Here is a 144,179-nt window from a genome sequence, read left to right as displayed (position 1 = left end):
TCTTGTTTTCCAGTCAAACATCCTTCAAACAAAACAATTCTCTTGAGAAGCAAAACTTAACAAAAATAATTCATAATGTATTATTAAACGTATATATTTTTAAACTCCTGCTTAATAACATGTCTCGAATTAGGTTTATTTTTCTTACCCATCAGCAAATGTTTTCTCTTCTTTTAAGCATAAATCTAACATGATTTGAGATTTATACTTCTAACAAGAAACCGACAATACAATAAGATATATAAACTTATTTCAGGATATATTCGCTGAAAACAAGTCTTGATTTCTTATGCAGTTTTCCTTCTCTAGTAAATCTTCTTGTAAGGAAGTTTAGAGATTTTACTGGAAAACATGAAAATTATTTTTATGGTGCATTAGGAGAGAACCAGAATTGTGAAATAATGAAAACCGAGTTCGAATGAGCATCGTTCACATGAGCACCAAAGGAAAAACATGACAGCGGGCCACGATGCAGATGCTTTTAAGCTGTTTGTCTAAATGTGCTCCCCAAACATCCCAATGTTGACATCCCAAGCCATTGCTCCATCACCCATGAATCGTGAACTTCCCAGCCATTACTTGTAAAATCAATGTGCTGTTATGGCTTGGTGTCTTATTGGAGTTAGCATAATTCAAGGTGACATGGTTGTGAAAACTGAATGTGTTTGCTAATTAAAAATAATTGTGTATTGATTATGTTGATTGAACTATAAGTAAGAATGTCACCGGTCCTGTGAAGGCCGATGACTGTTGATTTAAAGCATGTTTTTCTAGTTTTCTACCACAGCATATGAACAAACATGTTTTTACTTCTGATTAAGGCTGTGTTCAGTTGTTCGGTCCATATACTATAATTCCAGCCCCCTCCTCCTACTCCAGGAGTTTTTTTTTTTTTTTTACATTGTACTTTTGGGTCCAAACTGCAGTATGATTGTGTCATCAACTGGAGTATTAAAAGCAGCTGTTCACCACTGCAGCTATGGACCAACACAGCAGAAGATGCCAGTTTTGTCATTTTGGATTAACTTTGCACTGTATTTTGTTCATACAGAGGAGTTACGGAAGCATAGCTGGTCGGGAATCCCTCGTGAAGTTCGCCCAGTCACCTGGAGACTCTTATCTGTAAGTATTTACCAAAACTGTTGTTTATTTCATTTCTATATTTGCATTCTATTTAAACAAACAGCAGTGGGAGGAAAAGAAACAATGTGAAAAGAGGGAAGAATTGAACTGAAATAAGTTGTGAGCTGAATTTGAACTCTCATTGTTCATAGGCCTCTAACCTCTAGGCCGCGGTTTCAATTCCTTCCAATATTTTATATTATCATTATATCTTAATATATCTGTTTTCATTGGGAAAACAATAAATTCTGTTGGGTTTGTTAAATATGTTTTAAACTATTTCTTGAAACATGTTTGAAATCAAGCCAAATGGATATTTATCTGAATGAATAATAGAAAATACTGTAATAAAATAATCCATTTATCAAGGAGAATATATATAATTCCATGCCACTTTCAGTTTAATGTATGCTATTGATTTGTTTTGCAATATTGGTTTTGCCGAGCACTTAATGTCAGCAGAATTGTGAACGTCATCATCATCTGAGGGGTAGAGCGGGCTGCTGTGTTGTGGCTGTATGTGTGTGGATGTTTGGATATTGCTTAACAAGCCTCATTTGAATTTCTAGTGCATGCTTACACAGTCAATAACACACACCTACAAGGTAAGCTGTACAAGCAAATCCCCACCCCGACCCAGCTCCTCCAAGCTTTTACCGCTTCATGCAGTGTTTGCTGGGGGTTTAGACAGAATAATTCTATACGTATAAAGTTATACATGTGCTAAACAAATGCTAATGTGCCAAAAAAATAAATGTTTCATCTCCGCTTTTCATATTCAAATTGTGATCGTAGAGCAACTCTTGCTTTTTGATTTTGTTGGTCCACGTCATGTTTGAAGTATGTCAGCAAACATGAGTGTTTCCACTCGAAACAGGTTTCACAGCATAACAAAACTCACCAAGACCTTCTCAGAATCACATTGCAAAGCCGTTTTAAGATAATTTCAGTTTGAATTCTAAAGCCGTTATTAAAGTTTCCAAGTGCTGATGATGGAGCGAATCCAAATAAGCGGAATTTGTGTACCACTTATTTGCCTGAAGCACAGGACTTGAGTCGAATTCTGGATGTACGTTATCATCTATGTGTTCAAGAGCTTGGCAACTCTGTGTGTGCTCATTAAAACCAGAGTTGAGAAACAATGGGAGGGGAAGGCACTTTTAAAAACACCATTTTCTGAAACATGATGGAGAGTCATGACAACGATCTAACTGACAGTTCAACGCCTCCACGTCTGCTCTACAAATAGCCTGCACTTGTTGTCTGCTCTTTAGGGAATCATCTGTAGCTACTAAGTATGTACTAGCACGATTGCATCCTTTCTGTGTGTTAGTTTAGTAGCTACATGATTATTATTTTTTTTTTACTTTTGAGATCTGAGGTTTGTGCTCTGTATTTTCAAGAGTGTTTCTTAGTTAGTGGTGTTTGCTCAGGCAAGCATCGCTATTATCATTTCTCATACTATTATTGATTGTATACTATTATTGAAGCAATTACTTTATGCAGTCTGAATGACAAAGTTTTCTTGATAGACAATATAACAGGCAAAGTTTTGCTCTAAAGGGCAATATAATGAGCGTAAAAAAAATTAAACATAGACTTGCATTGAAGTAGGCACCTAATGCTACAGTTCAATAAATGGATCAAAAGAGACCATAATGAATGATTTATGATTTACCAAAGATTCCTAATAAATCATTTTCTTCTGGCGTTTCTATTCATCAAAGAATCCCATAATGCATTATCAGAGTTTCCACAAAAAATATTAAGCAGGAAATCTGTTTTCAACATTGACAATAGAGAGAAACTAGATTAAACCGTTTGTAGACAATTTTTAAGTTGGCTTGAAAAAGCCTAGCTAGAAAGTCTGAAAAAGTTTTAAAAGCTTTCAGTCTGAAAGTTTTCAGTATAAAGTAGTTTAAAGTTTGAATGTTTTCGAGGCAATACAGTTGATCTGAAAAACAGAAAAGTATAAAACATATTGCTAAGGTGGGGTGGTTGCTAGGCTGTGTCTAGTATAATTAGCATGTTGCTAATGTGTTTTAGCATGATTAGTGTGTTATTAGCATGTTTCTAGCATTATTGGCATTTTCTTAACATGTTTCTAGCTTGATTAGCATGTTACTAGCATGTTGTTATCATAATTGAGAAGTTACTAACATGTTGCTAGCATTATTCAAGCATGATTAGCATGTTACTAGCATAATGTTAGATTTTGTTAGCATTATAAGCAAGTTTAACAAATTACTAACATTTCTAGCATGATTAGCATGTTACTAGCATGGTGATAGTATGCTTCTAGCATTTTTAACAAGTTTCTATCATGTTTCTAGCATGCTTAACAAGTCATTATGTTGTTAACATGATTTTAGCATGATTAGGAAGTCACTAGCATGTTGCAAACATGATTAACAAGTTACTAGCATGTTGTTAGCATGATTAGCATTTTACTAACCTAGTGTTGACATGTTTCTAGCATGATTATCAAGTTGCTAAGATTATTCTCGCATGATTAGAATGTTACTAACATAAAGTTAAGATTTTGTTAGCATGATTAGCAAGTTACTAGCATGTACATTTCTCAAGCCAAATTCAGCTTTATCACAGGAATAAATAACATTTTAAAACACAGTAAAATCTTCAATTATTTTTAATTGCAATGATATTTCACAATATCATTGTGATTTTGTTGTATTTTGCTCAAATAAGTGACTTCTTACTCAGCCCATTATTTCTTTATATTTTGACTTGCAAGCAGTAAGCAGCTACCCAGAACATCCTAACAACTGCCTAGCAATGCTTTAAAAGCCATCTGGACACCTCTGAGCCACCCTAACATTTAAATGATAATGCTCTTTATTTTTCATTTAAGCACTTTGGTAGGAAAGCATTAGGTAAGAACTTGAGAATTTAGGTGGAACTTGTCTGATTTGTTTCTCTCATAAGAAGCTTTCTGAAAAGTGCAATTTGTATGAACAGCAGCAAAAAAAAAAAAGACAGTTGCATAAAATCAGTCAGATAGTACTCTGAAAGGCATTCATTAAACATCTGACTTCAGCATGATAAAGAACCTCGTCTCATTGAAATGATCCAAGCTGTAGATTTAAAAAAGCTGCATGGATCTGTATCTGTTTTTAATATATTTAGTTTGCATTATTTATAGGTTACATTTTGGTTACAGGGCAAGATACAATTGGAAGACATGGAGAAAGTGGGTGTACAGCAGTTGTTTTCTGAAAGCTATTAAATGAGAATTTTCTTCTTTCCATGTGCTTTCTTTCTCTCAGGGCTATCTTCCAGCCAATAGGGAACGAAGGGATCTGGTTCTCCAGAGGAAGAGGGAGGAGTATTATGCCTTCATCGAGCAGTATTACCACTCCAGAACAGATGAGAATCACAGAGACACATACAGACAGGTAAAAATCAAGCCGGCCTGCTTCTGAGTATGTTCTCAATAGAAAAGGGGAAGAGTTGGCTGAAATCGACCAGTTCCTTTCTAATCCTTTCTACACAATTTCCAAGAGTAAGAGAGCACTTTCATCAGTCCACAAGTCAGTTGTCAAACAGGAAATGCATTGTCAAATGCATGTCACGAATGCCGTCCATAGATACTATGCTGAAAGCAGCCCAGAATATTTGTTTAAATCCAGGTTTAGTTAGTTGGAAACCATCCTAATATGTAAATCTACTGTTTGTTATGACATGAAAACAGATAATGCATGGGTGAATTTCAGTGGAAAAGGATCTTATCAGATCGTTTGCAAGATAACATTATGTTTTTAAATTCCAGATGTTATTTGTTGAATGTCTGTTCATTTTGCTATCACAAGGCTGCATTGCAGTGTTCGTACATCCTTCAAAACACATCTGATTTGTGTTTTGTGAACATGACAGTAAACCCGCTTAATTGGACAGGGCTTCTTTAAGACAGGCTGTTGATTTGGAAAAACCATGCAAAAAACTTCTATTTGGGGTCTGTGAAAATCTTATACTCATTGAGGCTGCATTTATTTGGTCAAAAATACTGTGAATTATTATTACAATGTCAAACGGCTCTTTTCTATTTGAATATATTAAAATGTAATTTATTCCTGTGATGCAAAGCTGAATTTTCAGCAGCCACTGTAAATTTTAGTCTGTTCCTAACACCGACCTCATCGTATGACTCAAGACTTGGGTAGTGCACAAGACATTTGGATCTTTTTTTTGGGTGAACCATCCCTTTAACCACTAGGCTACACCAGACGCCAATCTGTTGAGGAACCTGATCCTCTCTGCAGTGAGTCATTCAGTCAAGGTTACACCTTCTTCTAGAAAGCTATAGTAGTAATACACCCAGATTTTTACCTGCGTGTTATTAATGTGGACGAAGGGGGGATCAATATTCTTATGGGCTGTAAAGCTCAGGTTAATGGTGCAGGACTGGTAGTCGATTGCTATGCGCTGCCTTCTCTCCTCTCTTGTCCGGTTCCTCAGGGCTTACTGGCTCCCAGCCCCTCATTTCGTCTACTGCAATACAAATCGGACACAGACCTTTAAAAGGATTTATATGGTCGTACAGGACCGTTGGACTGGCCCCTGGCTGTCTGGGCAGGAACACTAAATGACCTTTTAGCGTGGTCACAGTCTGAGAGGGCGAGGAATGGCAGTGAATACGAGCGAACCGCACTTCGCTGGCCTTCGAGTGACCTGCATTACTACAAAGCCATTTCGTCAAACATATGATGGAAGTTGAAATAGAACGAGAAAAAATAAGAAGGGAACCGGATGAAACGAAAGTGTGACCACCTGTATGTGCGGCTGGATGCTCCCGCTGTCCGCTTTCCAAGTGAATTCATGCAGGTTTTGTGTGTAGCTTGTTATGAAACCAGATCGATAGCATGTTCAGCTTGGGCCCTGATGGCTTTCCTCCATTTACTGGAAGGGAAAAGGCACACAGAACTCAATTTAGTGCTTTTGGGCCATATTGATTTAATCTTTTTTTTTTTTTTTTCCTGGTCACCTGTGTTCCTTACACGCTGATTCTGTAACTGGTTTGTGTTTGTGTGGGTGTGCATTTGAGCTTACCTGTATACACCTGTGTGTGTCTTTTCATAGATTCACATCGATATCCCGAGGACCAACCCTTTGATTCCTTTGTTCCAGCAACCACTGGTGCAGGAGGTAGGTGATCTTCTGAGACGGCAACACCTGTGACAGACCCACCAGAAATCATAAAAATAAGAGAGTGAATCACACACACAATCATGTCCAGGTCACGTTTCACCCTGAAATCAAAAGAAAATAAAATGTATATAATTTGTATTTTTTTATTTATTGTGTTGTGACAGTTGTTTACAAGACAAGCACAAGTTATCATTACCATTATGACGCAATGTATTTTGTTTACAGCGCTATATAAATAAAGGTGATTGATTGATTGATTGATTATGCATTCATTTTGAGGTTTTCCCCTCATTTTCTCATAGGTGATTGATGAAATATAACTTAAAATATAATTTGTCTGTCTTTTAAGACATATTCTTGAAATATTTAATGAGATTCACGTAAGAAAAGAGCTTGCGATTCCTTTCCTTATTAGTGTTTATTTTTACGTACTTGTGTTTATATTCAGAGTTTTTAGAGATGAGCACGTTTTGTCATTAAAAAATGACTTTAAGCACATTTTTCTTCCAGTTCTGAGGTAAATAATAAGTTGAGGCAAAATATAATTTGTCTTTCTTTTATCTTGGCGTGAAGTAAGAGCAGGACATATTCTTTAAAGGTTTCATGAGATTCACTCAAAAAAAGAGCTTACTATTCCTTTCCTTATCTGTGTTTATTGTTTCGTACTTTTGTTTATATTCATAGTTTTTTTTAGTTTTTGTCTTATTTCTTATATAGACATTTTGTCATGTATGTACAGTATTGTTCAAAATAATAGCAGTACAATGTGACTAACCAGAATAATCAAGGTTTTTCGTATATTTTTTTATTGCTACGTGTCAAACAAGTTACCAGTAGGTTCAGTAGACTGTCAGAAAACAAACAAGACCCAGCATTCATGATATGCACGCTCTTAAGGCTGTGCAATTGGGCAATTAGTTGAATTAGTTGAAAGGGGTGTGTTCAAAAAAATAGCAGTGTGGCATTCAATCACTGAGGTCATCAATTTTGTGAAGAAACAGGTGTGAATCAGGTGGCCCCTATTTAAGGATGAAGCCAACACTTGTTGAACATGCATTTGAAAGCTGAGGAAAATGGGTCGTTCAAGACATTGTTCAGAAGAACAGCGTACTTTGATTAAAAAGTTGATTAGAGAGGGGAAAACCTATAAAGAGGTGCAAAAAATGATAGGCTGTTCAGCTAAAATGATCTCCAATGCCTTAAAATGGAGAGCAAAACCAGAGAGACGTGGAAGAAAACGGAAGACAACCATCAAAATGGATCGAAGAATAACCAGAATGGCAAAGGCTCAGCCAATGATCACCTCCAGGATGATCAAAGACAGTCTGGAGTTACCTGTAAGTACTGTGACAGTTAGAAGACGTCTGTGTGAAGCTAATCTATTTTCAAGAATCCCCCGCAAAGTCCCTCTGTTAAAAAAAAGGCATGTGCAGAAGAGGTTACAATTTGCCAAAGAACACATCAACTGGCCTAAAGAGAAATGGAGGAACATTTTGTGGACTGATGAGAGTAAAATTGTTCTTTTTGGGTCCAAGGGCCACAGGCAGTTTGTGAGACGACTCCCAAACTCTGAATTCAAGCCACAGTACACAGTGAAGACAGTGAAGCATGGAGGTGCAAGCATCATGATATGGGCATGTTTCTCCTACTATGGTGTTGGGCCTATTTATCGCATACCAGGGATCATGGATCAGTTTGCATATGTTAAAATACTTGAAGAGGTCATGTTGCCCTATGCTGAAGAGGACATGCCCTTGAAATGGTTGTTTCAACAAGACAATGACCCAAATCACACTAGTAAACGGGCAAAGTCTTGGTTCCAAACCAACAAAATTAATGTTATGGAGTGGCCAGCCCAATCTCCAGACCTTAATCCAATTGAGAACTTGTGGGGTGATATCAAAAATGCTGTTTCTGAAGCAAAACCAAGAAATGTGAATGAATTGTGGAATGTTGTTAAAGAATCATGGAGTGGAATAACAGCTGAGAGGTGCCACAAGTTGGTTGACTCCATGCCACACAGATGTCAAGCAGTTTTAAAAAACTGTGGTCATACAACTAAATATTAGTTTAGTGATTCACAGGATTGCTAAATCCCAGAAAAAAAAAATGTTTGTACAAAATAGTTTTGAGTTTGTACAGTCAAAGGTAGACACTGCTATTTTTTTGAACACACCCCTTTCAACTAATTGCCCAATTGCACAGCCTTAAGAGCGTGCATATCATGAATGCTGGGTCTCATTTGTTTTCTGACAATCTACTGAACCTACTGGTAACTTGTTTGCCACGTAGCAATAAAAAATATACTAAAAACCTTGATTATTCTGGTTAGTCACATTGTACTGCTATTATTTTGAACAATACTGTATGTGTGTGTGTGTGTGTGTAATGGTATTTTATTAAATTTTACCTAACAAAATGTCATCATTTTAGTTAATAATATTAAAATTTTTGCACATAATATTTGCACATAAATGTATAAACATAATATTTTGTTTGATCTGATGTATTTTTTTATTATTATTTTTTTTTTATTTTTTTTTTTTAATCCATCACTTAAAAAAACTTTTATTTTTGTCTGTAATTTCGCTGCTGATGATCTCTGGTTAGGTGTTATCAAGCTTTGTGTCTTTGGATGCTTACCAGCAGGAGGTGCTGTGGTGTTTTAAACTTAGAAGTGTGCAACACTTGTAACCCATAAACAACAAGGAACTTGCACTAATGCTCTTGAAATGCAGCTGCGTTTGGAAAGGCAAGCCTGTTGCTCTGTGAGTGAATTAAGCAACATCAGTTACCAAAAGTCTGCACAACAATCACAGTTGTAACGAGAAATAAATTATTTTTGTTAAACAGTGAAAGGGATTGTCTTGTTTTTCAGGTGTTTGAGCGGATTCTGTTCATCTGGGCCATCCGTCACCCCGCTAGTGGATACGTGCAGGGCATTAATGACCTGGTCACTCCCTTTTTTGTGGTCTTCCTCTCTGAATTCGTGGGTAAGTGTCTAATGACCTTCCACATGGATCACTTGGTCCGCTTGACTGATTCTACACCTCTCTGATTGTGTCCTTTTGGATGAGCACATCAGTTGTGTTTGCTTCACTAATAGTGCACTGAAGTGTGTGATATGCTGGAGCCAGAGAGATGCAGACAAGCCTGTGTCTGACAGATGATGCTCGGGACATGATGGTGTAAATGTAAACAAACTGACAATATCCCGTGAAAATGTCAGACGCAAAAATACAGAATATCAATTATCTATGAAAGGAAGTCTGAAAGATAGACAGTGAGCGCGAGAGAGACAAATGGTGAAAGAGGGAGACGGATGGAAAGAGCAGCAGACAGAATCAAACGGAGATGGGAATAAGATGGGCATATGGTCAGAGAGAGAGAGAGAGAAATAGAGAGAGATAATGCGATGGACAGAAGGATAGAAAGACCGATGAAGAGAGGGATCTATCTATCTGTCTGTCTATCTTTTGCTCTATCTGTCAATATATCTATTCTGTTATTATAGCTCTAGTTATCTCTATCGCTGTCTAATGTTCTGTTTTTCTTTGTTTATTCAGTCTAATGTTATATCATTCTATCTTTCGCATTTTAGCATTCTCTCTGTTCATCTTTCTTTTGGTCATTCTTTATGTTCTATCGATTGTTCTGTCCATCTATCACTTCTATCTGTCTAGAAGAATAGAATAGATATCTATAGAATAGATAGAGGGAGGGAGAGATGTAGACAGACAGATAAAGAGAGACAGACAGGGAGGGAAATATACTCTCCAGCTCTGGTCCTCATTGCTATTCTCCCTCCACCCGCAGCCATCCCCTCCCTTCCTTATTTATTTCCTGTCCTCTCATGTGAAGGTTAATTACTTATGGATAGTTAAGGATTACAGAAGAACAATAGGAGGCTCATTGATCTCTCCGGTGTGTGCCGCTGCTGCAATGTCACCAGTGCAAACACCGGGACAAACCCACAGATTACCTGGATCACCAATCGATTTCTCTTTTTCTCCCGTCTGTCTGTCTCTCTCTGGCTGTCTACCTCGCCCGCCACTCTCTCTGTCCCTCTGTTTCTCCACAAAGCTCATTAAGCGAAAAGCTGATTTTTTATACAGATGCTTTTGTGTCATTCTGCAGGGCCTTTCTATATCTAATTTGTTAGCGGGCCTTGTGAATATATGTGTGTTGTGTGTGTGTGTGTGTGTGTGTGTTTGGGATTCTCGGCGTGTGTGAGCGAGCGACTCAGTGCCGCAGGTAGAATGAGCCGCATTGATTGGCTGGATATAAGTGTTTACAGAGGCTTGAGAGGGTGCAGAGCACACGGTGGGGGACTCGACCCACTGATCGATACATCTGAACGAACTTCATGATCCCAACACGCTGCCAGCAGGAGATAGAAGAGCAAGGTTAGCGCATCCTCCCTGTGATGTGGCTTTCACCCCCATCGTCGATGTTTGCAGGCTCTAACGGCTTCGCCTGCTCTCATACGCAGCGTTTGGCCAACTTTCACTGTGCTGTTTCTCTTGGCCGACACGCCTCACTGGCTTTCTAGGGCTCCTCTGCGAGCTTTTTAACTTTCTGCTGAGACTGTCCTCTGAGAGAGACGGTGTAGGAGAGTATCGGCGCTTCGCATTTAGCTCAATATCAGCGAGTAGCGTTTTAAAGAGTAGCCGGCAGGAAGGAGAGTCACGGCGCCCTTCGGTTTAAAGTGTTGGTATTGATGCGCCGAAGAATTTGAAGTGGAGAAAGAGACGTGGCAGAGAGAGAGGGAATATTCTCAAAGGGTAAATCATCACATTTATCCTGACAGACAAAGAGGACAGTGGGGAAATCTCCTCTGTAAAGCATCAACGCCCTGTCTCGGTCTCTCAGCTGTCCCTCACACACACATTGGTTTTTTATTACTGAAGAGGGTGTGTAATATTCTCACCTTATTATTTATTGCCTTCCTGGTTTTATGGATTGTTATTTGGGCCTTCATGGTGCAGTTTTAGTATTTGATGGATGGTCTGGGTGAGAATAGTTTGTGGTTTGGTGAATGGTGGTGTTGCAAGAGGGTAAAATCACAAATGCACCGCTATTGTGACTTGAATATGTTCAACAAAAATGTAAATTTTTCATAAAATAACTGTATTGTTTGTTTTATAAACAGTAGGCTATTTATAGTTGCTGTTTATTGTCGACAAGACTATTTAAAGGAATTGATCATTCAAAAATGATGATGAAAATGAGCAACCTGAATGAGTTAGTGAAGAATGAATCAGTGTCTCTTTTTCATACATTTAGCAACAGGAGCTTTTTAAGTAAAAGAAAAAAAGCCTCATAAAAAGTCAGTACGGCTCTGTTGGGTTGAGCACAAGACCCAGATTGGTTTAAATTTGTGATTGACTCAGTCAGACCAGTTTTGTGAACCGAATCAACTGATCCATCAATCTAATTGGTTAGGAATCAGACATGGCCTCTTCTCCTGATGAACATGCCAAGTAGAGCTAGGGCGAATGCCTAGGATCAGTTCTTTATTGCGGTCTGTTTGTCAAACGAAAATGTTATATGGCTTGAAAGATTTTAAATAAAGTGCATGAGTCCTATATTAGCCTCTTTAAGATAATTTTTTAAAGCTGAAAACTCCAGTCCCTGTTTATTGCAGTTGTATGGAACATAGCAACCAGTTCAAATCAAATTACTCGTCCTTTTCCACCAAAGAAACAATGTCATACAAGTTTGGAATGAAAAAATCTTGGATTTTGGGTTAACTATACCAGTAATAAAGAATTCAATTGATGTGCGGTCACCAGGTGTGCGCCTGTCGGCTTATTTTATAAACGGCTTTGAACACGGCTCATCCAATCCGCTTTTAAAGTCTGAGCTCAATAATACGGATCATTTAATTCTCAACCTGAGACGTGCCGGAATGACCTGAATGAGCAGTGATTTGTTTCACGAGTTGCAGACTTAACCCATGATTACTGAATGATCTCTCAGGTCGCTTATTTTCGCACATGGCACAATAACCCCCTTTTTCTCCATGGGGTCAGAGAACAGGGTGACAATGCCGCTCTTTGTGCCACAAACAGGATTTCTCCTGCATTCTGTAAATCTGCTTTATGCTGTGTGTGTGTGTGTGTGTGTGTCCGAAGCTTTGGAGTGATGTGGAAATGTGGAGAGCTAAATGGATCAGGAATCTCTTCAGTGCTGTGGCCAGTGACATATGGCCCGGCCCATGACCAGTAGGGCACTGCATGCTTCATTTGTGGTCAAAGAGGGTTATTTGCTTTCCTTTTACACCCCCCCCCCAACCCCCGCCAGCTTTTTCCTGTCGTTCTCCATCCGTCTTTTTTTACTTGAATCCCATCTCGGCCCCACATCAGCTGTTCTTCCTGCTGCAATGCAGAGGTTTACTGACAGTTTGCTCTGAGTTTGAGCAGAGAGGTTTTTGCTAGTTGTTACCTGCTATCAGTCTGGTTCACATTTGTGGATAACATTCATTAAATGCTAATTTCTGTGTAAATTGTTTGTAAATAAATTTTCTGTGAATTGATTAATTACATTTAATTCAAGTTTATTGTTATAGCACTTTTCACGATACCAATAGTTGCAAAGCAGCTTTACGTAAAATTATTTTCCTACAATATATTTAGGATTAGCTTATTAGTGGTGACTGTCAGTTAATGTACGTATGGCAGAAATATATGTTGTTCATTGTCAAACAGACAATATAACCTATAAGTTGCAATCAAACTTAAAGCTAAATTTGTTAGTTCTGTATGTTGTTTCAGGGTTGGCATCATCTAATGTCCTCTGAGGGTCAGCATCATCTCTTCTCAGGTGTTCTGGTTCCAGACTGAAGCTTCTGTAGCTTCCTAGTTACCACACGATGTCAATCTTGTGGCAAAAACAGAGAAACAAATTGAGACATAATTAGCGTAGCTGAAATTGCAGAATTGATTTGTTTAAACCATGCTAAAGAATAATAATGTGCTTTGATCAGATATAACTGCAGTACAAGATTATGAGATGCATTATTTGAATGCTTGGCCAAAGAGATGGGTCTTTAATCTAGATTTAAACCGAGAGAGTGTGTCTGAACCCTGAACGTTTTCAGGAAGTCGGTTCCAGAGTTTGAGAGCCAAATGTGAAAAAGCTCTGCCTCCTTTAGTGGACTTTGCTATCCTAGGTACAGGTACTACCAAAAGTCCAGCGTTTTGTGACCTTAGGGAGCGTGATTGATTGTAGTGTGGTAGAAGACTAGTTAGCTAGACACTAACCCATTATGGGCCTAATAGGTAAGTGATTTTGTAACTGGTATGGAACTTAATAGGTAGCCAGTGCAGAGACTGTAAAATCGGGGTAATATGATCATATTTTCTTGATCTGGTAAGGACTCTAGCTGCTGCATTTCGGACTAACTGTAGCTTGTTTATTGAAGATACAGCACAACCACCTAGAAGTGTGTTACAATAGTCAGTCTTGAGACTGGAAGAATGCTGTTTTTGTAATATGGGAAATATGATTTTCAAAAGACAAGTTGCTGTCTATTATAACACCCAGATTTTTGACTGTAGAGGAAGTAACAGTTTTTTGGCCCAATAAGTAATATCTCTGTCTCATCTGAATATAATAGGAGAAGATTGGTCATCCAATCTTTAAAATTTTTAACACCCTCGGTTAGCTTAGATAATTAGGGGCATCTCTGGCCTAATGGTTAGAGAGTTGGACTTATAACCCGAAGGTTGCAGGTTTGAGTCTCAGTGATGGCAGGAGTTGTAGGTCTCTTCCACCCTCAATACTCATGGCTGAAGTGCCCTTGAGCAAGACACTGAACCCCCAGTTGCTCCCCGGGCGCTGGATATTTAGCTGCCCCATACTCCGGGTGTGTTTTCACTGTGTGTTCTCTTCTCTCTGCTGTGTGTGCGCACTTGGATGGGTTAAATGCAGAGCACCAGTTCTGAGTATAGGTTACCATACTTGGCAAATGTCACGACTTTCACTTGTTCGTAATATAAACTTTTTCACAAACCTTTTGCGTTGTTAATGCAATGCTCTACCACTGAGCCACAGGAACCCCAGATCTATGAGTTGAATGCAGCACTAAGATCAAGTAAAACTTGCCGTCTCTGTGCTATGGTGTGGCCTGAATCCTGACTGATATTCTTCAGAGATCTTTTTTTTTTTTTTGTTGCAGGAAGGAGCTCAATTGAGCAGACAATTATTTTTTCCTAAAATTTTAGACCTAAACAGAATATTTGAAATGGGTCTGTAATTTGCCAGTTCACAAGGATCTAGTTGTGGTTTCTTAAGAAGCTTAATAACCACCAGCTTGAAGGGTTAGGGAGGTGACCTAAAGATAACGTTGAGTTAATAATATTAAGAATCTGTTCTTCTGCTATAGTTAATTACTCTTTCAGTAATTTAGTGGGTACAGGATCTAATAAACATGTTGTAGGTTTAGATACAGTGATAAGTTTATTTAGCTCTTCCTGTCCTGTGGTTGTAAAGCACTGCAGTTTATCTTTGGGTGCGATGGATGAAACTGAAGTATTAGACGCCGTAGAATCTGCATTTGTTATTGTATTGCTTTTCTTATTAAGAAATTCACAAAGTCATAACTATTAAACTGTGAGGGAATTATTTTGGTTATTTTCTGCTAGTTTGCAGGTATGCTCAGCTCTGGCAGTTTTTAGAGCCTGTTTATAGCTGGACATACTGTTTTTCCACGCGATTCTAAAAACTTTCAAGTTAGTTTTTCTCCATTTGTGCTCAAGATTTAATATCTTTAATTAATCAATTAATCAATCAATTAAACAATTATTCATTCAATCATTCATTCATTCATTAAAGGTTGTCTTAAGTTACAGTTTTTTAACAGTATATTTTTGTCACAACTGGTGGAATTGCACATTTCAGTGTTTAAAAGGATAGTTCAAATTTCAATTCAGTCAACATTTACTCACTTTAATATCAATTTAAATCTGTATGACTGTATGGACTACTGAAATACTCCATAAATACACTACTGTTGTAAGGTACAAACATTTTATTTATGTTCCCTCACTGGCCCTGGACAAGGTTCATAACACTGTTTAAAAGTTTAACACTGTTGTGTTTTTTTTAATGCTCACCAAGGCTGTATATATATGTGATTTAAAAAAATACAGTAAAAACAGTAATGTTGTAAGTATTAACATAGAAAACAGTTATTTTGAATTATAGTGATATATAAAAAAAAAATAATTTGACCTTGTGATGGCAAAGCTAAATTTTCAGTACCATTACTCCAGTCTTCAGTGTCACGATCCTTCAGAAATTATTCTATTATGCTGATTTGATGCACAAGAAACATTTTTCATTATCATCAAAGTTGAAAAATGGTTGTGCTGTTTAATAGTTTGTGTAAACTAGATGCATGTTTTTCCAGGACTCTTTGATAAATACAATTTACAATTTATATTTTTTTATTTATTATAAAAAAAAAAACAACATTCTAAACTTAACTGTCACTTTTCATCAACTTAATGCATCATTACAAAATTATTACGGTAATTTGTTAAAAAAAAAAATCTTTCTGACCCCAAACTTGTGAACCGTAGCGTTCATGCATTTATACGTCTGAAAGTTTGCTGTTGACAATCGGTTTGATTTTGTCTCTAACCACAGACCTCAGCAGCAGTTGTCAGCACGGTCTCCAGTATGTGGTCCTCAGTTGAGTATCTGCGGTCCTTCAAGAGCATGAATTCTTCATTGTGTCTACGACCTTGGACCTGACCTTCTTCTTATCTATATTTCAGCTCTCATGTTCTGCAGTAACAGTCGCGTGATTGACTGAATTGCTTTGGCGATGCACAAGCTGCATGCAAACATGCCTAGAGCGCGCTCTCTCTCTTTCTCTTTACTCAGTGCTTCATCAAAATAGCTCCTTTTCCTTCCTTCCCCTCCCCAATCCATCCATCCTTATTGAGAAAAAAGCAAGAATGAAATCAAGAGATCTAGGACTACATTAGTTGTGCAGTAGGTGCGTGAAGTGGCACACAGAAGTCTCTTCCAGCCAGGTCTGGCTCTCTGGGGCATAATGTGTGTATCAGCATCATTTAGCACATACTGTTTAAAGAGTCAGGAAAGGTCATGGCTGTGAGGGGAAGCCTGCGGTGGGAGGGAGGAAGAGGGGTGAGAAAGTGATTTGATTAATGTGTTGAATAAAGAATGCAGTTTGCCGGCTAATGATCTAATGGCTTCGTGGTGTCTGTGCATACCACACGCGTCACACACCAGAGCTGCTGTTGCCTGCAAGAAAACACAGACTGCTGAGAACACCTGCAGCATGTATTTTGGTTTGATCTGCTGGTGACCGAACATAAATGTGTGTGTGTGTGTGTGTGTGTGTGTGTGTGTGTGTGTCTGTTCTTTTCCATAGAGGAAGACGTGGAAAATTTTGAAATGGCAAGCTTGCCCCAGGATACACAACGAAACATTGAGGCCGACAGCTTTTGGTGCATGAGCAAATTGCTGGATGGGATACAGGTATTTGATTCACTTGAGGTTTGACTGGTTGGATGAGAGATCCCATAACCGTCTTTCTCCAGTGATGGCCATTCAAAAGTAGACATTCATTATAATTATTTAGTTTTTGCACAAGCAGTTTAGAAATTCTAACTTTTTAATTTCACCCTTGTTGTCGTTTTCTTTTTCTTCATCTTCATAAGAATAATTATCTATTTTTGTGACTCTGAATATTTTATATAATTTTTTCTAAACGTATAAATGAATATATCATTAAAGTTAATTCATGCATCAGTTTTCATATTTATTTGTCTTTTTATTTCTACAACTTTTCTAATAATCATCATCAATATCAAAAAAATTTGTTAATATTTTTATTTTATTCAAAGGAGGCAAAATTCTTCATTTCTGCTTCGTCATCATAGTAATATTATAAATAATAATATTTTTGTTACCGTTAACATATTATTAATTGTTTTATAAGCATATGTAAATATATAGATAAGATAAATTTATACAAAACAAATATATATATAATATAATATAAAAATATACATCTAAAAAAAAATAAAGCAATTCAAAATAATTTAATCTCTTTTTGTTGATGGAATGTTATTGAATAATTATCAAATATATATTTCATTTAAATGGCATCATCTTTATTCTTAATTCTATTATACATTTCTTTATACTTATTTTATTTCATTTTTTTATATTAAGGAGGCAAAATTCAAATCCCATTCTTCACAAAGTCCAAATGAAAAACATTATGCACCAGCCAAGCTACTGTCATTAAGACAGTAATGGTAATCGCTTTCTCCAGGCATTATAGACCTTCTTGGTTCATCCTCAGTTTCCTGTGGACAGTATCTCAGTGTCATCTTCATCTCTTCTTTGTCTTTTTATTAAAACTAAACCCTGTAGTGGTCATCCTGTCCCTTTGTTCTTTTCCAAAAGCCAAAGACAAGCTGAATGCAATGCGATTTAAAGGAAAAAAAAAAAAAGACAATTTTCAGACAAACCGAAAAAAGGCACCGACTTTGTTGTGCTTAAGCCCCAGAGGATAAGACACTTAGCCGCATAGGGGAGAGAGACATAAAAACTCTGAGAGGAAGTTGAAGCTTGGACTTTTAAGCTAGGGGAATTCAGATCCAGGCGGTGTTCCTTTGAGAACGGCCCTCTGTTAGAGTGAGGCGAGCATGTGAGGGCACTCATCTGCAGGCGGGGTCAAGGGTCAGATGCAGGCCGCAGTCAGGCTGTCCTGTGGGCCGCTCAGTGTTGTGCTCATTGGCTGAGTGGAGCCGAGCTGAAGGGCAGAGCACACGCATGGATCAGAACGCAGAATGTGTTTTCCCATGCAGTCGTCCCCCTGGGCTTAAACACGAGCCACAGCACAGCAGACTGCCACTGGCCCTTACTGACCCACAAGGGATGAGGAACAGAGATGGAAATACATAAGTTACGAATTAACTAGGAATGTGATGTTATAATGCCTACAGTTCATTACACTTTCTTTTTTTGCATAAGCAGCTTGTAAAATCAAACTATTTAATTTCACCTTTGTCGTTACTGTTTTTTGTTTTCTTATTTTTCTATACATATTTTATTTTATAATTTTTTTTTTATTTAATATGTTTTTTTTTTGTTTCAACTCCTTCTTTTCAAACTTTCAGCGTGCAGGCAAATATTTTTGTAAACCGTCTTTAATTGATAATGTATTCGTTTTTTGGTTTGATTTAATTTTTATTGCGATTTATTTGTTTGTTTGAGTGCTCTTAAAACATTTTTACAGGTTTAGTTTTGACAATTACCACATAAGAAAAAAATGAGCATTTCCAGTACACTAATTGCAGTGCTTTTCATGTGTTGGTGGCTTTTCAAAGTGGCGCATGATGCTTGTGTGGAGCGATTTAAGCTCTTATATAAGTCATGTGAAAGAGGCTTAACAAGTTGATAGATCAATTATTCCATGTTCTAAATACTTCCTTTGTTTTTCTGTATCAGGACAACTACACATTTGCCCAGCCTGGGATACAGATTAAAGTCAAGGCGCTGGAAGAGCTCGTTAGCAGAATAGATGGTAAGATCATGTTGACAAACACATCATCTACCAATTCCCTTTTACACTGCATAGAATTAAAGCAATTGTTTGTGTAAAAATATGAATTCTGATAATATGCTCATTCACATGTTATCAAAAATATATATCAGAACTTATATATCAAAATTACATTTTATAAAAATTCAAGATGCTAAGATTATTTACCATTTGGAATTGAACAGCCACAGATCAAGAGCAGTGTGAACATTCCATAAAATATCTAAAAAATAAAAATAAAATACATTTGCAGCAACATTAGAATGAGTAAATGATTACAACTTTTTTAGTATTTGGGTAAAATGGTTATTTAAAAAGTTTGGTATAGTTGGTCCTGGTCCCAAACAGGTAAATCACTCTCTTTTTGCACTTTGTTTTTGACATTTTAACAAAGCTGTACTCTTAGATGTATTTATTTCTTTTGTCAGTTGTTGTAGTTGTTGAGAAGCCTAACATTTTTGAAAGGTTTCTATGAATAGTTCAAATGTAGTCGTCAAAGCTGCTTTGGGCCCAACCGTGTGCCACTTTTTGCGACATGTCAGATTTTTTATTTTATTTTTAGCACCCTCAGAAGCTTCAGCACAAATAACACTCCATGACTGCCAGAACAAAATGGCAGAGTCTGGAGTCCCTCAAATGATCCCATCTATTTTGCCCTTTGCCCTCCAGAATGATGTGAGCTAGTTGTCTCGAACCTTAAATAGCAGTGCAAAATGTTCAAAACAACAAGGAGTTATTTTTCTGCCAGGGTGCGATCTTGTTCATCACCTCGGAAAAGTTGTTTTCCCATGGTGTTGGCCGTTTCGGTTTCTTGGAATCACACGTTTCCATTATTCCACTAGTCCGCCTCTGTTTTTTTCCTTGAGAGTGTGTATACCATCTGGACGCCTACATCCCTGTTTCACAGTGTTTGGTGTGATGAGCTGAACAACCCACACTGAAACGCTCAGTGAGAGCCGCCGCGCGCCTCTTTCCCATCCATCAGCATCCACCAGCACCGTGAGCAATAGCAGACCCCACAGTCTCACCGGGGGGCGCAGAAGAGAAATAAATTCCCCATAAGCCCCTGTGATTAGGGTGTGAAGGCACATGGAAGTGAGCTTGAGAGGAGAGACGAATGGAGTGGACTGAGCGAAGGGAAAACCAATTACACTTTGAGAAGACTATTGAAAAAATTCACTAGCAAGTACACGTTTTTTTTAAATTAAATAAATAAAAATGTAATAAATTTATGCATTTAGCAGACGCTTTTATCCAAAGCGACTTACATTGCATTCAGGCTAACAATTTTCTACAATCATGTGTTCCCGGGGAATCGAACCCTCAACCTTGCCCTAGACGCAAATTCGCCTCATTCGCGCATCTAGTTACAGGAGATGCTGAGTTATGAAAAGGACCATTGCAAGCTGACAGTGACCGGCTTTTGTGGTGGAAAATTGGCAGTAATACCCCCAGCTTGCGCAGCTGGCAATGAAGTACCGGAGTGTCACTGGGACATCAGTGTGGTCGGAGCGCGTCTTCTCAACAGCTGGACATATCAATATAGTGAATAAAAAATGCTCTCCTCTGAACCCCGAAAATGTTGATTGACTTGTTTTCCTGTCCAATAAATTTGTAAAGGCCCTAGCCTTTTTGAGATTTTCGGTTACATTTAATAAAAACACACATGGACTGTTCTCAAGTCCATTTAAAGTTTAATTTTTTGAAGAGTTGTTTGAAATGGAAGGAATCATTATTTAAAATAATCTTGGAGATTTCGTCCCCTCTGCATATATATATTTTTGAGAATGTTGCACTCCTGTTGCTGTTTGTTTTTCTGCATGAAACTCCAATAAATAGGAAATATTGCTGACATGTTTCCAGCGCTCTCTTTACATTCTTCCGTTATTTGACGTTATTTTACAATCGATTCAATGAACACTTATGTCTTAAAAATCGAAAATGATTTTTTCACAAAAGTGACAGCCCTAATATATATATATATATATATATATATATATATATATATATATATATATATATATATATATATATATATATATATATATATATATATATATATATATATATACACATATATATACACATATACATACATACATGCATACATACATCCATCACACACACAAACACTGTATAGTGTCCTCATATTTGAACAGTAAAGACAAAATCGCTTTCTCTGCTGTGGAGTCAAGACATTTGCAAATATGATTCAAATATGGATATGTTTTGGGTTTAGTTCCTGTCTTTAGTCTCCTCTTCAGCTGGTAAAATTAATGTTCAATCGGATTTAAATCTGGAGATTGATTTGGGCAATCTAAGACTTTACATTTCTTTGCCCTGATAAAGTACTTGACTGAACTGGCAGGGTGTTTTGGGTCATTATCCTAATATAATATCAAGTGCTTCCTAATGTGTTTTGTGGCATTTTCTTGAATATTGGTAGCCAAGATGATTTTGTACCCTTCCAAATTAATTCTGCTACTGCCATGCCACACAAGAGGTCCTGTTCTAGAGACAGCCATGCATGCTCATGCCATGACACCACCTCCACCAAGCTTTACAGATGAGGTTGTATGCTTAGGATCATTTACAATTCCATTTTTTTTCTCCACACTTTTGCTTTCCAATCACTTAGATCAAGGTGAATCTTTGTCTCATTGGTCCATCAACTCCAAAACTCTACTGGCTCACATTTGTGAAGAATCTTGCCTTTCTATTTTTGGAGCTGATCAGAGGTTTGCATCTTGCTGTGTAGCTTCTGTAATGCTGTGTCAAAATCTCCTCCGGACTGTAGATTGACAGAGCATCATCAACTACTGTGGTTTTTCTCAGCCAATCAGGTCATCGTTGGTTGCTGATGTTTCTGGTAGTTTCCAAACTCTTGATTTCTCTATTCCCTTTGTTTTTTCTATAGTTCTAACTGACTTAGTCTTTTCTTTTAGCATCCAAATTGCTTGCTTTTCTTTCAGAATCGGTTTCCTCGTCTTCATCCTGGTTTGTGTGTGTCATCGTCAAATGCAAGACTTAGAATGGAGAAGCAATGGATATAACTGATAAGACACATTCCCTGCTTTTAATATCTGAAGAATGAATACAAAAGGACACAGCTGAACACTTAGAAAGACCTGTGAGGCAACCAATACATATGCTCACATCAGATAGGGAGATGAAACTCTAAAAGTGCAGATCTTCTTAGCTGGTAAAACATCTTTGTGTTGAATCACCCAATAATAAAATGTGACATTCTGTAGTTTTGTCTCATATTCATCTTTTAATCATATTTACAGATTTCTTGACTCCACATCAAACAGAACAATTTTGTCTTTACTGTTCCAATACTTATGGAGGGCAGTGTGTGTGTGTGTGTGTGTGTGTTTGTATGTATATATAAGGGTGGTAACCATCTTTTTACTGGCTGAAACAAACACTTTTTTTTTTACATGCAATATATTTTAGGTGCTATAAAAACAAACCTGTTGAACATGAAATTAAATGAAACATATCAGCTAAAAGGGGCCCTTTTGAATAGGTGAACATATAACATAAGGTTGTTAAATATTTCATGAAACTGAAAATCTTTATCCACTCCTTATGGTCTCCTGGTCCACATTGCATTGATCCAATACACATTTATCCACTTAAAGTGTCTTTCTAGAAAACAATATATTTTCTTACAGCCTCAGGTGAATTCTTCTGAAACATCATGAATTGCAATCACTGCGGGGTAACCGGTGCATTAGAGCTAACATTAGCACCAAACTAAGACTTTTTATAATATGAATGAGTTTTTACTCAAATCTCGCTTCAATTCAGCATCGAGTGTTTGTAATAACTTATTTATAGTTTTACAGCTTGGCATTTCACATGAAAACTTTCTTTATTGTTAAGAAATCACCAATCATCAAGTCTTATTAAAATACATAAAAACCATATACTGTTTTAATTGTGTGTTAAATATAGGGCCCTTTGAAATCTGTTTTATTTTTTCCCAAATTATTTTCACATTTTTCTAGAATCCTTTTTAATGGTTAATTTACACCGTAATATCAAAAAGCATGTCTAATTAATTAAAATCATGAAACTTATACAATGTCACCTCAGTTTGTTGAAAGTTTAACAAAAATGGCATGTTGAGGGCACAATGAAATATTTTCTTTTCCATCACCAAATGTTTTATTGATACCAAGTTCTGTGTTGCAGCATGTCTAATTATTTGAATGCATAAAAACAACTTAATTTCTTCACATTAATTCTTAATATAGCCTTATTAAATGTTTATTTTTCCTCAGAAATTCTGTGTTGTGTATCTGGTTCTCAAATGACGGCATAAAACATTTAATTTAATTTATATTTAAATTACTATATATGTTAGCCGAGGCTGAAATTATTTGCTGTAAAATACAATAAAAGCAGTAATATTGTTAAACAGTGTGACAACTATTTTAATATGACAAATGTTTTATGAAACTATTTTAATATATCTTAAGTCGTTTATTGCTGTGATTTAAAGCTGACTTTTCAGCATCATTACTGCAGTCTTCAGTGTCACATGATCTTTCAGAAATCATTCTTATATGCTGATTTGCTGCTCAAGAAACATATATATATATATATATATATATATATATATATATATATATATATATATATATATATATATATATATATATATATATATATATATATATATATATATATATATATAAAACATTTATAAACCATTATAAAGACTAAAACAATTGGAATGCTGTCCAAAACATTTGCTTTTGGGTTTTTTATTTATTTACTTTTATTTACTGCATACATTTACTTTGCAAATGTTATTTAAATTATTATTAAAACAGTTGTGAATAAAGTAGCGTTAGGGCCTTACAAAATATTGCCATTTAAAATATGTACCACAAAATGTATAAAAAGGTGCTACATGTATGTCCTCTTTTAAGTACAATGCAGCAATCATTTTATTTTTGTATTATTATAATGGTTATCTGAAAAGGTTTCTCTTGGAGGACCAAAAAAAAGAGATCTTTATAGTATATTTCAGAAAATTACAGTGGTTTCAATTATGTGGCACAAGAAATTGTTTGCAAATATTTTATGCTTTCATTTTGTTTGCTAGAACTGGAATCATAAAGAACGAAGCTTTTTTTGTGTGCTTTTTTAAAGGAGTGGGATTACGAAAGAAGTGAATTTGTGATAATGTTCAATCCTCACACCAGTGACTCACTCCATTAGTTGAGTCCATTATGATGCAACCATTATGTAACATCTCGAAGATCATTCATTGTTAAAACCCTTTTTTTTTCTTTTTTGTGAAAGGTTTTTGCTTTTATTCGTGGCAGTAAGAGTTTCCATTTTCCATCTGATAGGTCTGACTTCAGTTCTCAGTACATTCAGAGACCCATCACATTTTCTCCATCAGTATTTATCAGGAGTCTGGTCAATACAGCCACTTTCGAAAGCCATTCTTATTCTGGTTAAAGGCCGAACGAGAGCTTATCAGAAAAATCCCTCTCTCAATGAGCTAAGCACCAGGCCTGCATTTCTGTATCTCTCTCACTCTCTCTCTATTCAATCGAATATAATTACACACGCGCTGGGGGTCTATAATGTTAGTTCAGTGAAACAGGTGTGGGGAGGATTCAACAATAGCTGGTGATCTTACTTCAGGGCCAGAGTGCTTCTTTAAACAATGGGGGTCTTTACATGGCTTACAAAAGCTACTCCCAGTGCAGCACTTTGCCGAAAGTACCAGCAAATAGATATAACCCCCCCGTGCTTTCTCCTCTATCCCCACAGAGGATGTCCACGTGCACTTTCAGAAGTGTGAGGTGGAGTATCTGCAGTTTGCTTTCCGCTGGATGAATAATCTGCTGATGCGGGAGCTGCCGCTACGCTGTACCATTCGCCTGTGGGACACCTACCAGGTACAGCAGCACCAGCACCAGCCAAAACATGTCCGAAAAGCCTTTACATGTGCTTTTGTGTCATTTATCTGATGATTTTAATCAAAGTTGCCCGGGGTTAAGTGTCTTGATCAAGAACAAGGAGGATGGTTCATGGATCAGCTATGTGTTTTAACCTGCAACATTTTGGTTACCAGCCCAAAACCTGAACCTCTAGTAGGAGTATAATTAATTGTGCTTAGGGTTTGTTTTTTAATTCAGTTACTTTGATATACTTCATAATTATTTTGAATAATATGCTGACTACTCATTTCGTCTGTGATTTAAGCAGGGGTGTAGTAAATGTTGCTAATACTAGAAATGTCGAAGTTTGCTCTTCCCCGACTTTTTGGAAATAATCATTATATTATATAATCAAATATATTTATTCATATTTTTGCTGTACTGTTATATTTTATACATAATCAAATATTTAAACCACATTTTTAAATGACAGTATTGTCACTTTTAATGAACTATTGCATCTTTGGATTAAAAAACAGCAAAAAACAGCAATTTTCATTAAAAAAATAAAATTAATTGTTTATTAGGTTTAAAAATAGTTTATGAATGCAGTTACAACATTTTTTTTGTTGTTGAGCGCTTATGTATTTATTTTTATTATATCTTTAATTTAGTATACTTTAATTTTGTTAAAGTAATAATTATTGATTATTCAATTCCATAATTGATGCCTTTTGACAGCCTTGTGTCACCTCTCATTACGTGGTTTCCTTGAAGAATGCACGCTCTCATGAATGATTGCTGATCTTCAAATAATATTTGAAATGCTTGTGGGTGATATGTCTTTGAAGACCATGCTGCTCATAATTTTTTTTTTTCTTGTTAAAATGGCAAAAGGTATGAACTGGTCATATTCCTGTCATTCATTAATATTCTTTTGAAGAGTTTCCTTCTGATTTCTTTTCGTGTCCTGTCTGCATGTCCTCTCTCAGACTTCCTTTTGATATATCTCCTTGCTCATTTCTTTGTCCTTTACATCTGCCTTTGTCTATCTGCCGCTTCATCTCTCATGCATGGCGTTTTGACATGGATCCGTTTCCAAAAGGTGGGTTTTATTGGATAGGGGAATAGTTGTCAGGTGACAAGTCCAATCCGACAGAAAGTAAATGGCGAGTAGTGAACCATTATGCAAGCTTGCATGTCATTTGCTTCTGTTCATTTTGAATCCGTGATGTTGCCAAACATTGAAGGGCATTTTGGATCATCAGCCCCTAAAAGGCAATAGGCAAATAGAACACCTTTAACACATTTTGACAAATTTTTCTTATACATATTTGTAAAATTTTATGGGGAAAAAAATACTGAATGTACCTACTGAATGTGACAAGAACAGGTTTCCTCTGGTTATGTTCCATCTGTCTTTCTTTATCCGTTCCAGCTGTTTTTTTTTTTTTTTGGTCTTTATTTCCTCAGGCTTTTTTCACAGCGGGGTCAGTGTCGGGGCGAGCAAGAAAAGTGGCATTCACCCCCCTCGCTGAGGTAAAAGCGGGAAGTGTGTCAGCGAGGCCAGCCTAACACACAGAGAAAACTGAGCCATGATGTATATGTTTTCAAGGTTAAACCACCCTTAAACTATCCATAATCTACCCTGCCGCCTTCACACATCAATGCATGCAAATTTAATGATAAATCAAAGAGAGGCATGCAGATCAATTGTTTAATAAAAATAAATGATGTTTTACCTCCGAACAAATCCTTAGAAAGTGTCGAGATCCTGGACATTCACAATGCATTTAATTTGAGTAATATAACAATGTTCCATGGGAGAATAATGTGTTTCGGTAATGTAAAAGTTTGGAGTTAATTGTTTTTGTCTAATTTATTTGATCAGAAATGCAGTAAAATGACTGTAACATTTTGAAAAATTATTATAATGTTAAAGAACGGTTTTCTTTTTGAATATATTTAAAAATGTAATTTATTCCTGTGATGGTAAAGCTGACTTTTCAACAGCCATTACTCCAGTCTTCAGTGTCACATGATTCTGATATGCTGGTTTGCTGTTCAGTTATCTGTAATTTTTTTTATTATTATTATTATCAACCTTAATTTTTTTCAGGATTCTTTAGATAGAAAGAAAAATAAAGAAGCTTTTATTTTAAGGAGAATTCTGTTGTAACATAAATGTTTTTTATCAATTAAATGCATTCTTGCTGAATAAATGTATTAATTATTGAGTAATGGCTAGTGGAAATGTAACTCTGTCATCACAGGATGTTAAAAAAAAAAGTTCTTTATAAATTGTCTTTTTTAAATTACAATATTACAATTTTATTGTATTTTTGTTCACATAAATGCAGCCTTAGTGAGCGTAAGAGGCAGAGATGTATAAGAAGTGCAACCTGAATTATAAAAAAAAAAAAAAAATGACAAGCAGTGTATATTATATTCTTTCTTTTCACTACCTACAGTTTTGACTCATAGAAGAACAAATACTATGGACCTGATCTCCATATCAATATAGATTTGTTTTTTAAAAGTTAAACAAATTGGTAGAAGGTTGTGTAAAATATAAAGTAGCTTGATGCTGCCCATAAAGCAGAACTTGAGTGTATCTGAGCAGACTTGGCTCATGAATATGTATGAATTCTGGCGGTCCAGGTTTAGTATCAACATGTGCATGATCCAGTTAATATTCATTAGCTCACCCATTACTTATTGTGGCATCATAATGAGCTTCAAAACCTTTTGTATTTTTGGTCTTTATGATAACCTGAACTGATGAAGCGTGCACAGTAAGGCTAGCAGTTTGGGGACAATTTGATTTCATGTTGCCAACAACCATTAATAACAGTCCCTTTTATTATCATTTTGTATTAAACTACCATTGTTCAAATGACACTTTGGGCTTTTCTGATAGCACTGCATAATATGTTTCTGATTAATTGTTAATGAATACATTCCTTGGCATACTCCAGTGAGCAGACACATGTTGCGTGTTCGGCGGACCAGAGCAAGTTGATTAGATGAAGGTGTTTTGTCCAAAAAGACAGAGGAAAGCGCCTCAACTTCTCCTGGGCTCCTTTATCAGGTCACTCCTGTAATTGAACATTTGGCACAAAAGACTTACTCCTCAAGATCAATTAGAGGTGCACAAAAAGCACAGGCCAGAAAGAAAGAGATGAGGGCAAAAGAAATAAAGGAGAGAGAGAAAGGACTGTGAAGACAAAAAGGAAAGTCATGTTAATGTCTGACTGATGTTCGGAAGCATCTGCATCTCACGTCCCCTCCATTAGTGAGATGGGTTCTGTTGAGAGGTGGAGGAGGGAACGCTTGGCTGTGAATAACCCCATGTCGGATGCCTTCTTAAGAAGGAGGGCTCAATCATGAACGCTTCTTTATTCTGCTTTTGTTTGTCAGTCTTCAGTCCTCTTACTTAGCAGTCCTTTCAGTCTTTTTCTTTCTTACAAACAAACAAGTGCTCTGTCAGTTCTGTAGTAGAGCGATAATGTCATACATGTCAATACTAAGGTACTTGTAGTACTGTATATTTAGTCCACTATTAGATTGAAAAAGGATAAACAATATACTAACCGGCAAACTACCTTTCAAAAGTTTGATAACTCTAAGATTTTTTATTTTTTTATATCTTTATTCACCAGGGATGCATTAAGATGGTTAAAAGTGACTGTAGAAACATTTAAACATTCTATTCATCAAATCATGGTTTTTACAAAAATAAGCAGCACACCTTTAAACTTTTTCAACATTCGAAATAATATTTTTTAAACAATCAGCAAATAAGCATATTAGAATGATTTCTGAAGTATTAAAGCTGCAGTCTGTAACTTTTGACGCTCTAGCAGTTAATAAACAGAACTGCTTGCGTCTTGCGGAAGAACATCGTAGCCGGATCTACTTCTCTCTGTTTATGTCTATGAAGAATCACAAAGGTACTGGGTTACTCTGCCGCGGTACCCCCGAAGCAATCTAAAATAGTCTGAATATAAACACTTATTATAGGTGCACCCTAGTGATTCAGGACAAGCTAAAAACACGGTTTGGAAAATGGATTCATGGTGTATTCGCTTATTATGTTCATTTTTCTACATTTTGAACACAAACAAAGTTACAAACCACAGCTCTGATTGGTTGTTTCTTACCGGGAGAAAATTCAGATTTATGCATTAAAATAGAAAACTGTTGTTTAAAATTTGAATCTTTTTAGAATATTTTTACTGCATTTACTGCACAGTAATTGGTTTTACTGCATTACTGCATTTGGTAGAACTACTTGTGTGCTTGGGGTCGTTGTCTTGCTGCATGACCCATTTTCTCTTGAGACTCAGTTCACGGACAGATTTTTGAAATTTTTTCCTTTAGAATTTTCTGGTACAGTATAATTCAGAATTCATTGCTCTATCAATGATGGCAAGCCGTCCTTGCCCAGATGCAGCAAAACAGGCCCAAATTATGATATTATCACCACCACAGTTTCACAGATGGGATGAGATTCTTATTCTGGAATCCAGTGTTTTCACCAAATATAACACTTCTCATTTCAACCAGAAAGTTCTATTTTGGTCTCATCTATCCACAAAACACTTCTCCAGTAGCCCTCTGGATTGTCCACATGATCTTTATCAAACTGCGTTTCTTTTTAGCTTTCTCCTTGCATCTCTGCTATGCACACTGTGTTTGTTCAGTGTTCTGATGGTGGACTCATGAACATTAACATTAGCCAATGATCAAAGGCCTTTATTTGCTTAGAAGTTACTCTGGGTTCCTTTGCAACCTCGCAGACTATTGCACGTCATGCTGTTGGAGTGATCTTTGTTACTCGACCCCTCCTGGGGAAGGTAACAGGGTCTTGAATTTCCTTCATTTGTACACCGTGTGTCTGCCTGTAGAGTTTGGGCTCTACAAATCCATAGAGATGGTTTTGTAACCTTTTCTAGTTTGATGAGCAACACCAACTCTTTTTCTAAAGTTCTCAGAGATCTCCTTTGTTTGTGCCATGATTCACTTCCACAAACATGATCAGACTTTGATAGATCGCTCCCTGTTCTTTAAATAAAACAGGACAGGTATCTCTTGAAAACAACTCTGGACAGATGGACTTTAAATCCTAGAGATTCACATATTTTTACCACTCTCAGATATGTAATATTGGATCATTTTCTTTTAAAAAAAATGTTGTTTTGTTTGTTTGTTTGTTTTGTCTCATTTGTCTTCCTGGGTTCTCTTTGTCTACTTCCAGAATGTGAGAAAATCTGATGTTTTGGATTATTTTTATGCAGATAGAAAATTCTAAATTCAAAACTTTTTTTTAATGCAGTTATTTTCCAGAGAATATTAAAATTTTCCCAGCCTGTATTAACAGTCACACTCTTGCATTTTTTTTTTTTTTTTTTTTTTTTTTTTAAAGGGGCATTTTAGTTCCTGAGGCTGATACACAGTATATCTACTGACAAGTTAATTGTCAAGATTCGAACACTGTGACTCGTCACATATCAAGCTAGAAACACCTCTGGACCAACACATCTCATCATTTGAGAAGCTATAAACCCAACTCCTAGATTTGCTCTTGTTTTTTTGCTGTTTCTTTGTGCCTTCCTAAAATCCAACTTTTAACTTCTTGCTCATTCTCTTCCTCTTTTCTCACTTCAAGAGGGACCAACAGAAAGAAAGTAAACAAAGCTATTTATAACCGCTCGCTGTCTCTCAAGCGGCTGAATGTACCACACTGTACACATTACAAGTAGAGGGGGATGCTGGGGAGAGAGGAGGACGAATGAGGAGAGGAGAGGCGAATTGGGTTGTGTCTTCTTTAGATATGTTGGGAATAACTAACACGACCTAATTCCCTATCCAATAAATTAGATAGATGGTTATAACTATGTTAGGTGCTCTGTGTAGGCGCTCGACTGTAGCTGAATAATTTAACAAATAACATGTGTTGTCTTAAAACTCTTATTATTCATGATGGAAATAAACCGTTGTTTTTATTTCTGGCTAAAGGAATGTGCAGTCATTGGAGCCATGGCAAAGCCAACTAAATCTATATATATATCCCAGCTTTAACTGGGAGATGGGTTTAAATCCAGCCCATGCTGTGACCTGATACCCCTCCCTAATAATGTCATTGTGCTTGCTCTGCCATGCTAACCATATTCTAAAGGCAGAAATCTTCTTGCAGATCGTGGCTATACAGCTACCATTCATATTGTCAATGTTTATCAATGTCCGAAAAGGCAAATAAAAACAAAAAAGGCATAATGAAAGTGGCTCATATGAATCGTGTGCTGTCTCCTAAGTCTTCTGAAGTCATAATTCACGTTTGTGGATTCAGTAGTGTTCTTTTAGTATTATGTAATATTATAGTATTTAATAATATTCTGAATTAGCTTCTACATTTTCAGTTTCCATTTTAATTTACCATTAAGTTTTAGTCATTTTATGTGCATTTGACCAGTTTGAATATTTTAGCTAATTATTTATTTGTTTTCGGTTTTAGTAATCCAGCTTCAACATCATACATTATTTTGTCCTCACTTTCTTACTTGTAACTCTTCCCTCTCAGTGACACAGCTGACTGAAAGGCTCATTATGCGGTCCTTTGTCTTCTCAGGTGTAAATCACAATGATATTCATGATAGTTGATGCCTACTCGTATATGACTTTTACCAGCAAAAAGTGTCTTAGAAAATTTAAATCAATATATTGTTTTCTGTGAGTAAACAACATGATTTTCACATAATTTAGAAAGAAAAATTCTAGGCTACATGCTCCAGTTCTCAAAGGTCAGTATGTGTTTGTATGTGTTTTATGGCCTTATTCAAGTGATTTAACATTTTTTGTTTTACACTAACCACACATAACTTTTTTTTTTTCTCAAAAACACAATCATGTACATACATGCTGCTCACATATTATTATAGCGCAGTTTGTGCTGATTACAGTGAGATTAGACTTAAGCCATTTAGATGTGTATAAGAAACTGATAGAAAACACAAATGTCAGGGCATGACAAAACTTCTCCAGGCCCCAAAAATACCATTAGACCTCAGAGGGTTAAGGTAGGGTGACCATATGCGCCGTTCATACGGGACACATCCCAGCCAGGATTTTAGTATTGCCTAAATTATCCAGGTTTTGGCTATTTGCACTGTTTAGGTTGATCGTTGTTTAACATTTACGAGAGCTATAAAGAGCAGAGCAGACGGCTCTTATATGCTTTCGAATCGCTTTCACGTGTTTGTTCGTTCGACTTGAAGCATTGTGGCGCACTTTTTATTTATTTATTTTTTTTGGATTTGTGGGCAGCGACACATTAAGTCAATCGAACGAACAAACACGTACGCATATTTGAATCGCTTTGATCGTTCCCTTTAGATCTCACTTTCTCACACGCAGCCCCACGATTGGTCGATTATGTACTGCATGGTATTGGTCAAACTGCTCTGGATGTTTTAGGCATTATTAAAATCCTGGCTGAGAAGTGTCCCGTATGAACGGCGCATATGGTCATCCTAGGTTAAGGTAATATATCAACTTTATTTTGATTAACAAAAATGATTGTTAATATTTTTTGTTGATAACAACAGCACTGGTGAGAAACTGAAATTGTAATCATTTGTTGAAAATCTTTCCTTTTGTTGCTCTCAAATCTTTTTTTATGTTCATAATTTTGACACTTTCATGTTGTTTTTTTAAATAAACTGCTGTTGCAAGGAAAGCAAATGTGTTTTTTTTATTTAAATGCATATTTTAAAGCAGTTTTCAGAAAATAACACCCTAATTATCAGACGTCAGCAAGTCAAACATGACTATGAGGAAGATGTTCAGTTAAAAGACAAATTCCTTTAAAAAATCCTTAAAAGGAAACACAATGGTTGGGTGAATAAATAATGGCAGAATTTTGGTGAATTATTGTTTTAAAGTTCAAAACTGGTAACTGGAAGGTTGCTGGTTCAATCCCTGCATCCTCAAGCCATCATTATTTTGCCCTTTGAGAAAGACACTTAACCCCAGGGGTCGAGTCTCTAATAAGTGTGCAGTATGTCACTTTGGATAATCATCTGCTTAATGACTGCTTACTAATGCAAGCATGTGTGTTCTACTCTGGGTCTCTTTTGATCTCCAGGCCGAGTCAGAGGGATTCTCTCATTTCCACCTCTATGTGTGCGCTGCCTTCCTCATCAAATGGCGCAAAGAGATCCTCTCCACGTTGGACTTTCAGGTACCGACAATCTCCCGAATGTCATGTGTGCCACAGCCGCTGAGCTTTATGAAGAAGCATGTGTGGTTTACATGTGACCGCCTGCGCATCCCACACATGCATACCTCACTGGAAAGCGTCCCGACCGTCACTTACCCCGAGAATATCGGAATAATTGGCCCTCCAGTGGAGCAGCCTCGGCTGTAACGAAATTTAACAGGCCAGTGGATTCACCACACCTCAGCGGCCACGAAACAAGAACGTTCTGTTATACGCTCCCCGTTCTCACTCTTTCACGCTCTCTTTCGGAGGATCCCCACGCCTCAGCTCCATCTCTGATTCTCTCGTTTATTATTTGCCTCATTGTCAGGTCGAGTAGAGAAGGGTTTTATGAACAGTCATTGGAGCGTGTGTTTATACTCTGATTGTCAGTGGGTTAAAATTATCGCATTTAATCATCTGTGTACCGATGATTATGTTCACATGATCACATTCAGAAATTAGCTTTTTTTTTCTGTTTTGAAAATAACATAAAAAAAAATAAAAAATTATTATATTACTTTCACAGATGTTCTTATTTGATTTTAAATATTAGTAATAACATTGTGTTCACAATTCACAATATTTTATTAAATAAGAATCATGTTAATATTAATAATAATCATTATCAACAGACACAGGATAGCATGTTGAAAGTGAGTTTAATTTGTAGCTGATAATTCAGACTTGTTGAGCTTTGATATAAATTAATTTACAGCATGCAAAGACAAATGTCCCATCTGGATTTGATTTATAAAAATTAGCCATTATTTACTGATAAATAAGCTTCTGTTAACTGGATTATTGTTCCTGGGAATTGAACAAAGACACCTGTGCTCTTGACAATTCAGACGGTGCTTATAAATCGCACAAACCATTGTCATGTATAATTAGCTTAATGTCATAATGTTTTGAAGTAAATTGAACCGTGTTGAACATCTTTAATTAGCCTCTTTAGTCAGTTTATATTCGTGCACACACGTGATGTAAATATATTCTAAAATAGGCACCATATTTTAACCCAAAGCTCAAAGCCACGCTGGTTAGCAACTTGAAAATCAATGATTTTCAGCTTCATGCTACTGTGTTAAAACTCCTATATTGAAGAACCTGAGAAACTGAGAAAAGCAGATTACTATAGATCTGCTCTTGTGCACTTATAGCAGCTGTAGGTGCCGGAAAGTCCATACACATGCCTGCATACACACGCTAAATGCACAATCATGAATCACATTATAATCATGCCGTGACTAACAAGCATTTACAGTTCAGAGTAAAAATTAATTTCAAGGAATATATAATAGCCAGGAAACAGTATTTTTAGGTGGAAAGTCGCTACCAGCACATTGGCTGAGCTCTATGAAAGACACTCAAATTATTTGTTTTTTCCAGAACCTGCTAATGCTCCTGCAGAACCTTCCCACAATACACTGGGGCAACGAAGAGGTGGGTTTGCTACTGGCAGAGGCTTACAGACTCAAATACATGTTTGCTGATGCTCCGAGCCACTACAAGAGATGAGAGCCTGTAAGCTGACCACAGCATGACCCTGCAAAACCCAGACGATGATCTGACCTAACAATGGGATCGGTCCAAACAGCACTCCTTTGCTCGGTTTAATCTGACACAGCGAAGATCGAGCTCACCAATTTTCTCCAATGACATCAAATTTGTGTCATCGTCTGTTACAATTCACGATCAAGAACAGGACGGCGTAAACAACCACGGACAAAACGGATATTTCGGGAAAAAAAAACTCCCAGAGATCTTGAAAGCTGACTGTTCAATTTGCCTGCAGATGACTTCAGAAGATAGCTGACAGTGAGATGCCAAGAGCAGAGGAACAGAAAGCGCTTATGTGAGCGTATCAAACTAAAAACAGAAGGATGCGGCATCCTAGGCTTCCCCACATCTTCCTATATTTGTTACCTCAGATGTGGAGAAACCACCTCTCGTTTTTATTTCTTGGCAGGTCTTCATTTTTTATTTTGTTCCCTCTATGCCGGTGTTCTCATGGTTTGTGTTATTAGACCATAATGTGATCTCCTCGGCCCTTCTGCTCATTGCAACATTGATTGTACCACACACAGGTGCACGGGTCGATTCCCATCCGTAATCACTCTGCGTTATTGAAGCTCTGCAATACATGAAACTATGGCAGCCATAAAGGGTCATTTCTCAAGAGGCACGGCTGAGCGTTCTGGATTCGAAGAATCAATATGCAACCGCGTGAGCGATGTGTTTGGGTTTTGTTTTGGGGTTTTTATGCTTTTATAGAATTGTGAGACTGTGAATTTGAACAATCCTGAACCAGTGGCTTTGTGTGAAGCCCGTGCACAATTATTTCTTAGACAATTAGAACTTTAGCTTTAGTACTAGCATTCGACTACTACTGAGATAACGTTTCAGCAAAGATAGCTGAATCAAACTGCGGTGAAATATTAATATGGCTTTATAAAGAATGAATCAGTGTGATATGAGGTCAGCCTATGAGACCACAGGACTGCAGTCGTGTTGAAAGGAAACTACTGACTTCGAAGCAGACTGAAGGGTTTTGGTTTTAACTGCGTGGTACTGAAGAGTGGACGGGGGCGATACCTGACAGACACGCTTCTACCATCCTCACGTGCATTTAATCTCCCAGGGCAACCGAATTATGCAGATCTCTATGCTAATCAGATGTAGATGATCTGATTATCTCCTTTTTTCCCTTTTAATCTTCGTTTCACCTTTCGGTATATTTATTAACTGCAGGGCTGATACATTTTGATCGGTGATTAATTGTTCACCTTCTAAATCTTTCCAAACTAGATGTGTAATCTTTATAAATCGGCGTGTAATGCGAAATGAACGACTCCGACTTCTCAAAAGCAGATGTTTTCATTAAAATCTCTATTCGTTTCATTTAACTCGGACCAAAACCCTGCATGGATAATCTGAATAATAAATTAAAGAAATGTCTTTCTGCTTTAATTTTTGAAGCAAATGGAGTGTATTGATTAGATGGAGGTGTCCGAATCGGTTAAAAGTGATGCCGTTATGGAGTTTGCTGATGTTAAATGCTTGAACAGTGTACATTTTGTCAGCTCGCTGTCCTTATTCATCCATCAGAGACATTTGAAACCACCTGCGCCATGCAGTCTCACCATCTTTGATGAGGCATTTACAGTGCTGCACTCTTATTTTGAGGTGAATTGGAATGTATTTTACTTAATTTTTTTCAGTGTATGTCTGTCTTTTCATACATTACTGAGCTCATATTCACTCCAGAGATAATTAGTTTGCTCGTCACACTTTAAAAGTGCGCTAATGAAGTGGTGACTTGAGATTGCTGACCCTGGTGAGGAGATGGAGCAGTGATTATTCATGAAGAAAGTTTGAGTGGACTTCCAGATTAACTCCAGGTTTTAGTCTTTTGAATGTTGTAAATGTCTACATTGATTGATTTTATTAATGAATCTTGTTCAAGTCAACATGAAATCAAAATGAACAGCATTTGCTTCATCGGTGGTCTTATTGTGTGCGGTCCATCAGGGCACACAATAATCTTCTGCCTCTGAATCAGCTTTTTAGTTCTCCTGCTGTCATTTAGGCTATTGAATAATGTTAACCAGCAAGATGCTCTTGAGGGGGAAATTGACCATCAGTTGACCTCAATGTGCGGCTCTCAAGATATGGGTCTTGTGCAGAATTGTCCACCTTTGTCAGTGTCTGATCAAAAGCTTAAAAAAATTATCTCTTGAGCTAGTTTTTCTTAATCCGTTAATGCAATGCCAAGTTGTTAGTTTGATTAATGAAGGCTAACTGAAAGGGAAATATTTATTTGAACCATTTTTTTTAATATAATGATATATCATTTTTTTTATGATTAAGAATAAATAATGTACCGTTCAAAAGGATTTTTCATTGTCATTAAAATAAGTCTGTAATGCCCACCAAGTCTGCATTTATTTGCTCAGAAAATGCAGTAATATTGTGAAATATTATTACAATTTAAAATAACTATTTTCTATTTTAATATATTTGAAAATGTAATTTATTTCTGTAACGCAAAGCTGAATTGTCAGAATCCTTATTCCTGTCTTCAGTGTCACATGATCCTTCAGAAATTATTCTAATATACTGATTTGATGCTCAAGAAAAATTTATTATTTTTTTTTTTATTAGATTTTTTTTTTTTTGGAAATCATGATGCATGTTTTCAGGATTGTGTGTTGGATTAAAAAAAGTCCAAAAACATTTTTATTAGAGCAGCCCTTCGGCCATGGCTTTGAGGATGGAAATTCTGCAGCAGTGTCGGATCTGATGGTGTTCATGACCACAGTCCTTTACAATCCATTCATTCTCCTACAGCATGCAACTCTCACTCTCCATCATCCAATCGATTCCTGCTGGATAAAATATTAAAGTGCAACCCTGCGTTTTGTTTGTGAATATTTTGTTCCACTTAAACTGGGTGCTTTCATGTTGACTTGTGCTCTTCTGGACATCTTTCATCAGGAACGTTTTAAAAAGTCTGGATTTCTCAAACACATCTGATTGTATTGCATCTATTGCTTATATGTGCATTCATACCTTGTTTATCCAAATACACATTAAACCACAGGTTTATGATCTGCATATGGTACAAACAATGAGTACTAACATAATGTGAATATATTACTTTTTTGTTTTGTTTCTGCCCTTTAAATTTTGGACGCGTCAGCTCTGCTTGGTATACTTTGTTTTTTTCTGTTTCCATTGCTTTTTTTTTTTAAAGAAAAGGAAAAGTGAGCGCCCTGCTGGTACCGCCACTATCCTATTTATAGACATGTCCTCTATGTCTCGAGTTATTTGTCTCCTTCCCGTGACTTGTCCTGGGATTTTCAGCTTTTTTTTTTTTTTTCTTCTCTCCATTTTGGGCTTCTCGCTTGGCATTATTCCTCCTTTCATTTATCCATTTCATCCATCGGGCCTGTGTTTGAAAGATACGCTTTCATTCTTTTCTTTTTTTTTTTTTTATTTATTCAAAATGTACTCTCAAATTTTAGCGTCAAATATTTGCCTTGGGTCTGCAAACAGAAATGGTGCTTCTCCCTGTATTAATCATTCAGCTTGTGGAGAGAGTAATTTTTTGATAATGTAGATGTGAAAGAACAGTGCTGTGGTTTATGCGGCTCATGATTGTGTTCACAGTTTGCAATGCAAATGAGCCTCTCTAGCAGCTTCATAGTGCATCCTAACGCCAGGACTCTTTTATTTGTGTGTTCCTCTCTGCGTAAAATGGCCAAATCCTCAAGCCATTGGGTTCTTCTTGCTTAATCAGTGCTTTTGTAGTCCACACTGCTTTTAGCCTTAAAGAAAAAGAGGAAACGTGGGAGTTTCCTGCTGTGTATTTGATTTTTGGATTCTATTAAACTGTTGGTACTCTGTTTAAATTTCATTATTGTGTGTGTGTGTGTGAGTGTGTGTGAAGAATGACCGTGTCCTCTTGATGAGTCCAGACAGCTGACGCTCGGAAGCGCCCTGTGGAAATGTCAGCTGTAATTAGCGCTTGTTAAGCAAATGGCGGGGTTAATGACCTCGTCGTCTCCCTGCCCACAGCCACAGTCTGTTGACTGTTGACTGACTGCGACACAACCAGCATTAAACATTTATTATTCAATTTGACCGCTACGTCCAAGGTGTTGATGAGCACTCCTGGATGCTGCGGATTTCGGGGGCAATTATGGGACACCATAATGGCTAATTGTGCAGTTCGGTGCTTATTTTTAGCTGTCCTGTCAAAGATCAGGGAAAGGAACCGAAGGACAAAAGGTGATTTCACAGGCACTCCGATACTGGGTGACATGTAAGTCCGTGGAGAACTGAGAGAGAGTCTGCTGACAGACCGACAGGGAGAGGGTTTTGGGACTCTGCGGTATGCTGTCCTCGTGAGAAATGAAGGAAGATTTTCAAATGAGTCATTTTGAATTATGTGGAATGTTTGGCCTTTACATGTCAGCAGCTTCCTGCTTTAGGGGGCCTTGTGTTAAAGAGTCCTGAAGGTAACGACGCGCAAACAAATGCACACAGTCACTGAATAACAGAACAATCTACAGCTGATCTGCTGATGTTTAGGCATTGTCCCATTTAGTCAAAAAACACATTCTTGAATGGCTTATTGCTTGTATAACATGGTAGAATGAAAGAAAAAAGAAAAAAACACAAATACTAATAAAATATATATATATATTTTATAAGTAACCACAGTAAGTAATTTCAGTAAGTAATATGGGTCATTATCCTCACTGCTGTTTACAACAACGTAAGTTTTTGGAAAGTCTTTTTCTTTTTCAGATTAATATTACAGTGTAAATAAATGTTGTTTTGTTGTTGCTAGGCCAGTTTTTCCTCTGTGGAGTAAAGAACTATTCGTTTAAGGCATATCAAGCCATTTATATTTTGACACTATTTTGCAAAATGATCTCCTTTAGGGTGATCCTTGATCACCCTCATGGGCTTTTGTGTGTGTGTGTGTGTGTGTGTGTGTGTGTGTGTGTGTGTGTGAGATTAACCAACTGACTGACCTATTTCATGAATACTAAGTATACACACAGTACAGACCAAAAATTTGGACACACCTTCTCATTCAAAGAGTTTTCTTTATTTTCATGACTATGAAAATTGTAGATTTACACTGAAGGCATCAAAACTATGAATTAACACACGTGGAATTATATATGGAATTATAAACATAACAAAAAAAACAACAACTGAAAATGTCATATTCTAGTTTCTTCAAAGTAGCCACCTTTTGCTTTGATTACTGCTTTGCACACTCTTGGCATTCTCTTGATGAGCTTCAAGAGCTAGTCACCTGAAATGGTCTTCCAACAGTCTTGAAGGAGTTCCCTGAGGGATGATTAGCACTTGTTGGCCCTTTTGCCTTCTGTCTGTGGTCCAGCTCACCCCTAAACCATCTCGATTGGGTTCAGGTCCGGTGACTGTGGAGGCCAGGTCATCTGGAGCAGCACCCCATCACTCTCCTTCTTGCTCAAATAGCCCTTGATGCCTTCAGCGTGACTCTAGTCATAGTCATGAAAATAAAGAAAACTCTTTGAATGAGAAGGTGTGTCCAAACTTTTGGTCTGTACTATATACATATATATATATATATATATATATATATATATATATATATCCTGAAATGTAGTGTGCTGGTTTATAGTGTGCTGGGGTAATAGAAAGTATTATAAGTAAATAAATTAATAATAATAATAATAATAATAAACACCTCAAAATAAAGTTCTGAAAATATAAAATCCTACATAGCACTGATACTTTCATGTCTCTCACATCCCAAAGAACAAGAATGACAGACACAAAAGAGCCAGATACAGCAGAAAACAATAATTTATCTAATAAATATCTAATTAATATTTTGATTTTTATCATTGCTATATATATATATATATATATATATATATAAACATTCAAAATTTTTTATATTTAAATGTTCTGTTAATATTTTCAGTATTTTTCACTTCAGTCTGCTATCATTTCAGTTTTATTATAACGATAAGGCACACTGTTGTGGATTGTCTATATGTGACTGTAATAACAACATAACACAGCTGCTTCATTTTCGATTCCAGCCTACTTTCTACTTCCTGTCGCTCTCCATCTCTCTCTTTCCGCTTGGTTTGCTCTCATCCACAACCCTATTTGCAGGTGGACCATTGTGATCTGTCTAAATATTACCTCGGCCCCCAGATCTCCCATCCGTCAGGAGGCAGGAATGGTTCTCCCATGCAGAAGGACTCGGTCTGCGGCTGAAATATTGATCACAGTGGCTCATGGAAGAGCTGCCACCCAAAGCCCGTGACAGCACTCGGGTCACTGTGACAAAGACCGAGGTGAGTGATTTTCTGTGATTAGGCATAGCCAGAGGCACTCGTGGCATTTTCAGTCTCGAGTACGCTGAGAGGGATAGAAACAAAGCGCACCGGGGGGATAAGAAAGAGAGAATAAGAGACAGAGACAGAGGAAGGGAACCTACTTCTAGATCCTTTCAGCCAGAGTGCCATTATTCAAGGAAGCTGATTCAGGAATTCAATAATGGATGGAGTGAGCTGCAGAAGAGTAAAAGCTTCCACTGAAAGGTCATTGATGCTTCTTTCTCTCACTGTCTCTCTCTCTATCCTTATTTCCTCGCGGTACCCATCCAGCAGCTAATCAGTAACTGACAGCTCAACCCACGTTCTCTCTCACTCTGCACCGGTGTGTCTCACTCGGTCTGTCTCTTATCTGCGGATGGAAGGATAATGGTTTGATTGTTGCTTTGAGTAGTCATTGAACATGTCTGAGGGAACAGAACATTAAGACATCCTCTGTTCTTTACACAGCCTGAACAGAAGTTCAAGAAGTCGGAGTCAACGTGTTCCATGTGACCGTGTTCTCGCTCGCGTCTGTGAACATACGAGAGGTTTACGGGCAGAGAGCTGCTTTCACGTGAAAATGCAAGAGCTGGCTGAAATCTGGAGTTACAATCTGATTGGTTGAGATCTGCTTACTTCCAGGAACTGGTTAGGCTGGGTGTGCTGCCTGACAACAACACAAAGTTTGGAATAAGAACGATTATTTTTTAATTTTTTTAATGTTTGTAAAGGAATGTCAAAAGCTGCATTTATTTGATCAAAAATACATTTAAAAAGCATAATTTAAAATAAGGAATGCACCAAAATTAATATTTTGGAAGCACTTGGCCAAAAACCAAACCGTAAAATGCTATGAAACAATTATTTATTATTTAAAAAATATATGACATGCCATATATTTTCAGCTGTTTTTCTCTTTCGGACGGAATATGAAAATTCCATTTTTGGCTGATAATCTTTGGTGTTTGAAATTTAGGTGCATCCCTATTTAGAATTATTAGTAGTATTATATTATTATAAATGAGAAGTACAGTATGTAGCAAATTTGGTATTAAAGCAGATGGAGAATAGCAAAACTCATGTTAAGTTTGTTGATTTTTCATCTGCTTTTAATTTCTAATAACTTAATTACTAATTTTGGGGTTGCACTTTATTTTACAGTACGTGTACTAACATGTACTTATAGTGTACTTACAGTGTATTTATCTAAGAAAGTTCTGGGAATACAAGGTAACTAAATGGGCTAGGGTTAGGTTTAGGGGTAGGTTCAGGGGTAGTACCTAGTTATTACATAGTTATTGAAATTACTATAATAAGTTTATAGTATGTACCTGGGGAACAGGACTGTAAAATAAAGTGCTACCAATTTTGGTCTTGATTTTAATTGTGGATTAGATCTTAGATTTAAAAGAAATCTGACAGAACTCAGAGAGTGAGAGTCAATGGTAGTTTTTCAGCCCCCTTGATAACATCTACAGGAACTCTTCAAAGCTGTGTTTTGTCTCCTTTATTACATATTTTATATACAAATGATTGTATAAGTAAACACATAATAGGTATTTTCTAAAGTTTGCAGATGATACAGTTATCGTGAGTCTACTGGAAAATAATGAAACCTGTCTTGATTCAGTGTTTGATGATTTTGTGAAATTGTATGTGATGATGCTTGCAACTGAATATATCTAAGATATAATTATGATTGATATGATTATCAACTTGTGAACAGAAATACATTCTACCTTTATCAAAGTTATAAATATCTAGGAAAAAGTTGTTAATAGATCGTGATTTGATGTGAATACAGTATTACTGTTTTTGAACAGTAATTTATTTTTAGCAAATAAATGCAGCCTTAGTGAGTATAAGAGCCTTCTTTCAAAAACATTCTAATAAATAAATATATTCCAAACTGGTAGTGTATGTTTCAGTGCAACCCATTTGCATTTATTCATTTAGCAGATGCTATTATTCAGAGCAAATTACAAATTAGGCATATAAGAAGCAATTTATTATATGAGCAGACAATATTTGCAGTAAACAAAGAAATCCCAATATAATAATAATAATAATTTCCAGTTTTTAATAGAACCTGAAAGGGGTTTAACATTTCCACACAATGGGGTCCCTCTGGAATCTCCTATGGGGTTTTTAAAGCATCACTTTTTGATCTGAAGTGAAAAGAGATCTTCGATTAATAGATTGTTATTACATCCCAGCCCTTTAATGGTGGCTGAAAATCCAGCTTTACCATCACAGGAATATATTACATTTTGAAATGTATTAACAGTTATCTCAAATGGTAATAATATTTTCTCAGTATTTGTGTTATTATTGTATTTTTTATTAAATAAGTGCAGCCTTGGTGAGTATAAGAGACTTATACTCTTACTGAATGTAAGGTGAAAAGTCTGGTCACACAAGTAATGTAGGTGGAGATTACCTTCCATATTGATCTGAATAGCTCCACTCACATATTTAATCCAGCAGTGCCCTTTGAGATTTGTGTAAGTGTTGATTACAAGAATCAAAATAAAAGAATGTTTTCCCCTTTCTCTCTGCAGATCTCATATCTGCAGAAGCTGTGCTGTTTGGAGGGTGTTATGTAATGCACAGCTCGCTCAACAAACATCAGATGCACATTAGGCTTGAATAAATATCACAAAGGCAGCTTCATATCCATGAGCTCAGTGACATGTCAGGAAATGCGAGAGGTCAGAGTCTGTCCGTGTATCTTATACACTCTACAACTGACAACTTTCTGCCAGTTTCTTATGAATCCAGGATTGTTCATGAAGTGTTATGGATGTGTTACATGGAGTTTTTTTTTCTTTGTTCCCACAGATGGATTGAGATAATTCACGCCTATACCTCCTACATGATTCTCAGTTTGTAATCAGCATATGTTGTGCACACCTTCAAAGACGTGATAGTTTGCACATAATAACTTCTGAGCAATAAAAAAAAAAAGGTGAATGTTGGCCAAACATGGTAGCAGACCAAGATGAAATGAAGATGAGAAGTTTGGCATTGTTTGCATTAGCATGTACATGGAGACGTATTGAACCAAGATTAATGTTCAATGTTCACTAGGTTAGTTGTGTTTTGGGGCATTGAGATTTGAGGGATATGGTATAGGAAAGGAATTTTAAATTCAGGGTTGTTCCTCACACAAAGCATAAAAAGAATAACTTTTTAATTATGTTTTGGTTAACTACCTTAACTACACATGTATATGTCCAGATGCTGGACAATAAAACTGAAAAACCTGGTTTTAGACCACAATAATTTATTAAATTATTAAATTTTTATTAGTATTACTATATTATTATACTATATTAAGTATTATTTTAGTTATTTATACTATTCTATTATTTTCATTTGTATTTTTTTATTTTTGTATTTTAATTTGAGAACATCTTTTTAGAGGGTTTTGCTATTTTTAATTTTATTTGTCTTCTAACCATTTCTATTTACCTTAGGGATTTTTTTTTCTTCCAATTTTGTTATATTTAACTTTTTGTATTACAGTTAGTTGCCAAGCTTTGTTTCAAATAACAAAACCATTTTTAATAGTTTTAGTTCATAACAAAAAGACACTGGTCTAAATCAGCGGAAAAGTTTCAAAATTAACTTTCCCCAAAAGTGCATGGAAGTAAGAAACACTTTGTATGTAAATGAGTAAATTATGTCATTTTTTACTTTTAACATACTGCCATATATTTGAATTCATTCACTATAAAAGTGAATATTATTACAGAATATCTGATCTTCTCAAACTAATGCTTATCTCTTTGATGGTCTATGGAAGGTGCCACACTGGCTTTATGAATGTGTTATGAGGTTATGAATGCGGCAGTTCTGAACCTGAAGTCATGATGAAGGGATGAAGATGGGTTTACAGCTTTAAACTTAATCCTAAAGAGGAGGGTTTCCTTCCAAACCCCCACATGGCCTGAATCTCTCAATAAAACATGAGAGAGGCAGCAGAGCAGCCTGAATACATATTTAAACATGCCATTGAATATAGAGAGAATGTGTCTTTGTGTTTAAATTTGTGTTTTACCAACAGTGTGTGTGTGTGTTCATTTAGCAGCCTCAGTTTCGAGGGACATAACTGTTTGTGTGTGTGTGTTCCTTTCAGGGTTGCTTGAATTTCAAACATGGACTTATTCAAATATTCCCTTTTTCTTCTTCAAAAATGCATAAAGTACTGATAAATGGTTTGAAGAGAGAGGCACTAAAAGGATGAATTCCATAAGAGACTGAACGGAGCGAGTGTGGTATCAGGCGTGTAAATGTGAGTGTGGCCAGGCCTGTCAGTTGTGTTGGATAAATGATGTGACAGGTGAAAGTGTGCTGGAGTGTTTGAGAGGTGGATGAGTCTGTCTCACTGATTGATTTTCTTTCTTCGAGCGGCACAGGCGCTGACGGGGAATGCAAACAAGTGGCCATCTCACTCTCCACCATCTGCGCTCTGAAGACAGCTTTGTAGCGGCCACAAGTATTCTTCAAACGCTCTTTGGAGGCCGGTTTGGAAAGTTTGTGCTCGTGATATGTCTCTGTTTTAAACTCTAAAGACTAAACTTTGAAGCTGAAACTTTTTTCAAAGGCTTTTAGAAGCTGGATCTCTTGCTTTTTTTGTGAACTATGGCCTTACGCAAGTATTGTTACTTCATACTGTAGCAGTGACTTTACTACAGTGAACAAGAGGCTTGCTTTTAAAAGTCTGCTCCATTAAATTAGACTATTCACGTTCATGTACTTAATTAGAATAATGTTTGCAGTGTTATGTGAATAGTCCATAAAAGTATTTTGTCACTTAACACACACTTAAAAATCTCTGTTATGTGTCTATCATTAGCAGGGTTATTTTAGTATTGTTAGTTAGTATTAAATAATAGTTTGGATAAGCATTTATTTATTTAGTTTTCATTTTAGTTTTAATTATTTTGTGTTTTTTTAGTGCATTATTAAAAAAAATTGTATTTCTACAAAAGAAAAGAAGTCTCCTAGCAACTAAATTAAGGAAAAATGAGGCAAGCCAATGCAGGGAGAAAATAATCAAGAAATAATTATAATAATTATCAGAAATGCTAATTTTGCACACCTACCTCTGCAAATGTTTAACATTCATTGTGCATATCTATGGAAGCATATGAGTAGCAATATTCAATTTGGAATGTAATATGCAAAAATGACAATGCAATATGTAAATTGGCAATGGATTTCTGTATTTACATTTACATTTTCCAATACATTTGTGCAACGTTTGGTGCAATTAAATTACATAATAATTAAATAATATTATATTAATAAATAATATTATAAATATTATAACATAATAATAAATTACAAAATTGAATATTGCTCCCATATGCTTCCGTACCATAGACTGTAAAAAAAATATGGACGTAGTGTCCGTGACGTCACCCATAGACTCATTAGCGGTTTTGAACAAGGGGCAAGGAACTCAACCGGAAGTTGAAGTCGGGTGGGGGCTGCCATCTTTTAGCAGAACTTCACTTGCGTTAGCATTCCCATTGACTCCCATTCATTTTGGCGTCACTTTGACAGCCAATAACTTTACATCTGAGGCGTTTAAAGACTCTGTTTGTCCATTATTTATTTCTAAAGATGCACGAAAATGTATAAAGGGCTCCATTACCTTCTATGTTACATTATGGCCCCGTATAAACAGTTTTTGTAAAAAATAGGCTAACGATTGCGTCATAACCACTCGGCTCTCTTTCGCATTACCGTACAGACAAGTGGAGAAGCTCGCAGGCAATTAACTTAATATGGCGTACTGGCGTTACATTTTAAAATACTATACAAAATAATTAATCAGAATACTTACTCCTGCTCACTCACGCCAAAGAACTCCCCGCTCAAGCTCGCCGTCTCTGCAAGATTAATGATGGCAGTTTGCACGCACAGCCACTTAGAAGATTTACATCTGTCAGACAGGTTGCTGACGTCGTCAAGATTCGTTTGAGTCTGCGCGTCAGAAACGGAAGTGCTAAAAAACGCTAAAACTGGGCTTCATTTGTCTCAATTGAGTTCCAATGGGGTCGCTGTGTCCATTTCTTTTACTGTCTATGGTTTTGAAGCCTAAAGTGTGTAGAGCGGGCCGTCGCCATCTTGGCAGCGCGACACTGCGCGACTCTCCCGGATAATCGAAAATGGGCAAAAAGGCGGGAGCTGATTGCTGAAGCCACGCCCACCTAGTGCGCCGGCATTGTCAGCAGCGGCAATCCACCTGTCACTCAAGTGGCCACGCCCTTAATTATGCAGAACTTTAAGGCTTAATATAATGTAAACGGATGAGTTTTAAAAATAATTAAACCACCTCACAGTTGTCATGAAGGGTAAAAATTTTTCTGCTGTAAAGTTGGACATTTTAACATGGGGAGTCTATGGGACTGACTCCCTTTTGCAGCCAGCCTCAAGCGGCCAGTCGATGAATTGCAGTTTTAGTCACTTCCTTATTGGCCTCACGAGAGAGAGCGGGAGGTTGCCGCTTGTTCCATACATATCTCGCTGGGTGTTGCCATGTTCATGTAATATCATACATCTGAAACATGCCGAAATCAAATCGAATGCATTGAAATTCGGACTTCAAATGCCATTCTATTGCACTTTTCCAGTAGTAAGTTGGGAATTCTGACTTTTCATCAACCAGTGGTTCGCCGATTGAATGATTTTGGTTTGACGTGTTCTAATTTGCATCTCAGGTCCCTAGAAAGCCTTTTCTACAAAAGTAAGATAAAAACAAAGAATAAAACTACTACTCATAGAATAAAACTACCACAATATGTCCCTTACAGACATTCAAATACCTCCCTGAATTATACATATAAGAGAGAGAGAGAAAAAGAAAAGAACTTTACATTACATTGCACTTATACATACAAAATTCTTACATTTAAATATGCGTGCATTTCTGGTTTATTTTAAACCAGCTTGTTTTTTTTTTTGTTTTTTAATTGATTTGTGTTGGCTTGGGTTTTTCTTTTCTTTCTTCTTCTTTTTTGGCAGTTTTGTTTGTTTTTGATTGTTTTGTTTGTTTTCAGTTGGTTTTGCAGTTGTTTTTGTTTTGTGTTAGGTTTTTTTATGGTATGACACTGACATATTTAAGTCTCCAAAAACTTTTCGGTTCACTGAAACATTAAAATGCGACATATGCCAAGTGCAGTGTCTGTAACGGTTCTTTCTTTTCTTTTTTCTTTTTTCTGGGAGATCTTCCATGAACTGCCTCAGGATGTTTATCGCTGCTGTTTGTCGGATGAAAATACCCTCAGTACGGTGGCCAGCATCCTCCTGCCCTCTGGACCACACAGCTCTCTCTCTACAGCTGGAGGTGGTACCCGCAAACATGCCTTTCTCTGACAGGCCTCTCACAAAGATGAATTCATCGCCAACACAGGCTGAAATACTCTGGCCAAAACAAGTAATTTGATTGCCCCGGCCGCAAATTAAGTTAGTGTGATTCAATTTTCGATTTGGAGCTATCCAGCAACCATACATCACAGCAGACATATTTCATTACCCAGCTAAAGCAGGTGGGGAGGCGGGGCCATGGGTGCAAGTCTCCACAGCCACAGGAAGACATCATAGCATTGTTATGGCTCACGTTCAGTAGCTCACACTCCCTTCCTTCCAGCTACAACGCGGTTTTTATAACACGCAAACACTTATGGCTGCCACCGCACACACTCGCGAGCGCATCAGATATATCCAGATAATTGTGATTGTCCCTGTCCGCTCGGTGAGAGATGATGTAAACAGCACTATCGCCACTGTTTCAGAACGGAAATGTGTGTGTGCGTGTCTGTAAGACAAATGACGGGCTGTTGTTGTGTGCGAACTGCCGGATGACGCAAAACAGCACTTCTCGCAGTTTAGCCTCTGAGAATTGTTGTCCGTTTCCTTGGTGACTGGCCGTCACACGAATAATATTCTGAGTGCTGTTTGTAGTTTAGTCAGGCGGGATGAAATGTTTATGCGCCTCCATTTCTGCCCTGCTGCTTATTGTTTTATCATTAGCAGCAAGATATATATTTTTTAGTATTACTTACATGCAGTTGTATTTATTTATATTTTTAATTAGCTTTTTATTTTAGTTTAAGCTTAGTAATTTAATGTGATTTTGTCTATTGTAGTTGTTTTTGTTTGGTTTTCCAATATTTTTAACTTAAGTACTTAGACTTAAACTTAAAAATGCAAATTAGAAATGTGACTACCAACCGAAATGAATACGTTTTTCATCATTGTTTATATTCTATATTTCATATTTTGTGTTTAATCTACTTTATTACTTTATTTTGTCTTTCAATTACCAAAAAGGGTTTTTAATATTTAAATTACCGACAATTATGATTAATATTTTATTTTTTTAGTTAACAATACGAACACTTATCTTTAGCTATCAATCCTATCCCTTACTTTCGCAAATTTTAATGTATTATATTTTGGAATTAATTTTAGTAAAAATTGTCTTGGAGCTACTTGTTTTTCATCTAATTTTATATATATATATATATATATATATATATATATATATATATATATATATATATATATATATATATATATATATATATAGTACAGATGTATGTGGCATTGTGCTGTGTGATAAAACTGCACATTTTAGAGTGGCCTTTTATTGTGGCCAGGCACACCTGTGCAATAATCATGTTGTCTAATCAGCATCTTGATCTGCCACACCTGTAGGGTGGATGGATTATCTCCCTAACACAGATTTAGACAGATTTGTGAACTATATTTGAGAGTAATAGACCTTTTGTGTACATAGAAAAAGTCTTAGATCTTTGAGTTCAGCTCATGAAAAATGGAGGCAAAAACAAAAGTGTTGAGTTTAGAATTTTGTTCTGTATGTATGTATACACACAAACACACACACAAACAGTGGGTATAAAAAAGATTCACCCCCCTTTAAAATAATAACATTTTGTCATTTTGCAGCCTGAAATGAAGATACAGTTTTTGTTTTATCCAGCTGTATTTACTCAATGCAACTTCTAAAGTCCAAGTGAAAGATATAACACCAACATGGCAAAAATAATAATAATAGGGTCTTAATAATATATATATATATATATATATATATATATATATATATATATATATATATATGACAGGATCAATGAGTTGGAAAAGGATCAACCCTTCTTAAAAATGACTTGTAAACTCAATCATGTGTAGCTAACCACCTCAATGTGCAAGTGCACAGATTTATTTATTTATCAGTTTGTTCATTTATTTTTAATTCAGTTTTGTTTTAGTAATTTCAGTACTTTGCACTAGACTTCATTTCAGTTAGCTGCCAAGGAAACTTTTTTTTTTTTAATTTTCAGTACATTGATGGTATTTCGTTTTATTTAGCTTTATTTCAGTAACCGAAAACAGTTTTAGTTAACAAAACCAAAATTGATCATTAGCTGTCAAACAAATATCCAAGTAGCAAACAAATGATGGAACAGCTTTTCTCAGAAGAACAGCTTTTTCGATGTCATATTATTGGATATTCTGTTTACCTGCAAAATGGTAGCGGATTCATGCATTGTGACAAATTCAGACTTTAATGCTCTTATTCAGCATGCTATCTGACTTTTGAATAGTCACTTGTGGAAGGTTTTCTAAACAGAATATGGTGTTTACGTCTGTTGCCCCTTGAGCCGAACGCCACAATCTCCGTGGCAAGATTGGGCTGTTGAAGTGGATGTAAACAGACTGCATTATATTTCATTATCCTGATCATTTCCCACAGATGTATCTATGAAAACATTGATTAAAATGCGTATAAAGAATTTTTATAGCTCCGGGAAAGAAAAAAAAAAGTGGTGTCTACATCACAGCTGAGGCCGTATTGAATCTGCAGTAAATTAGGAAGATGAAAACACATTTTCAGAGCACATATTAAAATAAGAAGAACTCAGTAAGGGGTGAGAGCTGTTTCTGCATTTCTAGTTTGTTAGAGGAGTCTAGTGAGGAAGTCTCACAGCAGTCCATGCTGCTAACCGCTTTAAATACAGCACGAATTTCCTGCGGATCTCGGCCGGTGTAATTGGAAAGGCGTGTTATTGATTGCATTGGAGACTATGGCTAATGAATAGATTTAGCTTGAGTTTCCGCTCCTGTTTTTCGATCTCAGTCAATGACAGCGGTGCTGCAGAGCAACAGGCCGAGATTACTGTAACAATCCTGTTATTCTGTCCTCCAATTAGGACGGGTCAGTCTATTTACCGGTATGATGTAATTCATGTTGTGAAAGGAGCTCGGTCCATTTGCGCTCAGTCATTATTATCCGGTTTAATGGGAATGTCGAGACAGGGTGTTTTTCTGGATCCGCAAGGTGGTGATGTGCGAGGCTCTTTAAAGACAATTGGACTTATACTAGACAGAGATATGCTTGGCTGGTTCACGGCAGCTCTTGTTGTCAATTATATCGAGCACCTGAACCTGTTAAACATCAATACTCCTGTCTCTCAACTGACACACTATTCTTCTTATTAACAATCTCTGTTGGCATATATACTATGCATGAAAAAGAACAATCAGGAAAGCAGCCTGCAGTTTTTTTTAGCCAACCAGAAATGCCATCTGCTTGTCACTTATGTTATGTGTTTGTGTCTCTGATGCCAGATTGGCTGACATGTCTTAAGAGGGTGGGCTTTTGGAGAGGAAGCAATATGGTTGATGTTAAAGCATAATGGCTGAAATAGAAGTAACAACACCTTTGTAGTTTCTACAGTAGTATAATTTTGTAAATAATTATACAGTTATTGAATGTTTGGATGGCCTCAGCATGGCTTGTTCAGTACTTTGAGTTAGTGTGGTGAACCTATTAAGGCTCAAAACAAACTCTTTAAAAATATTGAAAAACAAGCACTTCTAGCTCCGCAAACATCCAAATCCAAATCACACTGATGAATCAATATGGATCAGACTCAAAACTTTCATCATATGAACAACAAACAAACACATACAATCAGATTTCTGCAAACCTGATCTTAATACAAATAGTTGGATCTGCTTAGAGTCATTCAACCAGGTTTGTCGTATGTATTTTTATTTATTTATTCCTTTGTTTATATTAATGTATTTATCATTTTAATTGTATTATTTAATATATATATATATATATATATATATATATATATATATATATATATATATATATATATATATATATATATATATATATATTGTAGTGTTAGACTATGAACAATTAAATACATTTTCAGTTGGATTTGTTTAATTGTAACATTTATATGTTTATTTGTTTATTGTCTGAAGAGTACGAACACATGAAATTTCGAATTTTACAAACTTGATCATGAAAAGAGACTACAAATAACATTGGATTTGAGTTTGCTCCTTTTTGATGATCAGGTTTGTAAAAAAAAACAAAACTTATTTGCTGTTCAAAATATAAACAACTAAACACACGAATTTAAACATCCAATTCAAATCCATTTAATTGTTTGCAGTACGATGTAGTACTAGTTTTGTAGAATTCAGACTTTCTTTTTTTTTTCAGACTTCAAGCAACTAAATGGATTTGAGTCTAATGCATTTTCATTTATATATATATATATATATATATATATATATATATATATATATATATATATATATATATATATATATATATATATATATATAAATATATAAATATTATTATAATTTTTTTATGACAACATTTTTTATTTTTCCACTTTATGAAGCCACTGATCTGGGGTTTGTCTGAGATCTTGATTGATGCATTTGAGCAGCAGTGATCTAAAGGAACTCTCGGAACATTCTCCTGCAAATGATGATTGCTCTGCCTCTGCGCTGAGGCAGAAGCCCTTGCTGGAATACCAAATTATATCTGTACGTTTTGTAGATTGTATTCACGCCTGATTATGTCTTATCTTCTCCTCCTCTTTCTGTCCCCGCATCCCATCGCCTCACCTCTCCCCTCCTCTCACTCATCTAGTCTCTCTTTAAAGCAGTTAGATTAGTTCTACTGTTCTTGTCTTGTCTCATTATTTAGTTAGTGCCGGAGGCGAAGAGCTTATGCTGTAACCTCAAGAGACGGGGGACACTTATTTAAGTCGGCCCTCGTCTTATGTCTTCATCAGAACACCGGGCTCTCATGTCTTCAGTTTCTCAAACTGTCCATTTAGGCGCTTTAGCCTTAATGCAAGATTAAGACCTGTTTGGTAGGAGCCCATATGCAAAACAGAGGCATCATATCAGTATGCATGAGGTTGTCACATCTTTCTGAAAAATTCATCGGAGCAAATGGAGCTACAATGCAAATAGTTCCCCCCGCTGTGCAATGATTTCTGTGCCATGCCAGGTACCCTGTTCAAACAAATGTAAATGAAAAGAAAGCAAAGGTTCCATTATGACGTGGAAAACAGCGAGATGTACTTGGGCCATGCATCCGGTTCTCGACGTATAGTGTGTGTATGTGCTGAGGAGGAATGTGGGACATTCTCTGCGGTGAAATTTCATTGCACATTTACATCTCATCCTTCTCTGTCACTGATGGAATTTTGATGGGAAAATTATTTAAATGTTAAACCAAAAACTGTCACCTAGAGCATTAGATGCATTCATAAATATTCATAATAAGTCACAATATGACTTATTTACTTCCTCTCTGCAGCTTCCTCTCTACTTTTTTCTTTTCTTTTTCTCTCTTCTTTCTGCTCTGAGTTTTGGAAGCCACCTAATGATCAAAAGATCAACTATTTGAAATGCACTTAATTGACAGTGAGTACACTTTAAGTTTTTTTTATGGAAATGTTACAATTGAGACCTTGTGATCAAACTTTTAGGACATAACATCACAACTATGAAGTGATAAATGTCTGATAATGTCTTTAACAGCAGTCGCAGGCACTGGAGACTAGTGAAATGCACAAAAATTGTACCAACAGGGGTACAACAACAGCTTGTCAGCCTTTCTTTACCACTAATTATTCTTAATGGTACATATTACTACCTTAAGCATGCATATGACTACTCCACAAATACATTTTATTACTCTGTGTAGTAAATATTAGTACACACATACTACTATTATGAATCCTTCAGGGTTAAAGAAGATACTTTCTGAGAGTGCTAGGTGCTTATGGGAGGAAGAGCCAGATCACTTGCAGCCAGGTTCTAGGCTCTAGAACAGTCAGGGGGTGAAAGTGGAGGTGCTGATTAGGCAAGATATAACGTAAACTCACATGATGTATGAAGCACAATGATTAATGTGATTCATTTAAAACTAAACATTTTAAAATTACATATTTATAATTAAGAGTGAATACACTGTAAAGCGAATTTTTAATAAGGCACTGAACAGAGAACAAAAGGTTTTCCTTTAGCCAATGGAAATGCTTTGAAGAAGCAGGATAACTATGGAATTTTTTATTTATTTTTTTTTTCTGATTACTACAGATATATATATATATATATATATATATATATATATATAAATTTGATCAAAAATACAGTAACAACAGAAAAAGATTTGAAATATTAATACAATTCCAAATCAACTGTTTTATATTTTAGTGTATGTAATTTAATTCTGTGATCAACACTGAATTTTCAGCTCCATTGCTCCAGTCTTCAGTGTCACATGATCCTTCAGAAATCATTCTAATATGCTGATATGCTGCTCAAGAAACATTTCTTAATATTAAATAAAAAATATTTTTGTCACTGTAAATTTAATACATTTTTGCTGATTAAAAGTATTAATCTGATGATAAAATGTATTCATTTATTTCTTTCAAAAAAAAAAAAGCTTACTAACCCCAAATTGTAGAATTGTCTAGTCAAGCCAAGTCACCTTTATTTATATAGCTCTTTGAACAAAATACATTGTGTCAAAGCACTGAACAACATTCATTTGGAAAACAGCGTGTCAATAATGCAAAATGACAGTTAAAGGCAGTTCATCATTGAATTCAATGATGTCATCTCTGTTCAGTTTAAATAGTCTCTGCATTCATTTGCAATCAAGTCAAAGATATCGCTGTAGATGAAGTGACCCCAACTAAGCAAGCCAGAGGCGACAGCGGCAAGGAACCGAAACTCCATCGGTGTTTGTAGTGTAGTCAATTTTAGTCTGTACACAGTCTTTTTCATATCTGATTTATCTGACTTATTCATATAAGTAACCTTTTGATAGTAGTACATGTTTTAGTTATGTTTATTCATGGCTTCTCATACCATATTGCATCAGTGTATTTATTGTGCACTGGGTCATGCTGCTGACTGTTTTCCTCCGCACTGTGAGAGGCGCACCAGATCATTGACTGTGGCTTGTGGGTTTATGATGCATATTGATACTTACAGTCAGGATCCCTACTAGGAAGACACCAGGCTCTGAAAGCTACTTCCTAATGGCACAGTTTTGCACTCTGAAAATCCAGTGAGCTGTGCTGAAGCTGGAAGTGGATGAATACTGTATGATAAATCTATTTTGTAGCAGCCAAAACCCTTAGACGCATGAATGAAAACATGAATCAGAAAGATTCATGATGAGATGTGCACCAACAGGCTCTAAGTGCAGTTTTTTGATGTTTAACCAGTTACGCCCAGTAGTTAGCGGATATGCTCAACACACTTTCTGTGATTTCACAAAGTAGGACATGTTCCTGGATCAACAAATCGATGCAAATTCACTAATCATGAGTTAGGCCTTCAGTTCAAAGCGTGCATTTGATTTAGAGTAATTTTCAAGCTTGTGCTCCTTTTCCATCTTTAATGCTGTTTGCAGATCCTCTTGTGTTTAAAGCCAGTTAGTTAAATAGTTTTTAATGCATTAGTGCCACAAATTGCTCTAATGTAGCTGTAGCTGAAGTGACTGCAGATTTGTGACAAATCTCAAATCTTATTGGCTGTAATTTTTTGTGTTTGTTAGTATAGAGATTTCAGGAAGTCATTTGTAACACACTTTAAAACGAGTTTTGATTTTGTTAACTTTAATTAATGAACTAAGAGTGACTGAAAAAAAAAGAAAATATCTGTCGTTCTGTCATTGTCATTCTATCTATAATTATATCTATCGTTCTATCAATCATTCCGTTGTTCTATCATTCCATCTATTATTCTATCTTTCTGTCTGTTGTTCTATCTATCATTCTAATGATCTATTGTTCTATCCAACATTCTACCTATCATCTGTGACCCTGGAACACAAAACCAGTCTTAAAAAAACAACAACATTGTATGGGTCAAAATTATTGATTTTTTTTATGCCAAAAATCATTCCGATATTAAGTAAATATTATTGTGACGAGTGGGGCGGGGACGAGGGACGTGGGAACGAGGAGTGAGGCCGGTGGAGTGATTGGAGATGAGCGAAACCTGCTCGACCCACCGGTCTCGAGTCCCATGGAGGAGATGGAAGGATATAAAACTGGAGCGACGACAGTGAAGGAGGAGGGAGGACCAGGCCTGGGCTTTATTTTATGTTTTGGTTTTTATTTGTGCGCATCAGTCGTCCGTGAGGGGCTGATTGTCCGCCGGTTCCCGCCTCCTTCTTCCCGATGATTAGGAAGTTTTTAATATGACAATTATGTTCCATGAAGATATTTTGTAAATGTCCCACTGTAAATATATCAAAACTTAATTTTTGATTAGTAATGTGCCTTGCTAAGAACTTTGGACAATTTGGACAACTTTAAATGTGATTTTCTCAGTATTTAGATTTTTTTGCACCCTCAGATTTCAGATATTCAAATAGTTATATATCTCTGCCAAATATTTTCCTATCCAAACAAACCATACATCAAGGAAAGCTCATTTATTCAGTTTTCAGATGATGTATAAATCGCAATATTGAGAAATTGGCCCTTATGACTGGTTTTGTGGTCCAGGGTCACATATATTCTTTAATCTCTCTCTCTCTCTCTCTCTCTCTCTCTCTCACACTCTCTCTCTCTCTCTCTCTCTCTCTCTCTCTTGCTTCTTTAAAATATGTGTTATACTGTATGTAATGTGATTACTTTTTCAAACAAACAAAACATTATTATCAGAAAAAAATGGCAATTACTTACTTTTCTGAATTAACTAGATTAATAAATGCAGTAAAATATGAAACGTAATGCATTTAAAGATATAATGAAATGTCATTTAAAAACACTCTAACACAATGACTTGGTGCCACATGTCTGACTTGCAACTTTCGCTCATCTTTGAGTCAAATCTACTGTACCATCCATTAAAATGGAACAATAGCCAAAAAATAATAAATAAAAAGGACTCAAAGCAGCTGACATTAACCTAACAGACCATGAACCGAATTCACCCACACAATGTTCCTTTTGTGGTTTCTGCTCTATGTAATTTCCAGCTGCTTTAAGTCACCAATCAGTATCCAGCATCCAGCAAACAAAATCATGCTGGCAAACACAATTGTTTAAAATACACTATATAGCTCCTGTCAACATAATTTAATAGTCGATAAAAGCACTTTATGATTTTCTGCTTGGTCACAGTCATGTGATCAGACTTCAGGTTCTCTCTTCATGTTACAGTACGTGGTTATCGTCAGAATCTGCCCGTTGCTTAGCAACCCCACACTTTTCATTTTGTGAGCTGGTATTCACCCTGTCAGTGGAGGATAATGGTGAGATCTGATCATAGACTCTGTTTTCATTTCTCTGCAGCTTATGCACTCTGATTTAGTATTTTTTTTAAAAGAGTGTTAAGCTTGGAATAATGGACAGGAAAAGTACAACTCTGGAATAGAAGTCTCACGCAAGTAGAGACATCACAAGGCAGTCGCTAATCACTCCTCGCTGTCATTCCAGAGACACGTTCAGGTCTGTTGCAACCGAAGGCATCTCGCAGTGCTATCACTCACAAGCCTGATCTGAATGGGGAGAACTTTCCACAACAAAAAAAGCACAAGCCCAGAGAGCAGACAAAGGGTGTCTCGAACACGGTTACGAAACCAAAGTCTGCACAGGTTACACTTCTCAAAAGTCAAAGACACTGTTTCTGCCTCTGCGTTCCCCAGAGAGCCACAAATAAGGAGAATGCTAGTTAAATGAGAGAGAAAAACCTGCAGATTGCAGGAAGACATGTAGACAGTACCAGATTAGGACTCCTTGGCTTATAACAATAGCAGAACCATTCCATATTTACTGCATAGATGTGTTTATATATATATATATATATGGGAAATTGTATCAAAATGACAAGTGCTTTGGGAACAGCTGAATAAATTAATAAATGATAATTGACAATGAACATGAATAGATAATAATGTTTTTGTGAATGGGCAATTTGAATCAGAAACCCTAGTCAGAATAGAAAACTCTTGCAATATGTTCAAATCAAAAAACTCAATATCACTATCATTTACTTGATTGGTAGGATGCCAGATATGATTTGGTAGTTCAAATGTTTAGACTGTGTAAGAGTGGCACCACATGCATGTTAAGAGAGTGTTGACGATCTGTGTAGAGGATGGCTGAGCTCCAGAAAATCAGTGTCAATGTGATGGCTTTGAAAGATTTTTTGACAGTTACAGATTTAAAAACAAAAAAGTAGGAATAAAGAATCCTAAAGACTAATGCAAATAACTATTTTACCATAAAACAGTTCTTCAGAATGATATGGATCTAAATAGAACTGCAGGAAATTTGAAAGTGCTTTTTTATGGACAAAACGAAAACAAAGAATGCCATGAAAAGAGAATCGTAATGCATAACACAACCATTTTAGCATAAAATGGGTCTTCAGGACGAAATGGTTTTAAACCGAACTGACACTGTGTGTAAAGAACTTCTAAAGAACCATCATTTTTTAGACTATAGTTCTCCAAGGCCTTGGGATGTGGTTTGCTCTGTACTGGGCTGGAATGTACAGTATTTGATGGTGGATTTGATGTGTGTAAGAAGGACATGTTAAGAATGTGTTGACAGTCTGTGTAGTTGGATGGTTGAGCTCCAGAAAATCAGTAATGAGGCAGTACGAAAATATTTTTTGACGGTTACAGATTTAATAACAAAATAGTGGGAATAAAGAATCCTAACAACCATTTTAGCATAAAACAGTTCTTCAGGACATTAAGGTTCTAAATGTTTTGTGTAACGAATCTTTGAGCTGTTAATTGTCACCCCGTCCCGTATACAGGACACCTATATTACAATTAAATCCTAATCTAATCAAGGTCTAAAACTCCTAAATAGATATTTTACCAATCTTTTTGGTTAAAAATTATGTAGGAGTAATAGATTAATGTATGGCAAGAGTGCACATCAAAGACCTTCATCATAACAGGAGTTTTGACCTTTGTCAAAAAAAAAGTCTTCTTTGTTGCCTTTTTCTCTATCACACTTTAGAAATCATCAGAAATGATATTACACTTAAAAAAACTTAAAATCTCAAAATTCATCCTTTGAAACCCATTTTAAAATCAAACATTGCATTACCATGAAAACGGTACATCAAAATCATGTTACAAAATGTTTCCAGTCATGAATTATACAAATTTAGGTTTGGATCATGCACTTTTAAGTCTATGTTCAAAAATGTTCTGGGAGATATTGATCATTTTCTTTATATTGGACTGGGATGTAAGAAATTTGATGGCATCCAAAAGTCAAACACAAATAACCATTTTGGCATAACACAATTCTTCAAGGTGAAATGGTTCTAAACAGAACTATTATATATAATGAATCATCCTTTTTAGAGTGTAGTTCTCCAAAGCTCTGGAAGATTATCTGCTTTATACCGGACTGGGATGTACGGTATTTGATGGCCGGTTTGATGCGTGTAAGAAGGTTAGAGTTTCGGCTTGTGTGCGCAGAGCTTGGAGAACCGTGTTCATGTGAGGTTCTGATGGTGTGTGTAGTATTCATCATTCAGGGAGAGCGGCGTGATAGCCATCTCTTATCAGGATTGCTCTAACAGAGCCAAAGCTTTACCTAAAACAGTATCTCTACGGTAGCCGCTGGAAAGGAGCAATGCATCACGCCGCAGGAGCGTTTGTTCGAGAGCGGCGAGCCTAAAGCAGTGAGCACGACTTCTTACATTCGACATAAGAGCGTCTCGGTGGCTTACAGCTCTGTAGCAACTTTAACCTATGTTTTAAATATGAGGCATGTTGGAAAGCTAGTCTGCTGGCTTTGAGACTGGACTTGGTGTCTTTTAGCACATTTTTATCTATTCTTGGAACTGCTGTCCATCCAAAACAAAATCAGTTTGTATTTAAATGTTATTCTGTTTGCCCAGGCCACTTGCAGAATGCACATAATTTCCCGACAGGGGCCGATTTTTCAAGTGTCTTCTGGCTCCCTGGGAAAACATCCCACTGAAAAATGGATGTTTTGCTCCATTCTACCTGTACTTTGAGTTGGCCGTGAGCCGGGGAACATTCCTGCCGCTGTCAGGGTGAAGCTGCATTAGCGAAAACGACAGAGACAGCCGGGCGTTCTCTCTTTCGCTTCACCGCCTGACAATCTGACAATTCTTCACAAGCTCTTCGCTGCATCTTTTATGTGCTCTGCTCTCCAGACTGGCCTAAAGTTTTTTGGGGGGCAGTGGTGTGGATGCACTGAACAGACAGACCTGACTGTGAAAGGGCAGATACTTCAGCGGTCGTGGTACAGTTTCAGTGTTAATCTTTGTTGAAGAGACAGATATTTGTAAATTCTCTTGGTACAGAGCGATGTTGAGGTGTCGCACAGGGGGAGTGTTCACAGCAAACAACAACAAAGCAAATGCATGAGATTATTGGACTACATTATGCAAGTCCTGTTTCTGTGCTGTGAATCACTTCTAAAATGAAACGTCTGTCCCAGGGCTTTAGAAAACAGTCAAAGATAATAACAAGCATCGTGAAAACCCATATTAGCCTATATTTTTCTGTTATAAATATGGCTTAAATTCAGTGATGTCTGTTCAGGAGAACAGAATTTTTGTGTAACTAATTTTTATACATTATTTAACATTTTGATGCTATTTTAATGACAGTAAAACAAGTGTGTGTGTGTGTGTGTGTGTGTGTGTGTGTGTGTGTTTTCTTTCTTTTTTTCCTTTTTAGTGATTCAGATATTTAGATAATGAAGATTATTATACATTAAATATATATTTATCTAGGTAATATGCTTAATCTAATCATGAAATATTGCAAACAAATGTTGATAATATTATTATTTGTAATACATTATTATATTTATAATTATTTAGCATAAACATTATTTATGTTTGCATTAGGATAATGTGCTTAATTATTATGGAAATACTTTCACAATGCAAACATGCTAATATTACTAATTTAAATGTTTTGGATTTTACTAAATTAATTTCTATGTCATTATATATTTACAAATTATTTCGAATTATCATTATTTTTATTTGCATTAGGGTAATGTGCTTAACTGTGATTGAACTTATTGTCACAGTAAAGTATGCTTTATTTTCTTTAAGCCAGAAAATAAATTTTTATAAATGTCAAATTATAAATAATGTTTGTTTGTTTGTTTTTTCTGTGCTTTGTGTGAATTCTCTCACCATGTTTTTTTACTTTTACATTGTGTAATTTGAGCAAAACCGCTAGCAGCACACAATGGTAGACATGCAGTGATCTGGCTATTCATCTAGCAGAATGCTCCGTTAGCATTGTGCATCATGATCTGTAGGTGAAGCGAGGACAGTATATAAGCTGCAGATCAGTGTATGCTTGAACTCCCTCCATGAGCAGTACTAAACCATTTTAAGGCTGTCTGTGTGTGTTAGAGACTGAGACCAAACCGTTTACTTGGTGGTGTTGGTGGGGGGTAGCCACAGAGACCAGTCTGTGCAGAAATGTGTGTGCGCGAATGTTTAAGAGAGAAGAAAATACACTGTTTGTGTCTTCTGGGATCACACGTGAGATGTTATGATTCTTAAACTGTATTCACTCATTCTATTCCTTTTTCAGTGGATTTCCTCTAAAAATAGGAAATCAGTTTTTTTCTGAAGCCAATGGTTTACTTCCTTAGCTATATGTGACCCTGGAACACAAAACCAGTTTTAATTCACTGGGGTGTATTTTTAGCAATAACCAAAAAAACATTGTATTGGTAAAAAATATAGATTTTTTTTTTTTTTTAATGTTTTCGGATGTTGTATAAATCTCAATTTCAAAAACTGACTAAATGGACACCTAAGACTGTTTTTTTGGTCCAGGGTCATATATATATATATATATATATATATATATATATATATATATATATATATATATTGCATTTATTTAAAAAAAAAATACAGTAAAAACAGTAATATTATGAAGTATTATTACAGTGCAAAATAACAGTTTTTGTTTGAATATATTTTACAATATAATTTTTTCCTGTGATGGAAATCAATAGCAGAATCCTGTAGTTATACACATACATCATCTGATGACACTGGACACACATTTATTTGCATAAAGTTTTGGCCTAACATCTTTTTAACCATATGAAGACTATTAGACTTAACAGTGCTTGTTATTGTATCTTATTGCTATATATATATATATATATATATATATATATATATATATATAATTAAATCTGCTCTTGCACTATAAGATTTTCTTTGCTTTGTTCAATATTTCCTGTTTCATGTTAAATGTTTGCTCCAAAGTAACTAGAGAAACATTTTGTTCTCGTTTCCACAGTAGATGAGCATTAACAAACCTTTGATTTGACACCTTTAAAACCTTGAATTACCTTTTAGTTTTATCATGACAGAATCTCCCCTTCCACTCAATATAAATCAAACCTTTTGTGGGAAAGTTTCAGTACAGATTAAAAGACTGCTGGAGACCATGATGATAATATAAACAGCATGCTTAATAAAACTGAGTAAAATGGACCCAGTCAAACAGTGTCTAAGTGAGCTTGGTGGACAGTGTGTTTATATATTGAGGTTAAAAAGTTATTTTTTATTGTTGCTCTTAGTATCTCTAAGATCCCCTCCAGCACTTTATAGCCATCTAATTTTTATTTAATTTTTTCATGTCTTCTGTTTCCTATATCCACCCTCTGTTTAGTTGGGTTCACAGGAAGCTGAAAGTTTTTTCTTTCCGATCAGAAGCAACAGACAATTTTTTTTTCAAAGTTTCAGTGACTCATTAAGAGTCCAACTGTTGTATTAATCTCACCAGCACATATTAAAAACACTTGTAGAATATGTCCTGGACTGTAGAGTTGTTTCATAATGCTGCACCAGCACTTGGTGCTATATTATTATAAAGTTTAGAGATGATTTAACGATAGGTTTGAGCTTGAGTTTGGGGATGTAAGATTTGTGAATTTTAATGTAAATTCTATATAATAGAACTCATTGCCTAAAATAGTGCAGCTACAAAGTTTGGGGTCACTATAATTTATACGTATTTATTTATTTATTCATCTTAATAAATTAATACTTTTGTTCAGCAAAATAATACTTTAAATTGTTATTATAAATATGTGTATAATGTTACCAAAGATTTATTTTCTTTTTTTTTTTAAGCTGATTTCTGTTCATTAAAGAATTCTGAATATGACATTTTGTTTCTTATAAATTTCTTGAGCAGCGAATTAGCATGTTGAATGATTTCTAAAGACTGGAGTAATGATGCTGAAAATACAGCTTTGAATTAATTAATAAAATATATTAAAATATGAACTGTTAAAAAAATACTGTATCAAATAAATGCAGCTTTAAGATTTTTACAAATATTTTTACAAATCCTACCGATCCCAATCTTTTGAACGGTAGTGCGGGTTTTTGTCTATTAATGTTCATCAGCTGGAAAAGAATGTTGTTTCAAAGGTGGAGCAGGTAATCAAGTATTGATGATTTTTCTTTCTGATGAATAGTTCATAATAAAGCCAGGAGTGTGTATTAGGAAAGTCAATAGAGTGCATTCTTATTTTATTTTTACTTTGAGAATGTGAGATGCACGCAGCGGAGTGTACTGTACATAGTATAATTTTCTTTTCTGTTTCAGTACAAAAACATTTGAGGAACAGTGGTGTGTTATTTTCAGATATGCTGATATTAAGTTCTTACATCCCAGGGAAGAATACAATGATCTCCAAGCAGAGCTGATTATGAGCTTTTTAATTTCCTGTCTACTTGGCTGCACAGGTACCTGAAGATCTCGGTGCAAAGGCTTGCTCTTTTCTGCTTTTGTGTTTCTCTTTTATAGATGTTCAGCACACGTGTGAGTATAGTTGATTTTCATTTATTCCTGTCTCGTATGTCTTTATCTGTAGGATCTAGGAACTGAGTGCTGACTTCTGAGGTCTGACTGTGTGTGCACGTGCATGTGTGTGTGTGTGTGTGTGCACGTGCATGTGTGCACGTGAATGTGTGTGTGTGCATTTGCGTACGACTGAGTGAGTCAAGAAGTGATTTACATTTTTTTATTTCAAAAATTTTTGGGGGCCTCTGTTAAGTATACAGGGGGGTTCAGACATCTGAAACCAAAAAACTTTGGATTTATTAGTTTTGGATTATTTATTTATTTATTTATGTACATTTAATGGAATAATTCACCTAATTGCTCTAAATACTCATCCCCACGCCATCCAGTATGTTGATTCTTTTCTTCTTATTGATTATGTTTGTTACTTATAAAATTTATTGAATTTTAGAAGTACGTCAGTTGCTCACCAATGGATCCTCTGCAGTGAATGGGTGCCATCAGAAAAAAGATTCCAAAATATGCACAGATCAAGAACAAAAAGAGAAAGATCAAAAACAGTCCAGAATGGTTCTGAACAAATTTATCAGTGATTTTGATGTGAGAGTACAGCAGGGGATGGACTTCTTTACTGGAGGAAGTGTTATTTGAACAATACTGGATTATGGACTGCTATATTGTCCAAAAGTGATGGCTTAACATTAAAACACCTTAATGATGGGGTTTTTCCCCCTTCTTACAAACAAAAAGCTTTTCACTTCACACTTTGATGGACTGGAGTCGTATAGATAACTTGTGGATTATTGTGTTGTTTTTATCAGTTGTTTGAACTCTCATTCTGAAGGCACCCATTCACTGCACAGGATCCATCAGTGAGCATCTGATGTTCCTCAAAATCTTTCCGGATGAAAAAAACAAACTCATCTTTGATTTTCAGAAAATGTTCAATTCAGGGTGAACTACTCCTTTAACAGATATCATAAAAAGCTTCTAGACTCATTTTATTTTTTTGATATTGACCAAGTAAATCAGATTTCCAGTGGTGGACAGTAACGGAGTAGCTTTACTTCATTACTGTACTTAAGTACATTTTTCAAGTATCTGTACTTTACTGAAGTAGTTTTATTTTGAGTAGCTTTTACTTTTACTTCACTACATTCCAAAGCATAAGATCGTACTTTTAACTTCACTACATTTCATAAAACATATCGTTACTCCCTATAATATATCACGTGCTCCGACACGCAGAAGTGGTGTCTGATTCATCATGAACGAACTGAGTCTTTTCAAAATAAACCTTTAAATCGGATCGCGAATCGCACCAAACGATTCGTTTACGAATTAGAATGATCCGATTGCAGCTGTTCTGGAGTCGACCACTCACTGATTCAAATGAACCGTTTAGTGTGAGTCTACAGAAGTAAGAACCATGAAATCTTGTGAGCGCGTGCGTCTGATGTTGCTAAAAGTAAGTTATTAATGTTGGAATTTAGCATTAATTATTGTAACTGAAAATCATATTTTTTTATTATTTATTTTATATATTTTATTTTGATAATTTAGAATTATTACTGAAATACAACCTTTTTTTGTTTCAAACAGTTCATTGAACAATAATAAATGAAGTACCTGAAGCTGACAATGAAATAAATGTATAATAATTAGCAAAGATGATTAATTTAGCGCTGTAAACGCGCGTGTGAGGGGCGGAGACGCGCTGCGGAGCGTCAGACGCGCTTCAGGACCAAACACAGCAGAGCAGTAGGAAACTTCACTCCTCTCTCTTTTACTATAGCAATTTATTTTTAGATACGTGATCTGGGTCTTTCATAGAGTTGTAGAGTTAGAGTTATTAGAGAAATAGAATTATTTTTTACATTCTTTGGTCGAAGTTTTCAGATCGGCAATTCGGAGCCTGTTCGCGACTCTGTTGATTCAGATCGGCACTTCGGAGCATGTTCGCGACTCGGTTGATTCAGGTCGGGACTTCAGAGCCTGTTCGCGACTCGGTTGATTCAGATCGGGACTTCTGGACTTCGGAGCATGTTCGCGACTCCGCTGATTCAGATCGGCACTTCGGAGCATGTTCGCGACTCGGTTGATTCAGATCGGCACCTCGGAGCCTGTTCGCGACTCGGTTGATTCAGATCGGGACTTCGGAGCATGTTCGCGACTCGGTTGATTCAGATCAGGACTTCGGAGCCTGTTCGCGACTCGGTTGATTCAGATCGGCACTTCGGAGCATGTTCGCGACTCGGTTGATTCAGATCGGCACTTCGGAGCCTGTTCGCGACTCGGTTGATTCAGATCGGCACTTCGGAGCATGTTCGCGACTCGGTTGATACCGATCGGCACTTCGGAGCATGTTCGCGACTCCGTTGATTCAGATCGGGACTTCGGAGCCTGTTGGCGACTCGGTTGATTCAGATTGGGACTTCGGAGCATGTTTGAGATTTTTTTTAAATTCAGATCTCGAAGCAGGAAGTGTTTGTCAAACAGTTAATTGGTGATAAATGAATATTTGAACTTGAGGCTTTTTTTTAGACGAGTAACGTTAGACAGACATGAATGTTTATTCAGAACGGTACTGAAAATAAGTAAATATTGTAGCTGATGCTAAATGTCTAGCAGGCTTGCTGGTCCTAACTTGAGGTAATTTTTATAAATAATGTCCAAATATTTATATATATATATTTTACATTTGGACATTATTTATAAAAATTACCTCAAGTTAGCACGTGGTTATCTATAGATATATAGATATATAGATTACATCTGGGGAGAAAAGAAAGGATGTGATGTTCAGAACATGGTATGTAGTGGTTTTAGGTACGGGCGAACCGGGCAGCCGCCCGGGGCGTCATTTTTTCGTGACACATTGGGCGGCGGCAGCACGAGCAGATAAACAAAAAATCCTCTGTGTCGCGAAGCGGTTTTTCATCATTTATATAATTTCACTGTGTGTGGAATTGGCAAATTGGCGCTCCCTGCAGCTGCCGGCGCCCCTGCTTGCTGAAAATGTACACTGAAAATGCAAACAGAAGCTGTGTTGTGAGAGAAGTGTAAGGGGGTGGGGCGAGAGGCGCGTGCGACCTTTCACCTCTGGGTCTCTCTCAAATGGAACGGACAGGGCGGGGGTTATTATTAAATATAATTAATAATAGGCTAAAGTCAGTCACACACCTCGACTTTCTTCCAAATAACGCACATTTCATTCATAATGTTATAATACAGGCCTATAGTTCCTGCAAATGAAACTAGGTAATACAAGACGATTATGCGGTCGTCAAGGTGAATTGGTTTAGTCTTGACTTCTGGTCCTGAGTGACAGTTGGGGGCATGGGAAATCTGTTGATTGTCAAGTGCCAAATAAACAGAGATGGAGAAGAAAAGATCAGAGCCATCAGGTGCCCAGTTTCGAAAAGAAGAAGAGGAGAAACGAGCAAAAGTTAAAGGTATGCAACTATTGTCTCTGTATCATTACAGTATCCATTTCATGAATGAAGGGCTAATGTTAATTGGTGGTGGGTATAACTCTTTGTTTATCCTTTTTGCTATGATGCTTGATATGCTTATACAACAATAATTTGGTTTCAACTCAATCACGAGATCTAATTTATAATATTGTGCTTTGCAATAAAACTGTTACAAGTTCAGTTATCATTTCCATCATTTTTTTAACGTTAGGCCCTGTAAATAACCAACGGCATTTTCAAATCTGTAGGTTAAAGATGAACATTTGCTATTTATTTGCTACACAGTATGCTAAGTATAGTTTCCTAAATATAGTTTTACAAGTCATAACTAAAAGAGTGTCATGCGTATAATTTGAGGCAGTAACCTAATGGCTAATGGTACCTCCATGAAAGTTAGATTAACATACAAATTTTGGTTGAAAAATATCCTGTAGAACCGGGATGTAGAACCGCCACTGATGGTAACTACAGTAATTATCAAAGAGGGGAAGAGATGCACCCCGTTTGGCCAGGGGTGTTTTTACACCACAGACAAGGTTTGAGAAGGAAAAAAATCATTAAGAAAATATAATTATATTTTCCTTAAGATGTTCTTCCTAACTTCAGGCCTTGTCATATATAACTGTGGTGTTCTGTAAAACCACAAACTTTAAAATACTTTTTTCTTACTGGTGAAGATCAGATTATCATCTCTGTTTTCTCTCAGGTACATCACAGTGTAAGCTTCACAGTGAACATTACTCTCGTAAGCGTAGTCCATATCAACAACAACAATATATCTTGACTCCATATAGTGGTTATTTAGGAAAAAATCCCAGGTATTTTGAGCAGTAGGATTATAGTAGGATTATAAAAAAAAAAAAAAAAATGTGCTAATATAAAATTAAATTAGCCTATATAAAATTGCAAACATCTATCTTTCAGTACTTTTTTACTTAAGTTCATACAAAATTGAGTACTTTTGTACTTTCACTTGAGTAAAATTGAAAAATGAGTACTTTTACTTTTACTGGAGTAATATTTTATTATTCGTATCTGTACTTTTACTCAAGTACTTGATTTGTGTACTTCGTCCACCACTGCAGATTTCCTAGCTTTCATTAAAGCAAAAGATGCTTTTTAGAATATCTCAGTTCATGTTGGAGAACACTTTCATCAGGTTTTATTTATTTCAGCTCCATTGCTTATTCTTGTTTTTGTTAGACTTTTTTATATTGTTATACTGAGAATATCATGCAATGAGGAAAAAAAAGTATTCAATTAGAAAACAGAAGCTTGTTTTCATACTTTTACTAATCACCAGTAGCATTTTTCTCTAATGATAACTGTTGCTCAGAGCAATAACAGATCATGCTAATGATGCTTACCATATACTCAGTTGCGTATGTTTCTCATTCCAGGTGAAATCTGGAGAAGATGAAATATGGGTTTGATGTCGTCTGGAGGCAGCTAGCTCTTGTTTCCCTACAAAAACCCTGATGCTATTTCAGTGGCCGTATTGGGATAGAAATACCACAGGATCACACAGAACATTGGTGCAGGGCCGATGCTGCATGCCCCACATTGTGTAGGAGTAGGGATCTGGATCAGCTTGTTTTGTAACATTTAAAACATAAAGATATAAGGAATAGACACGGGGAAGGAGATAGAGAGAACGAGAGAGTAGAAATGGTTTACCTGAAGTACATTAGCATAAATGTGTGTGCTAGTGACTTTCTTTCCCCCTAACACAAAAATCATTTCATCTCCTGTCGCAGATGAAAGGCTTTTTCTCAGAGGTGGAAAATTATTTTTATAATGTTTGAGCTGCTAAAACTCCCAATTCCAGGAAGGCTTTTATTGTTGTTATTGGTTGTGGAAGAACCTTCATCCAAAATCTGTTGTTCCAGCACATTCTGGAAAGTAATGTAGTCAGTGTGTCGCCTCAGGCCTTTAAACCATTAAAGCAAAGTAAACCAGAGGTGTCTACAGCCAGACCTGCTGATAACAACAATTCAATTTAAAACAAAGACACAGAAACCTGTTGTGCTGCGTTTTGGAGGTGGCATTGGGTATATGCATTAGAAGTATGCAGTTTAATTACAGCAGTATTTGTGGAAATATAATGCATTTGTGCATGTTTTATCTTTATATTTATTTATTAATTTATTTTTTGAACATTTACATCCTGGAGATAACTTTTGCTGCATCCCATTTTCAGCAAAATAACAAGTCAGAAGCAATAGGTGAGGTTTGTTTAAGAAAACCAAGCAAGTTATTAAAAATAATTACAGAACTGATTTACAAAATGTTGATTTCTACCATGTGTACAGTACCATTTTACAGAGTTTTTTTTTTTTTTTTTATACCGGTTTTATAAGTGTATATAGAGTATAATATATTTATAAGAAAGTATTTTTGTTTAGCAGTTGACTTAATTTGACCTTTTTTAATAGAATGTTGTATAATATAATATAATATAATATAATATTATTTTTTATTATAAATGTAAAGAAAATATTTTTACTCAACAGTTGAATTTATTTATTTGACATATTTAAGGAATGCTTTTTTTTGGCGGTAATTATATTTTATTCAATTAAATTCAAGTTTATTTGTATAGCGCTTTTTACATTTACATTTACATTTATTCATTTAGCAGACGCTTTTATCCAAAGCGACTTACAGATGAAGACAGTGGAAGCAATCAAAAACAACAAAAAGAGCAATGATATATAAGTGCTATAACAAGTCTCAGTTAGGTTAACACAGTACACGTAGCATGGGTTTTTAACTAATATAATAAATAGATAAACAGATAGAATAAAAAAAAAAAAGAATAGAGCAAGCTAGTTAGAGGTCTTTACACATACACACACACATACAATTGCATAATAAATGAAAAGAAAATAGAATACAAAAAGATTAGAAAGGTAGTTAGATTTTTTAAAGAATAGAATTAGAATAGTGAGTGTTTAAGTTAGAGGGTCAAATAAAGATGGAAGAGATGTGTTTTAAGCCGATTCTTGAAGATGGCTAAGGACTCAGCTGCTCGGATTGAGTTGGGGAGTTCATTCACCAGAAGGGAACATTTAATTTAAAAGTCCGTAAAAGTGACTTTGTGCTTCTTTGGGATGGCACAATCAAGCGACATTCACTTGCAGAACGCAAGCTTCTAGAGGGCACATAAGTCTGAAGTAACGAATTTAGGTAAATGGGTGCAGAGCAGTGGTAGTTTTGTAGGCAAATATCAATGCCTTGAATTTTATGCGAGCAGCTATTGGAAGCCAGTGCAAATTGATAAACAGAGGTGTGACGTGTACTTTTTGACGTGTACTTTTTGTGATGTTTATTTTTACAATACAAATCGTTACAAAGCAACTTTACAGAAAATTATGTTTCTACAATATTTAGTAGTAGCTTATGGTGCTTATGGTGACTGTCAGTTTGTGCACGTTTGACAGGATTTGTAGAAAAATCATACAAGACGTAGTCAGCCAGACGATGAACATTATTAACATTATTAATAATTAATAATTATTATATGATGGAGTCACACTTGTAGCGGTATTTGTTAGTTCTGTTTTTGATTCAGGGTTAGCATCATCTGAGGTCCTCTGAGGGTCAGCATCATCTCTTCTCAGGTGTTCTGGATCCAGACTGGAGCTTGTGTAAATCCTAGTTACATCTGTGGCAAAACATAGAAACAAACAGAGACATCATTAGCATATCCAACAAAGTCAAATTAATTAGTTTAACCCGAGCTAAAGAATAAGAATACAAATTTGATCAGATGCAACTACACTCACAATTTAAGAGATACATTATTCGAATGCTTGGTGAAAAATATGCATTTTTAATCTAGATTTAAACCGAGAGAGTGTGTCTGAACCCCGAGGGGAGAAGTTGAATCTGGTCTCATTGAGATATATAGCTGAGTATCATCATCATAAAAGCGGAAGCTAATTCCGTATTTTCTAATAATATTACCAAGGGGCAACATGTATATTGAAAATAGAAGGGGACCTAGGATGGATCCTTGTGGCACTCCATATTTTACTGGTGATAAATGAGATGACTCCCCATTTAAATAAACAAAATGGTAGCGATCGGACAGGTAGGATCTAAACCATCTTGGAGCCTGCCCTTGAATACCTGTATAGTTTTGTAATCAATCTATGAGTATGTCATGATCTATGGTGTCGAACGCAGCACTAAGATCAAGTAAAACTAGAAAGTGTTCAGCGTTCACATACAGACTAGATAAAACTTCATCATCTCCAGCAGCACCATGTGACCTTGAGAGCCGACTGCACGTTTTTTCTTCATCCCCTGTGATTTCGTGAAAAAAAGAAAGAGAGTTATCACAGACCACTGAATCATTGCATTTTAATGAGCAGTTCTGGAGCGTTTGATGAGCATATACTGTCAAGTGTTTCTTTCTTCTGTTAAGAAATTCCTATTTATTGCTATTAATGCAGCTGTAATTATTCACTCCCAGATTATTCACTCCCAATACTTCCGCAATAACAAGCTCAAGAAGATTAATGATTGGATGGCCATTGTCTGCAAAGTACGTTCACTAATAATTGGAAGTGTAAGAAGAAGAAAAAAGCTATTAAACAATGCAAATCTAACCACATTCCTCAAACCAGCTCGGTTCCAGTGTTCAGGCTGATAGTGGAGAAATTGAAGATAACTCCATTAGGGGGAAGAATTGAAAATAGGATAAAGCAGAGAGGCTGATGTATAATGTTTCCTCTGGCTGCAGGTTCCGATAAAGAGCTCATTTCCAATGAAAGAAGCTCTTGACAGAGGCAATTTTGCTGTTTTAACGAACACTGTCGTTAACAGGCATGAGATAAGAAATACAAGTGATTACCCATAATGCCATCCTCAAAACCCATGCTATTATGCTCTGTCATTAACAAAAATCTCATCTGTGTGATAGAATCAGTGGTGGACGAAGTACACAAATCAAGTACTTGAGTAAAAGTACAGATACGAATAATAAAATATTACTCCAGTAAAAGTAAATGTACTCATTTTTCAATTTTACTCAAGTGAAAGTACAAAAGTACTCAATTGTATTTCAAATTGTATGAACTTAAGTAAAAAAAGTACTGAAAGATAGATGTTTGCAATTTTATATAGGCTAATTTAATTTTATATTAGCACATTTTTTTTTTTTTTTTTTTTTATAATCCTACAGCTCAAAATACCTGGGATTTTTTCCAAAATAACCACTATATGGAGTCAAGATATATTTTTGTTGTTGATATGGACTACGCTTACGAGAGTAATGTTCACTGTGAAGCTTACACTGTGATGTACCTGAGAGAAAACAGAGATGATAATCTGATCTTCACCAGTAAGAAAAAAGTATTTTAAAGTTTGTGGTTTTACAGAACACCACAGTTATATATGACAAGATAATAAGGCCTGAAGTTAGGAAGAACATCTTAAGGAAAATATAATTATATTTTCTTAATGATTTTTTTCCTTCTCAAACCTTGTCTGTGGTGTAAAAACACCCCTGGCCAAACGGGGTGCATCTCTTCCCCTCTTTGATAATTACTGTAGTTACCATGTTCTGAACATCACGTCCTTTCTTTTCTCCCCAGATGTAATCTATATATCTATATATCTATAGATAACCACGTGCTAACTTGAGGTAATTTTTATAAATAATGTCCAAATATTTTTATTCAACCACCTATATATATATATATATATATATATATATATATATATATATATATATAGGTGGTTGAATAAAAATATTTGGACATTATTTATAAAAATTACCTCAAGTTAGGACCAGCAAGCCTGCTAGACATTTAGCATCAGCTACAATATTTACTTATTTTCAGTACCGTTCTGAATAAACATTCATGTCTGTCTAACGTTACTCGTCTAAAAAAAAAAACCTCAAGTTCAAATATTCATTTATCACCAATTAACTGTTTGACAAACACTTCCTGCTTCGAGATCTGAATTTAAAAAAAATCTCAAACATGCTCCGAAGTCCCAATCTGAATCAACCGAGTCGCCAACAGGCTCCGAAGTGCCGATCTGAATCAACCGAGTCGCGAACATGCTCCGAAGTCCCAATCTTAATCAACCGAGTCGCGAACAGGCTCCGAAGTGCCGATCTGAATCAACGGAGTCGCGAACATGCTCCGAAGTGCCGATCGGTATCAACCGAGTCGCGAACATGCTCCGAAGTGCCGATCTGAATCAACCGAGTCGCGAACATGCTCCGAAGTGCCGATCTGAATCAACCGAGTCGCGAACAGGCTCCGAAGTCCTGATCTGAATCAACCGAGTCGCGAACAGGCTCCGAAGTCCCGATCTGAATCAACCGAGTCGCGAACATGCTCCGAAGTCCCGATCTGAATCAACCGAGTCGCGAACAGGCTCCGAGGTGCCGATCTGAATCAACCGAGTCGCGAACATGCTCCGAAGTGCCGATCTGAATCAACGGAGTCGCGAACATGCTCCGAAGTCCAGAAGTCCCGACCTGAATCAATTGAGTCGCGAACATGCTCCGAAGTGCCGATCTGAATCAACGGAGTCGCGAACATGCTCCGAAGTCCCGATCTGAATCAACAGAGTCGCGAACAGGCTCCGAATTGCCGATCTGAAAACTTCGACCAAATAATGTAAAAAATAATTCTATTTCTCTAATAACTCTAACTCTACAACTCTATGAAAGACTCAGATCACGTATCTAAAAATAAATCGCTATAGTAAAAGAGAAATAATAAGAGGAGTGAAGTTTCCTACCGCTCTGCTGTGTTTGGTCCTCAAGCGCGTCTGACGCTCCGCGGCGCGTCTCCACCCCTCACACGCGCGTTTACAGCGCTAAATTAATCATCTTTGCTAATTATTATACATTTACTTCATTGTCAGCTTCAGGTACTACTTCATTTATTATTGTTCAATGAACTGTTTGAAACAAAAAAAGGTTGTATTTCAGTAATAATTCTAAATTATCAAAATAAAATATATAAAATAAATAATAAAAAATATGATTTTCAGTTACAATAATTAATCCTAAAGTCCAACATTAATAACTTACTTTTAGCAACATCAGACGCACGCGCTCACAATATCTCACGGTTCTTACTTCTGTAGACTCACACTAAACGGTTCATTTGAATCAGTGAGTGGTCGACTGCAGAACAGCTGCAATCGGATCATTCTAATTCGTAAACGAATCGTTTGGTGCGATTCGCGATCCGATTTAAAGGTTTATTTTGAAAAGACTCAGTTCGTTCATGATGAATCATACACCGCTTCTGCGTGTCGGAGCACGTGATATATTATAGGGAGTAACGATATGTTTTATGAAATGTAGTGAAGTTAAAAGTACGATCTTATGCTTTGGAATGTAGTGAAGTAAAAGTAAAAGTTACTCAAAATAAAACTACTTCAGTAAAGTACAGATACTTGAAAAATGTACTTAAGTACAGTAACGAAGTAAAGCTACTCCGTTACTGTCCACCACTGGATAGAATAAAGATGTAAACCATAAAGTTTTTTTAACATCTGATATTTGTTATATGCCAGCTTGTGGGTTGCAATCTTTTTGGTTTTCTTGGTTGTTTATTCTGACCTTGAATCACTTTATTTCTCTATTTATTGTGCACTTAGTTTTCCAGCGTTTCTGTTTGTTTTTTATTCCTCTCAGTATTATTTGTGGTAAGGAGGAAGCCAGCTGAATAGAAACAGAAGTAATTCTGCAGTTAGTCACTGCTTGAACGAAATGAGGAAGTCACTGTGGTATAAAAATGTTTTCATTAAATGGGATTTTGTCTGTTTAAATGTGTTGACATATAGGTTGAAAATGTTTATTAAAAATATAATTGATGACTTTATAATAACGTCCAGTAACTGTAGTTTATTTCTTAATATTTATTTGACCTTGGAAGCTTTATTCTGTGGTTTGTCAGCGCTGACAGTCCGGATTACAGTTCCCTAATAATAGATGGGATGCCGCTGTCATATTATCATCCCTTAATGAAAGTCATAATTCTAAGTAAATGACAGACCTTTCATATAAAGCAGTATGAATGCATTATAAATCCTAAATGGTCATTCATATAATTGCTGATACAGATGGCCAATACAGAGCCCTGTTAATCAAAACCAATTTGCATCTCATCCTACTTCGTGTGCTGTGTTGTTGATGAGTTTCATAGACTTGACCCTAGTTTGTTTCTCAAATCTAAATAGAATAAACATTCAACATAAGCACACAATGTGTAAACTTAATTTTGTTGCTCATTGTTACCAAATTTTGTTTGTCTAATGTATCCCTACAGCTCCATCAGTTATTATTTTTAATTTAACTATATTAAAATAGTTAGTATTTTAGTATATTATTTTTTATATTTACTGTATATTTATAATGCCAGCATATTTAGAGACAAACTTACTCTACATTAGTATAAAAATGTTTTATTACAGTTTTTGCATATTTATTTTACAATATTAATATATAATAATTATTTTCTTCTTTTAATATATAAATTATTTTATAATAAATTGTATTGTATGTTATTAGACATGAACAATAGCTTACAGATATTTTTGTTTATGTATGTATTTTTAAATAATAAAAACAGTGATAAGTATTATTATTATTATTTAAAAATAGATGGTAATTACTATTATTATTATTATTAATAAATAAAAAGAAAAATTTATTCATATGATTTTATAATACATTATAATTTTATAATGTATTTTATAATATTGTTATTTATTTATTTATTTTATTATTATTATTATTATTATTATTATTATTATTTGCTTTTTAACTTTTTGCTCTGAATTTAAGATTTAACTTAATGTGTTAAGTCGGTTATTACAAAGAGATTAATTATGCTTACATCTTTTGAAAGCCCTAATATTTTTATTTTAAACTCATAATTAATGTTTTATATGTTTAAAAATGAAAATAAAAATTGAAATCTCTCCAAGTGCCCTCAGGGAACACACACCGCTTGAGAATAGCTAGTGTGTCTGACATCAACATATACTATATTCATGTATTCATTGCAGAAAAGACTAATATCATCCATTATGCGCTTCTACATAATTGTTTTTATACAGTAAGTGGATTGCAGTTATTTCCTCTTTTTACAAATTGGCAGAAAATATCAGCTTACAGATTGTGTGCTTTGGCAGCACAGTTCTGCAGAAACATAACTGAGGACCAGCACAGCAGAAAGTGATAAAACCCAAACAATAGATGCAAAGGCACGGCCACAGTTGTAAATATTGATTGCCATAGAGTGAGGTTTGTTGTTATTGCACTCTTGCAAGAATAATGATGTTACACGGCAAGCCAAATTATGATATTTCTCTCAAGGCGTGAGGTAGAGGATGCTAATAAGGAAAAGCGAAGTTAACCACACAAACACTAACCATATGCTGCCTCTGCATGGATGAAATCCTGATTCAAAGCAGCTGATTCCATTTGGATGGGTCTCCAGACATCTGCCAAAGAGACACCAGAGCCGCCCAATTCTCTCAGAGATAGAATAGTGACACAGCTAAAGAATGAAGGATGAACGGCCCTGAGGGTGACGACCGAGAGGCTTTTTTAATAGACTTTCATGCCAAAGGTCTTCCAATGTGGTCACACTTCCTGAAGAATAACCTGCATCACCTTTATCAGATAATTGGGAAAGTTGTCATCAACATCGGATAATTATGGCCTAACATTTTCCATGGGATCCTGCTGGCGTGAGAGTGTCCCCTTCGGCCGCAAATGAGGCTGGATGGTTGTAGGGTCTGGGTTTGAATTATTGATATGATTCTGTATGAGTGGGGAGTTTTTAACGACGGTCATTTAGAAGATGGAGAGGCATCAGCAGGGCACTAAATCTGACTGCGTGCTCCACAAACACTGACTTTATTGGCCGCACAGATGGCCCGTGTGTACTGACTTCAGAGCGCCAGTACATCACCCACACACAGGTCTAGACTATCAGGTTTTGAAACAATACATGAAATTAGATTTGCTTTGATGTGTGATAATGAATTCAGATCTATATGCAAGGATTGTTTCAAGGTTTTCAGTCAGAAGAGCACATTATGTTTGGTTTTCAGACTGGCTTTTCTTTCTGAGAGGATGCGAACAATGCTGGTCTGAGATTTTTGCTTTTTTTAAGGGGCTGCTGGTCACGTTTCTGAGCTCAGAGGCTCTCTGAAATATAGCTTGGGTGTCATCTGTTGTTTACTGTTCTTGAAGTAGGCTGTAGGAGAGGGCAAATCGATGTAGAAATTCTGTCAGTTTGACTTTTGAAAAAGGCTTAATGGACATTTAAAGGTCTCTAGAAAAAGGTGTGCATGACCTGAGCTGTCTGCTGCAATACATTATGTGGAAGCCTTGCTTGAACATAGATGACGTTTGATCAGACTCTCAGACTACTTAAAGGAATAAATTGGCCAAAAATGAAGGTTCTGTCATCATGTGCTCATGCATGCAATTGTAAAACTGGATTTTGAATGCAAAAAGAGATGTTTTGAAGCATGCTTACACTGCCACACAAATGAAAGCTTTACAGGTACCATAAAAAGAAGTCCAAACGATGAGATAGTTTTATGCTGCCTTTTTGTGTGTACCCAACTGTATTTGTTCATTGAAAATTTGATAATAATAATAATAATAATTATTATTATAAATAAATAAATAAAATGGTTCAACACATTTTATTTATAATAAAACAATTAAATCATTATTATTTATTATTAATTATTCATTAGTTATTAAATATAAATGAAATAAATTAAATGGTTTGGCATATTTTGTTCAACAAACAAAAGCACCAAAAACAATATGCTGTTACTACTACTACTACTACTACTACTAATAATAATAATAATAATAATAATAATAATTAAGAATATATAAATTATTTATTATTATTACTTAGCTTTTGTCCCTCAAAATGTAACTTTTAAGCCATTAATTGCAAAGAGATTTGCTTTTGAAAAAGGACATGGAAGCATCCTAGAAGTCCAATCTTAAGTGTATATGACACAAGTCGTATGAATATTTTTGTCTGTCTTTTTGTCCTTTTTGGAGCCTGAAAACCCCTGGTCATTGTATGTGTTCTTTGAAAGGAATAAATATCATACAATCAAAATTCCTTCTTTGATCCATGAAAGAAAGAAGGTCAGTCACACTGGTTTGGAAAGACATGAGAGTAAGTGAATAATCAATGTGGAACAATACAGTATGTTCATTTCACATTGCTGACTGTAATGTACTGTCATTTTTTAATGCCAATAGCAGAAGGAGAAAAAATGTCTAATGGTGGTTTGCCATTAAATCTTGAAAGATGGGAATGGATTGTACACCAGCGCAGTGCAGTACAGAATACCAAAATATGGAGATGAAGCACTCACTGTACCTGGTCTTATCTCCCAGGGAATGACGTGCAGATTTTGGGAGGGAGAGGGAGAGAGAGTGAGAGGGAAAACAACATATTGATAGAGCATAGTAGAATTTGCAAAGAAAACAAGCTTGACTCCATTTGACTTTTTTATTTATTTTTGTGTGTGGTGTTTTGGAAAGCATTCTCATGTCAGTCATTCTATCTTGCAGAATATTTCTATGAATCACCTGAGGTACGTGTCTGTTAATCTCTCTTTATGATGTATATCTTTTCTTTGTGATGCTTATTTGTGAGTGACATACAGTATAGTGCTATATAACACATTTTTTAACCTGTGTTACATTGTCGTGGAGTCATCATTGATGTTGTGTCCTGATAAGTTTTATAGATTGTGACCATGTTTAATACTTTATGTAAAGCTCACTGTAATGCTGTTGTTTAAATCATCCTGTTTGGATAATGCGCGCTGTTGCATGCATATTGCATTAGAAGAGGCTTTTTATGGGCTGATATTTTATGTATAAATTCACTAATATAAAAGAAGGCATTCCATTTGTTTATTTGTGCATCTAATCCTATATAGTACTATACATATCCAGACAATCATATTCATATTAGACTCGACTTTAGTTGCGACTCCAGTCACAATCCTACACTTTACAAGATCATTTAATAGGCTCTGCAAATATTGCTGGGTCTTTCCACAAAACAGTGTTATCTGAACAATATAAGTAAACAATCACTTTATGAAAAATGGATATTTGCTATTGTAATTTATTTCAATTTCAGCATGTGAATTCTGCAAGGATGTGCAAGTAGCCAGTATTTTCTTTTTTATCACTTTTTTTGTTTAGTTTTTTCCATAGGAGATGATCTTTTAACCTGTTTGTATTTTGTGTGTCCGTGAGTTTACAGTAGGCTAATCAACTGGTTACTGAAAACTGGATATTTAAACAAAAAATGGATAGAAATATAAGTTAAAAATAATCTTCCTGTAGTTTCCTTGTAGTGTTGCAACCTTAAGGACAGAGCTATTAATGACTAATAACATGTGCAACTGTCATTTTGGCTAAGTAGACCTAAATATATAAAAAATGTTAATTTAGCTTGAGGCATTTATTGATTTAGCTAGGCTACATTTTGCTTAATGTGTTTTGTTTTGTCTTGTTTCACTGAAGCCTACTTTCAAAATAGAAAGCACGCATTTCAGTATTGTCCAAAAAAAAAAAAAAAAAAAAAAATGTCCCTATGTCGTACCGAAATATTGTTACTAATCAGCAGCATCTTTTCAGTGACTTAAACGCATCGCGACCAGTGTAGATCGATTCCCGCAGGAATGACTATAGACGGTTTCATCGGGCGCACGCGCCTGGACCTAAGTTAACTTCCGGTCTGTGTTGTGTATATCGGTCTGGCTCCAGTGCCATCTACAAACGCAGTTAAAGCCAAGGTGATGAGTAGACTGAAGTTGGGCTCAGGTGGTTGTGCTGCGTGATGTGTTTCCCATACATTTATTTGTTTTTGGAGACTCGCCACAATTTTAAAACTGATCGATTTTCAAAAAGGCTTCGTTAAATAAACATGAGTAACGTAACATTACGTAACGTACTGCACGTTTAATAATAATTCCTTACATTTATGTTTAAATATCAAAACGAGTCACGGGTGTTTTTATATCGCTGTATTTCTGAAAGAAGATTTGCATGTTATATGCGTGATAAAGCAGCGTATGAGCGTACCAGCTCTGCTTCGTTTACAGCTGTTACTGGGGAAACCTCTATTTCTCGCGCTTTATGTCTGTGCTTTAAAACATCTCCTGCTGGCAAATAATGAATTAGCATTTTCATTAAGTCCGCCTTATCCACACAGAAAACACTTTTGTTTGTTATCAAAAAATATCTGCTCTAGAGGGACTTGGCTGTTCTTATTGATTCTATTTGGAGTCTACCGGAAGTTAAGTTAGGTCCACAAAAGCGCTCACGCGCATTAACGTTTGTTTATGTTGATGCCGTTGAAACCGTCTATACGAAAATACGTTTTACTGAATTAAACGCATACAGCGCGAACTAGAGTCCCTATTCAAGAGGGAATAACTCTGATGATATGGTTCTTTTTACTCTTCCAAATGCATACAGCGCGACAAGTAGGCGACCCATGTTCGGTTCCAGACGGAATGACTCCGAAGAGCCGGCTCTTTTCACTGAATCAAACGCATACAGCGCAACCAGTAGCTAGTTCGATTTCCCGCGGGAATGACTCTGACTCGGATCTTTTCACTGAATCAGACACACACAACGAGACGTGTAGAGCTTAATCGATGTGATACGTAACTGAAGTAGAACAAAACCTGAAAGTCTTTTTTTTATTAACCTCATATCTTAATATAGGCTTATTTATATGCTAAATCGGAACGTGTAAAAACCCACAAGGAAACCGAGTTTTAAATGCATTTTGGGGGGGGTTAGGACCAGAAACTGAACCGGTTTAATGCATTGCCAATTTTTTCTTCCTTAAGTTCTGAAAGAATCGTTAAGGAACCGGAATAGTTAAATTCCTCACGATCTCCATCCCTTCTTCACACATTGTGCGTGTGTGTGCGCGCGGAGGGAGATCTAGAGGAGGGAGAACTCAGCTCTGAATCAAGCCACGAATCACGGAGAATGTGCGCGAAACACTTCACTGCTGTTCTCTGTAACTCCACAGGGCACATTCTGTATGGTTTGACAAGAACTGGTTTGGGGACGTCGGAGTGACATTGAAGAAGGCGCATTTCTGGAGACTCAGAACAGAACCTCATCTACAGTCAGCATCCGTACATTCTGGACCTGTTACCACTGGACACTAGTACCACTGACCATTTCACCGTGTGGATATTTCTCCAGACCGCAGAGGAATTGCGCAATTTCCAACGGACCAAATTATGACTTTGCTTGGATGAGTTTTCCATCGTTTTGATTTGCTTTGTTTTAATTAAAATACACATTATGTTCTTAAATGTTAAACTGGGCAACTACCTGTAAAATAATGACTTTTTAATGCCGCTTCCTCCAAATTAAATATTTGAATGCGTTTTATGACATGCGTAAAATGGAAACCACTGCGCGTAAATTCACGTCGGATTAACTCTCTCTTCGCATCCCGGCCACATTCCCGTGAAAATCTATGGAAGTAGCAGAGTTTGCTTTGAACTTGCTTTAGGCTGGGTGCCGGGAGTGTTTTCTGCGGGACGTAGTGAGGATGCAGTCGGGGATGCGGGCGCTCTGTGCCGGCGGAGCCGCGTCTCTCTGCTGCCTGCTCATGCTGTGGATGATCTACACCCACATCCTTAAAGAAGGCAAGTGTTGAGCATCACTATACATGACTTTCACTGTCGTAACGAGGTCCAAATAACCACATATCTCTCTGCGCAGACTCACCTGATTTTGTCCCTATATTTAAAAATGCTGCTGTCAGATTTCTCTTAGCCAAGCTTATATGTCTTAACACCCAGGGGAGAACCATAGAGTCTAGGACAGAAACAACTCCTCTGAGAGACCCTGGAGAGCTTGTAATATTATTAGGGAAATCTATAACATAATAGAGAGGGCATGCCTCACAACCCTGAGGAAAATTGTATTGCTCAGGGGTTGCTCTTTCACAGCTCAGGAGATTTATTCGAGATGTAACTTTGTCTCAGTGGGTTCTCCTAAAATGTCTTTGGAGAAATACACCAAATTTGAGACGCGGAGCATGTGAAATCCCAGACTTCAGACTTGAGAAATCTGAGCGCAGTTTGACTGTTGTGATTTCTCTCAATTGAGATCTAATTTGCGGTTTTCTTTTCTATGTGAATGGCTTATAGAGGTGCATTGTGTGTGTCACGCTAGTGTGGGCCTCTGAAGTTCTTTTGCTTCTTCTAATGCTGTGAATGATGTGTTCAGAGACCAGTGCTTTTGTATGCATGCATTTACATCAGTTCCTAACATGCATTACACACTGTTTTGTTGCATGTGTGTGCGTGTCTGTAAGGCGTTTCTGTGTGTTTTCTAGAGGCAATGAAGAGGATAGTCATGATCTAAGTCAGGGGTAAGAATGTGACTCACATTTGATAAACTAACTGCCCTAAAAAGGCACTGCGAGGCATGTCATACGTGGCACAGCTTTGTGTGCTGATGTGGAACTTTTGCAGATGGCTGTCAGTGGGGGGTGCGATGGGGTTTGAGTTAAGATGGAATTTAATAAGAGATATTACAGACATTGACACATCATCTCAAGGTGGTGCCTTAACATGGTAATACTGCAGATTTAAAGGCACCCTGCTGCACAAATCCTCACGTTTAACTGAGACTTTCAGTGCGTTGAATGTTATAGGTGTGAACTGGTGTCTTGTATTTGAGGGATCAAGCATTGCTTATAGATCTTCTTAGTTAATGTCTGAGATTTATTTGGGCTTCATGGCCTCCGGCTTAAACTAAGGAGGGAAACTCCTTTGAAATATATATATATTTTTTAATCTGACCACCAAGAAGCAACAAGAAATAACTGAGGGCCTGAATTTTGTTTGCATCACATCCAGCTGCACAAGCTGATAAATCACTCATCAAATGTCACTGGATATGTTGTATTTTACCGGCAAGGTGAAGGGGTTATTTCTGCCATGAAGTCTTTTTTTAATGTTGTTGATAGATTTAGATTAGTATTATTCTATTCTAATTGTTCTAGTATTAATTGTCATTACTCACCCTCATTTAGTTCTAACCATATCTTTCTTTTCTTTTTTCTGTGGAATCTCTAACTTGTATTATGAACAAAAATTAAAACATCTTTTTTTTTAAATATATTATTTTGTGCTCTGCCAAAGTTTAAGAAAATGTGTGTGTATATATATACATACTGTATAAAACAACTTAATTTTTAGCACAGTCTGGTAGTTTGTTTTATTGAGTTTATTTACAGTTATGCATTTGACATGCTGACTTACATTGCATTGGATGATTCTTTTTATCACTTCATATTATTATTATTATGATTTAATTTGAATATATTTATTTTTTCACTGAAGAAAGTCATTTACATTGCATTGAAAACTTTTTAAAACCAGGTCATATTTTTTATGATTTTTTTATTTTTTATTACCTATGCATTTATTTTACCTCAGATATACATGTTTGGAATGAGTAAAAAATGAAAGAATTTTCAATTTTGGGTAAACGAAAAGAAAATAAATTAAAGGAACATGGTTTCGGTATACAGCCAGATGAAATGGCAACTTATGATTGCTGTGATGCTACAGTGTGGTGGCCTTTCATTTCGATAAAGATATCCATGACACTACTGAAGTTGTGGGTGAGATATTAATTGATCAATGTGTGTGATCATCAGCCTTTGCCACTATTTGGCTCCATGTCATTTACAGATGAAAGTACCTTGACCCTTCAAGCACCATAGGCATGTGATGAAAAACCCTCATCACTCTTGTCCTTTTAATGTCCTTTTAAATGATCCAGCATAAAATATGCATATTATGATAGTGCTTTATTTGTGGTGAGATGTAAGCGATATGGAGATGTGTGTGTATCTTTGTGCGCCAGCAGCGCATGTGTTATAGTCATGATTTAATTATGTCGTCCTCCCAGGCCAGGGCTGTCATCCAGAATCACAACAGAGCTGCTGTGATGACATCACGATAATGCACAGAGCATTTCATCACCGATGCCCAGCGTAACGAGAGGGACAGTGACGAGATGAGAGATTTACAAGATTAAAATCAATTGTCAGGGGTCCAATTAAAAATTCTCTCTCCTTCCGTAGTGGAATTCCTCAGAAAGCTCGAAGCAGAAGATTAGTCGTTTATTAAATATTGTGAAAAGATTTCAGTTTCATTGAGCACCTCCCGCACCACTGCGCAGTCAAACTAAAGCCTGTGCAAATTTGATTCAGCTGCTTTGTGATGTGAGATGCAAACAAGCTTCTCTGCATGTGCAAATCTGCAGGCTGTTAGGACACAAGCTCATGTCACTGACCGACGTCTTTCTTTATCCGTCAAGCGCTCTGAATGCTGCACTGCACATCAGAGATACTGCTCGCTTTGGTTAAAGGTGACGTGTGACATTTTTCTGATGTTTAAGCACTTTCTTGTATCTGGCCTAAAATTACTTCTTTTTTAAATGATTTTCAAGGAGTTCTAATAAACCCGGAGAGCTATCCAGCAGTCCCATCCATCTTAAACGCAGTTGCTCAGCTGGTGCGTGCGGCCAGGAAGCTGATGCCTTTGCTGCCATTCCAGAAAGATTTTGAGCCAATCACCTGAGCCATAAAGTCTGTTTCATGCTGTTGAGAGGCCTGTGAGGAAAAATAGGCCACTGGTGAAATATCTTCAGTAATATTGTATGCCTACTTTCAGTGGTCGTCACATGGTTGTAATGTTTTTTTACAAGAGTTTAGATTTTTATTTTTATTTTTTTGTCTTCTTAATTTAGTTTACTCTGTCATTATTTGTTTCAGTAGTTTATAGCTTTAGTTTAAAGCATTCTAATTTTGGTTTTATTATTTTTAGGACCACAGTTGCCAGTGGTACAGTATTGACATACTTTATATTTTCAGACCGTGTGAAATCAAAATCTGGATTGTGTGGCTTTTAGGCCATGTTCTTAACTTTCAGGGAATCTAAATGCCAGTGTTCTAGTGCATTTGTACGTTTTGTTAGATGTTAGTTAGATGATAATAAAATGAGAAATTATGCATTAAGTGGAAATAAAATAAGTTTATGATTTTTATATTTTATTTCATTTCAAGCAACCTTTTATGGTTTTAGATTTAGGTATCTAATAACCCTGTCCTACACAGATTTTTGTCCAATCATATGCTCTCTTGAATAAGAAAGCCTCTCCCTTTGCAATCAACCAGCATTCATTGATATTTCATAACTAAACCTTATTGATATGTCCCACCTAAACATCTAGGAAATATGTCAACACTGGACAGAAAACTGAACTTGTCAGGCAATTTCATGAGGACTTTTCTGGAAGTGCTCTCAGGGAAAGGTAATTTATCCTTTGATTTTTGGCGAGTAAAACTTTTGACCGCCTTTGACAACCACTAGCTATGATTTAAGATGGCATGATTTGTAGTAGATGTTGTTCTCTGACTGGTATCCAAAAACGCCTCTACAGACTAGAATAATTCATATTAGTGAACGCGTCTAAGGGTGAGAAACAGATGGAGAGTGTGTTTGGCTTCAGAAATGGATTTACCGTGCAGAAGAGTGATGAAATAAAAGGGCTACTGTGTGTTTTTTTAAGACAGGCCCATTAACTGCAACACGTGCTTTGGTCTGTCAGGCCCTTTTGGGGGGTTCAGTAACAGAGAAATGTGTGGGTCGCTCCGAGTGGCTGTGAATCCTGCCCTGACAGCTCCCCCCACAAAGCACCGCCATTCGTCATGGCAAAGACAGGAAATCAAAGTGTGCTTGGCTGTGGGTGTGCACTCTGGGCTACAGAACAGACAGATGGATGAGCTGTCACCAACATCAGCGCTGCCAGTTTATTTAACAATACATTTGGAAATGTCAGAGTTCCCTCTGAGGACTTTTCGCCCTGCCACCGCCGGCACCTTTCGGCTTCCACCTTAGAGCTTGGGTATCAGTGGGTGGGAAGAGATGATTCTAATTATAATGCAGCACATCCTGTAGGAAAAAAAAAAGATTCAAAAAGTATTGTATTGGTATTTCGTATCCATCCATCCATCCATCTACCTTTCTACCTATCTATCTAAACCATAGACTGTAAAAATATATTGACGTGGTGGCAGTGACGTCACCCATAGACTCCTCAATAGCAGTTTTGAAGCCTAAAGTGTGTAGAGCGGGCCGTCGCCATCTTGGCAGCGTGTCACCGCGTGACTCTCCCGGATAATCAAAAGTGGGCAAAAAGGCAGGAGCTGATTCCTGAAGCCCCGCCCACCTAACGCGACGGCAGTGTCAGCAGCGGCAATCCACATGTCACTCAAGTGGCCACGCCCTTAATTATGCAGAACTTTAAGGCTTAATATAATTTAAACGGATGAGTTATAAAAAAATTCACCCCCCTCACAGTTGTCATGAAGGGCAAAATTAGCTATTTAGACCAAAATAATTTTTTTAACCAGGCTCTAAACATGTTTTTTTTCTGCTGTAAAGTTGGACATTTTAACATGGGGAGTCTATGTGACTGACTCTCTTCTGCAGCCAGCCTCAAGCGGCCAGTCGATGAATTGCAGTTTTAGTCACTTCCTTATTGGCCTCACGAGAGAGAGCGAGAGGTTGCCGCTCGATTTAAACATTTTTCAAAACTTTGTCCAGAGTCAATGTTTCAAATTTATCTAGAATTTCTATATATATATATATATATATATATATGCAGTGATATTATTATTATTATTTTCAGCTTCAGTTCAATTTAATTGAACAAGCTTCATCCTTAACATTCAAGTTTAGGAATTGAATTGGAATTTAACATAAATTCTCAATTTCATATCTGAATGGTGCACAACCCTGCAGTAGAAACATCTGAGACAAAGTTGGTGCTTGATACCCAATAAAAGCTAACGAGAAGAACTCCATTAATTCTCTCGAGCTGTGAGCGAGCAACCTCTGAGCAATAAATTTGTCCTCTGGGATTACTTGGCTGAACCGCAGTGTATGAATCGCTGGTTATTTTTGCACTCTCCCTAAATGCCATTGTCATAATGTTGTGTAGGTGGGCAGGAACAGATATGTCATTTCCAGCAGCACAATTTGCAAAATGCAATTTCTTCCTCAACAAAGGCCACTAGCTCCCAGCATGCCAGATGTTAATGATGGCCCATGTCATAAATTTAGTGCGAGAAACCACTTGTGCTCTGTAGGTAATGAAGCTGTAGAAGTGAACGGATGCTTATGCAAAACTCAAAAGCTTTTAAAGGCAAAATCAATTGTGTAGCATTGTGCCAGCCATTTTTAAACATTTTTCGCTGCTGGGTGAATATAAATTAAATTTATGTCAAATGGCACCCTGTTCTAGTTAGTTGTGTTCCTGTTCCCTCTCTCACTCTCTCGCTCTTTCTTAGCTGAGAGGAATTATTGTATATGAAGATGAATGATATGATGTTCTGCAGTATTTTAACTTCACTGCTTTCTCTCTCCTGAGAATTACTGTCTGAGTTTACTGTTGTCAGATGTTGTATGAAGTGTGCGACCTTCGTTCTCTGGCTTGTTGCTAACTTGTGTCAATTTTTGTTATAGCCGTCCTCATTCCACTTGAGTTTGATTCTAAATGACAGAGATGTTTAAACAGGTTCTTAGAAGGTTAGGGTGAGTTAATTAGCTCTTCAGTACACAATGCGGGAGGTTATGGCCGTTTCTATTGCTGAAAATAACTGTTAACAGCAAAGTCAAACTCGAGAGGCAGTTTTTCATCTATAGCTCAAGCTGTGCTCCATTCCACTCGTGCAGCAACAAAGTATTAGCTTGACTGTCTTTTGACTGAAGAGATTTATTTGAGGAAATCTCACAATACCTGTCAAGAAAGTCAGATTCCACCGCAAAGAATGAGAATATTATATTTTACTTAAAGGAATGCTCACGTTTAAAGTCTATCGCCAAAGAAGATGTTTAAAACAGTATGTGAAATGGTCTGCTCCTTGTGATAACAGTAGACTGGAATCAGGGTCTAAAAAGTATAAGGGAAAGCACCAAAAAAAAACATCATAAATTTAGTGCAGATGACTTGTTCACTAAATTCTGTGTCTTCTGATACAATAAACCATACTATATAATAGCTTTGTGTGAGGAATGGACTGTTAATCTCACTTGTTGTTGCACTGTATGGAAAAGAGAGGTTTTACTTATAAAGTATGAACATATTTTTTTGTGTTCCACTGGGGAAAAGTGGAAATTTGGTGTCATTTAATTTCAGTTAAAAAAAAGTGATATATATAATATATATCTAATTCTTCTTTTCTTAGAACACATTTTGCTATAAATTCTTATGACTCCATCATCACTTCTTATTACACAGAAATCTATGCACATTACTGTAGCAGTAAAATACAATTCTGCATTTTTAAATATACTTTATTTGTTTAATTTTTTTTATTTCATTTATTTATATAGCACAAATAAACACCACTGCGCTTTATAGATTATAAAACAAAGAAACATGACAAAAATCTGGCTGCACTGTTTTGAATTATTTGAAGCCTTGTAACATAGGACTGGGATATTCCAGTGCATAAAGAATTACAATAACCCAAGCGGGATGGAACAAAAGCATGCGTATCTCTTTCAAGATCGTTGGGGGATAGAAAAGACTAGATAGAAGTTTCAGGTGAAAAAAAAGCTTGACTTAACTACTGTGTTTATATGTTGATCAAACTTTAAAGAGGAATCCAAAAGGACTCCCAGATTTTTCCCAGTTGGTTTGATGTAAGAGTGCAGATTGGTGACATTAAAAGTAGTAAAACAGAATTGGGGCCGAGATGGAACCTTGGGGAACACCACAGGTAAGAGGAGCTACAGTTGAGACAGAGCCTCCAATGCCAGTTGAAAATGTTCTGTCAGTAAGAAAAGATTTAAACCAACTAAGGGCACTTCCATGGATGTCCATAAACTGTTCAAGATTTGACAAAAGAAAGCCATGATCAAAGATATCAGGCTCTCCGGAGTCAATTTATTGTACTGCCTCTATACTAATTTTAATATACAATATTTAATTACAGTGTTTTGTTCCTGTAACTCAGTAAGAAAAAAACTGTCATTTCAATGAGAACACAAAGAAAGCATAAAATACTTAAAAGTAAGATGTTCTCATGTTCTATTCTAATAATAGATCAAAATCTATTATTATTATAATTATAAATATCCATTTCTTTATCCTATGTAGTTTGCATTATTATTATTATTATTATTATTACAATAATGAGAGTTAGTAATAGAAAATGTGATTAATTATCATTAAAAAAAAATAATAATAATTTAATGTTTTCTTAAAAAAAAAAAAAATTGACTTTTTTCTTGTTCTTTTTTTCTTTTTTCGAATTTGGTATGAAAAAATAACCTGGACAGGTTCTTAAACGGGTTCATGAGATTCATCCATTCACTCATTTCATGTGTCAAACTTTTAGCAGTCCCACTGATTCAAGTGATTGAAACGCAGTGAGAATCTTCATTGAAATGTGTTTTTTCCTACCCTTATCTGTTGTTGCAATCTCTAGAAAGAAACCGGTAACATATTCCTGTCAGGTGTCCTGTGGTGCTGTGTTTGGAGATGAGGTGGTGTTTTGAATAGAAATCTTTAAACTTCATGTTCCCTTGCAGTTATACCTACATCTTTCAGCTGAAAATGACACTGCAGACCCGAATCTAGTTCCTCCGAGAGAGGAAGTAGAGTCTGCATATGAGCAGAGCTGAGTTTGGTGACCCGGTCTCTGCTACAGCAGGGTGTCTCTGTGCTGCTCTGTGCCCAGGTGCATGTAGATCCTTAACGTTTGATATGGTTGGTCGTGTCTGGACTAAAGAGGCAGAAAAACTACTGTCATTTCAATTAACTTAACAACCTGTGATGGAATGGCTGTCAAGCTTTTGGCACATCAATCCCAATCTCTTTGACTCTCTCTTTCTATCCTGTTTTCTGAGGCTTATCTCCATCTATCCCCATTCATCCTCTAGCTGTTAAACATGGACAGAACGCTGGTAGTTCGTGCCATTGATGTCCCTGGCCAGCAGCACACAGCTGTTCATGTGTGTGTGCCATTTGTGGGCGTTTCTTTAATTATGGGTGCTTTTATGTCCCAGGAGTTTTTATTAAAACTAAATTTAAATATATTAAAATGTATTTATTTGTTCAGTTTGTATGAAGGCTGCACACTTTTGGAAAATGAAATCAAGGTGTGTGTGTGTGTGCGTGTGTGCGTGTGTGCGTGCGTGTGCGCGTACGTGTGTGTGTGTGTGTGTGTGTGTGTACGTAATTAAAACTTAATTTCCAAGTTATGGAAAAAAAATGTTCATGGCTTTCAGAAATGTTACATGTCTATTTTCAGACAAATTAACTAGTGTGAGTGTGTAAAGGATGAATTCATTTTCTAACAGAGCCATAAGTGCTGTAGTTGAAGAAAGATCTCAGTATGAAATGAAACAGAATAAAGAGGGGCAAACAGAGAAGCATCAGAGGACTGAAGGAGGGGTTAATTCTCTTATCTAAATTCTGAGCTGTGGAGGATTAATGTGGGCCGTTATGGAAAGAGGTTGTGGCTCTATTTTGGAGGAGGCTGATCAGAGTGAAAGAGGGAGTGAGACAGAGAGAGGTGACCTTCAGCATTCTTCATAGTCTTTACAATAATGATGTCTGCTGGGATTTCTCATCTCCACTCAACAAGATGCCCCCATCGGCGTCAAGGTTAAAACAATTTCAATGGACTTTGAATCTGACACATGCAGCCTGAAATTGCGTGTAAGTTTTGCTCTTGATGTGTAATGTTTGATATTGTGTTGTTGAAAGAGGAAACTTTTTTTGTACATGCCACGTAAGATTCTGAAGTGAGAATGGGCTGAACATTAGTTTATAAATGCAGCATTTTAGACACTAATTAGGAGTCCTTCAGGAAATCTACAAATACAGATATAATTATGATTTGTTTTTTACCAAGTTATTCTAATGTTGAAATGGGACTGACTGTCTGTCCATTGCACATTATTCATCTCTTCTGGTGTCTTCCTGAAAGGCAGGTGTCTTCCCAAGTTCGGTTGACCTTAACCTGTTGTTTTGAAATAGTAATTCTACAGCCCACTGGACTGTGAAGCGTTTGGTCATCCTGTAGGGAGTCCAAACTTTGCGTTCTACATGTCTCACTTAATCAGCTCAGCCTGTGTCGACTGTTGACCAAGCAGTAGTGGTTATCAGCTCCACACTGCTGTCTTTGCATTTCAGTGGGTCAAGTGCTAATGCAACGGGAGGGTGGATGTGCTGTTTTTTGCATGTTGGGGTGAGGGGAGTGTAAAAAATGATGAATAGCAATAAGCTGTTCAGCCCTGCAATCAGCAGCAGCTTAAAGCTGGAATAAAGGCTGACGCATTGACGAACGGAGAATATGGTGCATGAATAGACTCTTTTTGGACTGTTTTCCGTCGAGCATTGATTAAAGTTGCAGTGTTGCTGCATTTTGGAGACAATAGTTAGGCTTTTTGCTTTTTTAGGCAATTTTTTGATGTTGAGATCTGATTGACACTTTGTTCTGTCTGATCAGAGTGAATTATTGTGCCCTTGAGATGAGCTTTCTGTGAAAGGGAATCTTAAAGCATGAGTCTATGGTGATTCATCACTGTTCCTGAGTTCTATTACACGTATAAAAATTCCCTTTCATCACATCTCTGTTGGCCCTTCAACGGTATAACACAAGATTAATTAATATTGTAAATCTTCTTTTATTGCTATTTTAAATGGGCAGATTCATAGAGTTGTGCCTGGCTACTTTTCATATTTGATCAAGCACAAAGAAAGAGCAAAGACAGGAAGTGAAGGAATAAGGAAGACTTTTCTCTCTAATATGAATTTTGATTGTGATTATGTATGAGTCAGCTAATGCCTAGCCAGACTTTTTGCACTTTTTGTTCTTTTTCTACGAAGCTTGCTGGTCATTGTGGTCACTTGAATAGAAGTAGTAAGCTTTGCCAGCACACTAAAAGTGTCAAAAATACTCAGTCAAGCATTTATGACTGTCAGAGAAACCTTTGAGGGCAAGTGGTCTCGAAGGATGGAAAAGAAAGAGATTTTGCTTTATAAAAGGCTTGAACAACAATGAACACCTTTAGAAAAGTGAAAAGCTAGTATTTAAGTGACACCTCAAAATGATCTGAGGTAACTATCTTCTTCATGTTGAGGAGCCAAAATGAGAAAATTGCTTGAACCGTTCCATGATGCTCGATGCTAGCTTGCCTATTTTGGTTCTTTTCAGATGTTTGGATATGTTTGGAGAGATCTAGTATTCAAGTTAAATTATTTTCATAATATATACAATGAGAAAATTAGATTGTATGATGATATTCAGAGCTCCTTACTGTCAACCTGAATGATGGCTGGGGCTTTAAAGCTCCAAAAAGGATCCGCATAAAAGTGGTCCATAAGAAAGTCTTCAGATATATTATAGCTGTGTGTAAGGCACAGACAAATTTTAAATTGTAGTCATTCACTGCGTTCCAAACCTTAGGTTGCTGACTTGTTGCCTCACTGCCTTATGCTGTGTAGACACTAAAAGATTATTAAAATATGAGAGGCCACAAACATGAGGACAAAAAATCTTAGATCTAACCGTCTTGCTCCTATAGTGTATGGTGTGCTACGATGTGACAAAGACAGCACGCCACACACCAACAGATGTTCAACCAGTCACTGAGTTAAACTAGGTATCCAAATAGTCTGATTTATGAATGGATCTTTCAGACCATCAGAATCATTTGTGAGCGTGATCAAACAATTCATTTACAAGAACTCAACGACTCAGAAGAATGATTCATTCACAAAATTTCTCATGCAAAACTATTGTACGGCCTTAGAAGAATCATTGACTTCTTTGTAGCGCACTTCTTTATTAATCCTTATAGTGCACGAGTCATTTGAACCAGTTTTTTTTATGTAATTTTGAAGCATGACAGCTCTCATTCACTGTATGAATGTTACGTGATTTTCAGGCAATAAGAAAATGAAGTTTTATCCTGGTATTCTGTTGGACTAGCTGTCTGTTTGAAAATAATATTTCAAATCAAAATGTTGTTTCCAATTCATATGATATCTGTGTTATTCTTGATTGTCAATATTGTTCTTTTCCATGAAAATACAATGAATGGTGATTGGGGCTTTCAAAAGGACCCAAAAAAGCACCATAAATGTGGTCCAAAAGTGGCCTTCTGATGCATGATAGTTTTGTGTAATGCACACAGTCACAATTAACAGTGTTTTTCAGTATTAAACTAGGGGAAACATCTGAAGCTGAATCAGTGAGTCAGTCCGATTCATAAAAGAATCATTTGCCCATGTTTTGTAAACCCATAGAACTCAAAGACTTATTCTTAAAATATTCCTTATGAAAATCTATTGTATGTCTTTAGAGGACTCTGAATATAGTTGTTGAGTCAAATGAATCAATTTTATAGCACACATATCAAACCACTTTTGCGGTGTCATTTTTGGAGCTTGACTGACATACATTTCATTCACTTTCATTTTATTGATTTATAAATTACCTTTGTGTTCCACACAAAAAAAAAGAAAGTTTCACAGGTTTGGAATGACATCAGGTTGAGTTAAACAACGGCAGTATTAATTTTTTGGGTGAACTGTTCCTTTAAATGTTTCAGTTTCACAGAAAGCCATCCATGTTGTTCGCTCCATGATTGCTTTGGCAATGACTCTCAGACTTGTTCATACCAATGCACTCAAAGATAGGCTAATTTTAAGGGATATTAAACCTTCATGTTGAAATTATCATGGCAAGATTTTACTACTGAGATCTTTATTTTTAATGTCATGCTTTCTGAAATAAATGTGTGTGTGTGTGTGTGTGTGTGTCCTCCACAGGTCAGTTGGCAGTAGGCACATGTGAGATAGTGATGTTGAATAGAGACAGCAGTCAACCCAAGCGCACTATTGCTAGGCAGACAGCCCGCTGTGCCTGCCGGAGAGGACAGATCGCTGGCACCACACGGGCCCGACCAGCATGCGTGGACGGTGAGATGCTTCCCACACACACACATATTCTCCCATTGTGTGGACACAGATATATCCGCTCACAGCATGCAACAAGCCATGTCATGTTGTTCGACTTCACTGTTGAATTTGCATTGCACGGTTTTTTTGTCTCATGTCAAAATCTTGTATCACATAATATGACACAGTAGTCAGACTTGCTACATGTAAAGAAATATTCCTCTCTGCGGTGTGTGCTGTGTCAGAGAAAGTCAAGGATGGATGACGGATCGGTGAAAAGGGAAAGAAAAAATGTAATCTTTGGATTGTGTCTGTCACTGTGGTTTAGGAGGAATATTTGAGCCTGTCTGTTCTGCTGAGTGCCGGATGTGGCTGAGTATCTCATGGGCTTTCAGCCTTTCTTAGGTTGTAAGCCTGAATATGATGGGAGACATTGTTTCTGTAGCAAATAAACATCTCCTGACAGCTGGGGTTGTGTATTTAGTTTTTTTAGTGCAATGGGGTTTTTTCCTAAATGCTACAGTTTGAGCTCTTCAACGACACATTAGAAGCACTTTGTAACGGCAAGACCAGAGTAATTAACCAAGAGAGTACCATAATTACAGCTGTGGGAAATAGATTTTTATTGGCTTTCTCTGCTACCTTCATGCTCCATTAGTAGTGGATCCATTAAAGAAGGACCTGTTGCATGAACACACACACGTTTACTTACTGTAGCTATCTAAATGGGGACATCCCATAGGCGTAATGGTTTTTATACTGCACGGACCATATATTCTATTGCCCTTCACCAACCCTACACCTAACCCTAACCCTCACAGGAAACTTTGTGCATTTATACTTTCTCAAAAAACCTCATTCTGTATGATTTATAAGCGTTTTGAAAAATGGGGACATGGGTTATGTCCTCATAAGTCACTCTCTCCTTGTAATACCTGTGTCATACACATGTCATTATACAGAGTTGTGTCCTGATATGTCACAAAAAACAAGAGCGCACACACACACACACACACACACACACGCACACATGCTGTAGAATTACAGGCTACCCCATGACTGCAGTACAGAGACCATTAAAGTTTCAAAGAATGCAGAAATTATATCAAAGGTCCATCCTTCCATCAGCATCTATTACTTCTTCTCATTCAGTCCTCGTATCATTATAGAGCTCACCTGAAGGACTCTCAAATTTAAAATTCCGAAATTTCCATGATAAAATTGATTTTTAGTGTAAAATTATGAATGATTTATTGGTAACTACATAAGTGTTGAGGTGAAGCATCAGGATTTACTTCTGTACAATGATCCTTAAGTCATTTCAACTTCATTTACATTTATATTTAAAAATTAACAAAATAAAAATATGATTGGATTTTGATTTGAAAAATAAACATGTCCTTTAGGTTATCACAATTTATTTGGTTTTCCAGCATCTTCTGTAATTTGAACCCTTTCCAACAGTGACTGTATGATTCTGATATCCATCTTTTCACACTGAGGACAACTGAGGGACTCATACTCAACTATTACAAAAGGTTCAAATGCTCAACGTACTCCAGAAGGAAAAACAATCGCCAAGGTAAACTTTTTAAAGTCATACAGTCATTGTTCAAATGCGCAAAAGATGCTGGAAAAGAGCAAAAAAAAAAAAAAAAACTATGAAACATCCAGGTAACAACACCGTATTAAGAATCAACCGTAAGTAAACTTGTGAATGGGTCATTTTTATGAATTAAACTATTATTTTCTTGATATGTATATATGTATATGTAATATATAAACAAATATGAAAATCCAAATATGCCCCTCAGAAGAAATCCAGGAAATCCCTTTAGTGGTTGCTGAATAAACAAAAGACTGTTTTCATTGATTTAACGTGAATAATATACACACAACTGCGACAATATGGTTTATCTGAGTTTGTCTTATTATAATGTGTATTATAATAAAGTATATAATAATGCAATGCTAATCGAAATAGCCTTTATCACTGCTTTGAAATATGCTGCGTGTCTTATTCTGTGTAAGAAGCCACATCATGTTCACAGAAGGATTAACAAGCTACATAAACAGCTGTCATAATCGCAGAATGATTTCTTCGATTTCATAATCACGCGATTATATCATCTGCGATTATGAACGCAGGGGATCGGTTCAACACCGAAGCCTTAATTGCTTGCCAGTTCAATGCTGAACCGGGTAAGGATCCGTCTCTGTATGTTTAAGAGAAGTAGGATTGAAAGCACACTTTGAAGTGATGAAGCCTCTCATCAGCAGTAAGAATCAAAAGGCTAGACTGATCTTTGCTGAGGAGCATTGTAACGATAAGACCTTTGTAATCATCGGCAAGAAGGAGGCGGGAACCGGCGCACAATCAAAACATAATTTTAATATTCAAAATAAACACAAAACAGTGCACCAGCCCCTTGCGGACGACTGGTACGCGCAAATAAAAAGCAAACATAAAATAATGTCCCAGGCCTGGTCCTCTCTCGTCCTTCACGGTCGTCACTCCAGTTTTATATCCTTCCATCTCCTATGTGGGACTCGATACCGGTGGTGGGGCGCAGGTGCAGCTCATCTTCAATCACTACACCTGGCCTCACTCCTCGTTCCCACGCCTCTCGGCCCCGCCCCACTCGCCACAAGCATGTTGTGTGGAGAGAGGAGATCCAATCTTCACTTTAGTGATGAGAGCAAGTTTAATGTATTTGGGTCTTGTCAAACTGAGGAAAGACTGAAGCCTGTGTGCATAAAGAAGTCAGCGAAAGGTGTAGGAGGAAGTGTCATTGTTTGGTGGATGTTTTCAGCAGCAGGAGTTGGACCTCTTATACAGTACATGGCAGGGTGAATGCAAATGTTTCTCAGAACCTCATTCAGCACAGTCTGCCCTGCAAGCATCTTTCAGTCAGCCTGCAATCGTCATACAAGACAATGTAATAATGGAATAGAGATAGATTTTCAAAAACATCATCATATATATATATATATATATATATATATATATATAAGATTTTCTGATGTTTTTGAAAGTCTCTTATGATCACCAAGGCTGCATTTATTTTTTTATCAAACAGTAAAATTTACAATTTAAAATAACTTTTTTCCATTTTAATATACTTTCAAGATCATGATTTTACAAAAAATCTTACTAATCTTGTTAACATCCTGATTTGGCGCTCAAGAAACATTTGTTACTATTATCAATTTTGAAAACATTTGTGCTGATGAATAGACAATTCAAAAGAACAACATTCATTATTTATTTAGTTAGTTAGTTTTTTTCTTTTCTTTTTTTTTTTTTTTGTGGTGGTGCTTTAATTACGGACTCTACCACGTTTTATTTTTGAACATTCTGTGCTTCAAGCAAAAATTATCCAAATGTAAAAAATGCTTCAGGGCTTCCGGTTAAGATTAGTCACCAGATTAGTCGATGTCCTTCAGGCAGCTCACCAATATTTATAGGTTTGCACATCACTAAATCTTTATTGAAGGTTTTTTTGCAGCGAAAATTAATGGAAATATATTTCCTGAACCCACAGCAGTGAAAAACAATGCACTCTTGAGCTCTATTTGGTCTGCAGGTGAGGCTGTGTCTGGCAGATGCGTCCGGGGGGGGGGAGGGGGGGCAGATGATCAAGGGTCTCAGGGGAGAGAGGGAGGGCATGCATGGGCCAGGTCCCTGCAGTCGTCTGAATCGGTGTAGGTGTGCTGGACGGAGCCGGCTCAGGTGTTGCATGCACACAGAGAGACAAATTGAGTCATGATGCAGAATGGTGGTATCATGGGAAACGGTGTGTGTGTGGGTGTGATTCATCCTATTTGAAGCTGGACTTGTTCTCTCCTCACAGATACACTGGTCAGTGGGTGGTATCTTCTTTTCACATCCATGGAGGAACAGGAAATTATCAGTTTTTGTGGGTGGCTGCATGTTTATATTGATTCTTGTTCCACTGCTTTTTTGTGTGTGTGTATTTCTAGGGAGACTTTGCATATGCCTGCCCCATATACAGTGACCCTGAAAGAGAAAATATTCTTGTTCTATCTATTTGCAAGCAGTTAATGATCAGTGAGTTTGGAGGGGAGGCACACGGCTCCCCAGGAGGCCATGTGTTCACTGGCTGCTTCTGCAGCGGAGAGTGCGGCTCAGGAGCCTCATCAGGCTTCACATGAAACAAATAGGGTACGAAAATATCTGCTAAACTCTGTGTGTGCTGTAATCTGCCGGTCTCTGCTCCCTGTGTGGCCTAGTTAGAGCACTTCAGCATACCCAATGAGACGCATGTGTATTTGCATCTCACATGCATTAATGATAATTAAGGCTATATTCTTATTTTACATTAAAGGCTTGTTTTTAGATCAGCATCTTTTTGGCTTTGTTTATACAAGGTGTTTCCATTTTAGGTTGAGATGAAAAGGGAAGTAAAATTAACTGAGGAAAACCAGGTTTGAATATCAGAGAGAATACGTTCCAGTTCTAAGCAAACAATTGTGCTTATATGAATACGAGTACTAGTTTAAAGCCAAAGTGAGAATGAGAAGCAGTTCAGGTCAGTACTCAAACTCAGTTTTAGCACTAGTCAGTGTACTAGTTCAAAGTCAGCACAAGTACTAGTATAAGTGCTAAGTCAAAGTCAGAGATGCTGTTAGAATGTGTGATGGTCCAAAGTCAGTTTTTTTATTATGTGTACCAGGGAAAAGTCAATATTAGAGCTAGGCATAGTAATTAAAGGTAATTTCTAGTGCTAGTATGAGTGATAGTGATGCATCAAATTGAATTTACATAAACACCAAAAGCCCAAAACTAAAGTTTTCATTTAACCAAAGACTGACACCAAAACTAAGTTTATTTATTAATCAGTTACAAATATATTTAATAATCAACGCTCAAAAAAAATTATATATTGACATTTAATTATATTAACATTTAAATTGCACATAATATTTTATCATCTGCATTTGTGATAAATCCCCAAACACAATCTTGAACTTTGCACTACATAAAGACTATGGAGCAGAGAAATGTTCTTTAAATTACAGGGTCAAATTCCTGTGTTCAAGCAATGCTATCCCTTAAAATTTATCACTCAGCACTTATAATGATTTTTTACAATCAGCTGGAACTAGAGGTTCATCATTTTAATAGCAGGTTTTTTTGGGGGTACCTGCATGCTATGAAATAATAATTTGTTCCTATGTTAATAACAAATGGCAAACAGAGTGGGATCTATTTATAATGGACAAACTCCTTGAAATTAGCCCCAATGTTGGAAAAATACATTTCTATCAATTTTCCAACCAATGGGATCGAATTGTTATATACCTGCCATAGAAAAGGTCATTCCAGGATGAAACACAAGTTTTAATACTAGGAGAAGATCCTCCAACATGCTCTCAATGCGAAATCCTTTATCCCTAGAGCATGTTTTATTAGACTCTGCTGGTTTTAACCCTGTGAACTCTTTTAAAGAGATTTTTAACAGAGTTTAGCCAATTAAATTTTTTAGAGTTTTTATAAAATAAATTGAAGGAAAAAAATATATAATTTAGTCATTATTTTTCCTTTCCATGAAAATAGACACATAAGTTGTCTAGCATTAAACAAGTATATCAACTTTTTAATGTCATAATTATTTTTGTTCTCAAATTTGTTGTTAAATATACTGTAAGGATTTAAAATATAGTTGTAATATTGTAATAACTTGTTTTTTATATTCAATATTTAATTTAGTGTATCTTTTTAACAAAATGCTTCTCTCTAGAGTGCTTTTTCTAGCGGACAAACAAGCGATATGAACACTGAATGTGTGACATTAATACTATGTGATATTGTTTACAAGCTTTTAAATGAACATCTTTCTGCAGCTGAAACGCTGATTAAGCGATTACATGGGATATGATACATTTCAGTAATTCGTACTGTTTATTTCAACATTTTTGGAATATTTATATTAAATCAGAGTCAGGATAGGTACTAGAAAATGTGATTATTTAAAATTGTTTGTTTTATGTGTACTAGTTCAAAGTCAGATCAAAAACTACTTAGTTTAGTGCAAGTTAGTTCTTGGGCTAATAGGTGTACTACTTCAAGGACATTTCCAGTGCTAGTATGAGTACTAGTTTAAAGTCAGAACATTTATGTGAAGTCAAGATTAGTACTAGAACTACAACACAACCAGATCTAGCCTTGGTATAAGTACTAGTTTAAATTCAGAGCTTGCCATGTTTAAATCCAGTACTAATATGAGTACTTGTTCAAAGTCAGTTCTGAGTATGAGAGGTAAAATCAGGATTAGTAGAATATGTGATGTTTCAAAACCTGTTTTGTAGGTATACTAATTCAGGTCATTTCTAGAGCTAGTGTGAGTACTTGTTCAAAGTCAGGACTAGTACTAAAATTAGCATCAGGATTAGTGCAGAGCCCGATCTAATGCTAGATCTTGCAATATGTAAGTCCAGTACTAGTTCAAAGTCTTAATATTAGTGCAAGAATGAGTACTACATTAAAGTCTACTCTGGAGCAAAGATACTTGAGGTACTACAAAACAGTATTAGTTCTAATACACTACTAGTTTTAGTATCTAGAATGTAGTACTAGTTGAAACTCTTAATATTATTAGGTCTTTAAGTCAATATTATGACAGTACGGGATGAGCACAGATTTGTTCTAATGTTGTAGATCAAAGATAGTTTTAGTTATGTGTTATAGCTCAGCTCAGTGCTACTACTGTATATGCGTCTAGTATGAGTACAAGTTCCTTATCAGTATTTATAGCTACTTGTAGTATGACACTGGTTTAAAGTTGTTTTTGAAGTCAGTACTTAAAAAGTATGAGTAGTAGATCAAAGTTTTATTCGTCACATGGATCTGGAACAATAGCAGCATGATGTTTTCATTCAACATGTTTCACATGTTGGGCCAAGATTTCCCACTTGGGAGGAGATCAAGCCTAGTGTTCTGGTGCAATATGTGCTTTCAGCAGATATTTCTCATACATGTTCAAACTAGTCCACACACCACAGTACTACTTTCAACTAGATTCCAGGTGGAGTGTGTTATCACAACCGTTAACTCAATATAGCCATTCTTCAGCATGAGGCATCGCAGCTCAGACACCCTGACCGACTACACGCTAAATACCTCGCTGAAGCATTCCAGCTTCATTTAAGATCATTGATTTTCTTTAGCACTCTTTCTTCATGGCCCAGTTGTATTTGTGCTTTTGAATACTGTCCCTCAGAGGGAGGCTTGTTTATTTGATGTGGGATGGATTTGATTGTTTTAGGACCCCTGGGGACGAGAGGACTTGGATGAGATCTGTAGAGCTGGCACGGCTGTCCACAGCTTTTGCTCCACGTCGGTTTGAAGGCATAATCCTTCATTTCAGCAGCGCCACTTTACTTTGATAAATTCAGGGATGGAACTTTGATAACGTTATCACACGCAATATTCATAAGGACTGCCATGAAAGACCAGCTGTGTTTCAGATCAAGAAAATGGTTGTAAACATATCTTAAATCTCTGGTGACTGGAAATTTCTAAAAGGAGGACGAGCTTTTTAGCGCAGGAAATTGCATGGACTGAGTAATCAAGGAACTGAGGCCTCACAGGGATACAATATTAATGAAATTGAGGATTTTGTAGAATTTAGGGATAATCTAAATCCTGGAAATGTATTCTGTGCACATCCATGTTCAGTTTTATTAAAGGGGTCATCAGATGCTACATGCACTTTTACAAATTGTTTGAACTGAAATGTGGGTTGCCAGTGTGCACAACCACCCTATAATGATAAAAATCCACCCAGTGTTTTTATTTATTTATTTTGTATCTCATTAAATAATTTCCCTTTTCTCAAATTGAGCTGATCTCATGTGCCTGTCACACAGACAGTCCCCTCCCATGATAGTTTGATTGACAGTAGGGTTTCAGCACAGACTGGACTGGCGTCTTACCTTAGACCCGCCCTGAGTGACTGTCATCAGTCCACCATTGGACAGATGTAGACCAGTGTTGGGCAAGCTACTTGGAAAATGTAGTGAGCTAAGCTACCAGTTACTCTACAGTAAATGAAGCTTCACTACACTGAAGCTACCCCCCTGGGAAATGTAGTAAGCTACGCTACATCAACAGTAGCTTGCTACATCTAAGCTACTTTTAAAATTACATTTTTATGTTGAACACGTTTTATTACAAGTCAATGCTATCTCGGTGCTCAAAACTGTCAGTCAAACAGATAGGCAGGTGTAATTGTTTAGTTTAATAGTTTTTTGTGTTCCTTATCAATTTGGCAACAAAAACAATCAAAATACATGTAATTAACAATGTGCGCACAAGTATGTGTATGCACCTGTTGCATGGGCATGCTTAATATACTGAAGGACTTTGAAGAACAAAATGCAAGACCTCCAAACAGTACAAAAAAATGGGGAGGCTGGACCCTGATAATTTTTACAAGCAGCATCTGAAAACATATTTTCTCTCTGTTATCTCGGTCAGTGTCATGTACTTGTCGAGGTACGGCCACGGCGACTCACTCCTCGGGATTAACTGTTCTCCGACCTCATCCTATGCCATCATTTCATCAAATAATTTTTTGCGTGACTGGCCAAGGAGTGGTACCATCCGGAGCAGAAGGTGGCGGTAATGCATCATAAATATGGTTGGTTGCTATCCACCGTAAACACGAACAAGATGAAGTAGCGCCGTCGCGTCACTACTGATCCAGGATCAGCGATCTTCGCAGTTGTTTTTCCCGATTTGAGTTTGAGCTTCAGAAATGCTTGCGAAAATGTAGCTTGTGTGGAAGCTACAGCACTACTTGGTAAAAAAAAAAAGAGCTTCGCTACTGAAAAGCTATTTGATTCAGAAAGCAGCGAAGCTACGACCAAGCTACTGAGAAATGTAGTTAAACTAGTAGCTTCGCTGCTTGTAGCGACGCTACTGCCCAACACTGATGTAGACAACAATGATTCCTAAGCGATTGAGGTGTTCTGTTGTTGGATGTAACACTAAACATAGCAGTCATCATTTACTCCTGACATGTTAGCAGCTAAAGACACTGTGGATTACATTTGTTTTTGAAAGGAATGCACCCTTGGTCTACCTAAATGCGTATATGTTCATGCAAATCGTTCATGGTCCAGCTTCACCTACAGAATAAGTGAGTGTAAGGTTTTTTTTAATGAATCTTTGCAAATGGCCTTTCCTAATAATGTGCTAATTAGCAAGTTTCACAATGAATGTGGCTAAAGTAAACAGTCCCTCAGAGAGCGGCTCGGAAGAGAGGGGCGGGGTCAGCAGAGCTCATTTGCTTTTAAAGGAAAATGCTACAAAACAGCTTGCTCTGAAAAGAGCTGTTTTTGACAGGGTAAAAAGGGTGTTGTTTTACACTACCATTGATTAATTTTAACCAAATTATTTTACAGACTTTTCGTTAAGTAAAAGAATCATATCAACTTGGGTATCCGATGACCCCTTTAAAAGAGTAGCAAAAATGATAATTTGCTGGAGATTTACCCACCATCAGGCCATCCAATATGTAGATGAGTTAGTTTCTTCATCTGAACTGATTTGGAGAAATGTAACATTAGTAATTTAGGGTTTACATAACTTGTTCATTAATGGATCCTCTGCAGTAAATGGGTGCCATAAGAATAATATTCCGAACAGCTGATAAAATCAACAATCCACACGACTCCAGCCCATCAATGAATGTTTTGTGAAGTGAAACGCTGTATGCTTATAAGAACAAAAAATTATCATAAGGATGTTTTTAACAACAACCATTGTTTTCAGCTAAAATATAAGACTTCACCCATAACATTGCTTTCCTCAGTGAAAACGTTTATTGAAATCAGGAGAGAAATATTCACAGAGTGTAAACCGTTATAAACAAATGTTTTCAACAGTGGACAACAGGAGATTGTCTTTCACTGGAGGAAGAGTTATCATGGATTTTTTTTTTTTTTATGAACTATTCCTTTAAGTATTAACTAAGTGTTAATTCCTGCGGAGAAGTGAAAATAGAAACTGAAATTTATTCTGTTATTGACTCATAGTTATATAGAATAAAATGAATATGGATAATATAACTGTTTGGAAGAATATGATGAGAAATGTTTCAGTTCATATTGACCTTGGTATCCTGGAGTTTGAAATCTTTTCTGAATCCCTAGATGCTTTGTGAGATAATGAGGGTATTATTTCAGTAGAAACATCTAAGACGCTAAAAATCAGGTCTCCATTTCAACTCATTTGTCATTATTCTTTCCTGGTGTGCAGACAAGACGCAACCATCTTCTGATTGTCTGATGCTCCACATCCTCATTGACCTGTTTTGTTCCCATCACCCTCTGAACGCTGGTTGATCTGCATCTGAAGCACAGGAACAGCAGGGGTTTATGGAATTGTACATGGATCTACAGAGCAAACAAGGAAACTGAAAGCGAGAGCCTCAGTGCATCCACATGTCTGATGTAGCTCTCTTTGAGTTGTATGATGATTTGGTTCTACGACGTGAAGATAATGAAGTGTGCAGTGAATCAAGGCAGGCTGCTTACTGAAACATGCATGCCATAATCTCAAATCCACTTTCATACACAAATCCATATTTTATGTGGAATATAAAGGTTGGGTGGTTATTTTGTGATGCCTGTTGGATTTGTAGTAACAAAAATCATTTGTAAAAGTCCATTAAAAGACAAAATGGGGTAATATTACAGACATTACATTAAATACAAATTGTCCTTTTCCTAATTTATTCCTCTTATTTATTCCTCTTTTTTTTAAAGAATATATCAATGTTTTTTTTTAGCATTGGAGACTATCTAAACAAATATAAAGAGCATTTAGAATATATATATATATATATATATATATATATATATATATATATATATATATATATATATATATATATATATATATATATATATTATTTTATTTTATTTTTATTTTTTTTATTTTTTTAACCAGTAATAACCTTTGGCCTGTAGCTTGAAATAGTTATAAAATTTTGATATGATTTATTCTGTGATGCATTGCCTGGTGGCAAAAAAAAAAAAAAAACATACTGTACTTTTCTAAACAATTGTTTGTGTTTTGTACATAAGTTGAAAATTAATTGTTGTGGTTTGTTGTGCAATGATTTATTTTTGATGATTTTTTTAATGAAACTATTACTCCATCAATACTGAATTTAACATTTATTTCATGTTACAGTCTAAAAGACAGAGTTGTTTAAAAAAAAATAATAATAAAAACTTCTGTGTTTTATGTTTATAGCCCGGATAGTGAAAAGTAAGCAGTGGTGTGAGATGTCCCCGTGTTCAGAGGGTGAGATCTGCGGACTTCTGTTCAATCGCTCCGGATGGACCTGCACCAAAGGCGGCGGCCGTATTAAAACCGTCACAGTGAGACACAATCTAAATATCTGTACAAATTTAATTTATTCACTTAGTTGACGCAATGTTGCATCATTCACACCACCTGTGTTTCAGCTCATGGGATAACACGTTCTAATGACTTACATTAACTGACATAATTTCTTTATATAATGCTTAGCGGATTATTAGTTAATGAGCATTCATATAGACACTGTAGAAAAATCATTAGACATCTTAAACATTCATATATACATATTTTTATGTATTTTACATCAGCAGCTGATCTGTTTAGCAGTATGTGATGTTGTTGTTCATTATGTATTAATGCAAGTTATTATGCAAGGGTTAATGTAGTGTCCGTCTATCATTATTTCGAAATAAACCCTGACGGGGTGATCAGGACCGCAAAGCAACATGTAGGGGGTCTTATATTACCCTGAACGCGTTTATTTTGTGATAATTACCTTCTGACTGTATGGTATTTAATGTAAATGTACATTAGTTTTGTAATTATTTTTTTATGAGAGAAGAAAGACTCCTCAGAGTGATGTGAAAGACAGAGTAAACTGGTTGCCTGGGATAACAGTCAATTATGGTTAAATAGTTTTTATGGTAAAATATTTGATAGCAGGATGCATCAACTGACTAATCAGACCAATGAAGGAGCAGTGTACTAAAACATAATGCATCTCTTTTGGCACAGGTTAACTCCACCCATCTTTTCTCAGATGTTTTACTTTTACTTTGTATGAATAGCATCTATAACTATTTGTGTTTAGTGTAAATATGACTCTTGGTGCGAACAGTATTTACCACTCTGTACACTCAGTATATATAGCATATAACTTTTTATGTACATTACTGTCAGTTCAAATTTTTTTCAATTTTTTTGGGTCAGTAACAGTTTTTTTCCACCTTTCTTTTATTAAAACCTTTTTGTCTTCAATTCTTTAACAAAATTGGGTAAAAATTTGTTGATCAATACCACATTAGCACTGGAGATTTTGTCAAGAATTATCTACAAACATAAAGCACATTATTAATTTAATCGTTGTTACAAATTTTTTATATAAATGTTGTTCTTTTGGATTTCTTTTGAATCTTTTTTCATAAGAGTCCTGATAAAAAATGGTTTCCACATTTATAATAAACAGTACAACTGTTTCCATCATCCATAATAATAAGAAATGTTTCTTGAGCAGCAAAATCAGCATATTAGAATGATTTCTGAAGGATCATGTGGCTCTAAAAGCTGGAGTAATGATGCAGAAAATTCAGTTTTGCATCACTGGAATAAATTACATTTTACAATATATTCAATACATATTTGCATTTGTAATATTATTTCACAGTTACAGTTTAGTGTTTTTACTGTAATTTTGATCAAATAAATGCTGCCATGGTCTTCTAAAACAACAACAACAACAACAACAAAATATATATATACATATAATGTATATATATACATATATATACACACACATTTTCTTTATTATATATATATATATATATATATATAAATATATATTTATATATATATATTTTTATATATATATATATATATATATATATATATATATATATATATATATATATATATATATATATATATATATATATATAAGAAATAGCCAGTGTTTGTATTATCAGGAATTTCAGAAGGAAGTTTGCATATAACAGTTGAGCCAGTGGTTTTATTTTGTGCATTCGCCATGTGAATAAGAATTCGAATTTAGATTCAAATTGGAGCAAAAAGTGTAGTAGACAAAATCACCTTATTTAAAAGTTCATCCTGAAAGGCTCCTATTTGTGTGAGTGGCTGCACTGGAGATCCATTGAGCCCAGTGATGTGAATCTTTGTTTGTAATTCGTTGCCTTTTACAGGCATAAGTGCAGAGCTCAGGGGGTGTTTGGGTCATAATGCCCCTGCAGGCTCCTGCCCCATAATTTCTTGAGTCATTCTGTTTTTTTGTGTGTTTTTTTAAGGTTACTACTGCACAAAATAACAAAGAGCAATTATGCTGAATTAGAGGGTGTTTTCAGAAAGAAAGAAAAAATGGATATAGAGGAAACGAGTCTGAATATTAAACAAGTGTGATTCTGCTCAGGTTAGAGGGGTTATGCCATTCAGACAGAGTTGCTGAAATCATTCATGCGTTATTCAGAGGGCTCGAGTTTTCATGGCTTTGTGCATATTTATGACTTTATTTGCAACATTTACATGCATGCCTTTGCTTTTATTTGTTTTTGCGTGAAAACAACATATGCCCTTTTTACTTTTATTGTGCAAGATTCATCAGTGCACATCAGGGTTATTATATTTAACTAAAATAAAATAAATATTACCTTTTAAATGTTATTCAACTAGTTGCTTAGACAGCATTCTTCATTTTAATATAGTTTAACTTGACGTACCAAAATAACAATGAAATAATAAAATAAAAATTCATAAGACAATATATTAAAAAGAATAAAAACTAATAAAAAATAAACAAAATACTAATTAAATCTAGATGAATAGATGACAGTTTGAACCAATGTGGGCATGGTGGTGGCTCTAAGCTTCATCGATCATTCATGTTTTGTGCAGAGGAACAAAATGCCTAGATTTCTTTGACGAATCAATGCTGGTCAAAACGTTCACTACACTGCCTCTGAATGTCCAAATGAGACAAATGCGATACCTCAGTCTCGATTCGATGCCTCTTTGAGGGTTAACATTTCGAGAAGCGAAAAGCTGCATGTTTGTAATAAACAAATCCATCAAAGGCATTATAACTGTAAACTGTCACTTCTGGCAAAAATGCAAGTCCATAATTCATAATAACTCTTCCACCACTGTTTTCACTTGTAAATAGTGCTTGATCTGTGCATATTTCTCTCCTGATGCAGACAAGATGACTTTTTCACTAGTGAAGCAATATTATTGATGGAGGACCCGTATATTAACCTTATTTCACCTGGGATTTAGACTCATCCTCGTGCACTCATTGCTTATTTGGGAAATATTATTTTTTTATGTGTGTACATATTCTGCACGTTTTTTATCAAGCACCTCATGAAGTGGAAATATTTTACACAAAAGTTTGATTTGCTGTAGCAATCTTAACAACAACAAGTATCATTTTTGCTGCTGTGTTATCAAGGTAACAGTCTTGTTCATAATACAGTGGCAGGGACGTATGCCATGTATTGTTTTTCAATATCTACTTATAAGTCTTACTTGAAGTGCTCTGCCCTTGGAAATGAGAAGAGATGCTCACTTTCCGATAGAATTCGTCCCTCCATCTTTCTTACCATCCTTCTTGTGTGTGTGTGTCTGTCTGTCTGCCTGCTCACTAGCACTTGTGCATTGGTTAGTGTGTTTATGTGGTTGTGTAGGCATGTGTGTGTGTCTACTCTGCGTGTGTCTGTGCCCGCAGCCTTGTGTCTCTCAGCCTGGAGCAGCTGCCGCAGATTTCATGCCCCTGTTTCCTGCACCGTATAATCTAGTCTGACAGCAGAGAGGAGTTTGCATGGGAGTCGTTTACTTACATGAGTGTGTGTGGAGTTGAAATGTGTCTCTGTGTATGTGGAGATGTTTACTTCTGTGCGTGATTATGGATAAGTGTCCATTTGTGTGTGATTGCATTTAGAGTGTGTTTGTTTATGAGAGAAAGAGAGCGAGAGAGTGTATCCTTTCAAAATGCCTCTTTTTACAGTAGACTGGATGCTACTGTGTTACGGTGTCAGGAAAGGTAGTTTTCGGCAGATTTGTGACAGCTATTCTTAGGAGCAATATAGATATGCTTCTGTGAGGTCTAGCAGGAAATTAGTTAGATTGTATGATTACAAAGTGAAGGAGATGGTTCATAAATCAGTGGATGTGGAATAAAGAAGGTTGTACGTCCTTACAAAACCGTGAAAGAGGAAATTTAGTTGCAATTGCTGACCTATATGGGTTTTTCAATGGCTAATGGTGATCTAGATAGCAGGGCAGTCGGTGTAATGCTGACATGTTCATGTTTTAACCCTATACAGCCTACATAGTATCATATTTAATATGGGAATTGATAAGGCTTCAACATGATCAAAACTTAGCTAAAAACCGGTTGTACATGTACTACTGTAGTATGTCATCTGTCATCTGATTCATTGTTTGTAAAAGGCCTGTTAGTATCATTTAAAAATTATAATAGTTAATAGTACACGTTTTTTTTTTTGCTATGATTTTTGCAATAACCTGAATCCATATATTATTTTTAGGAAAATTATTTTAAAATGTGAGTATCAAATATGAAACATCATATTTGCTATTGAGGCTTTTATCAGACTTTTTTAAATCAATAATAATTGCATTGTATCATGTTACATTTTTTAAAGGACACATTTTTTTTATGTATTCTGCTATACTTTTATAAAATTTCATTGATTTACATTACATGCTATAAGAATTTAATCTTAAATTAAATATAAAGTAACATCACAAATTTCATATTTTTGCTCAGTTGGGCTTTTTCTATCATATCATATTATGAGCCATAACGTCTTGATGTACAAACTGCTATACAAAATATAAAACACATATCCAAACTGTTTTTATTCCCCTTACTGTTATTTGATATATCAGGCCATACAAGGTTAATGATATGCACATATTGGCAATAATCAAATAAACAAAATATCATTCATATGTACATCAATATTCATTTTACACAAAACAGTCTTCAATAGTGTGGTCAGAACCCTGTCAAGGGGTCTTGTATCAGCCTAAAGGGGTTTATTTTGTGCTGAAGATCAGCTGACTGTAGGTTATTTAATTTATTACATGCCTGCTTACAATTTGAATAAATAAGGGCGCATGAAATATTGACTTGAGATTTATTATTTTATTATGTGAGAAGAAAAAGACCATGCAGTGGTTTGAGAAAAATGAAACTAGCACAGCTATGTAGCAAAAAGGGTTGCTTTTAATATCTGGAGAAAGCTATCCATTAGCATTGCCATTGATCTCAATGGCAGCTTCGCGGCTAAAATACAAGTCTATTTCATAGTTTTACGAGCTTTCCAAAAAGAAGTGAAAAGTGAAATTGCTGTGAGTGGGACTGAATCTGTACATGTTGCAGTTTGTAACAACGCTGCCTTGTGATTGTGTAATAAAGTTGCTGTATTCATGCAAATATTGACTGAATAGAAAATATGTCATGGAGTAGCAAAACCACAGCAACAGACAGAGCAGAAAGCTGTGCAGTGTTTCGTAGGCTCGAGTCCAGAAAATGTGTGCAAATGGATTGTGTGTATGCCTTTTAAATGTGCGTTCACATGCTTTGCACCTGCAACTTCCCTATATTCAGCCCTCCCCGCGTGCAGGGGATTCAGACAGAGCCAGGTTCTGACCCACTAATGGAGTTAGCATATGCAGAACGCTGAATCCCTGCCAGACATTAATACAGATCGCTCACAAGTGCCCCTAAACACGCTGGCCATTTGTCTTCACTAGTGAACTGCTGAAAGGTTCAAATTTGCCATAGTCTCGAGAGCCCACTGCTTTGGCATGTAATGCGCTGTGGAGATATTCACAGAGATGGGTATGAATAGGAAACTAAGAGAATGAGAGTGCGAATACTTGGCGAAGCTGAGGAGAAGGGCTTGAGAGTGGGTGGGCCGCTTATGAACTCTGTCCGGTTACAAACCACTGAGTCATGCTGTCATGTCATTTATAGTGCCTGTGAAAACATAATGCTCTTGCAGGAAACAGGAAGTTCCCAAGGAAGAGTCATTAGAGGGCCTTAATGGATGTTTTCTCAACATGTAGTTTTCTCTGTCAGCTTTTATTTAGCTTCTCTGCATGAGAGTGGATTTGGTCAAAGCAAAAAAACTAAAAAAATTTAGTTAAAATGCAATTAAAATTAAACCGGTTTACTTTATTAAAGGAAGTTCACCCAAAAATTAAAACTACTCACCCTCTCGAAGAAGATGACCACTGACTGTCCACTGACTTCAATTGAATGGAGTGGGGGAAAACACATTTCTCAAAATATTTTCTTTTGTGTTTCATAGAAGGATGTAAGTCTTGCAGGTTTGGAATGACATGAGTAATAGTGACAATTTTCATACTTCAGATTAGTGGTCGTCCACCAAGGCCGATATATCGGCCAGTATTTGTAATTTTGCAAATATTGCCATTGCCGATAAGTTTTTCTGCTTGGCCGATGTGTTCAAGACTTTTATTTTGACAGCGCTGAGAACGGCAGTGCCTGAGCACAGTTCTGTCTAATATGGATAGAAGTCTCTAATAATCAGATAGAACGGTTAAACAAAGGAATTAATGTATACAAAAAGTATTATAAGGATTACTTTTATATTATTAGTAATTGGCAAACATTATAATACTTTCTCGTTTGCTGTCAGCATTAAGCAAATACGCATTTATATAATTTAAAGAAATCTTTGAATGACTAATGAACATTTAATATCACAAACCTTGCAAACGAATCCAGCTGTGAGATCTTGTGAAGTGTGCATTTTTATCCATTAATATTACAGAATAGAACATGATCAATATGAACCTTTAATGTTCAATTTAAATAAATGTAATTGCACAAATTATGTTGGCTACAATTTCTATTCATTTATTGTGAAATAACTCAAGCATGTCATTTTTTTTCTGTCCTATTATAAGCACTGTTCTGCCATTCCCAAAAGCATCAGTGGTTTCTTATGATACTTTTGGGAAACGGAGTGCTTGAATGTACTGTCAGAAGTGAGTGAACGATCTCTGTGATTGATTGGTTCTGTCTTGCAGCATTTGCGTGTGTTCAGATGAGCAGGAAACTAGTTCTGTCCTACACAGTTATTCGCTAGCACAGGTTGTTTGTCCAATTCAATACATATTGTACACATTAATTGTACATAAACAAAATCACTGGTAAAACAAAAACACATCTTAGTATCTGTATTTTTTTATTTGGGTATCGATACTTTTGATACTCACATCAGTATTTATTATATATCGATACTACTGGATTGATACGCCGATCCTTACTTTAAACTTTCAAACTTCAGGCTTTTTTAAACTTTCACATCAAAAAATGCTTTTTCAATCCAACATGTTATGAATCTATTTAAATTTCAGTTCGTTTGAATCAACTTAAGTTTAAATTTTAATTGCGATTGAACATTCCATTTGGTTTCTCAATTCAAATTCTATAATTTAACTGGAATTTAAAAGACATTCCCAGTTCAGTTTTCAATGTAGCACCACCCTGATAAGTAAAAAAAAACATGGTTTCTTAAAATGGTAATTTCTGCAAAATCCAGATAATTTGCAGTTTTCAGATGCTCATTCGAGGGGGTTTTCCTTGCTGCTGTTGCCTTAGGGCTTGTTCACGGAGGCATGATTTTCCTGTCCTTTTATCTTCTTTATTTTTCTGGTTTCTGTAATGCCGCTTTGAAGCAATTTGTGTTATTATAAGCCATACAGTTATATTGAAACAAATATACATAAAATTTTAGTCAAACACCAAAAAGAAACTGAATTCCCCTCCAAATGTAAACCTGTGCAAGTGCCTCTGTCTGTGATTTTTCCTTTTTGACGGCGTGTCTTTCTCTGTCGGTTTCTTCTGGGTAATAGCATTTCTCTGTCACTGCACAGTCGTCATTACTGAGAGAAAGGATGAATGAGATGTACAGAAGTAGGCAAAGAGCGATGCGGAGGTATAAGGCAATTGTTTTCAGCCAGGCGTTGTATTTAGAGAAGGGGCCGTCTCTGTGAGATCGGCTGGGACAGGGTCAGAACAAACACAGCGTCTCATCCACGAGCCGTCTCCTCCGCTCTGCCTGCTCGCTTTCCGCTCACGTCTGCCTCCGTTTGCGCACGCCAGCACTGTTAGAGGCCACTAAATATCTGACACACTGGAGAATTGGCAATCCTTTGAGAATCTGTACCCTTTTCAATCTCTCCGCTCTTCTTTTTATTGAATACATTTATGGAGCGGAGCTCGTGGCACAGCGGGTCGCCTGTTTTGATTCAGCTTTACCTCATCCGTGGGGAGGAGTGCATCCAAATTCAGCTCTGTGGGTCCTCAAAGGGTCCTGTGTAACACAGCGGTGTGTGCCTTTATTCATAATTGAGAGAAATACATTAGTTGAGTGCTAGAATGGGGTGTTTTTTGTAATTGAAGTGGCAAGGTGTTAGCAAAAAGGAAAACACCCTTACTCTCAGCGGAGTGATGCTTGGAAATCTATCCTTGTTATCTGCCATTGCAGGCTTTGATTTTGTAAAGCCTATAGTGTGGATGCAGTTTTATTTGATTCTTATGATATAATTATATACACAAACAACATGTTTTATTGTTAGCATGATTGTACTGCATTCGGCCCTTGAAATGAAAGGTTAATTCTTTATTTTGTTAATGGTATATATCTGCACCTGTTCAGTTGTGAGTAATCACTGAATAATTAACTGAAAACTCATGATTCTTTGTCAACAAACCTCAAACAGCACTTCAAAAAGTCACCAAAAAAAGAGTTTTACAAGCCAAACTGATGAGAGGCCATACTGTTTCTTTTTTTTTTTAAAGCATTGTGGTACTTGCTTGAGATGATGTGGCTGCAAAATTCTCCATAAGTCTTATAAATTGCTCTCCATAAATTATGACGATTGTTAGTGTCCTTAATGCAGTCTCAGGCATTTTTACAAGAACAAATGGTGTTTTAAATAAGACATGATTTGACCTTTAGGCGTTAGCATCATATAGAAAGCTATATTTTCTACCTCTTTTTATGAAGAAAACCTATTGTATGATTGAGGGGGAAAAAGACGTTGTTTTATGCAGGATTTTGAAGTAAGCATTATGAAAGTTCAATTGCTATTTGAATTATCTCTCTTCCGAGTTACCAAAATAGAAATTCACAGATCATTAATGTTAATCATTAAGACGTTTTTGTCTAGTGTTCCAGGAAAAATAATAAAGCAATAGTTCCCTCATGTTGTTCCAAACGAAGAAGAAAAAAGAAGATATTTTGAAGAAATGTTTGTAACCAGTTTTGGTTACCACTGATTTCCAGTTCTCATCACTGAGAAATTTCTCAAAATATCTTCTTTTGTCTTCAACAAAGAAAGAAAGTCATGCTGATTTGAAATCACAAGGGTGGGTAATTATGACAGAATTTTACATTTTCTGTGAACTGTCATGTTAATAAATGCCTAAAACTGGATACTTGTGACGCAAAACTGAATGAGGATATTTAAACTTGTTTGTATTTGAATATAACTTTATCTACTGCACTGACAGATCTGTTTCACTTCTTTAACACATAGAAAATCTGTCTGTGTTGGTAATGCAATGTATTTTGATTGTTATATTTGATATTCAAATGCTTTGAAAAGCCCCGAACACATCCATGCATTTAAAATATGTATTTGTTCCTCAAGGGGATTGTTATGAGTAATTGCCTTATCAAAGCTGCCTCTAATCAATATCAAAATGTTTTTTGTTTATTTCCGAGCAAAGAGAATGAGTGCAACACAACACTGGCAATTACATCTAAATCTCCCATTTCTGTTGGTTTAGCCGGTCGACAGATCCAGATTGCTTTGTAATGGTTTGAGAGAATTAAACGCACGTTTGGTTCTTAAAATTTTCTTAGCATAATGGTTTCTTGATTTCATAAAGCTCTCCCCCTCCGCCCCCTCTCCCTCTTGAAATGATTCTTTTATGTTTTGACCTCCTCTCTTTCCCGTCAGAAGCCCCTCTCAGCCAGTCGCCCCGTCACTTAGACCATGTTTAAGCCGTTTTCCATCTGAAGGATTGCCAGGGTTTCTTTGAACTATCATTTTTGCATCCCACATGCAGCGCTTCACGTTTCCCTGAGGAATATTTGGAGATGTTTCATGCAGGTCTATAAGGCCGTGATCATGGGATGTCTCATATTGTTCTCCTCCTACCGTTTTGGAAGACATATTAACATACAGTGAGGAGAGTCTACTCTAATCTGGGTAACCAAAAAGATGAAAAATGTATTTGAAACATCTTCCAGAAAAGGTGATTTCAATAATGCATTTGTAGTGATTGATATTTCAGAGAATTCAAATACCAAGAGATGAACGAATGCAGCTGGGAATGGAGTCTAAAACCTTCTTTATAGTTCATTCATGTATATAAATCTGTTAATTTATTAATTCCTTTATTCATTCTATTAACTATCTTTGTTGTGTGAGCCCTGCATCGAGCAGAGAACAAAAGAAATAAGGAAAGCCAGAGAATCATTCTCACTCCTTTGTGACCTGGACTCCCACAGGCGGCTTGAAAAGTGCATATCGCACCAGGGAATCTGCTTCTTTTTGAAATCAATTTTAATGAGATGCTTGATAAAGTCTGAGAAATGTCTCCTAACTATTCACTGACTTGCATTTAGCAGTCAAAAGCTACTCAATATCCGCTATCAAGTTCTTCCCTGTAGTTTGCCAGTGATTTATAATTGCTTTAATTGCTCTTCTTGCAGCTACTGTTGGAGATTAATAAATCCTTATATTCAAAATCCAACCGAGGCCAGTCGGAGGAATGGCCCTTGCCACCTCCTGCAAAAGGGCGCATATCGCTTTTATTTCGTAGCCGTGCCTGCTGTTACTGTGGAAATGGAGACTAATGTAAGTGTGTTAATGCATGTCTCCCACGGTTACAAAATCACTAATACAGCCGCACTCTTCCAAATGACATCCTTAGACCGTTTCACACAGCATATGTAAAGCAGAACTGCAGAGAAATTGAATTGCGGTGTCTTACATTGTGCTTTTACGTGGCATTAATAAACAGTGCATGTACTTTGAATGCACAATAGTATATCTGTGAAAGACAATAAATGAAATTAAAATGCTGCTCATTGATTTGCTGCTGAATTAGTGAGTGTCATGACATTCAGCCAAGTATGGTGACCCATACTCAGAATTCGTGCTCTGCATTTGACCCATCCGAAGTGCACACACACAGAGCAGTGAACACACACACATGCTGTGAACACACACCCGGAGCAGTGGGCAGCCATTTATGCTGCGGCGCCCGGGGAGCAGTTGGGGGTTCGATGCCTTGCTCAAGGGCACCTAAGTCATGGTATTGAGGGTGGACAGAGCACTGTACATTCACTCCCCCCACCCACAATTCCTGCCGGCCCGGGACTCGAACTCACAACCTTTTGATTGGGAGTCCGACTCTCTAACCATCAGGCCATAATAATATTAATTTGAACTGGCTATAGCCTCTTATGATGGGATCCAAATAGATGTGTGAAACAGGCCTTGTCATGTCAGTTATCTTGTTATGCTAGAGTGTACAGAATTATTTTTTTCATGAGTATGGTATGGGGTAGTTTTTAAAAGATAACAGAGCTGTATTTACTCTTTCTGAGAGTAAATAGCATTGTGTTAATAATATTGTTTCCGTTAAGAACTTTTTACCTCCTGTGACGCTAGCACCTGGAGCAGTAGCATCATTTGCACTAATGATAGCTAATCTGCTCAATTAGCAAAGTACACATTTGTAATCTGGGCCTCTCTGCTAGCAGGCAAGTTTACATATTCTTCATCTTCCTCTTGCAGACTAATGCCCCACGACATGGGGTGGTACACAATCCCCTCTGGTAACATGCTAACAGAGGAGCTGTTTCAGCCGATTGTTTGCAGACACAAGAAATGGCTCCTTCGTTCCACATCCCTCTCGCTTGCTCTCTAATGCACTCTCATTCTGCCTCCATCCTACTTTACCACAGGAGACCGCTTTCACCTTTTTAGCTCATTAATTAGCATGAAGAGTTAATAGTGCTTCCTACAATGGCTGCCTCAGCAGTTTTGCCTCAGAGTTGGTGTCACCAAATCAATATCAAGTCGGGCATAAAGCACTAGAGAAACTCAGTCGCAAGAAGCGGGCCATGGTTGCTTCTCTAAGTGATTTTTCTGTTAGAAGCAAGCCATCCCTACACCAGTATGCATAATACGGTCTGATTTTGTTTTCTGTTCTTGATGATTGTCGCATTAATTGTAAGAGAGTACGATATGGCACCAGTGAGATCAGATTTTTTTCACAACTGACAGCACTGACAAGGCATTTTACATCATCAATAGAGTGCAACATTTGTTTCACAAGTTAAAAAAAAATCAATTTATTTTCTCCATAGTGGAATTGATGTAAAAAATATGATATAAATATGCTTTTGTAAAAAGCATCAGCTCGCATTATTTAACCTTATTTTTTGAAATAATCCTTTTCAGCAGTGGATTTCCAGGTGAAAAACTACATTACCCATAATTCTGCAAAGAAACTCCATCATTCAGAGAATCAGGACCAACAAGTGGAGCCAAAAGAATGGCATACTACTCTTTTAGCATACTATTTATTGCATACTATATAGTAGGGAAGTATTTTGAACACAGCAATAGAGTCACTTTCCTTGCGCTCTCGAATGACTTTAATATTTTTATGCATTTTTTGTAATAGACTTAACATATATTGCTTCTGTATTAGTAGTTCTTTCCCTCATTAAACCATTAAGTTCACAATCTTTACGAATATTTTTTGTTTCAAATCAAAATTTGTAATGTTGTGATTTCACCTCGTAGCTGGTTGGTTTGGTTTATGGCTTATAAATCTCAGAAGAAGACTCAATGGGAAAATACTTTCTTCCAGCTTCTTCTCAAGGCTGCTGAAAAAGTGGACAGAGACTGTTGCACTCTATTGTATCAGCCATAGCGCCAAATTAGCATTTGTTGGCAGTCTAATGTAGCTGATGGGAAAAAGGGATTTTGTGGACAAACCAATGTAATTTCTTTCTTTATTATTTATTTAAGCTTCAGAACAAAATTATAAAGAGGAAAAACAACCAATGCAGAAAAATAAACTAAATGAACTGAAAAATACATAAAAGAAACAAGAAATTAAAAATTAAACCACTGTCGATTACAGGTATGTCACACCATGCTTTCAGAGTTATTCCCAAAGTTTGTCTTTGACTGCAAAACTGTGGTAAAAACCATATACAGTAGTGCACACTGAGCTTACATGATAACACTCTCAGAATTCCCCTCACATCTCCAGGAGAAAGAAGAATATGTCTAGGATCTTGAAGAAAAGAAATTGAAAAAAAAAAAATCAAGCTAGTTGCAGGATTGTCTTGTTTGTTTTCGCTGTTCTTGTTGTTTTCATTTAACAATGCAGCATGAGTGCTTAGCATTTAGATGACATGTTTGAGGAGAGGTGCAACAGATCAGATGCACTGCGTGAAGGGTTTCACAGATAGTGCCAGACTTCCAGGGCGGAGAGGCATACGGGCAGGCGGGCACTGGAAAAAACAGCTCTACCCGTAGAATCATGGGCACTGTCATCACCATTGTGAATGACACAGTGACGAGCCAATCAGCACGTGTGCCAACGAGTGGCTTAGAGACCCTTCTGCATGCCAATGAGTGTAGCCGATCCAAGAACCACGAGCTTGCCAATGAAGGACTCAAAGTCTTGAGGGGTTAAGAGGTTTTTATAAACATTGAATGAGCAAGTGGAAAGTTGGAAGTTTCTTCAACTTGATCTAAGAGAAAAGACTTCAAAAAAGCCCTGTGAAGTACAGAATACAGGGCTGGCTAATTTGAGGCACTTTGAGAGTATAAACCAGACAGCAGAGGACCTGAATTAACAACATTAGCAGAGTTGATAGTGATGCAGTGCTGGGCAGTGACTAACTCAAACAGTCACACTAATAAATCATATCTTTCAGTAGGAACTAGTATTAATTTTCTTGTTTGTTTGATTGTTTATGATGGTCTTTTGTGGGTCATACTCAAATGCTGATATTCTGACATGCAAAATGTCATAAAGATAAATTATTTATTATGTTGATTCATTTATTAACATTTTTGACGTTGCTGCTAATCATAAAGGACAACTTGTTTTTATTTTATTTTTATTCTATGATAGCTTTTTAATCAAATTGTCCTTTTATTTATTTTAAACTTTCTTTTTCCTCATATTAATTTTAATTTATAATCTTATTTCATCTGAACTAATTTGTTCTATTTTTTCCAATTTCTACTACTTAGCACTTAAAATTACAACTGTATGAAATGTGCTATAGAAATAAACCTGCCTTTCCTGTAGTCTCAAAACATACTACTGATCACTCACAACAGCATAATAAAAATAAAAATATATTTTTTTAATGAAATGTGTATATATATATATATATATATATATGTTTAAATGAACCATGCCTTTTTCTAAATGGTGAGAAAATCACAAATGTCACATTTGAACAGCCTCTTTACTCTGAATTCTGACCGTGGAAATACTTTTCTGGAGTCTCTTTGTTTTAGTTTAGTGTTTTTCATCCATTATTATTAGTTAATTAGTTGTGTTATACAAATTATGAACTTCCTATTTTGTTTTATTTTTGCACATATGTTAGACTGCACTGTTGCTTAATAAAACATTTTTTTTTAGGATTTTTTACAAATATATAATAAAAGGGTAGATGGAGACCATCTGTTTTAGGTTATTGGAAAATTCAAATAATTAAAAATAAAAAGTGCAAAACGTAATTATAGGTAATGGTTGAATCTATTTCAGATTATTTAATAAATGGTTATGTTATAGAATGATGCCATTTGAAATCTTTTTCATGACTGTAAATTCAAAGTTTTCTTTTTTTTTCGTGTTATATAGTAGAATTTAGTTATATAATAAAACAAATCTAATGAAATAACTGACCACTGTTTCCTTTTTATTTTTTTAAGCCTCTGCCCAAGGAGCCATCCTAAAGGACATCAGATTGCTGTGAGGAGGTGAGTGGTGCTTCAGTAAGATTATGTCTTATCTTGCTCTTTTTGCTTTTTCTTAGTAAGCCATCATTATCTCTAAATCTAAAATGCAAACACAGTGATCATGCAAAGACAGTGATCGTCCAACAAGCAGGTCCGAAGAAGAATGGTGACAAAACACGGCGAGCGACAAGAGTGCTAACACAGCGTTGGCTTTAAAGCAACAAGACAGATACAGAGCACAGGTACAGAGGGGGAATATGGCAGAGATGAAATCGAGTGGAAATTTTATCATTTATCCAACCAATTGTGGCCCGCCAGCGCTGATGAAGTTGTGTTAAGAGTGACACACCTGATCAGCGGAAGGGCTAAAGCTGGATTAGAGGGCAGCTGTGGGTGCCGGTTGTGCTACGGATCGAGAGATGAAGGGAGAAGATGATGTTGCGGGACGTGATCTGAAACCCAAAATCCCTCGTGTTCTCTCCTCAGTAGTGATTGCAGATGGTGCGATGGTAGCAAAGAAGGAGATACGGTTATATTTAACAAGATATATTTACATGCCAGCTGTTGTTTGTCTTTCCGTCATGCTTCGAGCGATTCCCAGTGAGTGTGCATGGGTTGGGAAAGACTGTAGTTTTGCGGTGCAGGAGGATAATTTGAGTGCAGAAATTTGCATAAATGTATGTTAATCCTTGAGGCAATTAGCACCTGTCAGTTTCTGAGTGAAAGCTTTCCGGTCTTTTTTTATTACACGACACAATAATATGCTGAATATTGTTTTAAAACCACCACCAACACCATTTTTTCTGTATTGAAAAGTGTCCTTTGGGAAACAATGCCTTTTCACGCCAGTGTTATTCCAACAGTCAGAGCTATATTTGAGTTGCACATGCCTCTGTTTCTTTGAAAAACACTTTATTAAAAAGCTAGTCATGAGGGAAGACTTTTTATTGAAAAGCTCCATTATAAAAGGGTCCAAAGTGAGCACTTAAGGAACATCTCAGAGGGAAGCTGTTGTGTAAGACATCTGGGGAGGATTGTAGGCTTTGTGGCTCCTGCAATGGTTCTAGGAAATGAAATTCTTTATGGCGGTTCTGGTTCATGGCCGTGTTATCAACATTTCCAGCATGTTGCATCCTCCATCCCCAAGAGAACGCTGTGTGTATTGCAGGCAATCTCAGAGAGATGGAGAAACAGAAAAATTATTTACTTTAAGAGGAACTGGAATGAACAAAACTGTGTTCTGATTACACTGACATGCATTAAAAGTTGATTCAAGTAATTTGGGGAATGTCTGATTTACAAATACCAATTGCGAGTTCGTTAAACAACATTGAACGGATGTGATTTTTTTTTAACTCCAATGTTCCCATATTTTTTTGCTGTAAAAAAAAAAAAAAAACTTTCTGCAACATGCACAGCCCACGTTTAAAATGTTTTGGTGATTTTTAACAACTATGTTTTCTATAGATAGTGAAATCATACAAAATGTATGACTTTTTTTTTTCTTCCCTAAACTGGAACATTTCTTAAGCTGAAACGTGGCACCTGCAAAACCAAGTCAAGTCAGCTTATTTGTATAGAGCTTTCTACAATACTGGTTGTGTCAAAACAGCTTTACAATGTCAAACAAGAAAATTGATTGTCAATAACACAAGAAGACAATAACAGAGTCATTTTTCCAGCTAAAGTCATTTCAGCACCAGGGTCATGGGTTTGATTCCCAAACAATGCAGGAATTGATCAAATGTATGCAGTACACTGCATGCATTAATTCAATGTAAGTTATATTGGATAAAAGCATCTACTAAGTGCAAAAAAAGTGTCATAAGTATTGCTGATGTGTACAATAAAAGAATGCTTGTAAAGTAGTGGTCAGACTAATTGCTGATGCAGAATTTATGTCTCAGTCTTTTTATAGAATTTGTTCATTAAGTCAAACTTATCTAAAATAAAATATGTTTTACTTAAATCAAAATATTCTTCATACCATGCACTTACAGTTATAGGATATTTCCATTTTGTATTATATAAGTTGGCACCATTATGTATTATATAACTTTTCTGACTTTTTTCAGTTGTAAATGCCTGCTCATTAGTACATTTTTCTGTGTTTTACCCACCATAATAGAATAAGTTACAAAGGTACAAAGGTTTTTCTTTTCCTCTAAACTATATACTTTTATGTAACTATACTTAGATTTAACATCATTAAATGTGCATTTCTAGAATCTTTCTGTGGAGAAATTGTCACAGATATAGTGCATAGATGCTTTATGGTTATCGAGTGCCAGACTTTTTCTGAATATAAATTGTGTCTTTAAACTTGGAAAATGGCCACATATTCTGACCGGAAGACACTTTTATTTAAACAAACATGTTGAAAAATATTTCTCACTGAAAAAGTAGACTTTTGTTGTTTTAAGTAACAAATAATTTTTTTTTTTTTTTTAAATTGGGACTTTAATTGGGACTAAAGTTCACTTTAAAAATAAGTCTTTGCAGCCATTACTTTAACTCATCAAATTAATTTAACAAATTGAATTTAATTAAGTTATTTGAGATTCAACTTTATTTTTTTTTAAGTCAGCTTAGTATATTAAGTTGAAATGTACAACCATGCTTAAAACATTTAGGCAGCAATTGAAATTTTAATTGAAATTGGTGGATTTTTTTTTTTTTTTTTTAGTATTTGTAATTTAATTTCGTTTTTTTATTAGTCATTTTCACTGAACTGGTTTAACCATTCAGAGATCTGAATTATTTTTCGGTGAATCATTGTGAATCAACTCATTGGTCAATAAGTGTGGGAACCCTGAATGGTGTGAGTGTGAGATTTTATTTGCAAAATATCACAACTACTACAGCAACAAAGCACAAAAGAAAAGATTATGCACTTTGATTAAAACAGAGCACATAACTGTACTAAAGCACTGGTGATTGTTTAAAAACAATCAGAGGAAACAGTGCTGATTAGTGCACAGGCAATGTACATTTACATATTCATATTTTAATTCTCTAAATGCGAATTAACACTCAGACAACGGGTGGCATAATTTTCCCTTTAAAAAAATAATGGAGCCGCAAGATGAACGCAGAGATGTTGAAAGGCCTGTGTGTAACTAAATAATCATTTTATTAAGGATTTCGTGCTAAACAACACAGGCATTCACTGCCATTTACATTTTTTCAAAAGAATGTGCCTTTCAAAGCAGCCACTCTTCAGAATGCAGTCATATAAAAATCTTCATTCACTAAGTAAACACAAACAAAAGAGCCACAAGATCAACAAACATGAAAAGATGAGGCAGGAAAAGGTAATGCATGTCATTTTTTCAGGCCTTTGATCAGCCGCAAAATACATTTCCCTAATGTCCCCACCAATGGTTTTCTCTTTGTGTGTGTGCAGGTTTGCTGACATTCACAGGAGCAATGCCAAACAGGAATCATCCATCAGCCCCCACACATTTGTGTCCATCCTCTCATTTCAGAGCTAAAGATTATCAGCTGACCCACTCCCCATCGCCCTCAAACAGGAAATGGAATCCGTGCACCTCGGTTGCAGTCAGTCAAGCATCTCTACAGTTATATGCAGGTCATCGAGTCCCAGCAGACGCCATCGTCTCACAGCTGGGCACACAAAATATTTTCAAACCTTGACATAAAAGAACTGTTTTAAGTTTTGATCTCAAAATACATTAGCGACGAGAACATTTCACTCGCTTTCCACTTAAACCAGCAGAGGAGACTGTTCGCTTACCATTCAGACAAAGATTACTTAAGTTCCTCGCGAAGAGCGGCGAGGCTGTTGTCGATCTTGAAAGACCCCAAATACGTCTTCAGAGCAAGGACATGTCGTCAATGAAAGGCCAAGGACGTGCAGAGACCCTTAAATATACAGCAGAGCTCAATCGCGCTGTAAAAGGACTTTTTTGCGAAGGAATTAAGATGCAGCAGATGACTGATGTATCCTGTAAATTTGACCTCATGAGGTTTGACCATATGGATTGTGTCTGTTGAGTTCTGAGAATGGCAATGAACTGATGCCGTCAACTGTAATCATGGCTGATTTAAAGATTAGCAAACAATGTGTGGATGTCATCTGTCCCTTTCTCTCCGGGGCATCTCTTTCACTCTCTGCTTTAAATGTCTGTACATAATGCTTTAGGGACTCTCTCTATTGGGGGCCATGCTGATTTGCTGCTTAAAGTCAATGTGAAATCGTAAAGCTTATTTAGTTTCATAATAAATGGTCCGCAGTTATTTGTAAATGATTCATTGGTGCAATCAAATTTGTGGTCAGAATTGTTTTTTTTTTTTACATTTACATGACAGAGGTAATACTCACCAAAGGCTGCATTTATTTGATCAAAAATACAGAAAGGCTGAAATATTTCTGCAATTTAAAATTACTTTTCATTTTGAATATATTTAAAAAATTTAATTTATTCCTGTGATGGTAAAGCTGAACTTTCAGCATCATTATTCCATTCTTCAGTGTAGCATGATCCTTAAAGGGTTAATTCACCCATATATTAAAATGATGTCATTAATGACTCACCCTCATGTCGTTCCAAACCCGTGAGACCTCCGCTCATCTTCGGAACACAGTTTAAGATATTTTAGATTTAGTCCGAGAGCTCTCAGTCCCTCCATTGAAGCTGTGTGTACGGTATACTGTCCATGTCCAGAAAGGTAAGAAAAACATCATCAAAGTAGTCCATGTGACATCAGAGGGTCAGTTAGAATTTGTTGAAGCATCGAAAATACATTTTGGCCCAAAAATAGCAAAAACTACGACTTTATTCAGCATTGTCTTCTCTTCCGGGTCTGTTGTGAGCACGTTCACTGCAGTGTAGTGATATCCGGTTCACGAACAAATCACCGGAGTAATTCATTTATTCAAACAGTACACTGACTGAACTGCTGTGAAGAGAGAACTGAAGATGAACACCGAGCCGAGCCAGATAACGAACAAAAGACTGACTCGTTCTCGAGTCATAAATCGTTTCTGTCAGACGCATCCAATTTGAGAATCAAGGAGCTGATAATACTGCGTATGTGTGATTCAGTGTGAAGCAGACACACAGCGCATCTGAACCGAACTGGTTCTTTTGGTGATTGATTCTGAACTGATTCTGTGCTAGTGTTATGAGCACAGGTAAACCGAAGGTTTGAATGAAGGGCAATCATCGCCAATGACGTCATTACGCAGAAAGAACCGGTGAACCATTTTATTCAACCGTTTTATTGAATCGAACTGTTCGAAAGAACCGGTTCGCGGAAAAGAGCTGAACTTCCCATCACTACTGGTGATCCGAAAACCGATGCAACTGGATCTTGACTTGAGAACGAGTCAATCTTTCGTCCGTTATCTGGCTCGGCTCGGTGTTCATCTTCAGTTCTCTCTTCACAGCAGTTCAGTCAGTGTACTGTTTGAGTAAATGAATGACTCCTTTGTTTGAACTCTTGAGGGAGTGTCAGCCACATTAAAAAAGTTAACAGCTTAAGTCATTTGTGGATTAATGCGTATTGGAGACGCGAACCGTTTAAACGATTCAGTTCGATTTGGTCAACTGGTTCAAGAAGATCCGGTTACATCGAGTGATTCTTTCACGAACCGGATATCACAAACTGCAGTGTTTTAAACTCGCTCACAACAGACATGGAAGAGAAGACAATGCTGAATAAAGTATGCTGAGTAAAGTGCTATTTTTGGACCAAAATGTATTTTTGATGATTCAAAAAATTCTAACTGACCCTCTGATGTCACATGGACTACTTTGATGGTGTTTTTCTTACCTTTCTGGACATGGACAGTATACCGTACATTCATTTACAATGGAGGGACAGAAAGCTCTCAAAAATGATGGTGGTGTTGAGTAATCCCCCTCAATAGACTGCAAAGTCTCTGTCAGCCCGAGTTTCACCATCCAATTAAATTACATTGGATAAAATCGACATTGTTTTCTTGTGAATGTTTATTTGAAAATACATCACAATACATCATGGAGATACGTTAGAACTTAAATTATGCACACAAAGAAAATATTTCCTCGAATACTGAGGCAGTCTGCTTTTCACAATAACACTGATCTATTGCCAAATTGGTTCTCCTCGTGGCCAGTGGAGAAGATGAATTCATATGATGGACATAACTGGTTCCATATAGCAGCAAAAATAAGATGAAAGAGCGAAAGAATATGGTCACTTTCAGTGAACCGTAGTAATTCATCAGTCTCATGGGCTAGGCCCGGCTCCCTGAGTTGTGAATTTTAATAGTGTTTTTATGGTTCCTAATAAAGTCTGTTATGCTTCTGGCAAATATGCAGAGCACGAAATCGCTCGCTTCCAATTACTGAGAAACTCAAGGAGATTCTGTATTCATTCATTATGGCATATAGTTATTTAGGAATAACAGGACTATTTTCTCTCTCTTTCTTTCTCTCGTGGATTTACTGTACTTTCTACCAATGTATGTGGAGTGAATATACAGTAATTTCCCCTCCTCACTTAAAGTGTTCTGTAGCCTGTCGAGATCCACTCCAGGTTTTCCATCTCCTCATCCCCGCTCGCTCACTTCAATGGGTCAAGGTTTGGCTGGCATAGTTCAGTTTGCCCCTGTTGGTAGATGTTGTAATTACACTGTCTGGTACAAAAAGCTATCTTTTTCATTGGCGGCCATTCAAAATTCAAGCAACATTCAAATAGTAAATATTTCGGTAACACTTTACAATAAAGATCCATATTAAATGCATTAACTTACAATGAGCAATACAGTTGTTACAGTATTTTTTAATCTTTGTTAATAAAAATACAAATGTTCATTGTTAGTCCATGTAAGCTCAGTTCCAGTAAATAACATTAATAGATACAAGTTTTTATTTTAATAATGTATTAGTAAATGCTGGAATCAACATTTACTAAGAAATGCTTTAGAAGTATTTTTCAGTTTTAGTTTGTTGTAAACTAATGTGGTTAACTAATGTTACAAATTGAACATTATTGTAAAGTGTTACCAATATTTATTTAATTTGCTCTTTTATTATAGGACATATTTTACCAGTGCCAGATTGTATTATTTATTTTCTAAAACGGACCTGTCAAATATTAAATATTACATTATTATTATATTTTTCTGTCTGCTACCTTTGACGTCATAGCACAGGATAGTCACTAATGATATCTGTTCCCAGTTCAGAGTAAAAAATACCTACCTCACAGCACAAAGAAAAATTAAAGATATTTAAGTTAATTTTTTATAACTGCAATTATATATCTAACAATTTTGACCTTGTTTTACCTTCTAATAATTCAGATTTTATTCCTCATTTTCGTATTTCTTATTTCAATTCTTATGAGCCATAATTGAGAATGTTTCACATTTTTGTTTTTCAAAAACAAATTTATATCCATTAACTGTGATTTAATTTCTCCTGATATTCAGAATGCTTTTGTTTCTCGTGACTTTATTTCCTTCTTTATTTTTTACATGGAGATAAAAACAGACTGCAATACATATATAGGCACGCCATAATTTTCATTAAATATTACATTTTTATTTATTTATTGTTCTTTGTTCTTCCAATAATATTTCACATTCATTGTTTTTGTTTCTGAATCCTAATAGTCTACTAACAGTGTGCTTGGCTTGTGGTGGGATCGGAGCAATCCAGGAGTGAGAGAGAACACTGTCTCTCCCACTTTCAATAAAACGTTGCTCACCCCAGGCAAAAATCACACAACTCTGCTGCTTCTCCACACTCCTGTCTATGAGTTTGTCTCTAAAGTGCTGTTGATGTTATAGGTGGATGTTTACTACTCTGACAGCATTATTCTTTTACATTTCAAATTACATCCCAGTGAGATCCTGCAAGATCTCAAAGCTTCTGCCTCCACTGTACCTGTGATTTATTATTTATCAATAGGAACAACCACATTAATGGCCAGAAAGGCCGCAATCTTTATTTTACTTGGACATCCGCATCAATTCCTATGATTCCTAGGTGACATTTATGTACATATTTGCTCATTGTGTGCAGTGCTTGTGGTTATGGGATCAATAAGGCCATAACATCAAATCACGAGTGCAGAACGCTCCTGAGAGGTTGCATTATTACGGCAATATCTCTGCCGTCGGCCAGCTGTATCAAGCTCCAGTACACCCATATGATCTATCCGTCAATGCTAACCATGAAGGAAGCCATCACTTGTCACATTCTCATAACTTAAGGCAACATATGGATGGGGTGCATGTAATTCTAATGTATTTTCTTCCAGAACTTGAGCATGTTCTGTGGGATGCTGATGTTGAGAGAATTAAGGATGCGCTGCTTCACTTTTCCAAGGCCTTTTTGGTAGTTATCCACCCTGAGGCATCTGTCATTAAGTCTATATAATACAAGCGTAATTGGGGTTTATGTCTGGATTAAGAGATCGTTACACTTAATTACAACGAATCATGGCGCTCTAAGATGTCTGGGCCAGAAAACAGCCGATAGTGTGAGAATAAATGAAGCATGCAAGGGCATAATTACCATGTTTTGTTGTGTTTAAGATCCTGATATTAAAATTACATGCTCAGGATTTTGTAGTCCATGCAAAAATATTTTTGAGCACTCAAAAATTACATTTTAATAGCTGTGCATTAAAAGAATGGTTCTCCCAAAAATGAAAATGTGCTGTTCATTTACTCACCCTCAGGACATCCAAGATGTAGATGACTTTCTTTCTTCAGCAGAACATTGAAAATGATTTTTGCTGAATCCGTGGTCCTTGGTGATTCATAAAATGCAAGTCAATGGGTTCCGTAACTTTGAGAGTCAAAATAGCAGGAATCACTAAATAAATGCCCGTAGTTCTTGATGATATATATTGAGGTCTTTACAATTGCGTCAGAGTTCATGTGTGATTTGCTGCACATACATCAGCATGCGACAAAAAGCTAATACTCCAGAACTGTTTGCTTGAGGCTATGGATTATAGGTAATAATGCTGTAAATATTTTCTTGCACAGATTGATTGTTTCACTTCATAGGATCTCAGTGTATCTTCAGGAGTCGCCAAGTATGGATTTCATCAAAAATAAATCATCTTCGAAGTTCTACTGAAGAAAGTAAATCACCTACACCAGCCTTAGGATGAGTAAATTAACAGTTTTAATTTTTGGGTGAACTATTCGTCTAATATTGGTGCAATATGTCTTTAAGTTTTAATTAGTAACCTTTTTCTAGCACTTTATACAGTAGAGATAATTATAGTAGTTTCAGTAGGAAAATAACAATCAAATAAATGAACTTCAAATTTGCTCAAAGACAATAACGTTATTATTCATCTCAAGTAATTTCAGTTCAGTAACTGTAAAGTTCATCAATTGTGATGGAGGCACCAAAACTGCAACTGATAGAATGTGCGCTGTAGCGCGATACTGAGATATATCTTCAAAAGCAGATCGTGGAGATATTTAATCATCCACAAAAGTGTTGTGTTGACTTTGCAGTCTGGCAAACTCTGGGTATTGAACCTTTGTAATAAAGAATAATAATAATAAAAAAAATTATGAAAAATATTTTCATTAAAAACAATGAGTTTCATATGTATTTTAATCATACGGTTTACCTCAAAGAATAGTTGAAGGATACATCTATTTCTTTGCTGGCACTGTCCTTGCACTGGATTTTGAAACTGGTAGAGCCAGAATAAACCCAGTTGTAGCAAAGGCAAAAATAGCAAATATCCAACCCATTCTCACTCCAAAGGCGTCAAAAACCGAAGCATGGTCAAGCGCCCCTAGCGTCACTTTTATGACGCCAAATGTGCCTCTCGGCGTCGAATATCGAAGCACTACGACATTCATTGCTTTCAATGGGAAACTTTTGGCGTCAGAATTCGACACGAGGACATGAGATGTTTATCGCTATGAAATCACGTTCAAGAAGTCTCATTCAGAACACATCGCGATACTTGCTATCAGTTCCACAGTTTGGGTGAGTAGTCGTATATACGCTCTTTTAATGCCTTTTCTAAAATGTATTCTGTCTTATTTATTAATCAAATTAGTGCCATATGTTTAATCGCTGTATTATATCGGTCATCCGCGGCTGTCTTTGAGTTTCATTGCGTTTAAATAAATGAACACAGCTGCTAATTAGTCTGATTAAACTCTATCTGTCACGTGACGTGCCATAGACCTTCGATCCGTTTTATATTATTATTAATTTCAGGATCAATGATGTAAGTTGTATTTGTAGTAAAATCATGGTAATCACGACACTTACAATAGTAATAAATGAAATGTGAAGTTAAAACACAGTAAACAGGACATTAGTAACTGTAACTGTAGTTTTACTATGGTATATTAATAATCAATACAACAATACAATAATCACCAAACCAGCTATGTTTGTATCACTGTAATGTTAGTGTTTTTATGTGCTTTTATATGACAGATATCACAGTAATCATATGTTCTGTACCATGCTTTTAATACCTTTTAATGTAAATCCAAAAAAAAAAAAAAAAAATGCAATTAAAAATAAATAATAAAACATGCATTTTTCCATCTTGCAGTTCTTTCATATCAGTTTATATATATATATATATATATATATATATATATATATATATATATATATATATATATATATATATCTAAATATTTTGCTCACAGATCATTATTAACATTCTGTATATAATTCAATTTTATTTACTCTCCCCTTTTTATTATTTTTATTTTTATTTTTAGCTGAAAAGACATAAAGGCAGTCAGCCCAGTGTTGTTTCTGGAGAGGGATTCCTTCAGAAATGGAGAAGACAGAAAGCTGCGGAGGCAGATATATGCAGCAGTAAGTCTGTGATAGTTTGTCTCTTTTATCAAACATTCCTGCTGTTATAATTTGTACAGCATTTGTTGTTTCTTAAACTGTTGCACTGTCCAAATACCCACACTTGCCATCTTTGCACTTGACCACTTGATTACTTATTTGAAGTCTTTCCTGTATTTGGCCTAGTGTTCGAGTGAGCATGATAACCACAAGTGTGTGTCAAACTTTTCATGACCTGATGACTGTGTTTCCCAATCCTGATCCTGGAGAACCCCAGCACTGCACGGTTTTGGTGTCTCTCTTATCTGCCTTGGAGTCTTCACTGATGAGCTGATGAGTTGAATCAGGTGTGTTTGATCAGGGAGACATCTCAAATGTGCAGTGTTGGGCTTCTCCAGGACCAGGATTGGGAGCCACTGCCTTATGGGACACTTATGTGTTTACAGAGATTTTTAATAACTAATTATCTATATTTCACATACTGTACATTGGACAGCTTCCCATGACCTCTTGTGAGATCTCGGCAAAAAGTCTGACGATTTATTCCAAAACATGATGCATGATGGGATACACTAAGCTTTGTATAGCGCTCCGGAGCAGTATTGGAGAGGTTTAGTGTGTTAAGGACGCTGTGCTTTGGCATTATTAAGACAGTCTCGTTCACACACTGTCACGTACACACACTCTCAAGTGGCCAAGACTGCAAGTGTGGGTATCTGGACAGGGTCAAAGTCTTAAAAATGATCCCTAAACACATCACAGTCTTAATAATCCAGTTTAACACTTGTATGATATTGTACAAGCCCCAGGACAGCCTCATCTGACACTATCAAAAGAATTCATATGACTATAGCTTGCTATTAATTACTTGCTTTCAATAATGGATGCATTTAACTTTTAATTATACAGCATCTTTACAGAGGTGTAATGTACAAGTTGCACGTAATTAATAATATTTCCTTCTTTCTGTCTTACAGGATTTTTTGCAGATAATCCTAATGCTGTTCTTCTTTTTCAGGTCTAAAATATCAAGCTCAACAACTCACTCAAGAGCCAACCCTCACAAACCTTCCTAAAAACTAAAAGAGCTATTACTGAGTCTCAGCGAATCTTGCCATGATCAGCTCTTCCCAGGTACATTTGTTTAGAATATTTTTTTTAATCAACATTTACTCCGCAAATGCTCTGGTCTGAATCTTACTTTAAATTAACTTAATTATGTTTAATGAGCAATATTATTTGCACACAGAGTAAGTAGAGATTATCTTGTTTCACAGAAGAGAAGGAAGACCAAGGAAATGATTTGCTCAGGATGAGGAATGAAGATGGCCATCTTGTGCTCAAACAAACAGAAGTCCTCTGGTATGTGTGTGTTGAAGCAATGCTGTGTTATACAACATTTTATGATGATCTCTCACAGAACTGGTCATGTCAGCCTTGATTTCTTTTTTTACTATTACAATTACAGCATGTTAGCAAAGTGTGACTGGACATTTTTAATATTATGTTTTTAAAAACACACCACCTGTTTTAAAAGTAGACAAGTATCATGAAATTGGTTTAGTTGATATAAACACCAATTGACATTATTTCATTGTTTTCTAAATGTTATGTTATAAATTGTGAATTGATAGTGGATTGGTTTGAAGCCAGGCCTTACACTGCACCGACTAAAACACATTTGTGAGAGAAGTCAGGAACTTTGGAGAAAGATTCTAGAGGAAGAAAACACATTTACTGCAACAATAGATGAATTCTAGAGTCTCTGAGAACTACACATGCTAATGCAGTCTCATGAGCAAGACCTTTGCCTCTGTAACTTTTTCTTAATTCTTTAATTTTTATTGCAGTATTTTAATTTGTACAGATGATCTCATCAGCCAAATGAGGGGTTTTGACCAAGTGATGCTCTTGAAAGGAGTGAAAGAAGAGGATGTGCTAAATTCTCTTCAGAGAAAAAGCTTCTCAAAAGGTCTTAAAGCAGCTTGAAGAATGGTAAGTGTACAGTACTACAAGGGTCATAGTTGCTCACACTGCTAAAATCACACAGAACATAAGCTGAGCTCTCTGTCCATTAAACAACTTCATCTGGATTGTTTGTTTCATTTTGACCAGGTCTGGGATCTTAGGACTGAGAGATCCTCTGGCTGAGGACAAGCTACACCACATCAGTGCTGGATATCAGCCACAAACTGTTTCCAGACACGAGAGAAGAAGAACACGATGGGGAGATGAAACCAGTTTAGATGTGATGATGGGAATCATTATTTTCTGGAACAGTATCTCATGTCTTATATGTATCACATGATCTGTATCACAGTTGACTGGATGGGACTGTGTGACTTTTAAGGACATTTCATCACTCATCTGTGTGAACTGATTTATATATGAGGTTAATGTATTTTTGATGATAATTATTTTCATTGAATCTTATTCGTCTTGATGCTACTTTATCAACTTTATAGTCTATGCTTCAATAAAATGAAAATGGTGAATATTGTGTTCTGAAGATTCTTGTTAAATACATAATTTTACTAGGTAGGCTGATATGTGTTTATTTTAGACTTGGAAAAACTACATATTAATTATTGGGATTATTTTTTTATTTAAGACATAAACATTTTTGATCGGATTAATAACATCTGGGACATCAGTACACCAGAAAGTAATTTTTTTATATTTTAGTAACAAATATGCACATTTTTTTGTGAAATAAAGGGAGTTACGAGATTAACTATTCTGCATTACAAGATGGTGCCATGGGCTTTATTGTTACAAACACTTGAGGGATAACTGAGAATGTAGCAGGAATGATCAACGTGGATCTTGTACTGCATTAAAACCAAGAGCACACACATGATGTCCAGCACCTGAGGAGCAAGATACGGGGGTGAGGAGGACATTTTTACACTGATTTTTGCTAAATAGTTATATATATATATATATATATATATATATATATATATATATATATATATATATAAATTAATATTCTTAGCACTGCATGAATTTGTCCTTGTGTAATAGTGAAGTATCACAATGTGTATACATTGTCCTTGATTACTGCTTTACAGGTGGGGAATAGATAAAGGCAAGTTGTTGCAGGTTCATCCATTATATTTCTTGCCATATACTTCAAAAATCATATAAATAATCTATTATTTTCATTATTAAATCATTTTTTTCTAATTTTTCAATGTTTCATCAGATGGCCTCACAATGTCCTGTCAAAAGGTATAATAGCAATGATGTAAGAATTAGAAAACAGAGGACTGTGAAAACTGTCAGATATAAATGTGACTCAGCTCAGTTTGTTGTCCATGATGAGTAGAATACATATATGTAGGTTTTACTGCCCTTCTACCCCCAGGGGCCCAGTAGCACCCCCCGGAAGAGCCCAAAACTGTACTTTTCAAATGGCTGTAAATCAGAGTCCAATTAACATATCAAAGAGAAAATGGGCAGGATTATTACTTATGCTATGCTGATAAAATAATGTTGAGCTCAGTTTTCAGAAATAAATGGAAAGCTGACATAAAGGCATTTTAAATATTGCTCACTGTAAAATACCACATTTCAGCCTGCCTCTCAAATATATCATAGAGGTTTGCACAATAAACATATTTAGATATCCAGTTTTCCTTAAAATAAATAATTTATTTCGTTTCGTTAATAAAAAGTTTTAAACTACATTACCCACAAGCCTCCGTCGTTCTATCTATGCAAAGGCAACACTAGGGGGCTGTTTTTTGTAGTTCATTGAAGTTATGCTTAGGGTTAGGATTAGGATCTCGCTAAAGATGTCATTTTTGTCAAGATAGCAACACTTCATTGTTGACTTAATATATTACTAATGTGATGATAGCAGCAAAACATACTTTTTTACATGATGCGCTGTTTAATATGGGTTAAAAGATAGTCCAACCACAGACTGTCCTGAAAATTCATAGCCAATGACATCAAAGCTGAGCAGCAGCGACACACTTCCTTATCCATGTATGACCGACGTCTTTTGTTTTTCGGCTGAAGGGATAGATTCGGTTAACAATAGATTAAGCTTGCTACTTATTAGATTCGGTTTTATTAACGTCTTCACCTTCCTCCGTTGTTCAGCTTGACAAACATTGGGCAATATTGATGTGCACATGCCCAGCAGTCGCAGTTGTATCCAACAGACAGATTCCTCTATAATAAATATAAGACACATTTTTAAGATTTATATATTTTTTTTTTTTTTGACCAAAGACAAATATATTTACTAATCAAATGACGTGCTTCTAAACTTTACATTGTATATTACATTGTGTTTTAAAGTTAAAATTGTTCACATTTGTGTTTCTGTGATTTACCATTCTCTACCATTTGAACTCTAGGAATAAAAACTGAAATTATAAATGAATGAATGAATGAACAAATAAATACATAAAGCATAATAAACATGCATATTTTTGTAAGGATCTACCATTATTTATTTATATGTCAAACTCATTTAAAGACAACATGCCCAAATTACTACACTGCATCCTCTGTCACCAAGCTCGTTTTTGCCACCATAAAGAATAAAAAGGCAGTTATGTTGTAAACATTAACTATTTTCAGTATGCAAATGAAAATGCTTTTATTAAAAAACAAAACAGTAAATACAGTATGTCTTTCAGAGAACACTGGAAAAAGTGTTGTGACCAAAATGTTATACAACACAATGTAAATGTTTCAAACTCACAAAAAAACACCATGAAGACATGCATTTCAAGTGTGCAATATATTTTTAATATGGAGCGCTATTTTTAACTATTGTTTTCATCACTGGTTCTGTAATGTATTCATTATGAGCTTATAATTAAAACAAAGTTACATCTTCTGCAAAAATCAAACCACTGCAAAGTCTAATCACTGATCCAGGGACCATTTCTGTGTGTGTGGGTGATAAAGAGTAAACGAGGTGAGTCCTTGTGCATGATGGAGCTACAGCGTTATCCTCAAACAATCCTGTAAGACAGAAAGGAAGAAAATATTAAATTACATTCAACTTATACATTACACTGTGTTTTGTTTAGACCATAAAAGCAGCCTCTGTAAAAACTTGAGAGTGTGTGTACGTGACAGTGTGTGAACGAGACTGTCCACGGTCTTAATAATGCCAAAGCACAGCGTCCTTAACACACACTAAACCTCTCCAATACTGCTCCGGAGCGCTATACAAAGCTTAGTGTATCCCATCATGCATCATGTTTTGGAATAAATCGTCAGACTTTTTGCCGAGATCTCACAAGAGGTCATGGGAAGCTGTCCAATGTACAGTAACAGTGAAATATTGATAATTAGTTATTAAAAATCTCTGTAAACACATAAGTGTCCCATAAGGCAGTGGCTCCCAATCCTGGTCCTGGAGAACCCCAACACTGCACATTTGAGATGTCTCCCTGATCAAACACACCTGATTCAACTCATCAGCTCATCAGTGAAGACTCCAAGGCAGATAAGAGAGACACCAAAACCGTGCAGTGCTGGGGTTCTCCAGGATCAGGATTGGGAAACACAGTCATCAGGTCATGAAAAGTTCGACACACACTTGTGGTCATCATGCTCACTTGAACACTAGGCCAAATACAGGAAAGACTTCAAATAAGTAATCAAGTGGTCAAGTGCAAAGATGGCAAGTGTGGGTATTTGGACAGTGCAACAGTTTAAGAAACAACAAATGCTGTACAAATTTTAACAGCAGGAATGTTTGATAAAAGAGACAAACTATCACAGACTTACTGCTGCATATATCTGCCTCCGCAGCTTTCTGTCTTCTCCATTTCTGAAGGAATCCCTCTCCAGAAACACCACTGGGCTGACTGCCTTTATGTCTTTTCAGCTAAAAATAAAAATAAAAATAATAAAATGGGGAGAGTAAATAAAATTGAATTATATAAAGAATGTTAATAATGATCTGTGAGCAAAATATTTAGATATAATAAATATATATAAATGTATATATAAATATAAACTGATATGAATGAACTGCAAAATGGAAAAATACATGTTTTTTTATTTATTTTTAATTTGATTTTTTTTTTTTGGGGATTTACATTAAAAGGTATTAAAAGCATGGTACAGAACATATGATTACTGTGATATCTGTCATATAAAAGCACATAAAAACACTAACATTACAGTGATACAAACATAGCTGGTTTGGTGATTATTGTATTGTTGTATTGATTATTAATATACCATAGTAAAACTACAGTTACAGTTACTAATGTCCTGTTTACTGTGTTTTAACTTCACATTTCATTTATTACTATTGTAAGTGTCGTGATTACCATGATTTTACTACAAATACAACTTACATCATTGATCCTGAAATTAATAATAATATAAAACTGTTCGAAGGTCTATGGCACGTCACGTGACAGATAGAGTTTAATCAGACTAATTAGCAGCTGTGTTCATTTATTTAAACGCAATGAAACTCAAAGACAGCCGCGGATGACCGATATAATACAGCGATTAAACATATGGCACTAATTTGATTAATAAATAAGACAGAATACATTTTATAAAAGGCATTAAAAGAGCGTATATACGACTACTCACCCAAACTGTGGAACTGATAGCAAGTATCGCGATGTGTGCTGAATGAGACTTCTTGAACGTGATTTCATAGCGATAAACATTTCATGTCCTCGTGTCAAATTCTGACGCCAAAAGTTTCCCATTGAAAGCAATGAAGGTCGTAGTGCTTCGATATTCGACGCCGAGAGGCACATTTGGCGTCATAAAAGTGACGCTAGGGGCGCTTGACCATGCTTCGGTTTTTGACGCCTTTGGAGTGAGAATGGGTTGAAATATCTGTAAAGACAGTTAGTGAATACAAAGAGTTTTAATGAATGAATGTTTATATGAATGCATACAAATGGAAACCACAGGAAGCACGATTACACAGAACTAAGATCAGCATATGAAGAAATACAAATAATTTTCTAACAGCGAATCATCATTAAAAGCCCTACACAGTCTGTTCCCTCTCTCTAATGGCTTTTTAAAAGATTAAATTCTTATTGTGGGTTTTAAACACCAGGCTGTATGATGCTAATATCCAGTTCTTACCTTAAATAAGGAGAATGGCAGAAGCGTGATACATATTTGTGCATTGATTAAAAAAAAAAATTATTTGACTTGGTAAAGGCCAAAGATAAGCGGAGTCATACAAATATTGCATCAATAAAATATTACCACAAGTAACCTAAAAAAAATGGATTACAGATTTAAAGTTCAATTTAGTTATAACTGAATACAGCAGTGTTGTTACTAACTTGAGTCAGTTGATTTAATTCAGTTCAATAACAGAGTCATTTCAAAATGAAAATTTGCTAATTAAATTCAGCTATAAAGAAGTTCCACCAAAGACAATAGTCATTATCCAGCTAAATTTTATTCAAGTTCTGTTCTCATCCAGTAGTATAAATGCAGTCCAGTCAATGATAATTCTGAGCTTTTAGAGAAACCAGGTACAGCATTGCTGACCACTGACTGTGTTGCATGCATATGCACCTGTGCTGTTTCCCTTTGCATTGTTCTCAAAAGCCCAGATATAATGGCAGCTTGAGCTGGTTGGAATCTGAAACAAAAAAATTACCTGAATTATATTATAATAGAGACAATTATATAAGTGAGCAACTCCTGACTGAATTTGTTGATGGGGTCTAAAATACTATATATATTAACTCTTAGAAGTGAATTTGTGAAACATTCACCAAACGTATTTCAGTGCACAAATCTGAGTCTTCTTTACAAACCACCCGCATTCTATTTCAGCCTGCCACTAAATGCGTGGCATGTAGTGCAAAAACATCTCCATTATATGTAAATAAGTCTCATTATAGATTCCGTCTTGTTAAAAGAATTCAGTGCTGTGTGCTTGCAATTAATGCCATATTATTACCACCCTGTGGAATAACAGGCATTTAGGAGCAGTGGTGGACAGTAACGGAGTAGCTTTACTTTGTTACTGTACTTAAGTACATTTTTCAAGTATCTGTACTTTACTGAAGTAGTTTTATTTTGAGTAACTTTTACTTTTACTTCACTACATTCCAAAGCATAAGATCGTACTTTTAACTTCACTACATTTCATAAAACATATCGTTACTCCCTATAATATATCACGTGCTCCGACACGCAGAAGCGGTGTCTGATTCATCATGAACGAACTGAGTCTTTTCAAAATAAACCTTTAAATCGGATCGCGAATCGCACCAAACGATTCGTTTACGAATTAGAATGATCCGATTGCAGCTGTTCTGGAGTCGACCACTCACTGATTCAAATGAACCGTTTCGTGTGAGTCTACAGAAGTAAGAACCGTGAGATATTGTGAGCGCGTGCGTCTGATGTTTCTAAAAGTAGTTATTAATGTCGGAATTTAGGATTAATTATTGTAACTGAAAATCATATTTTTTATTATTTATTTTATATATTTTATTTTGATAATTTAGAATTATTACTGAAATACAACCTTTTTTTGTTTCAAACAGTTAATTGAACAATAATAAATGAAGTCTGAAGCTGACAATGAAGTAAATGTATAATAATTAGCAAAGATGATTAATTTAGCGCTGTAAACGCGCGTGAGGGGCGGAGACGCGCCGCGGAGCGTCAGACGCGCTTGAGGACCAAACACAGCAGAGCGGTAGGAAACTTAACTCCTCTCTCTTTTACTATAGCGATTTATTTTTAGATACGTGATCTGAGTCTTTCATAGAGTTGTAGAGTTAGAGTTATTAGAGAAATAGAATTATTTTTTACATTCTTTGGTCGAAGTTTTCAGATCGGCAATTCGGAGCCTGTTCGCGACTCTGTTGATTCAGATCGGGACTTCTGGACTTCGGAGCATTTTCGCGACTCCGTTGATTCAGATCGGCACTTCGGAGCATGTTCGCGACTCGGTTGATTCAGATCGGCACTTCGGAGCCTGTTCGCGACTCGGTTGATTCAGATCAGGACTTCGGAGCCTGTTCGTGACTCGGTTGATTCAGATCGGCACTTTGGAGCATGTTCCCGACTCGGTTGATTCAGATTGGCACTTCGGAGCATGTTCGCGACTCGGTTGATACCGATCGGCACTTCGGAGCCTGTTCGCGACTCGGTTGATTCAGATCAGGACTTCGGAGCATGTTCGCGACTCGGTTGATTCAGATCGGCACTTCGGAGCATGTTCGCGACTCGGTTGATACCGATCGGCACTTCGGAGCATGTTCGCGACTCCGTTGATTCAGATCGGCACTTCGGAGCATGTTTGAGATTTTTTTTTTATTCAGATCTCGAAGCAGGAAGTGTTTGTCAAACAGTTAATTGGTGATAAATGAATATTTGAACTTGAGGCTTTTTTTTTAGACGAGTAACGTTAGACAGACATGAATGTTTATTCAGAACGGTACTGAAAATAAGTAAATATTGTAGCTGATGCTAAATGTCTAGCAGGCTTGCTGGTGCTAACTTGAGGTAATTTTTATAAATAATGTCCAAATATTTTTATTCAACCACCTATATATATATATATATATATATATATATATATAGATAGATAGATAGATAGATAGATAGATAGATAGATAGATTACATCTGGGGAGAAAAGAAAGGATGTGATGTTCAGAACATGGTAACTATAATTATCAAAGAGGGGAAGAGATGCACCCCGTTTGGCCAGGGGTGTTTTTAAGGTTTGAGAAGGAAAAAAATCTCATATAATTATATTTTCCTTAAGATGTTCTTCCTAACTTCAGGCCTTATTATCTTGTCATATATAACTGTGGTGTTCTGTAAAACCACAAACTTTAAAACACTTTTTTCTTACTGGTGAAGATCAGATTATCATCTCTGTTTTCTCTCAGGTACATCACAGTGAAAGCTTCACAGTGAACATTACTCTCGTAAGCGTAGTCCATATCAACAACAAAAATATATCTTGACTCCATATAGTGGTTATTTTGGAAAAAATCCCAGGTATTTTGAGCAGTAGGATTATAAAAAAAAAAATAAAAAATGTGCTAATATAAAATTAAATTAGCCTATATAAAATTGCAAACATCTATCTTTCAGTACTTTTTTACTTAAGTACATACAAAATTGAGTACTTTTGTACTTTCACTTGAGTAAAATTGAAAAAGGAGTACTTTTACTTTTACTGGAGTAATATTTTATTATTCGTATCTGTACTTTTACTCAAGTACTTGATTTGTGTACTTCGTCCACCACTGTTTAGGAGTGCAGCCTTTCTGAAGGGCGGCAATCAAAGGGAAAAGTTTTAAAGAATTTTCTTAAATTAATGCAAATCTCAAATTTGTTCTTAAGAAAATTTTTCTTAAGAATCTTTTTTCTTTATAGATTGAGTTCTTATTGATAACCCATACGTGTACAAGTATGCTAGATTACATATAGAAAAATATTTCAGTAATTATTATTTTTTTTGTGATGTTTAATCGTGAAAAAAACCCTCAAAAATACTTTAAACGCCAATGTTATATTATGGTTATATTATATTATAATTTTTATTAATATTTTTGAGTGTTTTTATTTATATTTTTAATTTTTTCTTTTCTTTTATTTAAAGTGTTGGTCATTATTTTGTGTTTTTGTCATTTTTTTAGTTTTTAGTATGTATACATAGTTTTTATTTTATTTTTATTATAGTTTTATTCATTTTAGTACACCAAGTTAAACAAAATTCTAGTTAGAAATAATGCTTTGGCAACTAGCTGAAATGAAATGTTTTTTATGTTTTATTTCAGTTACTTTTCATTTCAAGCACTGGAAATGTACTTTTATGGTTTTAGTTTAAGTTTTAGTTTTAATTAACTGTAATAACCCTTTAAAGAATTTCTCTCAAAGAATCTCTCAAATAATTTGAATTTGTCTTATAAAAAACATAAGAAATCTTCTCAGGAATATAAAATATTCTTAACTTTTATCTTTTCTTTTAGTAGTTTATTCATGAGAATGTTTGTGAATCCAGCAACGGGTTTGCATAATTCCTTTGAATTGGATTCAAAATCCTTGCAAGTAATATGTGCCAATAAACAATGCTTTAAGTTGGTATAGTTAATTTTTAATAAATATTAGTCAATTCCCTCTTCAGTAAAAACTACAGCTTCTGACTGGTGATATGGTTGTTTATTTGGATGAAGAAAGAGTCATAGAAAGGGGAAGGAAACCTTACTCTGAGCATTCACTCAGAAAGCACACTCTATTAGAACCTCATATACTGGAGCAGAGTATGAGACCCGACATCCGCCTACAGCCAGGCCCTCAGGACACTTCCTACATATGTGTGCAATCATTTTCTGATGCCTTCATGAACTTTTAAATATAATTTTTTTTGCTTCAAGTAGTAGCATATGAAAATCTATTTTGTTTTTACTATATATCTGTGTAAATGTTATTTTTCTGAATGAGGAGGTAGGCCTATGATTCATATCAAGTCATATTTCAGAAAGCACCCAGCCACAACAGAAAACAAGCCCAAACCTGCATTAAAAAGCTAATTTTACTTCCATAATATCAAGTTTCAAGTTTCAAGTCTGCTTTATTGTCAGTTTCCACATGTACAGTACATACATACAGATAATCGAAATTGCGTTACTCTCAGACCCCGGTGCATACAGATAACATTAACATTAAAGCCTAAAAAAAATAACTAGATCAAATATAAAATGTAGATACAATTATACAATAAGGGAATTATAAAAAAAAGACATATAATAAAAATAAAAGTTAAAAATAAAGTTAAATAAAGCAGCGCAAGGTAAATGACAGATATAGTGTAAATCAATGAAGTGAACAACAGTGCAGTTAAAAGATTTTTTAGTGCAAAAAAATCAATTATTAAAAATATCTTAAGTCTGATTCAAGTGACAAGTGACCAAGAGCAGTTATTTTATTTAACTGACTGATGAGGTAGTGGAATGACGTCAGTTCCATGCCGAATGAGGTAGTGAGCGGTGAGTGACTCGTGCATGTCATCATATAATTAGTGGGGGGGGGGGGGTGAGTGACGGGTGAGTGTGGCGGGTGAGTGTGGCGGGTGAGTGGGATCACCTGTGATGCAGATGGCTTTGCGGGTGAGACGTGTTCCATAAATGTCCTGGAGGGAGGGTAGAGAGACACCAATGATCTTCTCAGCTGCTCTCACTATGCGTTGTAGAGTCTTTCGGCAGGACACATTGCAGGCTCCATACCACACAGTGATGCAGCTCGTCAGGATGCTCTCGATGGTGCCTCTGTAGAAGGTGTACATGATGGGGGGCGGGGCTCTGGCTCTTCTCAGTTTGCGGAGGAAGTAGAGACGCTGTTGTGATTTCTTGGCCAGTGCTGCGGTGTTTTCAGTCCAGGAGAGGTCCTCTGTGATTTGCACACCCAGTAATTTGGTGCTGCTCACTCTCTCCACAGTCGCACCGTTGATGGTCAGAGGAACGTGCT

General features: G+C 36.1%; 2 protein-coding genes and 2 long non-coding RNA genes across 8 annotated transcripts in view; 3 read left to right on the top strand and 1 right to left on the bottom strand.

Annotated features, from left to right (window-relative positions):
* Positions 1-38,463, top strand: part of LOC128018931 (TBC1 domain family member 22B) — a 46,773-nt gene extending 8,310 nt beyond the window's left edge. For 2 of the 3 annotated variants that reach the window (XM_052604820.1, XM_052604819.1), the window contains 9 exons: positions 1,052-1,122; positions 4,410-4,538; positions 6,220-6,285; positions 9,167-9,281; positions 16,697-16,803; positions 18,787-18,862; positions 24,683-24,810; positions 32,939-33,034; positions 34,445-38,463. In XM_052604820.1, coding sequence (XP_052460780.1) covers positions 1,052-1,122; positions 4,410-4,538; positions 6,220-6,285; positions 9,167-9,281; positions 16,697-16,803; positions 18,787-18,862; positions 24,683-24,810; positions 32,939-33,034; positions 34,445-34,573 — 917 coding nt within the window. In that variant the 3' untranslated portion in view covers positions 34,574-38,463. The remainder of the gene's footprint in view (positions 1-1,051; positions 1,123-4,409; positions 4,539-6,219; positions 6,286-9,166; positions 9,282-16,696; positions 16,804-18,786; positions 18,863-24,682; positions 24,811-32,938; positions 33,035-34,444) is intronic. The other variant, XM_052604821.1, reaches the window with a different exon arrangement.
* Positions 38,464-81,616: 43,153 nt separating this feature from the next.
* Positions 81,617-125,161, top strand: LOC128018930 (chemokine-like protein TAFA-5). 3 transcript variants are annotated; one of them, XM_052604816.1, is made up of 5 exons: positions 81,622-82,359; positions 94,589-94,738; positions 106,008-106,135; positions 120,864-120,911; positions 124,297-125,161. In XM_052604816.1, exons 1-4 carry the CDS (start codon positions 82,263-82,265, stop codon positions 120,885-120,887), a joined length of 399 nt encoding a protein of 132 aa, XP_052460776.1. In that variant the 5' UTR covers positions 81,622-82,262; the 3' UTR covers positions 120,888-120,911; positions 124,297-125,161. The 3 variants fall into 3 exon arrangements, with proteins under 3 accessions (XP_052460777.1, XP_052460776.1, XP_052460778.1); XM_052604818.1 differs by lacking the exon at positions 81,622-82,359 and adding an exon at positions 91,277-91,468; XM_052604817.1 differs by lacking the exon at positions 120,864-120,911 and having other exon boundaries at positions 81,617-82,359.
* Positions 125,162-131,614: 6,453 nt separating this feature from the next.
* Positions 131,615-134,205, top strand: LOC128018071 (uncharacterized). The gene is made up of 5 exons (XR_008184719.1): positions 131,615-131,731; positions 132,729-132,844; positions 132,988-133,072; positions 133,578-133,705; positions 133,826-134,205. It is a non-coding gene; the product is annotated as an uncharacterized LOC128018071 (long non-coding RNA).
* Positions 134,206-136,469: 2,264 nt separating this feature from the next.
* On the bottom strand, positions 136,470-137,645 carry LOC128018083 (uncharacterized). Its single transcript, XR_008184724.1, has 2 exons — positions 137,474-137,645; positions 136,470-136,699 (listed from the first exon to the last, which is right to left on the bottom strand). It is a non-coding gene; the product is annotated as an uncharacterized LOC128018083 (long non-coding RNA).
* Between the last annotated feature and the right edge of the window lie 6,534 nt (positions 137,646-144,179).

This window comes from Carassius gibelio, chromosome A8 (assembly GCF_023724105.1).
Source record: "Carassius gibelio isolate Cgi1373 ecotype wild population from Czech Republic chromosome A8, carGib1.2-hapl.c, whole genome shotgun sequence".
Taxonomy (NCBI): domain Eukaryota; kingdom Metazoa; phylum Chordata; class Actinopteri; order Cypriniformes; family Cyprinidae; genus Carassius; species Carassius gibelio.
The sequence above is the reverse complement of the archived record's forward strand: the minus strand, read 5'-3'. Positions and strand labels throughout refer to the sequence as shown.

Coding starts and splice junctions, on each gene's coding strand:
- LOC128018930 (XM_052604816.1), top strand. CDS start 82,263: ATGCAGTCGGGGATGCGGGCGCTCTGTGCCGGCGGAGCCGCGTCTCTC. Junction 82,360..94,588: donor CACCCACATCCTTAAAGAAG/GCAAGTGTTGAG, acceptor TGTCCTCCACAG/GTCAGTTGGCAGTAGGCACA. Junction 94,739..106,007: donor CCGACCAGCATGCGTGGACG/GTGAGATGCTTC, acceptor TTATGTTTATAG/CCCGGATAGTGAAAAGTAAG.